The 144,179-nt window shown below is 40.5% G+C and overlaps 4 protein-coding genes across 4 annotated transcripts; 3 read left to right on the forward strand and 1 right to left on the reverse strand.

Moving 5' to 3' along the window:
- Positions 1-1,033: 1,033 nt before the first annotated feature.
- Positions 1,034-1,306, forward strand: LOC149290630 (A-kinase anchoring protein 19-like). The gene has a single exon (XM_089488431.1). It carries the CDS (start codon positions 1,034-1,036, stop codon positions 1,304-1,306), a length of 273 nt encoding a protein of 90 aa, XP_089344557.1.
- Positions 1,307-4,987: 3,681 nt separating this feature from the next.
- Positions 4,988-65,972, reverse strand: LOC149290631 (3-hydroxyisobutyryl-CoA hydrolase, mitochondrial-like). The gene is made up of 14 exons (XM_089488433.1): positions 65,941-65,972; positions 61,832-61,874; positions 61,160-61,300; positions 60,040-60,124; positions 57,710-57,790; positions 55,120-55,172; positions 37,028-37,106; positions 32,418-32,563; positions 31,434-31,520; positions 28,424-28,482; positions 21,295-21,376; positions 9,348-9,467; positions 7,065-7,098; positions 4,988-5,103 (listed from the first exon to the last, which is right to left on the reverse strand). Exons 1-14 carry the CDS (start codon positions 65,970-65,972, stop codon positions 4,988-4,990), a joined length of 1,158 nt encoding a protein of 385 aa, XP_089344559.1.
- Positions 65,973-71,647: 5,675 nt separating this feature from the next.
- Positions 71,648-72,709, forward strand: LOC149290632 (C5a anaphylatoxin chemotactic receptor 1-like). Its single transcript, XM_089488434.1, has one exon. The coding sequence runs from the start codon at positions 71,648-71,650 to the stop codon at positions 72,707-72,709; it is 1,062 nt and encodes a 353-aa protein (XP_089344560.1).
- A 36,771-nt stretch (positions 72,710-109,480) lies between these two features.
- Positions 109,481-117,466, forward strand: INPP1 (inositol polyphosphate-1-phosphatase). The gene is made up of 5 exons (XM_089488435.1): positions 109,481-109,684; positions 113,019-113,079; positions 113,217-113,417; positions 115,588-115,762; positions 116,911-117,466. The coding sequence occupies exons 1-5, from the start codon at positions 109,481-109,483 to the stop codon at positions 117,464-117,466; spliced, it is 1,197 nt and encodes a 398-aa protein (XP_089344561.1).
- The last annotated feature ends 26,713 nt before the right edge of the window (positions 117,467-144,179 follow it).

A 144,179-nucleotide genomic window follows, 5' to 3' on the forward strand; every position in this document is an offset into this window, starting at 1 on the left:
TGAAATCTCATCATTCTATTTCACAGGCATTATTGGTGGAACGGTAGTGAGTTGTGATACAGGGGAAATGGTTGGGACTGTGTGCTGGATGAAGCAAAAGGGATTGGAATGGTTTGGGTCAGAAGGAGAGTAGAGCAATCATTATGGATGAAATATGTAGAATAAAGAAGTACTGACAAGACACTATGGACAAATTGGTGAGCAGTGATGGAGGGCAGAATGAAGTCATGACAAGCAGGAGGGTGGGGGAGAGAGAGGTTGAGAAGAAGGAGCGACAAGCATAAGTTTGGGCTTTTTTTATTTTTTTTAACCTAAATTACGGTTACTATGTAAGGCTGCAGGAAGGCAATCAGATGAGTTAACACTGAGGACAGACAAGGATAAAAGACATATATGGGAGACTATTCAGTGCCCAGTCATGATCATCACCTGGATGTTCTGTAAAAACTTGTATCTTGGTATATGTATATTCTCACAGTTAACACTGTTCGCTGTCTTCTTAATTGTACATACAGAAACTAGCTTATTTGAGACTGTATCTAGAGTAACCTAAAACTTACCATCAGTTAGCACAATCTTTGGTATTCCTTTGTATTTGTAGTTTTTGTAATTCATTTGTTTGTAAAAATATGTAGTGAAAGAGCCAAAAGAAAGCATATGTAGATAAACAGAAACACAGGTTCTTCCCTGCCATTAAATTCTTTCTGTCCTTCGAGTCTTTCAATTTTTTCTGATGTCTCAGGTCTTAATCACTCCATAGATATTTTCTTAGATTCCAAATAGAATTTGTCATTCCCATTTAAATCCTTCACTGTATTAACCTCTACCACTTCTTATAGGATGCAATTGCATTTATCTACCACCCTCTCCGTAAGGGTGCTTCTAAACCTCTGACGCTCTTTTTTTTCTGTTTCCGTACAGAGTTAATCCAGTTATGAAGGGGGATGAAACCTTATTTCCAAAGTGCATACTTTGCGTGACGTTGTCCGGTAGACGTTTCAAGCAACAGATGAGACCCTGATGTTGAGTTATTATGGGATGCATTAAATCCAAGCAGGATTACACTGTGAAGAACGCTGTCCACTTGGGCAGTAATCATGAAAATGAAGGAAACAATGCAGATGAAAAAATTGCCTTGGTCCAAGCAAACCAGGACAGTGCTGGAGACACGGTGACTACTAACCTAGTGCTGTTGGATTATGCCCAAAGACTGTCTGAAGAAATTGTCAATAAAGCTGTAAAGCAGTGGGCAGAGGTAGACAGCAAATACAGTGATATTCCATATATTGAGAGCGACATACCTTGATATACCTGGGAAAGCGAGAGATTCTTCAAGTACAATTTATGTCCTCCAAAATCCATTGTTGTTGTTGCTTCTTATGACAGGGGAGTTTAACCAATATAAAAAAAAAAAGTTAAATTGGAGAGAACAATGCCTTTAATTGTGCTTTTTATATCGGTGCTAATAGGTTTCTTTAAACACTGCCTAGGGTTATATCAGCAATGCCTTGTAATACCAGTGTCGCTGGGTCGTAAGATTTGAAAGTTACAGGGACATGATATGGTGCTGTTTTATAAACAATTCTACTACTGAGATAGCACATAAAGCAGAGGGCATGAAGGCAGTTGTAAAAAAAAAAAAAAATTCTAGGTGACCTGGCTCCCCATTTAGCGGGGAGGGCAACAAAATATTAGTCAGGACTAATTATTGAATAATCAGAAAAATTTATTGTAGGGGTGGTGTGAGGTGTTAAATTCTGTTTGCACACAGCACATTACGTAGCCTGGAGCCAACACTGGTCTGATGACTCTGTACTATTTGATCCACATAGCTTGCTTCCCTTTTCACTTTGTAAAAACACTAGGTGTTGACGCTCATATTTAGTGTACCCTTAGGCCACTTGAAAGTAATTTAATGTCATTCAATTTAATTTTTTTCCTTTTTTTGCATTTACCATGTATCTTATTGGGCTGCTTCATGTATTTGCTTTCTTTTGTTATTTAGAAAACTTTTACATTCCCCAGAAATGTAATTCTATACATATATAGTAGAAATATCAAAAGGTTTATATCATGGGCCATAGCAACATAGTTTAAAAAATATGAAAAGCAAAGAATCTAGCAGTACTTAATTGAGCGAAATTTAGAAAAATGCATCTCATAAAATAGGTTTTAGGTGAGCGGACCATAATTCTGACAGTAAGATAAATATTTGGAAACATAACTGTTTGGTAGAAGTGGGCAAGTTAAGCTGGGGACACAGAGAATGTCATGAGGAACTTCTAGTCCCTGGGGAGATCACATGCTCTCCTGTTATTATGTTAATTAACTTGGCCCTGACTTGCATCATTCCTAAAACACCAAGCCAGAGATCTAGTTTGAGAACAGTACACCCGATATTAGATAATTTCTCATATTTTTAAATTGCAGAATAATGGATATGTGTTTAAAAAATGTAGCCTGGAGAGCAGAAGCCACCTTAATGAAAAAAATGACTTAAAAAAAATGAATGCATTTTGTGCATATGTGTATTTTCCTCTTATGTTCTGAATGGCCAAACCAACCAAGTTTTTCAGAAAGGGGTGAGTTGCCCCAATGTACAGATTCAGGTTTTACATACATAATACATAGCCAGCCAAGCCCTTCATAATGCAAATTTGTTAAAGTCGGTGAGTCGGAACAACAACTTTCAAGCAAACCTTAGTGAATAAAACAAACATCCTTTCTTAGGTTATCAAAGGTCCCTTTAGAAGGGGAGCAAAAGTGGAAGAGGTGCAGGTCAGAGCTGACAGCATTTTTGTAAGAGGCAATCACGATTAATGACCAACTGACCCATGCAAACTGGATGGGTTACTAAAAGGGTAAAAAAAAATCCACTGCAGAATTTCTATACAAGTTCATGTATGCTTCTGAGTCTCTGTAGAACCAATGGATCCAAGTTACTGCCATAAATACCACTGATTTGTAGGATGTGATATATGTATGACATATGTACTGGGTGTGAAATGTTTTGTGTTCCTAGTACCATGTGAATATACAACAAATTGCTTGGCTCTGCTCTGATAACAGTAAGTGGAGCAGCAGAAAATAGTTAACAGCTATGTGACAAGTAACTGGAAAATCGTACAAACGTTAGAAAGAAATGTCTCTGGCTTCAAAGAAGAGAAATGCTAATCCCCACACCAGTAGAATCGTATCACATGAACCACAATAAATTATTACATGGTATCCTACTGACGCTTTCATCTTTCATGCCATACTGATTTCTTTACAGTCTGTTTATTCCCAAAACCTTGCTTAGTACAATGGATTCTACAAACACACAGACACTGTATCAAACATTACGATGTAGTAAGATAAAATCTGTTAGATTTCTTACCAACAGTATATTTGCATGTACCAAAAAATGGTATGTGCTGGAGCATTCTTCTGTGAATATATCATATATGTGGCTAGCAATGAAAATTTGAGGATTATATTATGGTTCTAAGCGTATGTAGCATTCACCAAAACATGAATGAATTCCAACATTGTGGTGAGGCTTAGATAAGCTTGTGAATAAACATATTGCTGAAGGATATACAGTACTACATGCTTGTTATTTTTAGAATGACAGTTACTTTACATACATACAATTCCCACTACCAAGACAAGTTTGTAAAATATTTAAATATATATCTATTTTATCATTTATAGTCATAGTAGTTTATAGTTAAATGTATACTCAGGCTTGAAATCTTTCTAAATAGCAAGTGTAAGAATAGAAAAAGCAAGGTGTACCCAGTAGAAAAAAGTCTGTGCAGGGCTGACCATGAAAAGAGAATATGGTGTGTGTGTATATTTTTTGATAATGGGCTCATAACATATTCCTCACACAGGGACATTATAAAAGATTGAAAGATCCCCAATTATTTAATATACTTAGAGAACTGAGCATCACTAATCAACCAAATGCTCGATAAAATGCCACTTTATAAGAAACCCTGTTGGAACAAAAAAATACAATCGTTTTTGTGTGAGCAAAGTGGCCATAGCTATAAGTTAAGGAAATTACAAAAAAAAAAAAGATACAAGCGGTTACACATTTGCTGGGACACTATGCAAATTGCACATATGTTGTAGTCATTGCCATTCCTGAGCATTGGAAAGTATATGCGATAAAACCTATGAATATACTTTTTCCTTACTTTAAGCTTGTTCTGTGGTTTTAATAAGGATGTGCTTCCAACTATATGTAAGTGTTCCTCTATTGAGCATGGGCATCTTCTTCAAACTAGCAAATAGGAAGGGAGTGACATAAGGACCAGTGATCAAAGAAATCAGAACCCACACAACCAAGGTGACCATAGTGATGAAAAAGGTGAATAATATTGCAGCCACATCATGTTCACAAAACTCGCCTGCCTTTACTGGTTTCCCATTTAGTACTCTCAACGTTTGATTCTATTTCCCGGCATGGGCACAACATCCTGACTGTTCATTCTACATACATTCATATTTTTACAGAAATACATAATATTGGTTAATTCCTTGAAAGTATGATTTGTCGGCATTATACAAAACATAACAAAACTTCTTTACATTTACCCACACATATACATTTATAAAACCATAAAACATAGCGAAATGATATAACTAAATATTGAAATATACCCAATAGATACTAAAGGTAAATAAGTGGTGAAATGATATGAAACACTTGGCTTCCTTCTATTTTCATATGCATAATTAGCTCCAGGGTAATATTACTGATAACATTCATCCCACATTGAAATTTATTTGGAAAATGAGGTTTAGACTCATGTTACACCCTTGATATAGTTATATCTTCACATTTTCCATGGACATCAAGAAGATCCCGTTGAAAACAGACACTAACTGAATGAACATTAGTAGCAGACACCTGTTTTGGGCAATTCTATTTATTTTATACACAGAAAATATGTACATGGGAAGGGATTCAAAGATTTGTAGTTTTCTAATTTCATTACAACTTGAGGTCGTTGCTTCCAAGAGAGGAGAAACAGCTGTCTATATAGTCATCCGTCACTTCTCCTAACAAATCTGGCTTCCACTTTGCATTCTGATCTCTGTCAATCAGCACTGCAAAATTAAAAGGTACAGAGAATTACTAAATGAAATCATGAACTACACACAACACAATTTTGTTTTCAGTTTGATTTATGCAAAGTGAAAATATTGTATGTAATGTCACTCGCTAAAAATGGAAGGTATAAGCTGAAAATATGAACAATACACTCATAATTAGAAAACGCTGGTTCCCCTCACCAATTTTCTTTGTGTCTTTGTGACCCATAATCTATCACTGTATTTGTGTATAGATACCCCTTTCTATGAAACAAAGTGGTTTTGCAATACAGCTTGACCACAGCTGTTTGATTCCTGATGACCAAAACTAAAAAAAAAATGGGGTGAAATGGGGTTGGGGCACAGAGGGTAAACAGACTAATACACTATATGACCAAAAGTATGTGGATATTCCTCCTAATTGAGTTCAGGTGGTTCAGCCACACTCTTTGCTAACAGGTGTATCTATACAAAAATCAAACACATGCACGGATGGAAGACAGTACATTTATATGGAAAACTGCATTAATATAGAGAGGTCAATGCTTGAACACCCTAGGTACATTTAGCTTGTGTATAAAAGAAAACACAAAATAAAAAGTTCAGGGTGACTTAAGGCTTTGCCATGAGATCTGTTTTAACAATAAAAATAAGCACATTGTCCAGCTAAACGGCAGTAACATTGGATGAGAATAATCCTTGCAGGAGGGGAATGTATTAGTAGTGATAAGCTAATTTCATAGACATTGATTAAATGTTAGAAACTGATTTTGCAAATCCATCACTGTCCTTGTCAAGGCTGTGACAATCTTTAAATAAATCAGTTCTTAAACTGAATTACCGACTGGACTGTCAAAACAGGTTGTCAGAAATTGTTCCTATGATTGAACACAGATTAGGCTATGTTACTGGGAAAGAATGTATAGAAGTTTCCTACAGAAGCTTCAGTGCATACATGTATGTTCTGACAACATAAGCCCTTAAACTTGGGTCACATGATCTTGTCGTCTCTGGCACAGATTGCTTAAAAAGACCCTAAAAATATGATCTGAAGGCAATTAAAGCATTTACAATATGGAATATAATGCAAAATGCTTCCCTTTAAGCAGGAACAACACCATGTCAGAGTTTAGCCCTTTCTATGGTATACGCTGCTGCAATATTTTGCAGCCACTTCTCTGTGTTTGTTTGCCCTTCTTGGTTCCTGTTCTGGATTTGTGAGTTTTGCTGCCTGCCCCTCCTTAGTTTAACTTCTCAAACCCAGCTGCTCTATTTGTTCAGTCTGGCATCAGTCTGTTACAGGTAAGCTTGTTTTGTTAGGCTGCCTTAGTCCAGGTGTCTAGTTAGGTTTGTGCAGGATTAGTGTTAGAAGTTGCCTATAGTGAGGTACCATCATGTGGTGGCAAGCTAAATATCTCATTATCTTCAAGAGACTAAACCCTCTATGCAAAACCTTATTTCTAGCCAGTTAGTCCCCTTTCTTGTTGCATTCTTTCATATCGCAGTTGATCTGTGTTTTTGTCCTGCCATGACTGATTTGCCACCAGGATTTGCCTATAATACCTGCACCATCTAGTCCTGGCCCACCTATTGATTATGCAGACAAGGCTTCCTTTCTGTCTTTCTCCTTAATTACTGACACCGATGTCTGGTATGTAGACACCAAGTGCAAGAGCTTTTTCTCTGGGGGCATGTGGTTGCCCTGTGCTAGGCAAGTTCATAGACTCAGCAGACCCCAACGGTTCTGGCACTAACATACAATTTCCCCACATATGCATACTGCATAATATAATGTATAAAGGTTAGGTGTAAATATTATTGTACTGCAATAAGAGCTTTAAAAGTGACACACATTTTGATAGATTGTGGCAATATATCACAGCAGGTGACTATTTTCCTTTGATGAGATGTCCCGCACTGTGACGGACCGATAATGTTTTTATTGGGTTGTATAAGAAACAAATTCGCTTACTTACCAGCACGTACACCTTCATAAAAATCATGCCCTCTCTGAAAGTGTAACGGTAAAGAAATGTATTTACAAATGGAACGCACCATTATATTGGTAACTATTGTTTAATTAATATGCAAGAAATAATACTGCCAAAAAATTCTATACATTCTTGCTATGCTTTTTCATGAATCAGCATTCATACAGTAGAATCATACACATTTTCAAGACACACAGTTTGTTTTGAGGAAAATAAAAAGATTTTAACGTGACAATATCAACTTAATTCCTAAGGATGGTACAAGGCAACTCATGGAACCATCAACATGAAACATGACTGGCTTACAGTTATTCACCAGAATCAGGAATCTGCACACACCACAGGAACTCAGGTGCTTAGCTGTGCCAGGAAGGGCCAGCTCCCCAGTAAATGAAAATAGAAAAAGGCTCCAGGCACTCAAGGGTTCCACTCAGGCAGGCTTATTTGACGGAGAAGAACAACAACGTTTCGACCTCATGATGAGGTCTTTATCTAACTTGATAATCTAATAAACCTGCCTGAGTGGAACCCTTGAGTGCCTGGAGCCTTTTTCTATTTTGGCTTACAGTTATTGGCAGTTTTCTCAGATGAACCCTGCACTTAAAGTAAAATAGATGTGCACACTTTTTCTTTGGAAGGAGTGGATAACAAATGTGTCCTTTAACATACTTTAACATATGGATTTCTTCAGGACTGTATATAATACTTTAGAACAGACCCTTACAACATAGCCGTAGTGCCATCCTTTTCTATGAGCTCCTTTGAGATCCATACTGTGCAGCTACAGTAAAGGACAATATTATTTGATCCTCTGCTGATTTTCTATGTTTGTCCACTGACAGACATGATCAGTCTATAATTTAAATGGTAGGTTTATTAGAACAGCGAGAGACAGAATAACCACAAAAAAATCCAGAATAACACATTTCAAATAAATCAGTGGGCAAATGTACAAAATCAGGGGATCAAATCTTTTTTTCCTTCACTGTATTCAACCCTGTAGGGCTATGTGTTTTGATTATACACAGACTAGGTATTCCCGTAATCATCTATCTTTCTTACAGACTTTGTTTACTAGTACACTTTCCTTCTCTCACTCGACTCTCCCTCCAATGTACTTGAGGACTTCAATTGTCAACTAATGACCCTTCTATCACCTGGAACTCTCACCCAGTTAATATATTAAAAACCTAGCTAGTTAACTTTCCACCTAAATCCCTCCCAGCACCTCACTTCAATCTTAATGTGAAAGGTTTCACCAACTACCCAGTGGAACCTGCCCAGGAGAAGCATCCATTCTTTAGCAGCTACTGCTTCCAATTTCTGGAGTTCCCTTTTACATTATATTTGCCAGGCTTCATCTCTCAACAATTTGAAAAGCAAACTAAATGAACACGTTTTTATTATAGCACTCCAGTGACATAGAAACACACACTATTGTAAAGTCCATGCACCCCCTCCCCTTGGTTATATCTACCATATTGGCTCGGTTATAGGTCGCACCCGAATATAGTCCGCACCCTAAAAGTTAGGTGCTTTTCTAAGGAACATATTTTCTTAGTTAAAAAAAAACCGTAGAATATATATGCTGCCCTCCACCCAATATATACTGCCACTCTGCCCTCCCCGAGACATGCTGCCACTCTGCCCCCCCCCCCCCAAGACTTACTAAAGCAGACTCCCGTGTCCGGCACGGGAGATTGTCTAAGCGCATCGTGCAGACGTTCACCGGCTGCGGCGATGCACGTAAACGACCTCCGCTGCTGGCACGTCTGCACAATGTGCTTTAACAATCTCCCGTGCCGGGACTCCCCCCGTGGAAAGTTCCGACAGGGGAGCCTGTCAGAGCGTATCAGAGAGTAGGATACAGGTCCCCTGCACCGCTGCGGGGGATCTGTATCCTAACCCTGCGCTAGACCCCGAGTATAGGCCGCACTCCCACTTTAAAGACTTAAAGTGGGGGAGGGAAGTGCGGCCTATATTCGGGCAAATACGGTATATGTCTATCCACTCCCTGCAACTCCTTAAAGTTTAAAGCTCTACAGGACAAGGATCTCAGTTCCTAATATACTCTTTCCTATTGTACTCCAATCTCTGTATGACTACTGTACTTATAACTCTACCACCCTTTATATACACTGTAAAGCACTACGTATATCTGTTAATGTCTAATAAATAAAATATAGCAGCGTACATACAGCAACAAATACTAAATGTTCATAAATCCTCTCCTTATAAGCTTGCTTCCATCATTTTTTTTTTACTTACCATGCAAGCCTGACTTAGTCTGTACTCCATGGTTAGCACATCTTGTAATGTCATAGTGGAACCGTCCTTAAGCTGCCTGAATGTCATTTTTAAGGAAGTTGGTGACATTCTTCTAAGTGTCTGTTGAGGAAAAAATATCCAAGTATAACATAATTTATTAAATCAAATATCTTGAACAAAGTGATATCTAGCAAATTTAGAACAATTTTGAAATTCAATGTTTAAGTTGAAAACGAGCTTGTTATGATATTTTCATTTCTGCCTGGCAGAGCCTATTCTATTTCTTTCCAAATCTGTGTGTTTGACCTAGCTTAATATCTGTCACGGCTGCTTGTAGTAATAACATAATATGGCATCATCACAGCTGTAGAGACATCCTGGTCAAACATTCTGCTTCAGCTATTTAATAAAACGCCTCCTGTAAACGGGAAGACTAATTATGTTTAATATGATTTCTGATATGCAACAATAAAATGTTGGCTGATAATGTCACTTAATTTAAAAATCTTATCAAAAGTCAATACACCATTACATTATGTTTGCAAATGCAACGGCAAGCTTTTAAAGTAAACATACCAATTTAAAGGAGTTTTGCTCAGATACTACAATTAATTAAAAGGGAGATAGACCAAAAATCACAAATGTCTAGTCCTGATGTTGAAAGCTAAAGACTTCACAACACTATATTATATTGTATACTATATTATATTAGCATGAATATGCTGTGAATCAGATACTACTAGTTCAGTTCACAAAACATTTGGAATACGGAATTCTCCAAGTAAGTCCACTATGAAAGGACAACACCACAATTTGCTCTACCTCTGCCAACATTGGTAACATTATACAGTCTGAAATGTTAATGTGTAGACAGCACATTATATACTCACTTTTTATGCTCTACCAATAAACATAACTACCTTGTAGAGCAATAAAGCTTTTGAACTTGGCAAATATTTATAGCCCTGCCAACAATGCTGCACCCTGCATACTTTGTTGATGTGCTACTTCATATGTGTATCTTGGCTTGTACCTGAATGGCAGTGTCTTGGAACATGTCATTACACATGTGTACAAGCAGTACTGATTAGCAGATGTTGTTAATTATATCATTAAAATGCTTGCTTGTGCACAAATAACTATTCTAATAAATACACACACACCCATTCAAAAGTTTGAGGTCACTTGGATATTTCCTTGTTTTTGAAAGGAAAGCAAGTGTGTCCATTAAAGTAACACCAAATGGATCAGGAATACCGTGCAGACATTGTTAATGTTGTAAATGACTATTGTAGCTCGAAACAGATGACTTTTAATGGAATATCTTCATAGGTGTACAGAGGCTACCATCCCTCCTGTGCATGCCTGGGAAACAGATGGCTTTTAATGGAATATCTTCATAGGAGTACAGAGGCTACCATCCCTCCTGTGCATGCCTGGGAACTTTGCGGGACGCGGCCAGGACTGCACACTGACATCAGCGGGCTGTCCCGATGATGTCGGCGGGAGTTAAAAGGGAAAATGGGCGGGGAGCGGGTTGTGTCAAGACCCCGCAACCCGGAGGATTCGGGTCTTGACCCGGAGAGTTCCCAGGTATGCTCCTGTGTTCCAATGGCATGTTGTGTTGGCTAATGCAAGTTTAAGTTTAAAAGGCTAATTGATCATTAGAATATGCATATGTTAGCATATAAATTCCCTTGTTTTCCATGAAAACAGCCAAGTGACTTCATATATATATATATATATATATATATATATATATATAAATAGGCCACATTGTGAGTTCTCTGTGAGTTCTGCTTGGCTTTTGCAGTTGCATTTAGCTTGGACACACAAGCGAATCCTGAGCTGGGGCGAATCTCCTAAGTGACATCTCTAAGTGAGGAGTTACAAGCAAAGAAGGAGTTAAAAAGCAAGGAGGGTAAAGTATAAATCCTTGTGATTCCATATATTTATATATATATATATATTGCACCTTACTGTCTGTTTTTGCCAGTTATTTGAGCTATCCCCATTGCCAAGATGTCCTCCATGTTTGACAATGCGGTCAGGTGTGCTCAATGTATGCAATCCTTGATCAGCGCTTCGAGGGTGCATATTGCTGTGCGAGATGTGTGCGGGTTGCTCATTTGGAAGCACAAATCCTGAGTCTAGAGGAGCAACTGGCAACACTGAGATCTATTGACAACTTGGAGAGGAGTCTGCTGCTCACTGAGCAAGCTCTCTCGGGGGTAGAGGTGGGGGAGGATAGCGGGATGGAGGTACAGGACAGTCGGGCAGCTAGCTGGGTTACAGTTAGAAGGCGGGGTAGGGGGAAAAGCGCCAGGGAGGCTAGTCCTGATCTAGCACACCCCAACAAGTTTGCCCGGTTGGCAGATGAGGGGGATGTTAGTTCAGAGTTAGCAGTACTGCAGCAAGTCACTGCCTCTGACCACCAGAGGGGTGTCTGCTCCAGTAAGGAGGGAAGGAGGAGCGCAGGGCAGGCCAGACAGGTGCTGGTAGTGGGGGACTCAATTATTAGGGGGACAGACAGGGCGATCTGTCACAAAGACCGGGATCGCCGAACAGTGTGTTGTCTGCCTGGCGCTCGCGTTCGGCACATCGCAGATCGGGTTGACAGATTACTGGGGGGGGGCTGGAGAAGACCCAGCAGTCATGGTGCACATTGGCACCAATGACAAAGTGAGAGGTAGGCGGAGTGTCCTTAAAAATGATTTCAGGGACTTAGGTAGCAAGCTTAAGGCAAGGACCTCCAAGGTAGTATTTTCTGAAATATTACCTGTACCACGTGCCACACCAGAGAGGCAGCGGGAGATTAGGGAGCTAAACAAGTGGCTCAGAAGCTGGTGTAGGAAGGAGGGGTTTGGGTTCATGGAGAACTGGGCTGACTTCTCTGTCGGATACAGGCTCTACGGTAGGGACGGGCTGCACCTCAATGGGGAGGGTGCAGCTGTGCTCGGGGAGAAGATGGCCAGAAGGGTGGAGGAGTGTTTAAACTAGGTAAAGGGGGGGAGGGAAACTACAATATAGAAGGGGAAGATAGTGTAGATAGAAAGCTGGGGCTTATAAATGTACCTGGGGGTGGAGCGGAGGGAGGGGTTAGAATAGTCAATAGGGATAGGCTTCATAGGGAAAAAAACCATACACCTCTAAATTGTATGCTTACTAATGCCAGAAGTCTGACCAATAAAACTGACGAACTGGAGTTAATAATGTCTGAAGAAAACTATGACATAGTGGGTATAACAGAGACATGGTTGGATGATAGCTATGACTGGGCGGTTAACATACAGGGTTATAGTCTATTCAGGAAGGATCAAAAAAAACGAAAAGGGGGAGGAGTTTGCCTTTATGTAAAGTCCAGCCTAAAGGCCACACTGCGGGAGAATATATGTGAGGGGAAATGATAATGTGGAGTCATTATGGGTAGAAATATATGGAAAGAAAAAAAATAAAATACTGATCGGGGTTTGCTATAAGCCACCAAATATAATGGAAGCAGCAGAAGATCAATTATTAAAGCAAATAAACAAGGCAGCAAATCACAATGAGGTGGTTATTATGGGGGACTTTAACTATCCCGACATAAACTGGGAAACAGAGACCTGTGAATCTCATAAAGGAAACCGGTTTCTGACTATAAGTAAGGATAATTATCTGTCCCAAATGGTACAGGACCCGACCAGAGAGGCCGCCCTACTGGACTTAATATTAACCAACAGACCTGACGGAGTAACTAATGTGCAGGTCAGGGGGCATCTAGGAAATAGTGATCACAATATGATACATTATAACTTGTCCTTCAATAAGGGAACTCTTAGAGGAGCCACAAGAACCATGAACTTTAGGAAGGCAAAGTTTGATCAACTAAGAGAAGCCCTTAACACTGTAAATTGGGAAAATGTCCTCAAAAACAAGAGTACAGCAGACACTCAATGGGAGATTTTTAAGGATATCTTAAATTCTCACTGTGAAAGGTACATACCGTATGGGAATAAAAGAGTCAGGAACAAGAGAAAACCAATGTGGATAAATAGAAATGTAAAGGGGGTAATAAAAAAAGGCATTTAAGCTACTAAAACAGGAAGGCAGTGAGGAAGCACTAAAAAGCTATCGGGAAAAAAATAAAATATGTAAAAATCAGATAAAAGCAGCAAAAGTGGAGACAGAAAGACTCATTGCCAAAGAGAGTAAGACAAACCCCAAAATGTTCTTTAACTATATAAATAGTAAAAAGGTTAAAAATGAAAGCGTTGGCCCCTTAAAAAGTAATGAGGGAGAAGTTATAGACGGGGATCAGGAAAAAGCTAATCTATTAAATATATTCTTCTCTGCTGTATTCACAGAGGAAAATGAAATGCCAGGTAATATACAGCAGGATGAGATAACTGCCCCAGTACATGTCGCCTGTCTAACCCAGGAAGAAGTGCAGTGCCGCCTAAAAAAAATCAAAATAGACAAATCACCAGGTCCAGATGGCATTCACCCCCGCGTTCTAAGGGAGTTAAGTAATGTAATAGACAGACCCCTATTTCTAATATTCAAGGACTCTATAGTGACAGGGTCTGTTCCCCAGGACTGGCGCAATATTCAAAAAGGGGACAAAAAGTGACCCGGGGAATTATAGGCCTGTTAGTTTAACTTCTGTTGTGTGTAAACTGTTTGAGGGTTTCCTAAGAGATGCTATTTTGGAGTATCTCAATGAAAATAAGTGTATGACTCCATTTCAGCATGGGTTTACAAGGGATCGGTCCTGTCAAACTAACCTGATCAGCTTTTATGAGGAGGTGAGCTCAAGACTGGATCGGGGTGAATCGCTGGATGTCGTATATCTTGATTTTTCCAAAGCATTTGATACGGTGCCACATAAAAGGCTGGTACATAAAATGAGAATGCTTGGGCTGGGGGAGAATGTGTGTATGTGGGTAAGTAACTGGCTCAGTGATAGGAAACAGAGGGTGGTTATTAATGGTACATACTCTGAGTGGGTTACTGTTGCTAGTGGGGTACCACAGGGGTCAGTTTTGGGTCCTATTCTTTTTAATATATTTATTAATGACCTTGTAGAGGGATTGTATAGTAAAGTATCAATCTTTGCAGACGATACTAAGCTCTGTAACGTGGTTAACACAATAGAGGACAGTGCACGATTACAAATGGATCTGCATAGGTTGGAGGCTTGGGCTGGGATGTGGCAGATGAGGTTCAACACAGATAAATGTAAGGTTATGCACATGGGGAAGAAAAATCCAGGCTGGGAATATGTATTAAATGGGAAAACACTGGGGACGACTGACATGGAAAAGGACTTAGGAGTTTTAGTTAACAGTAAATTTACCTGTAGCGACCAGTGTCAGGCAGCTGCTGCTAAGGCAAATAAAATCATGGGGTGCATCAAAAGGGGCATAGATGCCCACGACAAGGAAATAATTCTACCACTGTACAAGTCACTAGTCAGACCACACATGGATATAGTGGAGCTGGAGAGGGTTCAAAGACGGGCAACCAGAGTAATAAGGGGAATGGGAGGACTACAGTACCCAGAAAGATTATCAGAATTAGGGTTATTTAGTTTGGAAAAAAGACGGCTTAGGGGGGATTTAATAACTATGTATAAATATATAAGGGGACAGTACAGAGATCACTCCCAGGACCTATTTATACCCAGGACTGTATCTATAACAAGGGGACATCCTCTACGGTTGGAGGAAAGAAGGTTTCTACACCAGCACAGACGGGGGTTCTTTACAGTAAGAGCGGTGAGATTATGGAACTCTCTACCAGAGGAAGTGGTTATGGTAAACTCAATAAAAGAGTTCAAAAGGAGCCTGGACGTGTTTCTTGAAAGCAATAATATTACAAGTTATGGATATTAGATTAATAGGGACAGAACGTTGATCCAGGGATTTATTCTGATTGCCATATTTGGAGTCGGGAAGGAATTTTCCCCCTGGTATGGGGCAATTGGCGTCTGCTTCATAAGGGTTTTTTTGCCTTCCTCTGGATCAACACAGTAGGGACACAATATGTATATAGGTTGAACTTGATGGACTTTGGTCTTTTTTCAACCTTATGAACTATGTTACTATTGTTCTTAAATATTAACCCATAAAATACAAGCTAATACTGTATTATATAAATATATAAACTTAAAGGATTTTAAGCATTGTCTGTATTAAAACAAAATGTCTTTTGTGACATAATTCCAAACTTGGCACATTATCAAGAAAACTTAAGTGTACATAGTGTTCCTGCGTACACGGGGCATCTATACTTCATAAAGCATCCTATACTTTCAATACGTTCAGAGACCCCAATATTTAATTGGAAATGCATTCAATAAATGAGCAGTACATGTGTATATATTCAAGATCCAGATGCTATTTACTTCTTTAGTAAACAATCTGTCAATTTAGCCCTGTTGTGTTTTCAGGTTACCTTGGCAGTAACTGCACATGGTTGATTAGCTTTCATGTTTTGGAGCAGAAAAATGCATAAAATGTATCAGAGTATCACAATGTTATCACTGTCATGCCCTTGAACAAAAGCAATCTGTTTATTAAATTAAAAAATATTATTAGTCATGTTATCAACATATATTCACTTATATTCTCTTGGTCATACACATTTTGATCACATCAAAGCCATTTTAGGTAACTGTTTGCAACAGGTTGCCAAAGGCTCTGACTGTGGTCGGAAAAACAGATACAGTGCCAGGTTCCAGTGACAACCTGATGTGTAGAATGCCATGTTTACCAAAGCCTCCTTTGAATAGTACTCGGTTATAGATATGTTTCTATATGTGTACATGCATTAGGATTTTAGTCCACAATGCAGGTAAAGTAACATCTATCAGTATATATATGCATTGTACAATCTAAGGGGAGAATAAATTTGCATGGCCTGTATGTGCCAGAACAGGTATTATGCAAGGAAAGCTGGAACCAAAACAAATAATCAGAGTACGGAACATTGGCCGGCTGGAGTACAAGAGAGACAGTTTCTCAGCAGCTGAGTCACTGACTTTGTGCAGTCAATCAGCAGCCTCTCATATCCAAGAAGAAACAGGATACAGAACACAGTACTCCAGAAACACAGGGGAACCAGCAAAAGGTTAGCAATAAAAGTAGGAAGGAAAAGGACTAATAACGCAATAAATTAAACCACAATACTCAATACCAAGAATGGCTGCAAATGGTTGACAACCATAGATTCAAACCTGTGTGCCTAAGTAGCCCCCTTCTGACCTTTCCATCACTGTCGACGGTACCACTATCTCTCCTTCACCACAAGTCCTCTGCCTCGCAGTGACTCTTGATTCAAACTTATCTTTTTTTCCCTCACATCAAATCACTCTCTAAATCCTGCCACAAGCAACTGCGCAACATTTCCAAAATTCGTCCATTCCTGACTGCCAGCACCGCTAAATAACCAATCCACTCCCTTGTCTTCCCCAGTCTAGACTACTGTAACAACCTACTTACCCTCTCTCCCAACTATCCCCCCCTCCAGTCTGTCCTCAATACCTCTGCCAGACTTATCTATCTCACCCGACGCTCTGCATCTGCCGCACCCCTCTGCGAGTCCCTCCACTGGCTCCCCATCCATAGCAGAATTAAATTCAAATTACACATTCTATCCTACAAAGCTCTCACTATCACTGCTCCCCCCTACCTATCCTTCCTCATCAGCAAATATACTCCAGCCCGCCCTCTAAGATCCAACAATGACCTGCTTCTTGCATCTTCACTTATCACCTCCTCCCACGCCCCACTACAGGACTTCTCTTGCACAGCACCAACCCTCTGGAACTCTCTTCCCCGTGCTGTTCGACTCTCACCAACTCTATACTCCTTCAAACGGTCCCTAAAAACTTCTATTCAGGGAAACCTACCACTGACAAACATCAAAACTTCCCTCTCACCCACTTACAACCCTTATCTCGCCCCACATTAACATCATTCACTACCACGCAGTCCTCACCTCCTGTTTCTCATCCCTTATCCACCTAGATTGTAAGTTCCTGCGGGAACAGGGCCCTTCATTCCTCCTGTATCTGTATGTCAATTGTTGTATTGTACCTGTCATTATCTGTAACCTTTTCACCTTGTACAGCGCTGCGGAATCTGTCGGCGCTTTAGAAATAAAGAATAATAATAATAACAACAATAATAAACTTTTAGAATTTTAGAAACCTTGGCCTGACTGCAACCATCCAGCTATTTCTGGCGTCATGGTGGCTTTTGTGCAGGTGACAAGGATGGTCATCCCAGTTTCCTGAAATAATGTATGAGATAAATCTGGATTTTCCCAAAGTTTGTAAATAGTAAATATTTTAATATATATTTTAAGATCAGTGATTTTGAGATCAGCCTGCTTTAAGAAGGCATCACAGCAACTTCCAACCACCATGAAGCACAACTGAAACTGAGTGATTATGATGTTCCAGAATACATACTAGGATAAACATGCTCATAACAGAAGTCTATTTTTAGATTAACGTCTCTGTGGATTGGAAACATTTACAAGTTGTTTCATTCAAGAGGCATTTGAAGGCAGCAGTGCCATCTAGCAAATTATCTTTCCTGCATATACCATCAGTCTAGCGTACTGCCCAAGCATTCATAATGCAGTGTTTGTGAACATATGTATGAGAATCTAAGTGTTGTGACCACTATACTAATGCTAAAATAATAGTAACTAAGCATATATTATTATATTACCACTGCCATCAGTCTAGCGCACTGCCCAAGCATACATAATGCAGTGTTTGTAAACGTATGTATGATAATCTAAGTGTTGCGACTACTATACTAATGCTAAAATAATAGTAACTAAGCATATATTATATTACCAGTGCCAGGTTCAACAACTGTCAGCTTTTGTAGTTTATGTTCTCTCTCCCCATGTTTGCCTCTTTTGTCCTTGCTCACGCCCTGCTTTCTGCTATTATATTTAACATGGTTGCATCTGGTCAAACTCATTCTGTGCCCTATACCTTTTGCGTCAGGTCCAAGGGCTAGCCCTGTGTGTTTTGGCGACTTATTGTTTCCACGTTTTGCCAGTCTCTTTTGTTCTGTAGCCTTTAGCACATGTACCGTCTTGGCCAGGTCTGACTGTTTTTTCTGCCTTGATCCAATGATTCAGAACCTTTCTGCTCCAGGCAATTACAGAAAATATATTTAGCTGTTATTTATGGCACAAAGAGACTCTTATAAAAAAGCTGAAAATCTGAAAATAAATACAATAAAGTGAGTCTTTGATGAGAACTTTAAATGATATCTTTATTATCAGTTGTTATCGGGTAAAACAGACCCGGTAATACTATAAAGTAATCCATCATATAATTGAAGCCAGCTCAAAAAAATTACAGGGTAAATAATTAACCTTCATGCAATTAAACCCAGCCATCAAATATCATGGCCATTTTATGACTAATAACCTATTTGCTCGAATATAGGACAAGGTTTTTTCCCCACAGCAAATGCTCTGGAAAATCCCCCCAAATAGAGGTCTGACTACAAAACTGAGATCCAGATCCCCCGTAGCGCTGCAGGGGACCTGGATCCTCCTCTCTGGCAGCCGGTGAACGTCTGCATGATCCGTGCAGACAACCTCCGCCAATACCCGATAAACAATTTAGAAATATCAGCACAAAAAATCTCATATCAACTGCCAGGCACGGTGGTGGAGGGGTGAAGATGTGGGCTTGTTTTGCAGCCACAGGATCTGGGAGGCTTGCAGTCATGAACCATTCTGTATACCAAAGTATTCTATAGCTAAATGTGAGGCCATCTGTCTGACCGATAAAGCTTGGCCGAATGATGTGAGAAACTGATAAAGCCATGCAGAAAACAATTTCTTCAAGTTTTTTCTACAAGCTACTAAGGTGTGCTTGATTTTAACACATGGTCGAATAAATAATATGTCATCTGAGGTTCTATTTACCTAATTTTTAGGCCTGCTAAGGAACAGATGATTGTTATGTCCTGATATGTAAAACCATAAAATTTAAAGAGGGTGTAGTTTCTTCTTCACACAACTGTATATAATAAAATAACTTTTTAGTGCTCTAGAGATTGCTAACAACTTATAATAAATTAGCATTTTAATGTGATCTGCAACAACATTAGGCTCAGAGTTACAGTGAAACTTTGCTTCTAATACAAATACCAATTTGTTGACCAAATGCATTGTGTCAGGCTTAATAATTACAGTAAACATTGGTATATTAAAAAAATATCCATTCTCTATGAGCATGCATATCTTCCAATCATTAATAGAACATTGTTTGGTATTTACTTTGGCATCTCTGTTGTTGACTTGAGAAAGAAAACATGAATGCCTGAACCAAACGTAATTAAAGGAAAGTTCCACAAAATATTTCAGTTATGTAGTGACTTACCAACTGTGTTCTTTTGTTAAATGGGAGAAAGTGGTTTGGATGTAACAGGGCAATGAATACATTGAGGGATGTCCACATGCATAAGGACCTAGCATTTTGGGGCTAGAAAATACGCTTATGTGTTTCCTGACCCTATTAGTCAGCATCTATTGTTGCATTACACAGATACTACCGTTCAAAAGTTTGGGGTTGCTTAGAAATGTTCTTTTTTAAAAGAAAAATAAATCCTATCCATTAAATGGATCAGAAGTGCATATAAGTATTTAGACTGATACAGCTTTAAGTAAAGTTGCCCATTTTAATCTTGCATTGGACATTTTCCATAGAGGATAATGCAACACACATTTCTTGCATAGCAATGCACATACAAGGACATAAAAGTAAAATCTCATAATAAAATGTTTTAAAGTGTTCTGACAACTTTGGAAACTAGTCTAAATCTGGATAACTTGGATATAGATTACCTCTTTTCTATCACTAGTAAAACTAAGCATGAAAATCTAGACATAAAACTGATTATTTTCTATAGAATCAAGATGCTCACGTTGCTCAGATTTGTTCTGAATGCATACAAATGTTATAGATGTACAGAAGGTTAAACCAGAAAATACTTTGCAAACTCTATATGGTTTTAACCATATTTTTATAGTAACAATGTAGATGTTAACTGTCCAGTGTGCATAAAAAATACTGTAAAAACAATAAGCATTTCTTAAGGGTCATTCTAGCTTATTTTTAGAACTCAGTTTCCCTTTATAGCATCTGAATCCAGGGGACAGTGCAATGAAAGGCAGATCTATTATCTGTATTATATACAATATAAAGACAGGCTTTAGGATTCTTTACTTTGAACAATTCACTGAATGAGAAATTGATTTTAATGAAATCTGAAATAACCAACTAAATTCCCCAACTGAACAAAAGATACAAGAGAATGAATCCACAGGCAAGTTATTTAAATATTGAAAATGAACCACTGCAATTACTTTAATGGCCCATGGTTTATACAATTCACAGCTACCCCCACCTCTGAAGCAATTTCAGACCCATGCATTCGATCTGACGTATGCTTAAGGAACATTGTTATGGAGGGGGAGGGGTAAAGGTACCTCAACATTAAATCATTGGTGATAGCTACTAGTATCACATTTATTCAAAAGAAAGCACACAAAAATGTAAGGCTATACACTTATAATATAAAGTGAAACATAAAGACATCATCCGTGTTGTAGATTTTTTTTTTTAGTTGGCCGCTGTCCAAGGCCCCTGCATTCTGTATGGCAAAGTCTCCTTCAGTCCCTAATCCAGCAATCAGTCATTTTGAGGGGGGACACTGGGATGGCAAATGAAGGATGGTGGCCGTGGACGTAGGTTGTAGGGGAGACTAGGGCACTGTGTGGGGTCAGGCTTAGGACAACACCTAATATATCACTGTCGCTTTCATGTGCCTTCTCCACCTCAATGTACGCCTTAGGATTGAACCCTGTAGCCCTCTGCTAGCATGCTGATGGCACACTGGTATTCTTTATCAAACAAACTTACCTCTAACTGTTTCATAGCAAATGTTGAGCCATCCTGCTCCAAGTTTGCAAATATTTCTTCTACACTGTTTGCAGAGAACAGACTGCAAAAGAGACAAAGGAGGAGATCACATGACATTCCATGTGTTATATTTAGTAGATGCATACTATGGTATATAAAGACGATGTACAGTCGATTTTGTTCCCTTGAAAATAAGTTACTTTACTGAGAAGGTGTTTGATAAGTGGAACAAACTTCTGGCAGTGGTGTTCAAGGTTAACACAGTCAGGGGATTTCAATATGCATGGGATAAGCATACACCTATGCTGAATCTAAGACACCAGGAAAAATGGGCAGACTATAGAGGCCAAACAGTTCTTATCTACCACCGAAATCTGTGTTTCTATATTTCAGAGTGGAGTAGAGTCCTAATTACAAATCACAATGATATTAATGAATTATTGTGGTACAGGCTGTGGGCTAAGCTAATAACATGAATGAAGTCAAACAACAGCTACAGGGACAGCGTAGGTTGGCCCTGCTTTGTTACAGGGGCCACAAGTCTTTAAAATGAACAAGCTGGTATGAGTGATTACAAACTGAACTGATGCTTTTTTGTTTCAATAGAAAAATACATGCAGTACTGTGTGAAGGTCTTAGGCAGGTGCGAAAAAATGCTGTAAAGTAAGAATGGTTTCAAAAAATAGACATGTCAATAGTTTATTTTTACCATTTAACAAAACGCAAAGGGAACGAAAAGTAGAAAAATCTAAATCAAAGCAATACCATATTTGCTCGATTATAAGATGACCCCCCAAATCTGAATATTAATTTAGGAAAAAAAGAAAAAGCCTGAATATAAGATGACCCTATAGGAAAAAAGTTTTACGAGTAAATGTTAATTCATCTAAACTATTTTTTTTTTTAATAAAAGCTATGCTTGAGAAAACTCTGTCAGAGATCAGAGTTCCCCGCACCGGTGCGGGGAACTCTGATCTCTGACAGCTGGGGAAGGTCTGCGCGATGGACGCAAACAACCTCCGCTGCTAGCCATACCTCCTTCCTGCTGCAGCGGAAGTTGTCTACGCGAATCGCGTAGACATCTACACGCTGCCCCAGCTACACAATGGGGACTCAGAAGTACCGGTAAGTGGGGCGGGGGAGACAGGAGGATCCAGGTCCCCTGCAGCTGCGGGGGATCTGGATCTTAGTCGTCTTATAGTCAGACCTATTTGAGGTCTGATTATAAGACGACCCCGATTATAAGACGAGGGGTATATTTCCAGAGCATTTGCTCTGAAAAAAAACTCGTCTTATCATCGAGCAAATACGGTATTTGGTGTGACCACCTGTTGCCTTCAAAACAGCAATCAATATTTCTAAGTACACTAGCACAAAGTCAGGGATTTTGTAGACATATGGTTAGGCGTACGATACCAAACAGGTGCTAATGACCATCAATTTAAAATGCAGGTTGAAACTCAATCATTAACTGAAAAAATAACAGCTGTGTGGGAGGAATGAGGGAGCATTGAGTGAAGAACAGCCAAACTCACTAACAAGGTGAGGTTGCTGAAAACAGTTTGGTGTGAAAAGTCATACACCATGGCAAGACTGAGCACAGCAACAAAACACAAGTTACACTGCATCAGCGAAGTCTCTCCCAAGCATTTGTTTTATGCCAATGCTGAGCTGATAACACTGCTGGACATCCTGCAATTATGAAGGGAAGTAAGCATGATGTGTCTTTCATTTGCTGAACTGTTTCATAGGCCAACCACTGCATCTACGGTCCTCAACATTACTGTGAGTTTCTTTAAAAGATCTTGGACAGAAAGCCTGGAAATCCTTCACATTTCTGTCTGGGAGCATCTGCTCATAGATGCTTCCACTTCACAATAACAGCACTTACAGTGGACAAGGGCAGAAAATTCACTACTTGTGGCAAAGTTAGTATTCTACGACAGTACCAAGTGTAAAATCTTCAAGATTTTCAGTACTACTCATTGTACCGCCAATGACTGTCTATCGGGATGACATGCCTATATGCTTGATCTTATACACTTAGCAATAGCTAATGGCTGAAACAGCTAAACTCTATAATTAGCAGGGATATCCACATACTTTTGGTCATTTGATGCCTGTAAATCATTTCAGCAGCATCTGAAAATGTTTTTTTAGCGTATGCTTCCCTTTTTGAATTTTTAAAGAACCCTTCATTCAGCCCATTGACTAGGATTCTTTATCCATTCAATTTTAGATGTCTTTTCTTCATCGAGGTCTAATCCCATGTTATTAGTAAATCAGACTTCTTTTTGTTGGACACACATTATACATATTAAGGTAATCTAACAATGGATAATTTCAGAGTCTTTCCTATAGCAAAAGATTGTGAAAGATTGAAATGAGGCTTTTAGAGGCTACACAAGTCTACAACTATTGGATCAATACAATTTATAAAGAATATATAACTAAAAGAATAGTTAATAAACATAACACAGTGGGACTTGAGGATGGATAGTAGGGTGACCACATCAGCCATGTTTTTCAAGAGACACACAATTTTTACATATTGCTGACCAACCCAGATAAAGTCCTGCCCTGCAGTATGGAGGATGTATAACTGACTAATTGGTTCGCTTCCATGAGTCTATAAATTCCACATACTTTAGGGCAGCACTTTACCTGTGCTGGTCAATAATATGAAACACGTACACGTGTCCTGGTAAACACGGCCGATGTGGTCACCCTACTTGACAGTGGGTCTATTATGAATAGATTTTTCCAGTCAGTTTAGAGACAACAGTTTAACACCAAATCACAGACACGTTTAAGGAAGCAGAACTAGGAGTTTCTGACCAGTCCTACTTTGAGCTGTGGGAAAACACAATAAAAAAAAAATCTATTATCAGCTGTTACAGAAATTGAACCAAAAGTCTATAAAGTCAGCATTTACAATCACTTTTATACTCCTCTCAGGAAAAAAGTATTGATAATAGAGATGATAAAATCCTACCGCCTGACAGCTGATTATTTATCTCCCAACAGGCAATTTGTTTTCCAAGAGACAGCTTTGCATACGTGCTCCATAAAGCAGAACATTGTGTACGCCAATGACGTGCATTTAGGTACATGGCTTTTATGATCGCTCCAGCTTCTGCCCAGCTTGCAGGCATTTTTACTAACATGTATCAGGAAGCCCTTACATTTTCTTGTTAACAGACTAACATTCCCTGCAACCATTTCCCCCATCCTGCAGATTTATGAAGGACTAATGCATAACCATTGTCTGAGTATTTTCATCAGATGTCCGTGGATGTTATTTACTAGAACATAATGTTTAAATTTTATGTATTCAAGGACACTTTTGTCTCTTTCTCCCCGTTCATGCCTCAAGATAGTCAAGGCTATATTTCTATTCACAACACAACACTCCTAAGCATAAAAGTCACTGGACACCACTAAAAATAAAAAATAAAATAAAAAAATCAATGGCTGTGGAGGCAGAAAAGACAGAAAACGGTCAGGGGAAGTGGCATGGAGTTGGTAAAAGTGAATGGTGTGACCAGTAAGCCTCTTTTCCTGCCCACAAACAAAAGGTTCTCTAGCCCCATAGCTTTTCTGCTTTATTGAAAACCCAGCCGTGTATATAGCTATATGCCATCTCTATTCCTACTCCAAATGAAAATAAAAATTACCATTTGTACTTTAAAGCTGCAACAAATGGTGTTACAACACTGACCTCAATATTCATTCATGTGTGTGATTTATGTGTCAATATATGATGTGTGTATGTAGTATGGGATGAAAAAATATCAGCAATGTTACTTTATTAACGAGCAGAAACTATTTTTACCTATATGCCGAAGTAGCAACCCTTGCCTACATAGATTTTATTCGTACCGTTTCAGTTTGCTATAATCCCAGTAGCTAGTTGTTTAAAAGGATTCTCAAGCCATCACAACAATGTAAATGCAGTATGCAATGATACCTTTGTTATTGGACTAACATTATACTTAAAAGAAAAGCTTTCAAGAGTTTTCCTCTCTTGTTCGGGTGCTTCTTTATGTGAGTATATGCAGTATCTGCCATAGTAATGCAGATTGGATTATCTGTATTACACCAGTAGACACGATGGCAAAATACTAGACTATTGAAATGTGCAATGATAAATTTTTAATGGACGAACTAATAATAAAAATAAAAATAAAAAAAAGCTTTCAAGAGTTTTCCACTCAGGTATTGCTTCAGACCTGACAAAGAGGAAAGCTTTTCTTTCTAGTTTACAAATCAGGAAAAAACAGTATTATAGGGGTTACTCAGAGCGCCGGTGTTTGCTGAAGTTGCAAACACTGGCGACAAACTGTGGCTTTACAAAAACACCAGTGAAGCCTACCTCTCCCCTGATATGTCTTTTGTGAAATTTGTCGCCCTTGCAACAACGGCAAGTTCCACCATTGTTTTGAACTTCGGCAAACACCAAGGCTCTGTGAATAATCACCTACTTTTCATATAAACATTAAAGAGTAAATAACATAATACCTTAACTTTTCCACTTAACCCCCTTGATGACAGTTGACGGTGCGGGCACGTCATGGCTCCATGCAAGGTCTCACATGATCATGAGAATGGTGAGGAATCGGTTCAGAACTACACGGGAACATCTTGTCAATGATCTCAAGGCAGCTGGGACCATAGTCATCAAGAAAACAATTGGTAACACACTACGCCGTGAAGGACTAAAATCCTGCAGCGCCCCCAAGGTCCCCCTGCTCAAGAAAGCACATGTACAGGCCCATCTGAAGTTTGCCAATGAACATCTGCATGATTCAGAGGAGAACCGGGTGAAAGTGTTGTGGTCAGATGAGACCAAAGTCAAACTATTTGGCTGGCTGTCTTTAAAGACTTGGAGAGGAGAAGTGGGGCAAAATCCCTCCTGAGATGTGTGCAAACCTGGTGGCCAGCTACAAGAAACGTCTGACCTCTGTGATTGCCAACAAGGGTTTTGCCACCAAGTACTAGGTCATGTTTTGCAAAGGGGTCAAATACAAATCAATTTATAATTTATTTGAAATGCGTTATTCTGGATTTTTTTGTTGTTATTCTGTCTCTCAATGTTCAAATAAACCTACCATTAAAAGTATAGACTAATCATGTCTTTGCATGTACGGGCTTTGTCGTGAAGTGGTTAAAATGGAACCACAGATGGAACTTTCTCTTAAATTATAATCACAAAGAGGGCCAAAGTGAGCACAATATAATTATTTTTCATTTTGTCCACCATGATTTACTTTTTTCTATACCGCACATTTCACATTCACCATTAATTCTACCTTTAACCCCTTAACGACAAAGCCCGTACATGTACGGGCTGCCGTTAAACAGCTGCATCGCCACGGTCGCTGCGTTTTCACCACGATCAGCGGCTTTGCAGGATCCACGGAAGCCTCACAAGTGAGGAAAGCCAAAACAGCTTAGGAAGCGATTCCGATCTGGGTGTATCGGAAGCGCTGCAGCCAGGTACCACTGGCCAAGGGTGCCGCCCGCTCAAAAGGCAAGGGGGCCGAACCGTCCCAAATCCGCGACACAGTAGCGTTGGGTGCCATCCCCGGAGAAACGAGAAAACCCCTCTCCAAACCCGGGTTACCAGCTATAGGGGTTAACGGCGATGGAAAAGAAGAGAGTGTGCCTCTGATTCGCCTCCTCCGCCAAATCCCCCAGGAATCTTTGACAAAGGGATTTGAGCTAAGGGTGGACTGGAGAACCTCGGGCTGAAGCCCCATGCAACTAGAAAGGGGAATCCGCGAGCCAAACTGCTCCATCTCGACCCATATCTTGGAAGCAGGGCAAAACCTCCACTCGAGGAAACGTAACAAATGAGTAGCACAATAATAGCCGAAAAAGTCAGGTAGGGAGAGGCCCCCCTTATCCTTTGGACGCGTAAGCACCTTATAGCTAAGCCTATGGCGACCACCTTTCCAGACGTACCCAGTCACCAGAGCCCGAAGCTCCAGAAAGAAAGACCTTGGGACGGTTACCAGCAATGTCTGGAAGAGGGATAGGACTCTTGGGAGAACATTCATTTTTATCACGTTAGCGCGACCGTGCCAAGACAGGTGTGGGAAACTCCAATGATCGAGATCAACCCGCAGTTGCTGTAAAAGCCTAGGGAAGTTGGACTTGTATATCGTTGTGAGATCTCTCGGGAGAAAAACACCCAGGTACTTGATATATTCCCGACACAACCTGTATGGGAACGAGGCACTCACCGCACATGTGTCCGCCGCGGACAAGGACACATCCAAGACCTCAGATTTGTCAGCATTAATCTTAAAATGAGATAGGGAACCATAAAATTCTCAACGCATCATGTATGTGCGGGAGAGAGATAACCGGTTGTGAAATCGAAAAGAGTAGGTCAAACTAAGCAGCTAGCTAAAACAGTGTTCTTATATTTACATTATTGTAATCATCCATATGCTACAACCATAAAACTCGGGTGCTTTCTATACATTTTTCCGTTTCTGAGCACACAAAACCACACACTCATGGCACAAATATCTCCAGTGCTATGTGCAGCAATGCACACACTGCCATCCTCTGCCACTGACCTTATTGCTTTTACATAGGTAAGTTACATAGGCTGAAAAAAGACATGCGTCCATCAAGTTCAGCCTTTCCTATATCTGTTAATTTGTTGCTGTTGATCCAAAAGAAGGGAAAAAACCCAGTTTGGCTCTTTCCAATTTTGCACTAACCAGGGAAAAAAATGGCAGTCAGATTTCTCCTTGGATCCATAAGCCGTTTCCCCATAATTAAAGATTATCTTCCTGAATATTATGTTTTTCCAAGTATTCATCCAGTTGTTGTTTAAATGTCTGTACAGACTCTGATAAAACTACCTCTGCAGGCAGAGAATTCCACATCCTTATAGTCCTAACTGAGACCTTATTGCTTTACTGAAGGACATACAGAAACAGGTACAGCTTGCTATACAGTCTGTGTTAGGTAAGCACACTTCTCCATAGTGTAACAACCCATTGAGAAGCAGGATTGTCCAATGGGCAGGCCTTGGCCAGAATATGCCGCTGGCCCTATGTGTTGTGCTGTCAGTGTCAAAGACTTGCATCTGTAACATCTATGGTATTACCTGTTTATCTTGTCCAGGTGTTCTGCAAGCACAAATGGCTCATTCTCCACAGCATCACTCTGCACGAAAGAAACAAGTCAAATATTTGAATATTTTGCTCCACCCAAATTACGTAAAAAATATAATTACTATTAATTCTGTAAAATGTATGTGTGTGTGTATTTACTAATATATATATATATATATATATATATATATATATATATATATAGTCCATAGAGGTAAATACCACCTCAGATTAACAACAAAACATCACATATTACACCATGTCATGATTTTGTCCCACTCTCATCATTGTCCTGTTGTACGATCCAATTTCGGCCAAGCTTTAGATGTCGGTCAGATGGCCTCACATCTGACTCTACAATACTTTGGTATACAGAGGAATGCATAGTCTACTCAAAGACTGCAAGGTTCCCAGGTCCTGTGGCTGCAAAACACGCCCAAATCATCACCCATCCACCATTGTGCGTGACAGTTGGTGTTTTTGCCGATATGCTGTGTTTGTTTTTTTGCCAAACATGGCACTGTGGATTATGGCCAAACATTCACTTTGATCTCGTCTGTCCAAAGGACATTGTTCCAGATGTCTTGTGGTTTGTTCAGATTCTTTGCAAACCTAAGCCGCACATGTTCTTTTTAGAGAGAAGAGGCTTTCTCCTGGCAACCTTTCCGAACAAGCCATACTTGTTCAGTCCTTTTCTTCTAATAGTACAGTTAAAAACTTAAAGGCCGAGGCCTGTAGGGTCTGAGATATAACTTGAGTTTTTTGCAATTTCCCTGAGCATTGCACGATCTGACCTTGGGGTGAATTTGCTGGGATGTCCACTCCTAGGAAGATTGACAACTGCCTTGAGTGTTTTCCACTTTTGAATAATTTTTCTCACTGTAGAAAGACGGACTTTAAATTGTTTGGAAATTGCATTATAACCATTCCCAGGTTGGTGACCAAAAACAATTCTCTAAGATCACTGATGTCTTTACTCCTAGGCATTGTGTTAACACACACACCTGAATGCTCCAGACCAGCAAACTGCTAAAACTCTGGCTTTTATAGGTGGTCACACTTGCCGACGATCAATTTATCGAGGGCATTAGGCTAGCAGCACCTATCTGCTACTTAGCAGATTAATTCCTATGGAAGCAGTAAGAGCTACTTTTTCCACACATGGCTTCTCCATTTTAACTTTATTTTTGTTGAATAAATCATGACACAGTGTAATATGTTATGTGTTGTTGTTTATCTGAGGCTGTGTTTGCCTGATTTTTAGACCTGCTAATGAGCAGATGATTGTTATTATGCCCTGATATGAAAAAACATAGAATTTATTTTTCACACAACTGTATATATACACACTTAAGGTTGTGGCCAAAAGCTTTGAGAATGACAAGTATTGGTCTTCACAAAGTTTGCTGCTTCAGTGTTCTTATATATTTTTAGCAGATACTATGGCATACTGGGGTATAAGCATTTCAAAAGTGTCAAAGGCTTTTATTGACAATTACATTAAGTTTATGCAAAGAGTCAATATTTGCTTCAAGACCTCTGCAATCCACCCTGGCATGCTGTCAGTTAACTTTTGGGCCACATCCTGACTGATGCCAGCCCAGTCTTGCATAATCAATGCTTGGAGTTTGTCAGAATTTGTGGGTTTTTGTTTGTCTACCTGTCTCTTGAGGATTGACCACAAGTTCTCAATTGGATTAAAGTCTGGGGAGTATCGAGGCCATGGACCCAAAATTTCGATGTTTTGTTTACAGAGCCACTTTGTTATCACTTTTGCCTTATGGTTCGTCACCAAACTGTTCTTGGATGGTTGGGAGAAGCTGCTCTTGAAGGATGTGTTGGCATCATTCTTTATTCATGGCTGTGTTCTTAGCCTACTCCCTTGGCTGAGAAGCAACCCCACACATGAATGGTCTCAGGATGCTTTACTGTTGGCATGACACAATACTGATGGTAGTGCTCACAGTAGCACTTCTCGAGATAAGCTTTTTTTCTGGATAACCAGAAACATGGGAAAGGGGATTCATCAGAGAAAATGACTTTACCCCACTCCTCAGCAGTCCAATCCCTGTACCTTATGCAGAATATCAATCTGTCCCTGATGTTTTTCCTGGAAAGAAGTGGCTTCTTTGCTGCCCTTCTTGACACCAGACCATCCTCCAAAAGTCTTTGCCTAACTGTGCATGCAGATGCCCTCACACCAGCCTGCTGCCATTCCTGAGCAAGTTCTGCACTGGTTGCGCCCCAACCTCTCAGCTGAATAAACTTTAGGAGATGGTCCTGGCGCTTGCTGGACTTTCTTGGGTACCCTGACACATTCTTCACAACAATTTAACCTCTCTCCTTGAAGTTCTTAATGATCCAATACATGGTTGATTTAGGTGCAATCTTACTAGCAGCAATATCCCTGCATGTGAAGCATTTTTTGTGCAACGCAATGATGACAGCACGTTTCCATTGCAGGTAACCATTTTTAACAGAGGAAGAACAATGATGTCAAGCACCACACTCCTTTTAAAACTTTAGTCTGTTATTCTAACTCAATCAGCATAGCAGTGGACTGATCTCCAGCCTTGTCCACATAAACACTCCCACCTGTGTTAACAAAAGAATAATTGACATGATGTCAGCTGGTCCTTTTGAGGCAGGGCTGAAATGCAGTGGAAATGTTTTTTCTGGGATTTAATTAATTTTCACGGGAAAGAGGGACTCCATTCTGGAGTATATGCAAATTGCCATCATCTAAACTGAGGCAGCAGACTTTGTGAAAATTAATATTTGTGTCATTCTAAAAACTTTTGGCAATGACTGTACAGACACATATTGGAATGTCACTTTCAGAAACCCAGAAGACTGTCAGGGATAGATCAGTGCCAAGAACTGGCCTTTTCACTGCTCTTTCCTCTCCAGTAACATTTGATTCAAACATGACATTTCTTTGCACATGACGTGTGCAAAGTGTGGACTGTCTGTGCTACATTTAAACCATATCATGATGGGTACCTTTTTCTGATAATTGTCCAGCACACTGGCAACTTCATCTTTAGAAGGACATTTCAAGGTGACAAGATCTTTCTCAAGAGAGGAAATCTTTGGATAAATAAAAAGAAAGACTTAAGCAAGTGCAGATGATGTGTGCAACATAAAATTGTAGAAATGTGTGGGGAAAAAAAACCTATTATAAACCAGAGCTGAAAATCAATAATATATCTCTAATGTAGCCTAATGAAAAAGGATCTCTGAATCACATTGCAAGGGTTTTTTAGTATCCCAATGCAAAGTGTAGTTTTGTCATCTTCTGTTCTGTTAGTGACGTGGTAGACCAAGCACATTTCTACCAAGACAGACTAATAATAATTCCCTCCATGTATAGTCATTATGGGAGCCAAGTTATGAAATCTCAGTCTCATACCTAGGCCTACCATAACATACTGATTCTAAGGGAGAAGGGAAGAAGAGACTTGCGCAGATGAAGGCATGGTTCTCCCTCCCAGATTTGGTCTCCACAAGATGCAGGGGTGCAAGGTGGAACTAAAGGCCCAGTTGGAGCTGCACCCCTCCCAAGCCCTGTAGTTATGCCAAGGATGAAAACCATGGTAAAACTACTGCGATGTACACGGGAATGCTGTATATGATAAGAAAGGCTGCAAAGCGCAAACTAAAGATTATGATAGACTTTTTGGGGGCTTTCTTGATAAAGGGGCCTGCCTCAAAAGAAGGTCTGTGTTACATTAAAATAATAACACATTCACATATTTCTGTGTGCTTCTTTTTTCCGCATTCTTGATTCTAAGGTATCAAAGATTTTGGGGCTGCTATCTTTTCAAATTAATTGTGTGTTGGGTTTTCATCTTTATCTCAGACTGCTAAATAAAACTCACAGTAATCTTAAATCACTAACTGTGGTAAACAACATCATCACCAACTCCTTGATGCTCCTTAGGAAACCTATGTGACTTTCCCTTTAATGTGTCAAGTACAACATACCTTTGATGACGCCACAAAGTGAGTTGCAATTCCAGCCTTCTGAACATCTCTTCCCTTTAGTCTAAACCCAGTAAGGGCAATATATAGGCCGATTTTACCAGGAAGGCGAGGCAAAAAATACCCCCCGCCGACATCAGGAAACAGTCCTTTATATAAAAAAAAATAATTTAACAAAATCAAAATACACAAAACATTGCTACTTGCCAAGTTCAGATTGAATCAGCCTAGTCTTAATGCAATTACTTGTTTGTCCCAGAGACTAGCTGTGCCTACTCCAATTTCTGGGGAAAATGCTTTCAGAGCGATGCCACTATCCTGTTATAACATAAATGCCAGATTTGGACATTCGCCTCCATTAGCTGTCAATCCTGACACTACTACTGGGATCAGCAAGCATGGCTCCACAGCCTTACTGACACTTTTTGATAAGCAAGGCAGTGGAGCCATACTTGCTGATCACAGTAGTAGAAGTACATGGGAGAGCAGATGAAAAAAATCTATATATATTTTTAAGTACCCCAGCAGCACAAGTAAAAAAAATTACATTTTTAAAAAAGCTGCCTGCAAACCCCTTACAGCAGTAGTAGAAAATAGTATGCTATAGGGTAATATGTAAGGGATGGATGTGGCATAACACATATGCACGTGGGTATTACTGTGATCAAGGAATGTTGCAGAATATAAATTAGGTTAGTTGTTCACCAGTGGCATCTACTGTGTAGAAGAAATTCTATGCAAAATTACTTAAAGTCTTTATATAATGTCTTATTTTAGTACAGGGGTTTTTTTTGTTTTTTATATATTACCATTATTACTTTTTCTTTGTGTGTTTCCACAGTTTAAAAGGAAAGCACTATTTAGGGTACTACAATTTTGATTACCAAGAGTCTATGTTGATGTTATAACTATATATCCTTTACCCTTCCTTTGTACAATATCCATTTTTAAGTAGGTAGGTATTATTGGTAAGTTGACTCAACGTGATTTACTGATCTGAGGCATCACACCCCTCTTCACACCCATACTGCGGGCAATAAAATAGACAATGGACTTTTAACCACTTAAAAGGATATGAGGATTTGCAAACCCATAACACAATAGTGCATTTTTGATCTTGATTACTTTTATTTGTTTTTAAGTACTTATAGTATAGCTTCTGGTATAAAATCTTTTTTGTTGTTGGACATACTAATTGAAGTGGGCGATAAACATTTACATGTGACCTTATTTGAAGTACTTGGCGCAGCACAGTAAGGTCATCACATTTGGAAAATGATTTATCTGATGACATGCCAAAATGTTCATTATAATCACTATTGAACTGCTTCAACCCAGAAAGCCTTCAGAGCACTTTTCAGAACAGAGAAGAAGAGGGTCAACAGGGCATAATTAAGACGTCCAACCCAGAATTCTAGTCGGTCAAGAAAAATAAGCTTTTCTATCTAATGAAAAAAAAAGTATGAGAACAGGATGAAACAAAAAATTAAACCCAACACTGCAAAAAAAAAACCATTTATTGTTTATTTAAAATGAAAACTTATATTATAAGGGTTTTCCATTTTTGATTCACTGATTTTAAAACAAAGATTTTAGTCTGTGTATACAAATAACCAAGATGCTTTTTAACCTGACCCAGGTTACATTTGTTAAAATGAGGGATAAAGTAAGAAAACAGGGCGCATACTAAAAATAATGCATTATTTTCTATTACTCATTTGGAGATGCTCTAAGATCAAAGGGCTTTGCAAGCATCTCAGATCTATATTACTTTAAGGTTGTTTTCATTTTTTAATCAGCGTTTTTGGATTATTTCTTCTTTCATCACTGTTCTGCAAAGAGTTATTATACACCTGCAAATGGATGCATGTATGTTATCTAAAACATGCTATGGTTCCCATAGTTGAACTGCCAGCAAATACACTCGAGTAAACCTCCGACTAAAATATGAACTGATTATCCAATGGATTACCAGTTGCAAATCATGTATACCTTACCTTATTAATTCATTTTTGTTCAGAACTGGCTAGCCCATTGAAGCTCTGCCAGACCAAAAATACTTTAAATTTGCTCTCCTTCACTACCATCTTTCTTCTTTCCATCACTCTCTATCTCACACTCTCTCTTCTCAGTCTCTTCTCTTTGCCTACTTTTTGGATTTTCCTTAGAAAAAAATCAAGCAGGCCCCCCATGACACATAAACAGCCCTTTCCCCAGCAAACTATCCAGTTCCCCTCCAGCTATGCATAAAACACTATAAGGCAGCCCATCCCCTAAGTACACAACACTATCCGATAACCCCACTATGTGGTACCTCCCCGACACAAGATCAGACTGCACACAACATCCAGCAGTACTTTTCCTCCTTGCGTATATCACAATCGACCATCCCCTCTTATCCTGATGTGGCAGCCCCTCACCTCCTTGCACACAACATCACAGTGGCGACCTGTCTCCTTCCTCCGTTATCCAAAAGATTGGTGTGAATTATTTAGCTCCGAGTGGGACATACAGGTTCAACTATAGTGCACTTCACTTTAAGCCCTGTCCCACACTGACACTACAGCTAGCCAATCCAATTAATGGGAAAGATTGGTGTTAAAATTCAACTACAGCCAGTGGTATCATTGCTGACCTATTTTTTGTCCTGTTTTTTTTTTCCAAAATGACTTGTTACTGCAGACAGCATTTGCTTTCATACGAAGCTAAACATGTTACCACATACCTGAATGTAGCCAATCACAAATCTAGCTGCATTAAAAAACAAGTACACATTACATGAAGCAGAGTTTACGAAACTAAATACCTAGGATGCATATGGGCCTAACATCCAAGCCTTTTTATTATTTGTGTCATTGGGGGTCATGGCACATTTTACCATAGTTTTGCTATAGATACATTTAGGTGACAATGCTGCACAGAGATTACACTTTAACTAGAGAAACCCATTATATTGTTTTATCAGGACAAGTTGAGCTATTCATGGATATCTACTTTACTGTAAACTATGCGTCCTATCGCATATTGGCATAAATACAACAAAATAATGTTCTCCCATTATTTCCACATAAATTCTAAACCAAATCGTAAAAGTAACATGAATGAATAAGAGAAAATAATGTAAGACTTCTTTTTGTGAAATCCTTTAAGCTGCAGATCAGACAGTCTGTGCAGAGAGATCCTTTTTTTCTCCTGGTCTGGCACTGAACCCCTTCAGGGATTGCAACCGGAGACAGGACTGACACAGATTTCCAGAGCATAAAGCTCTAGTATTGAAATGCAAATATTAGATTAAAGTGGGATACCAGCTAATGTAGCTGACCAAACTGTGCTCCGAATCATAATACTACAGATTAAAGTATCTATGTAGTTACTATAAAATGCGAATTAACATCGATACTCCTGATACAGAATACACGTCTATCGGTAAAAATGTAAATAACCATTTTAAACAGTTAAGTAAGTTGGGTGGAGAAAAAAAACAAAAACATTTTACTGTGTAAATATCAACACAAAGAATAAGACAACATTTTTTAAGGCAGGTTTTTAAACTTGGGAAACCCAAGAATTAATGTACGTTAGTAAAAGCCCCAGAAATGTCAAAGTCTCTCTAGAGATTGCAAGGTCTACGCTAGAGAAATTGTAATGAGATGAAAAAATATATAACAAACTTAGGCCTACATTAAGAAGGACCAACCTCTATAAGGTTATCCTGCCAGAAGCTGCAAACTGGCATTGCATAATGCATACAATTCCGATCTTTGGGCACTGTCGGACATGCGGGTAGTGGGGATCAGGCTCCGGTTGAGAAGAGCCTTTGATCTCCCCTGATTGGCCTAGAGAGCTGTAAAATCAACAACTCTGTAATACTCTCACATGACCACCATACAACACTTTTAAGATGAGCTTTTACCATTACCAGCACCAACCCTGCCCGTTCCTGCCTTCAGCCACACCCTCAAAGATTTCCTAATTTGGACACCAGATTTTTCACATTTGCGGCTATCTATATAGGTGAAATGTCCATTGGGCCAGTAAAGACTTGGGATCTGTTGTTTCTTAAAATCAAATCCATTTTTAAACACTGAGAAATGCAGATAATGTTGCAGCCAGACAGTCATATTTGTTATAATGTGTGATAACAGGTTCATAGGTTTTTTAAGAAAGCTATTTTCACATAATGCAGAGGCAGTTGTGGCATAGAATGTTAACTGTAAATGAGCAAATATAGCGTCTGAGTCCTAGACCCTAGCTGGCATACAACAACTTCCCATTCATTCAGCCCCCTTAAGATATATAGTAAGAAGCAGATGGAAAAAGGACATAACATTAAAACACATTAGTAATTTCTTAGAACTGGAAGTGTCTCCATAGACCAGCCCTTTCCCTCACATTGCTACTTCATATCGCCCACAACTCCATTTTGATTGCATTCATGACATGCATAGAGTAAATCTATAGAGATTACACAACGAACAGCAGCATTGGGAACATAAGCCCTTCAAAGCTATGATATTTTATACATATATACGGTATATATCTGTGCATTTTAGAATCACATATTGGTTAAAATGACAACAGTAATAATTAAATCATTAGCGAATCAATCTTACCTATTCCTGTCTCTGGCATTGCAAAGAGAGTCTTCTCAGATGCCACTCTAAAATGCCCATGGACTGACAGGCCAACACCCTGCAAGGAGCAAAACATGAATGATAAATGATAAATACACAGAACATTGGTCCTTAATAGATGTTATCTAACAAATGTAAGACTGACCTATCAAACAATCTGGAATCTTCTTCATCAACCAATAAAAATAATGTGGAGTGAGAGAACTATATGATTTTTCCACTTCAATAACTATGTAAAAACATCCTCTAATGAGAACAAGTTAGTTTCTTACTGACATGTTCAGATATAGCAGGGTATGTCAGATATTTTATGATAGAAAACATGTATTCCACATATTCTGTATTTTACATGAACACAAAATGGAGTCAGATCCATTTTATTTTACTTAATCATGTAGTGATTATTTCTTTTTGTCCTTGTTCCCTCTATAATTGAGAACAAAGGAGTATTCATGTATAATGATGTTTCAGCGTATATATGATACAATTAATGTTATCTTCCATGAGAAAGTTAAGGAGTAGACACTGCATATCCTTAGGAATGTAAATTGGAATGGGGGATACATGGTAAGACTACCAAGACCTGAGTTATTATCTAGGAAGTAACACCTGTCGATAAGGGTGACCAAGGATAAATTCCACACACATATGTAATGGTTTTAAGTTAATTCTTAGACCAGAGCGTCTCTCACAGGTAAATTAAGAAATTACAACGGTGTAAATATGAGTAGAAATCCAAATTATAATGGGTAAAACCCACCGTTATGATTGGAGAATTGCAATCAAGAGGTGGAGGCTTTGATAATAAGCCCTGTCTTGAATAAAAAAAGAAGGGACCTTAAAAAGATCGCACCCTGAAACAGACAGACCCGGACGGACTTATTCACCAAATTTACCCCAGAGAATTGGAATCTTAAGATTCTGGCACCATATTTCACTCTTGGAGTTACTTTGAGTTCTAACCTATATAACTGGTAGAAAGTTATATTCTTTTCCACTTAATTTCTTGCCAATGAACCTGGATTAATTTCTACAAGGACCGGTGGGACAACAGCAACAAGTGGTGGTAATTATAATTGTTTTATTATTCTGAATAGAGATGAATTTTGTCTTCTTCGTATAGAATTCCCTGTTTCTGGGAAGTACTATATTGCATTATTGTATATGGCGGCTTGTGAGACTGCAGCTTATAACCCGTGATAATAACAATAATGAAAAGGTATTTTTACCTATAGATGAGGTTCGACATCATTTGCATCTATTAGGAATTTCACTAATACTCGTAGACATTATTAAATTACTTTTTAATTTGTCATATTAGTTAAACTAATATAAGAGAAATAGTGAAATCTTTATTACTGCCCTGATTATTATACATTTTTGGTTGCTGAGTGGACTGGAAATTAATTGTGTGTTAGACTCATATAGTACTAATTCATATTGATAACTATCGATAATATACTGTATTTGAATTGATTCATTTTTGACATGTTTTAAGAACTTTGTGTTTTATATTATGCACTGTGTGACCCATATATAGATTTTATAAATTGTATTTACAATAAATATTTTTTGATTGATTATTTTGGTGATATATATCTGATTTGAATTATAATTTTTGGCGATCTGAAAGAATTTAGGATCGGAGATAAAATATAGGGTATCTCCTTAAATTCATATTGTGGATGTGGTACTACAATATTTGATAGCGTCGTTATTTTGTGTGTGTGACGAAATATTGGTTTTGCCTATTTTGTCTCATTAATATCCCTAACAGGTATTAGCATTCAAGCTGTAATATATCTGTATATATCATGATGGAGTAAATACAAAAGATGCCTCTTTGCACGACATGTGCATGTTATACAATCCTGAACCACACCGCCTGGGGAATGATCAAAAAGTGCGTGTGCATTATATATCATACATACACACACAATTAAAAATACACAAAAAAGACAATGGTTAGCTACATTTTAATCACAGTGAAGCTTCTTAACATTCATGGAAGAATTAATTTCCTGCTATTTAAACTGCTTTATTAGGTAATAAATCCTCCACTTTGTAAACAGTACCTTTGCACACATACTGTTGTAGAGTTCATGACAACCGATTATCACAGTAAGTAATTTTTCAACATTGTCTTCATAAAAAGCATAAATGTTTAACTTATTTACTTTTATAAAAATATAGCTGTGAAAAAGTCCAATATACTAACTATATCTATATCCTTTTTAACTCTTTTAGTGTGCTTACAATTTAATTAGGAGACTCAATATATATATATATACACACATACACACACACATACATACACACACATTATATTTCACATATATGCACACACATTAAGCTACTCATAAATACCTAGCCTAGGGCAAATTTTGCATCGCTACATGATATATCTGTATAAACACCAATACCAAACATTAATTTTTTCCCATCAATTTAATCAGTGTTCTGGCTGACAGATATGGGAGTAGTCCATTACTGTATGGTCACAATCTCTCAGCCAGCAAGGATTGGGGCTTTGTAGGAGCTAATCAGGGGGCTTTTCTTTCCTTTACCCAGACAGAACCTCAGTGTTTAAGAGTTGGGATCCACAAAGGCACACACTTAACAGTTTCATACTCTTAAATACGCGGTTGTCTTTTTTACATAACCATGACTACTCTAAGAATATCTGGCATCCTTTCAGAAGAGACTGTAGATTATTCATCCACTAAGTGTTTTTCCCTCCCATTCTGTGTAATAAAATCATAATGTATCCCATAAACTAAAGTCCAGATACTATGTGAGACAATAACGAAAAACATTATTGCATAATGTATGTACAGAAGAGCATCGCATTCCAGTAACTGTTAGAGAAGATGTCCCATTAGTTCTCACAGAAGAGCATTCCTCCAACCACAGATCACCAGGGAGCAACGCACTTCACAATTTCCACCAAGACCAGATTTACAGGATCCAATATCAAAAAGAATACTATCACAAAACCCAACAATTGTGCTAAGAACACTTACCTGTGAGTAAAAGTCTTTAGGCCTTTAAGACCAGGCTGTTTTTATTGTTTGTACCCTTTGACACCTTTTAACACCTTTGTGGTGCTCATGTTTAGCTCTAATTTTCTTCTCTCATTTAGAGTACTGTTGTGGAAATCAAACGTGATGTCACACAATTAGGGCTGCAACAACTAATCGATAAAATCGATAATGAAAATTGTTGCCATCGAATTTCATTATCGATTAGTTGAATCGATTTTTAGATTATTAAATGAGGGTTTTTTCAGAGCAAACGCTCTGAAAAATACCCCTCATTATATAATCCGTTTAGTCTGACTCACAGCAGCAGCTCCTACTTACCAGCCCCTCCCTGTAATCACTGTGACAACTGGCCCCGCCCCTTCCTTCTCCCAGAAGGCCAGAACCACATGGCTGTGACACTCATCTAACTGTAAGTAAAAAATTAATATTTGGGCTGCTGAAAGTTAGGGGAGGTGGGGGTTAATTTAGGGGCTGTTATGGTTAATGGGGTGTTTAGGGTTAATTTAGGGGCAGTTATGGTTAATGGGGTGTTTAGGGTTAATTTAGGGACAGTTATGGTTAATAGGGTGTTTAGGGTTAATTTAGGGGCAGTTATGGTTAATAGGGTGTTTAGGGTTAATTTAGGGGCAGCTATGGTTAATGGTGTGTTTAGGGTTAATTTAGGAGCAGCTGTGGTTAATGGGGTGTTTGGGGTTAATTTGAGGCAGTTTTGGTTAATGGTATGTTTAGGGTTAATTTAGGGGCTGTTGTGGTTCATGGGGTCTTTAGGGTTAATTAAGGGAATGCTGTGGTTGATGGGGTCTTTAGGGTTAATTTAGGGGCAGTTATGGTTAATGGGGTGTTTAGGGTTAATTTAATGATGAGGACTGAGGGTTAATTTTATTAATTTATTAAAGTTAACTTAAGGTGCAGTTAGAGATAAAGGGGGGCAAACTAAGGGGAATCTAAATCCTGGGGGCAGTGAAGATTAACCCAGTACTTATTTATAAAAGTATGGTCTGTGACTCTATGAGGGGACTATGAGATATCTGGGGGGTATAAGGCATATCTGGGGAGGAAGGAGTGACATATCTGGGGGTATAAGGCATATAGGGTATATAAAGCATATGTGGGGAGGGCAGTGTGGCATGTCTGGGGAGGACAGAGGGTGTATCAGGGTGTATAAGGCAGATCTGGGGCCACAGTGGCATATCTGGGGGTAGAGTGGAGTGGCATATGTGGGGAGGGTAGTGTGGCATGTCTGGGAGGAAGCGTGGCATGTCTAGGGAGGATGGAGTGGTGTATCGGGGTATAAGGTGTATCAGGCACAGTGGCATATGTGGGAGGCAGCGTGGAGTGGCATATGTGGGAGGCAGCGTGGAGTGGCATATGTGGGGGCAGCGTGGAGTGGCATATGTGGGGGGCAGCGTGGAGTGGCATATGTGGGGGGCAGCGTGGAGTGGCATATGTGGGAGGCAGAGTGGAGTGGCATATGTGGGAGGCAGAGTGGAGTGGAGAGGCAGCGTGGCAAGCCTGGGCTCAAACGTGCATAAATTGGGGGGGGCTGGTTGCGAGATAAAGGCAAGAAATGCATTTTATCAAAGTTTTTTATTATGCTGTTTGTATTTAATATAATTTGTTTATTACATTATTTTAAATAAATGAAAAATTTACATTCATTTTTTTTATCCGATTACTCAAAAAAATAATCGGCCAACTAATCGATTATGAAAATAATCGTTAGTTGCAGCCCTACACACAATATATATGTGTATATATACCGTATTTGCTCGATTATAAGACAACCCTGAATATAAGACGACCCTATAGAAAAAAAGTTTTACCAGTAAATGTTAATTCATCTAAACGATTTTTTTTTAATAAAAGCTATGATTGAGAAAAATATTTTGGTTTTCTTTCCTTCTATTTTCCAACCTGCCCCCCCGTTATGCACCTCGGCCCAGAAATGCCTTATATGCCACTGTGCCCCATGATATGCCTTTTAACCCTCTAAATGCCACTGTGCCCCATGATATGCCTTTTGACCCCCTATGTGCCACTCTGCCTCCAGAAATGCCTTATACCCCTATATGCCACTCTGGCATTTAGAGGGTTAAAAGGCATATTATGGGGAAGAGTGGCATATAGGGAGGTTTAAGGCATTCAGGAGGCAGAGTGGCGTATAGAGGGTTAAAAAGGCATTTCTGGAGGCAGAGTGGCATTAAGGGGGTTAAAAGGCATTTCACAGAGCACTCTGCCTCCAGAAATGCCTTATGCCCCCCATTTAACACTCCCCCGCCCCCCCCAACTTACCAGTGCGTCTGACTTCCCTGTCATGTAGACGGGGCAGCGTGTAGATCCCACGCACTTACGCTGCAGCCGGAAGGAGGAGTGGCTAGCAGCGGGGGTTGTCTGCGTCCATCGCGCAGACCTTCCCCGACTGTCAGAGATCAGAGTTCCCGGCACCGGCACGGGGAACTCTGATCTCTGACTGCCGGGGAAGGTCTGCAGCGGAAGTTGTCCCATCTACACACCGGGGACTCAGAAGTACCGGTAAGTGGGGTGGGGGGGGAGAGACAGGAGGATCCAGGTCCCCTGCAGCTGCGGGGGATCTGGATCTTAGTCGTCTCATAGTCAGACCTATTTGAGGTCTGATTATAAGACGACCCTGATTATAAGACAAGGGGTATTTTTTTAGAGCATTTTCTCTGAAAAAAACCTCGTCTTATAATCGAGCAAATACAGTATATATATATATATATATATATATATATATATATATATATATATATATATATATATATATTACAAAAGAAAATTAGTACACGCCTTCTAAAGGTTGGCACAATTAGAATAACTCTGCTTTTTACTATAAAAGGCAAAAAGCTTAACCTACATAACATTAATATTTATGAGATGGGTGGGTTTTCAGTAATATTAAGCAGACATTCTTTGCCTTGAAGTTGACCCCAAGTCTACACTTATGGTCCAGTTTCTCACCAACTAATTCAGCTGTTTAATTTGACCTATACCCTCTACCATATCATGATATATACCATGATCTTCTACAGAAGAATACTACCTCCCAGAGCATCAGACTTTTAACATCCTATTACCCATACTCCTCACATCCTAAAATTCCACATGTACCCACACAAGTTATAGAACAACTATTCAATATGGAAGCAGTAAGGGCGTAATTAGCTTTTCACACATGGCTTCTCCATTTTGGCCTTATTTTTGTTGAATAAACCATGACAGTGCAATATGTCAGGTGCTGTTGTTCATCATAGGTTGTATTTACCTAAGGCATAGGCCCTCCCTGCTCTGCAAGGGCCTCTCCTCAACCAATAGACTAGTAAACCAAAGCTGCATGGGCTCCACACTGCCTGAGGACCCGAGAATAGAAGGCGTGGGAGGCATAGGTGGGGACAAAAAGGTGGGTGCCAAACGTATAGAAGGCCTACACAAGAGCTCCTTATGGGAAGACCTTTCTGTGAGTCTGTAATCGATTAGGATGCAGAAAGAGATCAGCTCTTCCAAGTTACCAGGAAGGTCCTGGGCAGCAATCTTATCCTGGATGTTATCGGATAGCCCATGAGAGAATGCTGCCATGAGAGCCTCATTGTTGCAACCCACCACTGCTTCCAGGGTACGAAACTCGATGTTATGTTCAGAGACAGTACGTGTACCCTGTCAAACGCACATACGCTTCTTGGCAGCAGAGGAGGAACATCGAATACCCTGGAGTCCTGGAAGTGATAGTATGGCCGGCACAGAGCCCTAATCTCAGCATCATCAAGTCTGTCTGGAATTACATGAACAGAAATTTCCGAACAGATTTAGGCAACTGAGGCTGCCTAAATCCACAAAAGAACTGTTATTTATACCAAGATGTTGATGTCTGGAACAACCTACCCACTGAGTTCTTTAACCCCTTCAATCCCAGGGGTTTTTGGTACCTCAAAGCCCAGAGCAATTTTGCCATTTTTGGGGTATGTCGGTTTAGCGACGATTCTCTTTTCCTGTGAATAGTGCACCCATATAAACTATATATTGTTTTTTCAAGGAGAGATCGAGCTTTCGTTTGATACCATAGTTGGATTAGCTGAAAATTTAGAATGAGAAATTCAGTAAAAACTAGCGAAGATTAGAAAAATAAACTAATTTTTTACATTTTCCCTCTGAATCCTCGCAAAATTAAGTAAAGTGATGGAAAATCCCCTCCAAGTTTATTAATTCAGGTGTCCTGATTTCAGAAATACCTAATTTATATAGATTTTCCAGACTTTCCCAGCACCAGGGAGCATACTATAAGGTGTACAATTTTGTATAATTTTTATGCCTGGTTGTGAACGGGGGCAGAAGGGTTATACTGGCTAGATGTTATGCTAGGGCAATGGGAAGTAAGGTTTTTTTAATAATTTTTTTATTATATTTTTTTTTATTTTTATTTTTGTATTTAAATTTTTTTACATTTTTTTTTTATTTTTTATATATTTTTACACAGAAATGGTTAGAGGTCCTCCTAGGGACCTCCTGAACATGCCAGTGATGTCACAATGACATCACAGCTCACATTATAATTTTTTTTTTGTATTATTTATATTATTTTAATGATTTATTTAATATTTTTTAAATGAATTAACTTTTTTTTTTCCTGCTTTTCTCTTTCAGGACGGGAAGGGGAGTGAGAGAGATGGTTTCTCACTCCCCTCCCCGCAGTCCCCCTGCACCGATCACACTGTGATCTCTATGCAGGTCCTCACAGACCTGCATAGAGATCGCAGCGTCTCTGTGCCTCATCGGAGGGCAGGATATCCCCGCAGGGGATATCCTGTCCTCCGATGACCTTCTGGGTTACGTCAGCAGTGACGCAACCCGGAAGGGAATGCCCGATCGCGCGCTTGCAACTGCGTGATCGGGCACTTTCAACTGTAACAGCTTACCGGCTTTCATGCCGGAAGCTGTTACGGGAGATCCGGCAGCAGAAAGCCGGCGATGCAGGGGGAGTCCAGGCTGCACGAAGGGCTGGACGTACCGGGACGTCCATAGGGGTATCTTTGTGGGCGTTTTTTGGACGTCCCGGTACGTCTATAGGGGAATGAAGGGGTTAAAATACTGTGTATAAGTGTACCTAGAAGTATTAATGCTGTTTTAAGGCAAAGGGTGGCCACACCAATTATGGATTTGATTTAGACTTTTCTTCCATTCACTCACTTTGCATTTTGTTGAAAGATAAGTACACACTATTAGCATGTCTATTTTAAAAATATATCTTACTTTACATTTTTTCATACTGGCCTAAAATGTTTCCTCAGTACTGTATACATACTACATGCATGAATGCACAGAAGATAGATTTGGTTATATGTTAGACACAAGGTAAAAAAAAAATCTATGAAAGACTAAGAATGGTGTGTTACATTGTAAAATACTGGAGGGATAGACCACATATGGGATATTTATAACACGGTGACTACCGTTACACATTTACACTCGTTTTAGCTCTTATGTAAAATTTGAAAATGTTGTCAAAAATATGCCAGTTACAGTGACACAAATCCAACAGATGTGTGCAAACCGCTCCAGAATGTGCCAAAAATCACTAATAATCATTATTGGCACAACTCATGGATTAACCAGTTGCATTAAGCCACAACTAAATTAAAAAGAGGAATTACAATGATTACAATGATAGTTTGTGTCAATACCCCAGACTGCATATGGATATAGCATTTTCTAATGAGCACCATTAACCCTTGCACAGAGAGAAGAGGTGAGAACAGTGTGTTACTCTGGCACTGAATGTGTTTAACACTTAAATATTTTTTGGATCGTTAAAATAGCAATTTTCTTGGGAGAACTCTTTCGGTTTACCATTAATGAACGTTACAAAGGAGAAAATGCATAGAGGTCCTTGTGCATCGTCTGCAGCCAGAGACAGTGTGCGTCAAACAGCTAATTATATATTTTTTATGTATAGCTCATATATATATGATAGGCGCTAGTTTGGCACAATGTGTAAATGTGTATGAAATGGGACACTTATTTTTAAATCAATGGTTGGCCCAAAAACATATATATATATATATATATATATATATACACATATACACACACATACATAGATATGAAAAATTATTCCCATTGTCCATGTCCATGTATTACCTTGTAGATGACAAGGACTAGATCCTGCTTAATTTATTAAACATTTTTCCTTATGATAAATGATATTAAATTGTGTAGCTTATGATGTAAGATTACCACTCGATGTATGAAAACAACAGATACTGTTTAGATTACTTTATATTCAACATTACAGGTTTTCTGAGAGAAAATAATGACCTTCTCTGTGAAACCCAGAAAACTAATTATATTAGATGACTTATTAAAGGGACACTCCAGCTATCAATAAGTGGCAAGAATGCATAGTTAAGTGCTCACAAGGATCTTTAATGTGCATTTTGTAGTGGGGGCGTCCGGTACACTAAACTATCCATTTAATAAACTGGGGGGTTCCCAGGAATGCTCACCTATGTGCTTAACTGCTGAATATTGCAGTGGAGATCATATCTTAATCTCCAATGTAATTAGTGTGTCTGAACGAACGATGGTTGTTCTTTCAAACTATTTGCCTGCCATGGGTTGCATTACTATAAATAAAGACTTAATATATCACTACTGACAAGATGAACACCATGGACATACGTAGAATATAGCAGAATATTAAAGTTGCCTCCAGTTTCACTCTGTTCTGAGGATAGGCAATTTACCCTATAACTGCTTCAGCACTTGGCAGTCCGGCTCAGGAGCGTGCGTGATCTACCTCTTTGTGGCTGTTACTCCTAGACGTATCGACTTCACATTAATGGTACTCATGGCGGACCAAGGCAGATCTAGCAGGGCAGAAATTTCACACACTGACTTGTGGCGAAGGTGGCTTCGTATGACATAATATGTTCAGCATGACCTATTCTACAGCCAATATTTGTCTATGCACTCGATTTTATACACCTGTTTGCAATGGGTGCGGCTGAAACACTGTTGGAGTGCCTCAGGGTTCTGTCCTGGGTCCTCTGCTATTCTCCATCTACACTTCCTCACTTGGAAAACTTATCGACAGCTTTGGCTTCAAATACCACCTCTATGCAGACGACACACAAATCTATCTCTCCACCCCCAATCTCTCTGCATCTGTCCTCTCTCAGATCAGCAGCTGCCTATCTGCCATCTCTTCCTGGATGGCCTCTCACCACCCCAAAATAAATATGTCTAAGACCGAGCTCCTTCTAATCCCTCCCTCTAACTCTATTCCCCCTTCTGACCTTTATATCACTGTTGACGGTACCACTATCTCTCCTTCACCACAAGTCTGCTGCCTCGCAGTGACTCTTGATTCAAACTTATCTTTTATCCCTCACATCAAATCACTCTCTAAATCCTGCCACAAGCAACTGCACAACATTTCCAAAATTCGTCCATTCGTGACTGCCAGCACCGCTAAATAACCAATCCACTCCCTTGTAATCTTCTGTCTAGACTACTGCAACAACCTACTTACTGGCCTCCCTCTCTCCCGACTATTCCCCTTTCAGTCTGTCCTCAATGCCTCTGCCAGACTTATCTATCTCACCCGACGCTCTGCATCTGCCGCACCTCTCTGCGAGTCCCTCCACTGGCTCCCCATCCGTAGCAGAATGAAATTCAAAATTACTCACTCTATCCTACAAAGCTCTCACTATCACTGCTCCCCCCTACCTATCCTTCCTCATCAGCAAATATACTCCAGCCCGCCCTCTAAAATCCAACACTGACCTGTTCCTTGCATCTTCACTTATCACCTCCTCCCACGCCCCACTACAGGACTTCTCTTGCACAGCACCAACCCTCTGGAACTCTCTTCCCTGTGCTGTTCGACTCTCACCAACTCTACCCTCCTTCAAACGCTCACTAAAAACTTCTCTCTTCAGGGAAGCCTACCACTGAGGTAATCATCAAAACTTCCCTCTCACCCACTTACAACCCTTATCTCGCCCCACATTAACGTAATTCACTACCATGCAGTGCTCACCTCCTGTTTCTTACAATCTAGGTGGAGAAGGGGTAAATTCCTGCAGGAACAGGGCCCCTCATTCCTCCTGTATCTGTATGTCAATTGTTGTATTGTACCTGTCATTATCTGTAAACTTTTCACCTTGTACAGCGCTGCGGAATCTGTCGGCTCTTTAGAAATAAAGAATAATAATAATAATAATAATAATAACTTAAATGAATAATTAGGAGGAGTGTCATAAAAGGTTTCCTGAAAAATAAGACATTTTGAAGAGAAACTGGGATTTGCTGAAAAAATTATGTGTCATAGACCTTGATCATCTGGAAATATACTTTATTTCTTGGGATTATAATAGGACTAGACTAGCCTAAAACAGTGAGAAAACAGGACCCTGCACCAGTTCCAGACTTTTTCTCGATATAGTCACCTTGCTGGACATGCATCGGGTACATCTTTATTGTCTGCTCCATTGGCTGGTTTTCTCCTGCTCTCCTGAAAGTTACTAAGCATTATATAGTCTGAGTGGTTTACACAATGACCTGCGTTGCTTTTTTATATCAGATAACTTCGGAAGGCGACGCTAAATTACTTACATATGACGTACAACATTGATAATTTTTTGCAAAGACATTGTTTGTGCAATCCATATGCTGTAAAGCTTCCAGGTCCTCAAGAGTTAAACTGAGTGCACATTAAGAACTGGCAGATGGAAATCCCTGTCTGTGCCTTCCTATGAGCTCGTTCTCATTAATTTTTGATCCTGCACTAATGCCCTGCACACTGTAATATGTTTGGTTATGTAATAAAGCGACAGACTCTTTGCCTGGAGTGGAAAAAATGTAGCTGCATTTTATTTATTTTTTTATGATCTCAGAAAGCCTGAAAAACAATGCATTTACAAATGTTAAATAGCAGCAAAAACTGTCCAGCGTGTTCTTAAATAAATAACATTTATTCTATAAAAAAATATATTCTTTTATACAGAGTGGTGCACTCTCCCCATATACACGACTGCTTAACACATAAGCAAGTAATTGGAAACAAGTAGTAGGCCTTCTGCAATCCCTAATATCTCATAGCGCTATTAACTAAACATAGAAACACAGAATTTTACGGCAGATAGAGACTAAGACCTTAATCAGTCCTTAGTCTTTGAATTCCTTCATTGTATTAGCTTCTACAACTTCTGATGGGAGGCTGTTCCATTTATCTACCACTTAAACCTATGACTCTCCAGTTTTAGACTGTGGCCTCTGAAGTAAACCTAATTTACTATGAGAAAAAAAAATGAAATACAGTGGAAATTTTTAAAAAATATATATATATTTTTTTTAGCTTTTACTCCTCTACAAAAGCTAAAGGAAAAAAAACTACTAAATAGATTCCAATATTTGTCCTTAGTTTAGGCATAACAAGTTTTTCTATGTTTTTTGCAAGCCATAGGGCAATTTACCATTTTAAAAACAAAATTCAAATCTGGTCATCTTGCTCCCATGTCCTATTTGGGACATCTTTGAAGCCAGTAAATTCAATTTATCCCCATAAAACCATATATTTTTTAAACTAGACATTCCAGAGTATTTCAAATGCTGGTATGTTAACACTTTAATGCACTAATTCTTACATCGAGGGATTACAGCAACATAGTTTAAGCGAAGAAAGCCATCTTAGATCGCTTTCTAAGCTTATTTAATGCAATGACGTGCCAAGCACACCTTCAATGTTTGCATGTGATTTTTCTGTTGATCTATACCTGCAAGGCTGGGTTTGTGTATTATTCAGTTGCTCTATACATTACAATGAGGTTTCTATGTCTTATTTATTTACTCTATAGCAGCACATATAGGGTTTGTATGTCTTATTCAGTTGATCAATACCTGCAATACTGTGTTTCCATGTGTTCCTTATTTAACCTATAACTGAACTACATGAGGGAGAAAAAGAAAGGTGTGGTACCATGAATGAGGGGACAATGGGACTCTAGTGGTGATGCTGGGGGATGGGGGGCACGGGGGTGGCCTGCAGAGGATGCCTTCACACTTTAGGCCATCTCTGAGTTTATAATATTCTCACCTGCAACCTTAGAATTATTAGGTTGCATTGGCCTTTTGGACCATCTTGTTGGTTGGCCCACATGTACTTTAAATTCAGTTTTTCTGATTTGCTTCTTCTTCTTCCTCTATTTTGACTCCTAATGTAATTGGCTATGTCTGACCTTTGTGTACCATGTGATTGATCTGATTTTTTTTCCTGCAGAATTAGTGTTTAAATCTTGACAGATGCTTGTAGACAAGTTACTGATTGTTCCAGTAAACATTACCCCATGCCAGATGGTGAAGAACCTGAAACTCCAGTAATTCTTGAAGCAGGAAAATAACAAGCCAAGCTGGTGATATTTAAAGCAACACACATCCCTGGGTGAATTACTTTTAAGAAATGTATCGACTTTAGCCGCTAAACATGCGTTGCTGAATTAGGATTCTTTTAACAATGTACAAATATCTCAAAATGGGATCAGACCTTTATGTTTAATATGAAAGAATCATCCATAAACAGCACATAACAAATTTACTAAACACTATTACTTAATTCCTAATCCATGTCAGGGTATGTTATGGTCAAGAAATGAACACTCTACATCAGTTTTTAACAAGCAGTGACATGTGCGCTAAACGGGGTACATAAAGAGATATTTAACTAATTATTGGGATTCAATAATAGATAAGTATAATGTTGTTGTGGATATTTGCTAAAACAAATACATAAAATAAAACTCACTTAAGTGGTACTTAAGGGTGCAAAAATACTGTTGTATATAAATGATCAAAGCTCTAAGTAGTAGAAATCCCAGGAGTGTATTTAATGTATAGTTAAATTAGTAAGAATGATTCTAAAATTTTACTATACATCATGCAGGATCAGCTTACGCCTTACCGAAGGTAAAACATGTTGTGGCTAGCCTTTGTTAAGATGGTTCATCTAGCTGAATAAACTCCTCACAGTAGCCATGCCTCTCTACTTGATATATTCACCATTTGGCTAGTGTCATAACATTTTCCAAAGTCAATTAAAAGAAAAGAGTCTCACATGTCACTCCCTGAAAAGCTGTTAATGCAGCACTAAGCTTGTTAACTACATATTCTGGTCCAAAACGGATGTGAGATTTAAAAACAACCGCAAGTAATAATTCACTGCAGGTCAACTCAGCCCTAGAAGATAATCCCTTTTATGCAAGTATTCCCGCAAAGACTGGGCTTTATCACTGTCATTCCACACAGATGTTTTTTCCCAAATTTTCTAGTTTCTTATATTATGTATTACTCTGGTACACATCTTAAATGATAATTTTCTGTTTTTTTGTTAAAAGATTTTGGCTAGGCCTATTAATCCTGTCTGTCTGCAGTGCTCTGGCTGCCAATTTCTGATACCACAGAAGGAGTGTTACCTTCTGCTTTACTTCCTCTCACAAAACACCTCACTCCCTGACACCTATGACTCCCATCACAACTATTAAAAAAAACAAAACCCAAAACACCTCACACCAGTAGCATACCTAGCGAGGGGTGGCGGTCCGCCCCGGGTGCCGCTCATCAGGGCACCCCTCCAGAGATGCACAGTAATGTCTGCCGCTAGAGGAGCAGGCTCGGTTGGGGAGATCAAGGATCTCCCTCTAACCGGCTTAAAGACAATCAAGGGAGCGGGAGGTCTGTTAATGCAGCCGTCCGATCCTGCTCCCTTGCAATGCGTGCAGCAACTGATGCTGTGGGTTGGGATTTGATGTCATATCCCAGCGCACAACACTGAAGCCACGCCCAACGCCTTCCATGCTCACTGCACCGGAATGACACAGATGAAGAGCCAAGAGGATGAACTTAGAGGAGGAGGAAAAGGAGCTATAGCGGGAAAAGAGACAGTGAATGAGAGAGTGAATGAATGTTTGTGAATGAGTGTGCATAGGGAGGCTGTAATCACACTCCTATCATGCCCAGGTTCCTGTGCTGGCTGCCTGGGCATGATAGGAGTGGGATTGCTGTTAGCAATTTATATATATATATATATATAAATAAAATATTTATTTTTTTGTCCAATTTTGGTGTGGTAACCACACTTTTAATAAAAGTAACACAACAAAATCGGACAGATAAATTCAACAATATTAATTATATATATATAACTGCTAACAGCAATCACACTCCTATCATGCCCAGGCAGCCAGTACATGCTAGGCCGTGGCCATGATAGGAGTGTGATTGCTGTTAGCAAATATATACATATATATATATTGTATATATAAAATTTTAATTTTGTTATAGATTTTTTTTTTTGTCCAATTTTGGTGTGTTACGTTTAATAAAAGTGGGGGGTCATTTTCAGTTTGAATGTTTGGCTTTGTATATAGCGATAGGGGTTTGCTGCATTATTGTCAACGTCTGGCTCAATTTATAATTATAGGGATTATGCTGTACCACTGTCAATGTCTGCCTCAGTATATAGTGACAGGCGTTATGCTGTACCACCGTCAGCGCGTGCCTCAGTATATAGTGACAGGTGTTATGCTGTACCACCGTCAGTGCGTGCCTCAGTATATAGTGACAGGTGTTATGCTGTACCACCGTCAGTGCGTGCCTCAGTATATAATGATAACAGTTATGCTGTACCACCGTCAATGTCTGCCTCAGTATATAACGATAGAAGCTATGCAGTTTTAAAGTGTGTGTGAATGTGTGGTGGGGTGCCTGTGACAGGGCCAGGCTAGCTGGCTCACATGTTCATATGAAGTTTAGCCGGGTCATGGAGTACTTTTGTGGCCAGTTTGTGATACTGTGACCCGGTAATATTTTATAAGACGTTTTATTGTGTAACCAGCCCAGAGACTGAATGTGGCTGCAGCTCCAGCCTTCAAAGGAACAATCAGGTAACCTGGCTGGGGCTCTTAATCAGCCAGCACAGCCCTGTCTGCCCAGATGGCAACCGCACTACAGGGTGGGGGATAACAAAGGTGGGGGAAACCCATTATATTCCTTAATCCCCTCACTTTATACATCACCTGTATACTGATGGGATTTGTGATAGGATGTGGCTGATGGGATTGGGGGTTGGGGGTTGGGTTCGGTGCACATTGCTTTGAGGTTATATATAAGTTCTGTGTGTTTGTAAATAAAGGGAGTTCTAGTTTTACTACGAATTGCGGTCTGACTCTGTAACAGTACCACATACAGGATCCGCCCCAGGTGCCAAATACTCTAGATACGCCCCTGCCTCACACTTATCACACACATTACTCCCATCACACCAAACTCCTCACTCAATCATACCTATCACGCATCACTCACTCCTAATTACTGGCTATCATGCATGAGCATGAAATGGCAGATAAGAGTGGCTGTAAACGGTCAGACTGCTGTCTCTGTGCAACTGTAGTATTTCAATAAACTAAACACAGTTAAAACAGTCAAGTGACAGTGAGCATGAAGAAGACAAACAAATTGACAGGTTTCTTTAACTTCTCTCTAGATGATGCAAAACTTATCTGGGGAGAATTTCCTAGGTGGAACAGCACCCTTAAATAAAATCAAAGCAGTTATTTGTTAGCATATAAAAACAGGAGAACTGGTCATTCTCATATTTTCTTCCACATTGTTTTAGAAGTGCTTGGAGAATATTGCATTCAGAGGGAACAGACAACTTAACAGTTTACTGTTCCAGATGACAACTTAACACAATGTTAAGTGAAAGACAGACAGCTGTGTGCATCTGCCTTTGCCAAGGGTTGTCCAAAGTCCCAAAGTCTTATTGTCACCTAAGCAAACAGAGTTTATTTGCAGTTACATTTGCCCTCTGCTCTGAGGGTCAAAAGTATTACATTTTAGGTATAGAGTACCAGCAGGTTCTGCAGCACTATTACAAGGAGAGGGAAAGATGAATATCCATTAAAAACACTCGTTGTCAAAGAATTTGTTTGTAGCCTCTGAAATACTTCTGTACAAGGAGAAGGCTCCTACTTTCAACTTTAACAGCAAGATGGTGGTGCTGAATGATAAAGCAGGGATGGAGGGGGACCATGCTCCATCTGCTGGTGACTAGCAATGAAACCATTACAGAGACTACAGGGCATTTTTAATGGTTTGTGACCAAGTCATACCACTCAAAGGCACTGTAATCTCATATATGTAATGAAGAAAACAAAAACGTGTTCCCTGTAGCCTGATTGGGCAATTCATTTGTAGCGTCACAAGCCACATCATTCATACAGGCAGCTCTTGTCATGTAACCACAACAACCAGGATTCTGTTGACATCACTTATTTATAGAGCAGATTCCATTGAGTCATTCCGAAAGCGGGACAGTTAAACAATAACACAAAATTTAATAAGAGAAACCTTTATAAGCTCATAAAACATGATTAAACCGCAAAACATCTTCATTAAACGTACACGTGCCTATGTTGTACTTTATGAAGTATAAAAGAGTACAAGTGTGACGTAAGGTAAGCTAGTGAACGTACTAAAAAAAAAAATGCAACTGTAAAGAAGACAAAGCTAACACCTCACAGCAGCCAACAGTAGCATAACCTCCTCATTTTAGATCTGCAACAGTTGGCCAACTCCTATATAACAAGTCTGTGTAATTGCAGCAGTGACTTGTGACTTTGTTGTTATGGGAGCAACTGTGATAATATAAAGTACTTTTTTTATTGGGGCATAATTGGTTTCTTTTCTACTTTATTTAATTCGAGTGCACCTCTATAGTTATATGTTTTGCAACTGTGATAATAGTACTCCCATTGAGACATAAGTAATTCTTCTGAAAATTAAACTCATAATAGGTTATGATGTTTTTCATACCACACTGGGAGCACACACATTACTAGGCTGCATTTTGCCAAAGTAGCTGAGTTACAGTGTTACTACATGAAGAATGAAGAATAGCATTTTCAATTATGTCTTTATGCAAATTAAGGATTGCATTAATTGAAAATGTGCTCTACTTACCCCTCCCATTGTAATGCCATCAATTAATGCCACATAGGGTTTCTTCAAGGTACCTAAGAAATAAGTTAATTATAAGGTTGATAAGACATATTGCTAAGCTGAAAGGAGCTAATAAATGTACCGTATTTTCCAGCGTATAAGATGACTGGGCGTATAAGACGACCCCCAACTTTTCCAGTTAAAATACAGAGTTTGGGCTATACTCGCCGTATAAGACTACACCTCTACCCAGTATACAACAACCAGCCAATCACGGCAAGCGATATACCTTACCGGTGATTGGCTGGTTCTTGTATACAAAGCCTGATTGGATTGGGTGGGTCAGCTCTCCCTAACATATGCCTGTCCACACAATGTATAGACATACACTGCCCTCACACACCCCTTCCTTTACACACATATACACGTACAGACCAGCTTACAAACACACATATACACATACACTGCCCTTACACACACTTGACCATACACATACACTGCCTATACACAGACATCTACATACATACACTGTCCTTACACACACACACACACACACAGATATATATATATATATATATATATATCTACACATACTAACATACGCCTGTCCATACATACACATTTATACACTACCCTCACCACACACCCCTGCCTTTACACACACATATATAATATATATATATATATATATATATACATACACACACACACACACACACATACCTACACTGCTCTTACACACACCTGACCATACACATACACTGACCATCTCCCACCAACATATATACACATATACTGCACTCACACCCCTTTCTCCCCATCTCTTACCTTTCTCATCTTCTATCTTCCATCCAGTTGTGGGAGCATGAGGTCTGTCATTTCAGACCTCTGCTTTACTGCTCCCTCATCACTACGCGCCGGCAATTGATGCCGAGCGCCGGGACATGACGTCACCCCCGCGCTCAGTATCAATAGCCGGCGCGTACTGATTAGGGAGCATGGAAGCCGAGGTCTGAAGTGCCAGACCTAGAGCTCCCTAATGTTGGGCTAGTTAGAGGGAGGTCGTGATCAGGGCTAGTTGGGGAGATCACGATCTTGCACCTACCTTGGCGCGGCCCTGAAGACCGGCCGAGGGGAGGCGGCTTCTCCACTCGCCCCTCCCCTAGAGATTCGTGATTCTCCAGTCCGGCTCGGTAAGTTTCAGTACCCGGCGTATAAGACGGCCCCCGACTTTTGAGAAGATTTTCACGGGTTAAAAAGTTGTCTTATACGCCAGAATATACGGTAGTTGTATGTTACCGATATGAGAATTGTATTGTTGTGGTGCACTGGACTGGCGACACATACCATGGATACAGAAACAAATGGCGAGACGACTGCACAAAAAAACACATTATGTTTTTGAAGCAGAAGAAAAGATAGTGGTCAACAAGGCATAGCACAAACATTGTCCCCCATTTCTGTATATTTCAGAAAAAATTACCTCTCTATTTTCTCAAAAGACCAGAATACACTGACTGGCACTAATTATATCACAGCAAATAGAAGGGAGTGGGGCGAGGGGCAAATGAATATGGGGAAATTATATCCTGGATGGGTTTAAATGGGACAATAGTGCAAAATCCTTTAAATAAAAAAAAATGCATGTTTGGTTATTTTTACAATGCCGCTTCTTTTTAGAAAATACACAAAAAATGTCAGGTCAGGTAACACTTAGCTTCCATATGCATTCAATTGCATATGGTGCCTGGAGTGTCCCCTTAACAGATTATATTGTCCTAAAAATGTAGGTCTTTCATGCCTGGATGCAAATCTTCTGGAGCCACAAATTACAATGCGTCTATCTATGCTGAAATGTATATAAATAATTCGAAAAAAACAAAAGGTCATATAAACTAATGAAGATGTGGTGGCAACTAAATAGCTCTTCTACAGATATCACGCGAGGACAGGCAAAAAAAATTAAACATCTTTAAAATCTACAAAGATCCTATTAAAAAATGAAATTAATAAATTTCTCTGAAGGAAGGGTAGCGATAAGTCTTGTAATTGTTTAGCCAGCCTCAGCGGAGCTAAATTCCCTAAACAGCCTCTCTGATATGGTATTTTTTCCCATTTAAATAATGGACCTTGAAAAATAATTGTTTCTCAGCACACTGAGTCTGATCTACCACAGGTTGCACCACATTTTGCCTCTATGACTATACCTTTGCGCAAAATACATTAATTATTTAACATAGAAAATGTATGTGCCTCTAATGCAGGTAGGTGCTGCTTGTAGGCAAGTCCAAGAAATCTACATATCTGGTTGTAAAATGAATGGGGTTGAGGTACACCTATGCAATGTAGAGAGATGTGGTAATTAAACCTAGCACAACCATAACTAGTTGTTCATGGCTCTACCAAATTAGGTTACAATATATGTTCTCTAACCTGTTGACTTGGATGCTATGAATCTTTGCCTTGAAAGGATTATAACTAAGGTTTAAAATATTCTGCTGTGAGATATGACAAAACCCTGGTTGAATTGATTATGCAAATCAAGTAGAACAATTTAGACCAGGTCCGATCACTGAAATCCCCCCCCCCCATACATATTACATTAAATTACCAATTGCATTGTTTAGAATGTATTCTTCTCTGAAAAAGTCTTGAGCAAGACGATCTCCGGTCCTACCAGCTTCTGTAACCGCTGAGTAGAAAAAGGAAGAAAAAAATAACACACTAACTTGATAAGATTGTAGCATTGGACTGCACAAAGAATATTAAGCCAAAATATTACGCTTCATTTATATACCTAAACATATTAGAAATACATAAAATGAACAACTGGGATATGTTCAAAGTTAAGGGAAAAAAAATTAATGTAATTTAATTTAAAGTTTAATGTAATGTTTCCTAACTTCCCCTGTGACTATATCACGGTAACTGGAGTCCATACATAACTCTGTGTAACCTAAACTTGGGTTTTATATTTGGCTTAAAGATGCATTATGAACCCTTGAGCTTCCCTGTTATTAGGGGAGGTTGATTTATGCAGAGCCAGGGAAAACACGTCCCCATTATCCCTACATAAAAGATAAGGCTGAATCGTTTTACCAAATAGATTAGTGAATAAATATCCCATAATCTGAGTTAAATGCTAACAATGTTAAGTCACATCCACAGTAATGAATACATTTGTTCACTGCCTAATTTCTCATCTTAACCATGGGAATTTTTTATGACATATCTTCAGGCCTTTGACTCCCAGGAATTTATTAGAAAGGCTGGACCAGTTTCAATAAAAAAACATTTACCGTAGTTGCTCGATTATAAGACGACCTCCCAAAATCTGAATATTAATTTAGGAAAAAAAGAAAAAGCCTGAATATAAGACAACCCTATAGGAAAAAAGTTTTACTAGTAAAAGTTAATTCATGTAAACTATTTAAAAAAAAAAAAAAAAGCTATGATTGAGAAAAATATTTTTTTTGTTTTTATTTCCTTTTATTTTCCAACCTGCCCCCCAGTTATGTACATCTGCCCCCAGGCTTGCCACTCTGCCCCAAAAAGGCCTTATACCCCTATATGGTACTGTGCCCCATGATATGCTTTTTAACTCTCTATATGCCACTGTGCCCCATGATATGCTTTTTGACCCACTATGTGCCACCCTGCCTCCAGAAATGCCTTAAACCCTTATATGCCACGCTGGTATTTAGGGGGTTAAAAGGCATATTATGGGGCACAGTGGCATATAGGGAGGTATAAGGCATTTCAGGAGGCAGAGTGGCATATAGAGGGTTAAAAGGCATTTCTGGATGCAGAGTGGCATAAAGGGGGTTAAAACGCATATCTTGAGGCACAGTGGCATGAAGGGGGTTAAAAGGCATATCATAGAGCACTCTGCCTACGGAAATGCCTTATGCCCCCCACTTAACACCCCCCCCCCCCCCCACAAACTTACCGGTGCTTCTGACTCCCTGGTGTGTTGTCCGGGCAGCGGGTTGACGTCTACGTCCGGAAGGAGGTGCGGTTAGCTGCGGGGGTTGTCTGTGTCCATCGAGCATACACCCTCCGACTGTCAGAGAGAATTCTCCGCAGCGGTGCGGGGAACTCTGATCTCTGACAGTCGGGGAAGGTCTGCGCGATGGACACAGACAACCCCCGCTGCTAACCGCACCTCCTTCCGGCTGCAGCGGAAGTTGTCTACACGAATCACGTAGACGTCAACCCGCTGCCAGGACAACACACCTGGGAGTCAGAAGCACCACTAAGTTTATGGGGGGGTACCACACAGTAGGATCCAGGTCCCCAGCAGCACTGCGGGGGATCTGGATCTTAGTCTCATAGTCAGACCTCTATTTGAGGTCTGATTATAAGACAACCCCGATTATAAGACGAGGGGTATTTTTTAGAAAAAAAACCCCTGTCTTATTATCGAGCAAATACGGTATATTTGTTTAGACATGATCACAATGAACACATTTTAACCCTGTTACTGAAGTAGATTTGGGCAGGATCCACTAACAACTTTAAGTTCATTTCAGTGATGGATTTGTCAGGTGATAAGTTACCGATAATTTACATGGTGTGATGCAATTCATATTTATTTGATAGAATCCGGAAGAAACAGACTTTGTAAAGAATTATTGTAATATAATTGTAAACAATCATGCAACAATTATGTTTAATGAAAGAACATGTTTAATACTGATGGCTGAGGACAAACAACGACCATGAGCATGCCCAGGCTGCCCGTTGCACCTAACAGACACTAGAATGCTATCACCATGTTTATTATTAGGGCACATTTCATATGCCATCCTCTGACAATTAAGGGTATCTAGTCAGCTCATATAAGCAACCCCTTATGTTTGTAAGAGTGCATGCATAAAATATGCATTTTTATGGGTATACAGCAATAACACAAGTAAGAATGCAGCCATTTGCCCTTACCTCTTATATCACCTCCAGCACAAAATGCTTTTTCTCCAACACCTTTAATAATCACTAGAAACGTGTCAGGATCTTCCTCCCAAAGCTAAAACAAAACACAAACTTAAAAATAAAAGTCGCAAGAAAAAAAAGAACAGATACACATAATGTAGTTAAATATTGTGATGCAGAGTAAACATGATGGCTAAGACTTTCCATCTTGTTCATCACCTCTTCCAGCTTGCAAGGCTTCACTCATGTTGTCACATATCTTAAGAACTCATTTCCACTCTCCCTCTAAGAAAAATCTCAAAACCCACTTCTTTAGATTAACATTTTAGAGAAATCTACAACTCAAACATATCTGCAACTAATACAACCCAACACACTCTCTCCTCCTTCTCCATACCCTACATTTTTCGTTACTCCATTCCCTCTAAATATCCGAGCAGAGCCTGATCCACTGAATGTATCGGTTTATCTTAGTCTTTCAATTCTAGTTTTGTCATTCCCCTTGAAAATATATATATTGTAAGAAACGTAAATTGTCGGCGCTATAGAAAAAAAACAAACAACAATGCACTTCTCTGGAAAGCAGGATAAATGTAAAAAGTACAAAATACCCCATAGGATAGTTATCTCCTGTGCATCAGCTACATGTAAATTAAACCCCATTTCTTATTTTTTTCTTTTGCAAATTATTTTATATCAGAAAGTTACTCAAATGGAATAAAAAAGCCGAAACCTTGTACTTTTGATCAGTTTGTTAGTACAACTTCTAGGTACCTGGTCATTGATTGAAATATTGCTTGTGAATGCGGATACATTTGGAATGGACAAAGGTACCTTTTGCAAAAATAATGAACAGGCTCTGCTACAAATAAATATACGAGGTGGCCCTCCTACTCCACAATAAGCATATAATGAATATGCTAAATCTGCGCGTACAAGTTGCTGGGAATTAGAAGTCAGCCCCCTTTGATAATTTTCCAAACTGAAGAAACTAAACGGTGGGTAACAAAGAGGGACTTTTTTGGTCCAAGCATAATGTGGTTTGAAGACATTCTGTGAAGTATAGGAATAACTGGAAAATGACATTACTCTTCTTTTTAGAGGCTCTCCTTGGTGTTATACTGCTTACCTTTAGCTGAGGATAAATGAGCCGAATCATATTGAGGTTTAGAGCATTCAGGGCCTTTGGTCTGTTTAATGTGATCACTCCCGCACAGCCACTTTTTGCCAGTAGTACTTCTGCATTTGAGGCTGTATTACTCGACATGGACTGCAAGAAAGATAAACGTTCTTCAGAGGTATTTCAGGGAACTTATTTCAGTTTTTACAAACTTTTATTCGTCCATACAGCATTCTCTCTGTCATAGGGGTGCCGCCATAAAGAACGATGTTAGCCCAAGCATAAGATATTTTAACGTCAGGAAAATCAATGCGCGGAGGAAGAGTTGGGTTGATGCGTCTTGCCACAATTGCGCAGCAGCTTTTAGCAAAGCAATCAGTGGTTGTACTGAAAAAATGGATACTTCGCACCTTCCGACTCAGACTTTAGCAGAAAAGTTCACTAATTAAAGCTGACATTCATTTAAAATACACAATGGGTTTATCAGGACTGCATTCATGTATACAGGTGTAATTCATAACAGAAATTAAGTATTTTTTAAGAACACATTTCAACTACTATGAGTGATTAAATGTAACTGCTGAGTAAAACAACCCTAGAGGCAAATAGCTTTAAAGTATAGATATATATATCTAAAACCTTTCTGTAACTCGGATGTTTCTGAGAGCGAATAATACTCACCAAATGCTTCACAATTACTTGCAATCTGTTAAAAGTCCTTATCCTGTAATAAGAAATTCTGATGTTAGTTGTAATGTCTCTGATGTCAGAAGAAATCTACATTGGGCCTGTTACCAACACAGTTTCTAGAATCATTAAATGCATTTATGTAAACTGCCTGATTCCTGTATTGCTTTGTGTTTTTGGTAATAAAATTATTTTATATAATTATGGCTTTTACATTACGAACTCAGTTTCCTCCGTAGAGAAGAGTTAGGCAAGTGAAGCAAAGCCTACAAAACAAATTACTTCCCGAGCGTACTGATGTGTCCACTCTGTGTGTTTAAAAAGTAACTTTTAATTCAATTTGACTAAAGATAACATGGTATGGAATACATAGAAAAATGATACATTAATATTGACTAGCCTCAAATTAGTAGCGCTGCCATTGGCTATATAAAAAGGTATAATGTTTAAATTATGGATGTGGCCTATAGCCGGAGTTTAGATATTCAGAGAGCATGAGTAAGAGTGAATGAGAAAGTGATTAACAAAAGTTTTACTCTTCTACTAAAGTGTATTTTTCTTTTTAAAAATGTAATGTTCTTTAAAATGGCACCAAACTATAAGAGTAGCCTATAATTGGGACAATATGGTCTATTCTAAATAATATTAAATACTAGCCTAGATGTGGGGACAGCTAGAAATTTCCCAAGAAAAACAGCAAACTGGGCTTCTTACACTATGACAAGCAATCATATCACCACCCAGGACATAGCAATAATAATATTAATATATTATACTAATACTCTATGTATTAATAGTGTATTAGAGGGATCCTTGGGGTCATCCTCGACTCTAACCTTTCCTTCATCCCTTTACATTCAGTCCCTCACCAGATCCTGCCGCTCGCACCTAAAACACATCTCTCGCATCCGCCCATTCCTCACCCAAGAATCCACAAAAACTCTGGTTCATTCACTTATTTCCCGTCTTGACTACTGCAACACTCTTCTGGTTGGCATTCCACTGTCTCGACTCTCTCCTCTACAGTCTGTCCTAAATGCCGCTGCTAGGCTCATCTTCCTTGCATGTCGCTCGTCTTCTGCTTCCCCACTCTGTGAAATCCTATACTGGATCCCTATTACCTTTAGAATCAGATTTAAAATCCTGGTACTGACATTTAAGGCCATCCATAATACTGTTCCTCCATACATCTCTGCCCTCATAAGCAAATACTCTCCTACTCGATCCCTACGTTCTTCCCATGGGCTAAGGCTCTCCTCCTCTTTATCACCTCTTCCTTTTCCCGTCTACAAGATTTCACTCGAGCTGCCCCATATCTCTGGAATCTACTTCCACCGAACCTTCAGCATTCACCCTCCCAACATTCAAGAAACATCTCAAAACCCACTTCTTCAGAGAAGCCGCACCATCTTAGCTGCTAGAACTTCCTTGTCATTGATACAGCCACCACACTACCTCTCACCCATCTCTGTGCCTTAGGTTTGTCACCCCATTCCCTCAAGATTGTAAGCTTGCGAGCAGAGCTCTCTCCACCTAATGTATCGGTTTGTCTTAGTCTGTCAATTCTCGTCTTGTCATATCCCTTGAATTTATGTATTGTATTAAGTGCTGTGTAAACTGTTGGCGCTATATAAATAAAAGATGATAATAATAATAATAATAAAATCTTTATCAAAAAAATATACAACACTATATAGCACTGCTTCCGTATTACCAGTCAACACTCATTTCAGATGGGACTGAAACAACTTTTCTGAACTTTTGACATATCCACAATAAATTGATAGTAGAAAAATACCTCATTATGCTGCTAATACATTAATCCCTTGTTCGATATTTAATAATTTTTACGATGCTGAAAAGTTAAGATTGTGTGTACAAACACTAACTGTATATTTCCCAAATGTTATTTTTTGTACTTAACATTAAATGATTAACCAATCACCTTAATATTTAGATTTCCTAAAAGCATATGAACTATTATGCAAGTATTATGACTTTATTAAATTGTATTAACCACTTAGAACCTGCCTAAACATTTTTTTAAATAAAAATACATCAAAACTGAATCTTATAGTGTAACCCATTTAACATATTTATTCATTTAGGAATATGCATTCCTAAATACATTTAGTATTTAGGAAGATCCTGTATATTTTTACACTTGCCTTGCTACAACAATGTTACTGCATCACAAAATTGCCCATAGATTCCAAAGATATTGTAACTAAAAAAAGTTACCATGTCAAATAAATGTTGATGCCACAAAATAAATGTAAATCTTTCATTTATTTAAAATAATTTAATAAACAAACAGGATGTTAAAAAAAAATAAAAAAATGCATTTCTTGTTTTTATTTCCCAACCTGCCCATCAGTTATGCAGATTTAGCCCAGGCTTGCCACACTGCCTCCCAGGTATGCCACATACCCCCAGATATGCTACTTTGCTCTCCCCACATGTCACTCGGCCCCCACCAAATATGCCTTATATACCACTGTGCCCCCAATATGCCTTATTCCCCTGACATGCCACTCTGCCCCCGATATGCCTTATAAACCCCTATATACCACTGTGCCCTTGATATGCACCCCCCAGACTTACCCCCCGTGCTCCAGACCCCTTGGTGTCTAGTAGGAGCAGCTGGTGAGCGTCTGCGCTATGCGTCTGGACAACCTCTGCTTCTGGCCAGCACTTTCGCTGGAGTTTCTATGACTGAGCACCGGAAGGTCATGTGCTCCAACATAGAAGCCCCAGTGGAAGTGGCGGCAGTAGCGGAGGATGTCTGCGTGCATCACCCAGACCCCACCAGCTGCCAGAACCGGGTCCCCTTCAGCGCTGCGGAGCATCCTCCTCTCTGGCAGCCAGCGAACATTGCGCAATGCGCGCAGACCACGCACGCTGGTGCTCCATCATAGAAGCCCCAGCGGAAGTGAAGGACAATAGCGGAGGATGTCTGCACGCATCGCAGACACCCGGGTCCCATGCAGCGCTGCGGGGGATCTGGATCTTAGTGTTATTATCCAACCTCTATTTGAGGTCAGATTATAAAACGAGGGGTACTTTCTCTGAAAAAAACCTCATCTTATAATCGATAAAATCGATTCAACAAATCGATAATGAAATTTGTTGGCAACGATTTTCATTATCAATTAGTTGTTGCAGCCCTAATATACATACATTATACATATATATATATATATATATATATATATACACACACACACACTAACACACAAACTCGCTCTAACACTGTACACTATTAAACAACCTCTCTCACCTTGATCTTATGTTTGCATAATGCTGACCCTGCTGAGGAGCTCTGTTACAGGGAAGCCTGGGTGCAGTGTTTCCCCCATACCCACCTCAGCGTGCCTTTTCCCCAGCTGTTGTAGAAATAAAAGTTTCATATTAAACGGCTAGTATCCGAAAAGTAATGTAGCAAAATAAAACATGAGCTGTGATAAAGTGGTACACTACCCATTAGCACATCTCTGTGTGCAGCAAGCTGTTTAAAATTAACTTCAATGGGACTTCAGGGCGTTCAGGGAGGCCACCATCTTCACTTCCCTAAGAACAGTGGACTTAACTTAAAGATCGATGTATTGGGATAAGATTTTTTGTCCACTACCAAAAGACTTGGCAATGAAAGAAGCATGTCTTACCATAACCCTTAAAATAAACACTTTTTTATATTTTTTTAAACAATGATACCAATCAGTTTTCATCCTTGTTCAGATAATTGTTAGAATAAGAGCAATAAGTGAAATCAATGTCTCTGCTGATTGGACCAGATTAAACCATGCCACTGGCTGCTAGGACAAAAGAGCACTTTTTGACAGAATAGCTTTTTATGCACAACTCCAACTTCATCTCCTCTACCAGCCACACAAGGTGAGGTAAAAGTTTTAGCAGCTGGATGATAGTCTCCCGGTCACTCTGCATAAATTCGCTTTCCATTTTGCAAGCGAATTATTTAAACCTTTAGCCACACGATCATAAAGAATCTAGTAACTAAGTAAACCTGCCTCTCACACACTATACAATATATATATATATATATATATATATATATATATATATCGTCATGCGTTCCAACCTACCTGAGCTGTGTTGCTAGTAATGATGTACCCATATTATTGCACAAAATGAGATCTGTCTGCACCTTACTGTGAAAACCCACTAGCTGACATTGACATATGCAAGCACCGGCACAGGAAGTAAGCGGTCGCTGCTTAATGACGTATCGGCTTCGCAGCATCCTTGTATTAGCAGTGTCTGTGGGCGGGAAGTGTCTGTGTGGCGTTTCTAAACGTCCAAGCTTTATTGGCAAGTCGGGACGTGCGCGAACATTTCCTGGATACAGTTTTAGCTGCTATGGCAATAACACTGGTTTTAAAACATTACACAAGAATTGCTCTTCTTAGATATTCCCAAACTCTCATTATTGATTCAGATAATGGACTTTTGTATAGATGTCATACCTTTTGTGAATATCCTTTTGTTTGTTCTATACAGAGTATGCATTTTTGCAGTTTTTTTATTTGGGGGCTTTACTAATGTTAGTATGTATTCTATGTGTTTTTGTAAATAAATAAATTTTGGCTGCTAATTAGTGTGCACTTTGTCTTTTATATTCTAAGTGAGCAGACATGATCACATAATCATCAGTTTTCATATATACCTTCCATTAAACTATAGGTTTTTGTTATGTTGCAGCTTGATATTATTGGCATGGGAGGGGGGCAATATGGGGGACTTGCCCCACCCTGGAAATTTTCTGACTTAAATTTCTCCCATCGATCAAAAAAAGATGGACATTTGGAATAATTAAATTGTATATCCTACTGAACAGGGATGGCTGTGAACAACCTGAACAACGACAGGTATAAATCTATTTCATGCTCTCCTGCTTCCAATTTCATTTAAAAACCAAGCCCAACTTTGCATGACCACACTGGCAGAATCTCGCAATTTGGCTGAATATCAGAGAGGAGCCACAGGGTGTGCCTAGACGTCACTTGGCGTCCATGCTCAGACGTCCTGTAATGCCATGCATGTTCTCCTTTAGGAGATCCCCAGGGAGCAGTGTTGGATTCCTGCACAAGGCTAGCTTGGGCAAGAATAATAAATAAAATAGACAAGCGTGTCTGTCTATGTACTGTATGGGTGAGGTCAATACAGAATCATCTGTGATCAATGACGGCAGTGCCATTGTTCCATATCATTCTGATGATGCCCCATTGGGTTCAAGTGGGCCATATTAAATGCAGCCAGGTGCCACCTTATCTAGCCTATGCCCTGCCACTACTATTTTTTTCTGAAAAAAATCTGTGGACACCTATGCTTGCTGCTTCTCCAATTTTCCCAAGTCTACATCTTACAATAACTGGATGGACACTTGTCTCTTTTGACTCTGTAATGCAAGGTCACATGATGTAATCAGGAATTCCAAAGTGTCATCAGGTGACATCTTCACATACATCTTGATTGGATATGTAGAGCAGAGCTGGCATCACAATCTCCTTAATCATTTTTTTTTTTTTTTAATATTTATTTTCTTTTATAAAAGAGTAAAAATCTCCTCAATCTAAATGTATGCATTATGCAGGGTCAGCTCATCCCTTCTTGTTGAAGAAACTTGCGGGTACTTCCCGGTGAAGTGAGGAAGATGAAACCATAATTCTACTGCAAGCTCTATCGCCTACTTATCTATTTAGTGAATAAACCCCAACGAGATTGTAGTTTTAGTAAAAACAGATAGGGAGCTACATGTTTCCCAACAGGGCAACCAAAGTTGAATGAAAAAGGGGAAATTAATATAATGTGTTGATTAATAAGAATTTAATTTAAGAACCATGAAAAGCAGGTGAAGTGGAACTGAAATTGAAGAGTGGGATTTAGTAAACTGTGGCAGAAAGACAGCTGGCTGCAATCAGGCACCCGGCCTGCTCCATGCACGCAAGGTCTTGCACAAGTACCTGTCTATGTATAGAGACTCTTGCCCAACCTGGAAGTTGCAGTCACACATTAGATAGGCATACTGCTGTTTTGAATACAAAGGAAGACCAAGAACTCATAAAATAATAGGCAGACTAGATGGCCATCAAATTATGTGTTTTTATTTAGATGGTGAAATATTACTAATTTAAGTTCAAATCTGGATGATAAGGGTCTGGTTTAGCACATGTGGCAAACATTTTTTCTGTAGTTTTTTAAAATTGAGGCAAGCATTGTGATATCTTACCATCCACTGATAATAGAAGACACTCTGGCTGTTGGACACAATGGTGAATTGGTAGCTGCCCCTTTTGCCTTGCCAAAAAGATCGCCGTAGTTTGGAACCTATTTATCTTTAGATTATAATAGACAGACACTTAGGTTAAAAATGAAAAGGAAGGGACGTATTAAGTATTTTTCTCTTCAATATTAATTGAAAACTGTATGAATTTAGTTTAGTTTTTGTGTTTAGTTTTTTTTACTAACTTAGGAAGGCTCTTTGTATATATTACCACAATGTTGCAAATGAAGAATTGCAAAACCTAAAGTGCTGATTTAGGCCTTATTCATGTTAAAAGAGGAACATTCTTGTCCCATGCCTTATCTGGTAACTCACTGTTTTGAAAACAATAAAATTATATATATATATATATATATATATATATATATATATATATATATATATACCGTATTGGCTCGATTATAGTCCGCACCCTAAAAGTTTGGCGCTATTTAAAAAAAATATATATTTGTAGAAAAAAATACACATTAGTGGAATGGTAAAACAGTATTTTATCTAATGATTGGGAATACATGTATTTTAACATTTTAAGTATCTATTACACAGCATAGTCAGTATAGGTTATGTCCAAACAGAAATTTGGAAAACCAATAGCCATTTTAAGGTCCCTCCTTAATTCATAATACTTATCGATATGCCCCTCTGCTCTCCTGAAATGCTTTATGCCCTGATTTGCCACCCTGCTCCCCTGATATGCCACTCTGACCCCTAGATATGCCACTATGCTCTCCTGATATGCCACTCTGAACCCCTGATATGCCCCTCTGACCCGTAGATACTCTTACCCCCTAGATAGTCCACTCTGACCCCTAGATATTCCACTCTGCTCCCCTGATATGCCACTCTGCCCCTCCTCAATGCATCCCCAGACTCCCAGGACAGTGTGATTAGTAAAAAGAAATTTTTTTTTTTCAAACTATTAAAAAAATATGGTAACATGTAAAAATTCCCCACTGTCACCAAAAAAATAAACCAAAATAATTTTTTTTATGAGCAAGTCCTACAATTCTATATCTTCACAAAAATTCCCGTATGAAAAGAGTTAAAATATTGGCATCATAAATGCCCATAGGGTGTCTAGTTTTAAAAAATGTATGATTTGATGGGGTAAATTGAATTGGCCGGCTTCAAAGATGTCCCAAATATGGGATGTGGGCACAGACTGACCAGATGTCTAAATAGCAAAAAAAGGTGGCCTTTTACCTTCCAACTAACCAAACAAACCCATAAAGTTTGACAAAGGGTTAAAATACCAGCATTTCAAATACCTTGGAGTGTCTAGTTTTCAAAAATATTTGTTTTGATGGGGTAAATATCCGAAATAAGATATGTGGGCAGACTTTTTGACATGTCAAAATTCCAATTTGAAAAATGCACACCTCTCAAAAAGGGCCTTTTTTTTGTATGTGGGGTATAACTGCGCTCAGGAGATGCTGAACACATATTGGGGTGTTGTTTGTCAGTGACATATACCAGGTGCAATAAATTTATACCTGGAGTACAACGTGTGTTAAAAAAAATACAACATTTTTTTACTACCATAAAGTTTGACAAAGGCTGATGGTAAACTAGAGCATGGAAATGGTTAAAATACCAGCATTTTAAATACCTTGTGGTGTTTAGTTTTTAAAAATATATGGTTTGATGGGGTAAATTGCATTGGCCGGCTTCAAAGATACCCGAAATAGCACATGGGGGGAATGACCAGCTTTGGGGAAAAATTGGTTTTGAAATAGCAAAACGCTACTGGTACTTATTGCCCCATAAGGTGCAGAAAAAAGCAAAAAAAAACATAAAACATTGGGTATTTCTAAACTCAGGACAAATAGTAGAATCTATTTAGCAGGTTTTTTTATTAGTTTTATTAGTTTTTGCAGATATGATATGATAAAAATAATCTAAAGAGAGCACTGTTTGTCCTGGAAAAAATATATATAATATGTGTGGGAGCACAAAATGAGAAATAAGAAAACCACAGCTAAACAGCAACACTGAAAAATCCTTTGTCCCAAAATGTACTACGAGTAAGAAACAGTCTTGTCCTTAAGGGGCTAATGTCTAAACCTTGGCAACAAAAGTGAGTACACCCCTAAGTGGAAATGTCCAAACTGAGCTTGAAGCATACTTTAGCCCTAGTGTCTCCATTCTGGGCTAAGGAGGTGACATTCAGGGTTGCCGCTGATGAAAGTAACCCCTAAATGTTTTGTGTACTCTTCCTAAAATCCTAAAGCAACCTCATTTAATCGTCAAATCCATCCATCCCCACCAAACAAAATTAAAATAGTGTTGCTAATAATATCCTTTTCGTTTCGTGAATCTCAGATAGCTTTCTAATTTGCAAAGATCGATGAAGAATCATGGGAATCGTTTAACATCTGCAAATCTCCAAGAGGACTTCCCCTACTCTGTAGTAATGAAAGGAACAGAACAGTTTAATATTTGTTCAGTTGACATAAAGCTCTGATGTGTGATGTCCAAACAGCATTGCTTTAAAAGGAGAATCAGATATCTTCCTTTGTTACACAAGTAGGAGCAACTAATCCTCCAACATCTCTGTCCCTGGTGCAGATTCCTGTAAGTACAACCAAGCCACAAATAATTAGAAAAAAACTTTATTTCGAGAATTTCCAATTTAAATAGCTAGCTAACCCTTTAATTATTTTGTAGTATTATACTTTTTCAGTTTAGATAGTAATGTGACATGTATGTGATAGCTTATCAATAACGAGACTGAGATGTGCGATAATGCAATGGAACATTTTTATAAGAAGGAGAATATGCATGGCAATCACAATGGAAACCAACCAAAATAGCCTTCTGATTGCTTCACATTTAACATTTCTTTTATTTTACAGCAAAGCAGCCAGGGTAATGAGGTTTTCTCTGTAGCCCAGAGCAATAATGAAGTTTTCTTCATTATTGTTTTCTCTTAAAATGCAGATTTCTTGCTTTATATTTGTATATAAAGCGAGGATATGATTCCAGTCTAACATCACATGTGCCCTTACATGTTACATGGTTGCGGTAGACAATTATGAAAATAGATAAAGTGCTTTGACTAATGATTTTATAATAAAATAAGAGAGACTTGACCAAATTCCTCCTTCCATAGAGCAATCAGCGTTATTTTGCAGGGTTTGGTTGCTTATTTTTAAATGGTAACAAACAAGGAGGAACTTATCTTAAAAGCTAAAATTACCACTGTAAAAAAAAGCCCTCACTGTAAAAAAATAATACTCAACCTTAAGTTGTTTTTAGAAAACTATTCTACAAACATATAAGACTGCCATTTATAAGACATTCGCTGAATGTATGGGGTGGCAAGCAAAATGTAGGTAGTTCATGTACATTGGTTATTACTCCTGTGCTCTCTTAAGGGGGCTCCCTTTAATATTGATGAAAAAAGTGAAACTGTTTTATTGCTTAGCAAAACTTCAAAAATCATGTTGTCATTTGTTTCTGAAAAGGTATCTACAAAGTGAATTTACAAGAAGCGATCACATCTTGCCATGGATTACAATTATAGCTACGACAACTATGAAGATTCTAACGGCAATTCAACATTCATGTATACTCCTTTCATTTTTAACCTTAGACCTAACTCGACAGAAGTGATAACCCCCTATAAATGGGTTGCTCTCTTGATTTACATTGCAGTGTTTTGCCTTGGTGTGCCCGGCAATGCTTTGGTTGTATGGATGACAGCTTTCGAAATGAAAAGAACAGTTAATACTGTGTGGTTTTTAAATCTGGCCATTGCTGACCTGGCATGCTGTCTTGTTGTGCCATTTTCAATCATGGAAATAGCATTATATGGACGCTGGCCTCTGGGCCTTTTCTTGTGCAAGTGCCTACCTTCAGTCCTTTTAGTAAATATGTATGCCAGTGTTCTTCTCCTTACTGTAATCAGCATAGACCGCTGTGCCTTAGTCATCAAACCAGTTTGGTGTCAGAATAAAAGGACTGTTAAAAAAGCATATTTGGCATGCCTGGTGGTGTGGCTCTTTGCCTTTCTCTGGAGTAGTCCTTCCTTCATATTCAGACAGACGGTGAAGAGGTTTGATGTAATAAAATGTTCTATGCAATACTCTTTGCTGGGTGCACACCAGCAAAAGACAGAGAACATTATTGCAATTTTCAGGTTCCTAATAGGATTCATCATTCCATTTTTGGTGATCACAATTTCATACAGCATATTGGTGTCAAAGGTCAGTGGACGATTTAGTCAGTCGAGCAAGACAATGAAGGTAGTCCTTGTGGTTATAATTGGATTTTTTGTGTGCTGGTTCCCATACCATGTGGCAGGAATCATTTTAGCTGGACATTCAAACAACTCTTCATTATACATATCTACATTAAACATAGATCCCATTTTGATCAGTATTGCATTTGTCAACAGCTGCATCAATCCAATCATTTATGTACTGGTGGGACGGGACTTCAAGACAAAATTTAAGCAGTCTATCAACTCTATTCTAAGGAATGTATTGACAGATGAAGCGAGTCAAACTTTTGATTCCAAGAAGACAAAGTCAACATCAGATACAAAGAACACTGAGACTCATGTATAGTTTAATGATACAAACATGAAAACTACGGAACATATATAAAAGGACATCCAAATATTGAATGGGGTGGGTGCATTCATGTGTGCCGGGAAGCTACAACCTACATATCTAATATTAAGGCTTGAAGCCCTAGAGGGCGGATTCCCTACTTACAGAAGCATAGCCTGACTTTTACTTTACAAACTATGATTCTGTATGACAAATTCATGAATAACAAATCAGGTCTATTTCTAAGATGAGATTTTGTAAAATGTAGAAAGGGTCTGTGTATATGTTAACAGTTAATGTTTTGGTGGTCCGAGTGTGAAATAATCTCTGTTCTCTCTATTATATTAAATCAAGTCATGTATATTTTCGTACTATAATATACACTTTCCTCATGGCATTACTGAAGGTTTTCTTTTGTTGGGTAACGGAAGTGGTTCAACTGCTCTAATATGTCATCAACATACTGTATTTACACTTATGCTCTTTTACAATGTTATGACACAAGCTATCTTGTAAGAGGTCTTGTGGGAAAGGATGTACCCTGTACCATTTATTAGCTTTTCCAATATCGCTAAAGCTTTAATTGTGTATAAAAAAAGAACTTGCATTTTTCAAAAGGAAATTAATATAATGGTGGATATATTTAAATATATTTGCTGTATATAATTATACCTGCAAAACTTGTTTTATTGGTTATGAAAAATATATCTAATCATTTGATGTTTAAGAGTACTAAAGGTATTTAAACTATGTCTGTGACCATGAATGCCATTTCTTTTGTTCTTAGAGGAAATAAACAGTTTGAAGGCTAGGAAAATAGGGTTTTCTTAGCTTAGTACCAATTGTCCTACATTAAATTAAAGGGGGTAGGGAGATGAACAAGAACTATATGTATTTTAAGTGATAGAGATGTTTTATAGAACATATGGAAGTCCCTTGGCTCAGCATCAGCAAGCAGCTCACAGTGTGAGGAAGCTGGAACATGCAAATCTGTGGAAAATAGAGCCACAGACTTCTTCTTCTTCATAGTAGTAGCCCATAACACTTCACCTTATCTAAAAAGCTTATTCTGTCATAACAATAATCCAATGTAAATCATTGCATCAATGCAAATGAATAGTTAGAAATCATTGTAAATTGTATATTAATTGCCCTATGGCACCCTTCAACCAGGGGCGTAACTAGACGCCTCAGGGCCCGGGTGCGAGAATCTGTTAAGGGCCCCCCCACCCCCCCACCCGGGGCCCCCCACCCCCTCACCCCCTCAAAAAAAACCATGATTTTTACCCAACTATTTTTTTTCAACAAATTCAACAAATTCAATTTACATATTAAATCATATCTGTAAAAAAATCAAAGAAAAAGGGGCGCATGTACAAAGGGCATAATCCAGTGGTGTCCAAGTTTTTTCTGCAGTGGGCCACTTCATCAGAATTGTATACGTGCGCGGGCCGCACTCATTTTTCACTGTGACAAAAAATATGGCCTTTAATAAAATATGCAGATTAAAATAAAGTAAAATTACACAAAACCTTTACTCTTCCTCTCACTGATTTCTGGGCCTTGAAAGTTTTGCGACTACAAATTCAGGATTCCCTAGATTTATTCTAGGGATGAACTAAAATGAAAATTCTGGACCAAAACATTCAGGGTTCACTTAGCCAAAACTGAAAATGACCCCCACCTTTAAAAATAATAATAAAAACTCACATGTTTAATAAAAGTAGGTAACACACAATTGGACAAAATTAGCAATATGACTTGGCATGATAAGAGTGTGATTGCTAACAGCAATCACACTCCTATCATACCCAGGCAACCAGTAAATGCTGGTACCTAGGCATGATGGGACTATGCTCTCTGTGATTGCTGTTAGCAATCACACTCCTATCATGCCAAGTCAGCCAATACACGCTGGTACAGGGTGGCTGTAAGTGCAGACCTCATACTGCTGGCAGCATCACTACACAAGGGGGGCAGCTGGCCAGGTTTCAGCATGTACTGGCTGACTTGGCATGATAGGAGTGTGATTGCTAACAGCAATCACAGTCCCATCATGCCTAGGTTCCAGCACTTACACATCCATGCTATCACACACACACACTCATTTATTCATATAATTATTCATTCACAGATTCATTCCCTCAATCACACACACTCATTCAAACACCCTCCCCACCCCCTTACCTGCACTGCAGCTCCTCGATGCCGCTCACAGACTTCAGCAGGGGGCGCGGCCTCCCTCTGCCTTCTCTGCTAAAGCACAGAGGAAGTAGGATGTCACGTGAACTCCGCTTCCTCTGTGCAGTCCAGAAGACCCTCCCACAAGTAAGTAGCAGGGCTTGAGGTGCGGCTCGTGTAAGATCGGTTGCCCTGGCTGCCGATCTTACGCGGGCCGCACCTCGAGGTCTCGCGGGCCGCATGTTGGACGCCCCTGCCTTATTTAAAAAAAAAAAAAAGGAAAAAAGATTTCGGGCGGCCCCTTGGCTTGGGCCCCCCTGCCGCCGGGGCCCGGTCGCAGTCGCGACCCCTGCGACCCCGGTAGTTCCGCCACTGCCTTCAACCCTTCCATATATGTTAGATAAAAGAATGTCTACTGTCTGCTGTCTGCCAAGATATTCCTAAAAATGTAAAACATCAGTAACTGAATGTATGGATGACCCCCAGTGACAATGATACTTTTTTTATTGGGGAAAGGTCTCTCCAAAAATATTATTACATATTTTTTTTATTACATATTTATATTACAATACATTTAATTTTTAAAGCACCAGCAGATGGTGTATCGCTGTTACAAGTGGCAAAGTTTTAGCTATGAAGAAAGGCTAAAAAAGTTAAATTTGTACATATTAGAGAAATAGCGTCTTAGAGGGGATATGATAATGTTATATAAATATGTACAGGGCCCACACAAAGGACTCTCTAAAGACTTGTTTATTAATAGAACATTACAAAGGACATGAGGTTACCTGCTAAGACTTGAAGCAAGGAGGTTTCGTCTATGACAGCAGAGGGGATTTTTTACAGTAAGGACAATAAATGTATGGAATTCGCTGCCTGAAGAGGTGGTGCTAGCAAATACATTAGATGCCTTTAAAAGGGGCCTGGGTATTTTTTTCAATGAAGCAGAACATAGAGGGCTATGTATGATAGTATATGAATTAAAGTTTATTCAGTGCTTGTTGATTCAAGGAGAAATCTGATTGATTTGGAGTCAATAAGGAATTTTTCCCCATTGAAAGCATAATTTGAAATTGCTGACAAGGGTTTTTTGCCTTTTTTTGGATCAACAGCGGTAAACAAGGAATACGAAAAGGGTTGATCTTATCTCTACCCCTTATCCCCCCGAAAGCCCCCATGCCCATCTTAAATCTAGGTGCTGATTACGCTGCAGTCTTATGTATGAATGTTCACAGATTATTCCTCAACATTCTTAAATTATAGTGTAATAATTTGGATAATGTCTTTGGCAATGCTTAATATTGCTGTTTGGGAGAACAACAATCTTGGAAGTATAGATGTGAAGAAAAGGGTTGAGCTTGATGGAAGTCTTTTCTCAACCTAAACTACTATAACTATAGCTACTATAACTATAACTATATACAGTTATGCTTTATCTATTGTTGTCTTTGTGTTGTACATCACTTTTCCTTGCTGGTTTATGTTTTTCTCTCCTGTGGCCTTTACTGTAAAGTACTTTTTTAGGATATTAGCAGTGGATTTCTTTTGGATTAAAAATTATTTACTTTTATTTATATAACGCCAATAATTTATGCAGCGCTTCTTACAATAGATACTTTCAAAGAGTATGACAAAACTAGAACTGACAGACTAGAACAAGCCGAAACATTAGGTAAAAAGGGCTCTGCTTGCAAGCTAAAAATCTTTTATCTTATTGCTGTACATTTCTTTATGTACCAGATTTCGGATTAACTAAAGCAGAATTACTAGAGTGCTAACCAACTATATCAGTTTCTAGAAATGGGTGGCCTGATGTGACCACTTAGTCACCTACATAGCTATTAGAATGTAAGGGAAAAATATCACAATCAAGAATCTTGATTTCATTTATGGTTGACTATGGACACTATACAGTGTCCTACTGTTTCATGTGTGACTTACGTCTAATCATTCAAAACATTCTTTACCTTCAAAGAAAACAAGTACCTATTGAAGGCAAATCATAGACCCTTGGCAGATTCTCAATCACATATTTCAAAGTATAATTTTATATTTATTTTATTGTTTTGGAACTATTTGTTTCCATAAAGTCATGTGGGGGAGTGACAATTTGTGAGCGTGTACATAATTGTTACATTACATAAAAATGTCTACTTAACTAAAAACTGACTGATGTCCAACAGGAGCACTTCCAGTTGCATTGGTTTGCTAGAAAGGGAACTTCCAGTTGCTACAAGTAGGCGATGTCACAATTACCGGTATGTTTTTAACCACGAACAGGATAATGAACTTGTTTGCTAAATGTCACCAGTTACTGAATCACCTCTTTACTTCTGTGTGTGTTTCTGCAAACTTCCTGGAGGTCATAGATGATCTGTTTTTACAATATTTTGAAATGGTGATTATTACATAGGGGAACCAGAATGTTGCATTATACCCACAACACATCGGCAGGGGGGGCCAGAGGAGCCATGGCCCCCCTACAGCATACTGTGCCTCTCCGTGTGCCCCCCAATTGAAACGCTGTCCTTTTTTTTGGCCAGCCCCACTAGGATGCACTGATTGACACGGAGGAGAGAGAGGGACGTCAAGGGGTCGTTCAGGAAGAGGTTTTCAGCAACTGCTTGGCGCCACTCACTCTCCTCCGTGAGGCCTCTGTCTTCAGTGTCTTGGTCCCAGTGCCGGCATTTCATGCTGAGCACCAGAATAGGACGTCATATACTGGTGCTCAGCAGTGAAGTAGAGCACACTGCGGCAGAGCAGCGGGGCAGAGGCCTTGCACTCCCACCGCAGGACTTATTCAAGGTAAGTAACCTTCAAAGTGGAGGGTAGAAGGGGGGAGAGGGTAGATAGTGAGAAGGGAAGGGGTAGATAGTGAGAAGGGGGGGCGGTAGATAGTAAGAAGGTGGGAGGGGTAGATAGTGAGAAGGGGAAAGAGGGGGTAGGTAGTGAGAAGGAGGAGAGGGGGTAGGTAGTGAGAAGGGGAGAGGGGGTAGGTAATGAGAAGAGGGAGGGATAGATAGTGAGAAGTGGGGAGGGGTAGATAGTGAGAAGGGAAGAGAGGGGGTAGATAGTGAGAAGGGGAGAAGGGGTAGATAGTGAGAAAAAGGGGGATAGGGGTTACTAATATATATAAAATTAAACTATATTGAAATAAATAAAGAGTGAAAATGAGTGAGAGAATGAATGAATTAATGTGTATGAATTGTGTGAATGAGTGAGAGTATGTATGAATTAATGTGTGGATGAATTGTGTTAATGAGTGAGAGAATTAATGAATTTGTAATAATGAATTAATGAATATGTGTAAATAATTTGTGTGAAAAAGTGAGAGAATAAATGATTGTGTGAATGAATTGTGTGAATTAAAGTGTGAATTAGTGAAAGTGAGTGACTGTAAAAGTGTTTGTGTGTTTGTGTTTAAGCCTTGACAGGGTGTTTATGGGACAAAGATGGCACAGGTAGCGTGTTTATGGGACAAAGATGGCACAGGGCTGGGCTGTTTGGCGACAAAGTTGATTCATGCTGGGCTGTTGGGACAAAGATGGCAAGTCCTATGTGTGTACTTTGAAAGACGTGGGACGAAGTGCTGAGGCACGGCCATTGGGCGGCACGGTGCGTGCACGCCGGCCCCTTTAATTTTATTAGGTGCCGGAGGAGGCGGCTTTCAATTCGATTAGGTATCCCGGTGAGCCAGTCCAGCCTCGACAGTCGGCAGCACCGCGTGCTGCTCATTTGCACCCCTGTCCTAGGTGCCGACCCCTGTCCTAGGTGATGGAATACAGCAGCTTGTGCCGGCTGCTGCATTCTGTGCACTTGGGCCCCCCTGACTGGCAGAACTCCAGTTGGACAAATTGGACAGAAAAATTCAATAACAATATTAATATATTGTGACACTGTAAACCCCAGGGAGATGCTTAGTTCGGCATTTGGATACAGGTGCTATGAAGATCGTAAATATGGGTCCCTGTGGTGGAGCAATTAGAGAGCATGGTGGGCCAATGCTTCGTTCCCCCATTCTGTGGAAAATCCATGCCGGCTTTTCCAGGAGGCTAGAAGTCTACAGGATCCGGTCCGGGATTTCAATGTGACCTGCATCAGGCACAGGTTCTGGGCATTAAAAAGACCCTGGAGCCTGATAATCAGAGAGACTGTTGGGAGAAGAGGACATTTCCCTGTGCTCCCAGGGCAAGGAGAGGCCCTGGAGACGACCATCCCTGAGCCAAGTGTGGCATTACCTACCTCAACGTTTTGTGTGCTGTCTGGGGGAGGTTTTCCAGAGCCTGGCTTAGCTGGGTCTGGCTGGGAGGTGTTTAGGCTGGTCAGTCTGGGCCAGTATAGTTTAGTAAGAGAGGGCTCCAATTGGGAGCTAGGTTTTTCTTTTTATGATTTTGTTTTGGGGTGTTGCATTTTTAGGTGCTTTTTTAAAGAAAAAATGTAATTTAAAGTGTTATAGATATGCTGCCACTCTGTGTCCCCCCCGAGATATGCTGCCACTCTGTGTCACCCCCCCCGAGATATGCTGCCACTCTGTGTCCCCCCCCCGAGATATGCTGCTTCCGGACACCGGCTCCCTCGTGGCGCGATCGCTCATCCGCGGGGAAGGCTATATCCCCGGCCTCGATTGTGCCGCACGCCGTGCTTGGCAAATACTTGCGCTTTCCTCGTGGCGGGGGGGGGGTCGTGGCTTCGTTCCGAAGGACGGAGGGAGGCAGGATGGAGCTGCCAATCAAGGGAGGAGCCAGAATCCCTTACCCCTATCCTTCTCACACCAAGGGGAGGGCACCAGGTGTGTGGAGGAGGGGAACAGGTGCACAGAAGAGGTAATCAGGTGGGAAGGGGAGGAGACCTCTAATCAGAGACCCTATAAAGACCCAATAACCCCTTCACAATTTGCTTGCTAGTTGAGCTGCTTTCCTTTGGATTCCCTATCACCTACTTCTAGAAGATTTTGAACATTCTACGTGACTTTACAGTATTTTACCCCTTTATTGGATTTATTGTGACCTCGTTGATGAACCTACGCTGCCTGCCTTTGACCTTAGAACTGTTTTGACTACGCTGCCTGCCTTTGTCCTTGGAACTGTTTAATTAACTACACTGCCGTTTTCCTTTTGTTGGGACTGTATGTTTATTATTGGTTGCTCATTAAAACCTTGCTTATCAAACCTGCGCTATGCTCCGTCCCACAAGTTTTTTGGAGGGTCCTGTGGGACCCGTGGGACCCGCCTCCCCATGCAGTCCTCTACCCCCATGTGCCCCCCCTAATTATGAAAGCTGGAGACACCACTGCTTACACACGCCTATCTGAGCCATACTATTTACTAGACTTGGGTGCCAGCCAACTCTTCTTGTTCGTCTTCGTGGGCGGAAAAAATCTTCGTATTCCACGAATATTTGCCTGTTCCTGTGGTCGGTTTGGGCAAATATTCGTATACATGCTTCGTGCACCTGTACTTCATTGGTTGATGGCAGACGAGCCCCCTGCTGGTAACCAATAGAGTCACTTGTGCAGACTTTTAAAATCCTGGTGCCGAAACTTGGCTCCAAGAGTTAAAGGCCTGTACGAATGACCAATAGAGTTGCTCGTATGGATCTTTACCTCTGGGAGCAGGGAGACCATGGTCACCTGTCTGGTAACTATCTCCTCCTTAGTTACCACTGCTACTCTCCTTTGGACCAGCCCATTATCCAGCCCACAGCCAGCCCCTTTAGGCTATTTAAGCAGCAAAGGTTCACTTCCTCCTTGCCTGTGTGTTGTTTCTGGATGCAAGTGCATTTTCATGTGTTTCCGATTACCTAAGAAGACAGAAAGAGACTGGTTTCTCCCCTGGAGAAAGGTTGTGGCTGTCCACGCATCATATTCACCTACGTTTACTGTCTTTGAAGTCGGCGCCATGATGCACTAGCTCCTACTGTATTTTAAGACGCCTCAATCCAGTTACTTACAAACTTGGCTTACCTCACAACCTTGGGATTCCTCATGCTTTCCATGTTTGGAAACAGTGACTGATGAATGAATTTTAGTACATTTCTGAATTGCCAAAACATTCATTAGCTGACCAAACTTCAAATTTCATTTTTATTTGTAATTTCTAATATCTTCCCTATGCAGCAATAAGTAGAAGAAAATGTATGTTTTGAAAATTATACATCACTATTTTACAACAATTTTAATTGCTGTCTGTGGACTGTTCTATGTTACATATGTTGTCATAGAATGCCAATGTGACAAATATATGGCATGTGTGTGGTAACACACTCACACACTTTCTCTGCAAGATGCCTTTAATTTGATAATTTCTAAAAACATAAGAGAAAAGAGCGCCATTCTAACTCAAAGAGATATTCTATTACGTATGTGGTAAGTTGTCCTCATGTTATGATTTCAGGGATGTTTCTAAAATGCAAATTGTTTCTGTCTGATCTGTCTTCCATTTAATTTTCAGATCGTCAACATATTAATCCAATATTTGATAACATGTTTAACTGATGATATTTAAAAAGTTACATCTTCAATTTACTCTTCAATAATATATGTTCTATGTTTTCATATTGTTAAATATGTTTGTCAATTCACATTTTATTTGATGAAATTGATTATCTAAACATGATTTAAAAAAGGCTGGATGGGAGAAAATGGAGCAGGTATGATCTTTATTTTAGGCTTACAGTTTGTTGAATCAGGTTAGCAGTGTAATTCATGCAAACCTTTCACATTATCAGGTCTACAACATTCATGCTCCTCACTTTACTAGCACCGGGTTCTTTCCTGAAAATGTATGTATAAGTATGTGTGTTAACATGAATGTGTAAGTGTGTAAGGCGAAGTAATACAGAAAGATAAATTGCAAACGATACCTCCTTAACTAGACTCCCTCAAGGTAAGACAACTTGAGGGAGTCTAGTTAAGGAGTTATCGTTTGTAATTTTCTCACACCCCTTACCTCACCTCCAGCTTTTCTCTAGCAGGACCGGGCAGCCACTTGCAACTTGCGACCACTTGTCTTTGGCACTATGTGAGACTGTGGTGGAAACAAGGCTGCTCGTTCAGTGTGCGAGCACCACAGACAAGTTGTGAACCGTTTGTTACGGCACTGACCCTCACATGTTGTTCTCTCTTAGGGGTTGCCATTGTTATTAGTGAAGACAGTCTGGTTACCTTGTTGGAGAGCTGGCATGATAATGAGAGCAGGGCAATAATCATGAAGGGTCTCTTTGGCAATCTCATTATGAAATGCTGATATAAAGCCACTCACCAAGGTACCGGCCAACAAACTGAGGTGCATCCTCTCTGAGGCAGTTGGCATAGACCAGGTAGAATCTGTACTTGGCCGAGAAGCCAGGGATAGTACCACAAAAATCCTTAACATGATTCACAGTCGTTCTGCTGTGGAAGCAGAAAAAAGCCTTTTACAGTTAGTTAGCCATTCCTATTTTTGACTCTCGGGCACATGGGAGTTGGACCAAATGTGTTAAATCTAGTGGAGGCTCTGTATTATACTCCCTCAGCACACATCAGAATGTTATTTTGTGTGGTTGTGTTGCTCTTCAATTATCTCTGGGTGGCCCCCGGACTTTACTGGAGTCAGGGCGGGACCTCTCCACCACAAGTTAATTGTTTTTGCAGATGATAGTCACTGATCCAGCCTCCTCCTTGCCAGCCATTAGAAGAGAACAGTTACTTCAAAATCAACTTCAGCAAGTCTAAAATACCTAATGTATCCATAACTCCAGACCAGGAGACCCATCTCTGGGCGACACATCCTTTCAAACATCAGTTACTTGGGAGTTACCTAAATCAAGAAGCGGTGTTCCCGAAAAAAGTGGACATCCTTAAGATGAATGTGCTTCCCAGAGTGCTTTATCTTCTACAAATATTCCCCATTTTTTATACCCAAACAGTTCCTTATAATGATTAAGAAATTATATCTAGGGTGTATCTAGACTTACCAGGTATTACCAGTATCTGACCATGTCTCCTGAGAAAAGGTAGGCATGTCTTGCGGACCTAGAAATATATTACAAATTAGTGTTGACAGTCCAGAGTTTGGACTGGTCACGTCCGGGCCCTAAGGGCTGGGTCTCACAGCTCCAATGCCCACTGCAGCATGGCTCCAACGACACCAGAGGTCCTGCACCCCAAGCGATCATCCAGCTATTATGCAGACCTTGAGGGTTTGGAATTACAGTACTACCAACTCTAGGTTGTCCCACATGCCTTCTCTCTTAATGACCCTCGCACAAAATTCTGACTTCCTCTGGGGCTACAGCACAGAGCTCTTAGACAACTGTTCCCAACTGATATAAAGTATCCACCACTAAGACACATTGTTACTAATGGCAATATTCTGCCCCTTGGCGACCTCCAGTTGCCATCACCGCATGTGTACACAACCAAGTTTTCCTACTACAAACTTGTTCATTACATGAGGTTGATAATGAGAACTTTGACACAAAAACCTTAGTTATCCACTTGTCAGCAGCTCTGTATCTCCCAGGAGCAGCCCACTCGGCTAATCTCAACCATTTATTATAACCTTATAGAGGTGTCCGCCTCAGCCTAGTACTTTCTTAGGTTGTGGGAAAGGGATTACAAAAGGTCGGTGATGACTTGATGCTTAATTAAGCAAAAGCTGTTATACCCCAGAACTGGAGGCAAACTTTACCCCCTAGTATTAGGGAGTGGGTGGAGACTGTGAACCAGATAAATATAAAGAGAATGACTAAAACTAGCCACAAGTAGCAACATGAAAAAGGGATACATTGTAATGCCAAAATAGTGCACTTAAAATATATCTGCACACATTTTACAACAGCTATTGTATTAATCTCCACCTAATGTATTAGATGCAATAAAAGTCCCATAGGTAAACAGGCAAACAAAATGTTTTTTTACTCCAGTGTTAAAGGGGTTATACACACTGCAGATTTTAACTCTTTAAGGAAAAAAATACTCCTAGAGGACTCATGATGCAACCTGTATGTCATGGCCAGTGCATGGGTCTGAAAATATTTGTGGAACCGAGCTGTCAGATTGAATGTTGCATTCAAATGATATTAAAATGACTGAACAGAAGTTTCGCCTATTTTCCAAACACGAAATATAAAGAGAGAATACAAACCATATTTAAAACTGCAAAACGGAGATGGGATGATAAAATAGTTGCCTGTCAAAATGGTCTCAGTGAAATACTCTGGGTTGTCTTCTCTAGTAACATGTAATTTTGTGGTGTGGTTTCGAAATCTGTGGCCACTTAAAAGAGTCCCACTATGCTAAAAATGGATTTTATAAAAAAGTGATGCATACCTTGTAATGTTTGCCCTATAACTGCTGTAAAAGTGCACTTATTATATTAATGAACAGCTCTCTCTGGATGGTGTCAGACTCTAAACCACCACAGCTCTGCTGGCGGTACTCATACTAAAATGTCTGTAAACACACCATCATAATAAAAAAAACCAATATGAGAAGCAAACAGCCGTGGCTAAATGAAGATTCGGCTTCCCCTCTCCTTCTCTAGCAGTTTCTAAACTTCAAATCAAGTTACAAAGTATACACCCGACCCCTCCAAGCCAGCCCACCTGATTGTAATGAAGTTCAGAGGAAGCTTTTTTTGAAGGAAGCCACTTAAAAGTGATAAAATCACTGAATATTTCACAGTTCTGTTGAAACCAGATACCTGAGAAATGCAGAGTGAACAGAATTCACCTTTAACCAGGGATCTCATGAAAATGTACACGGATATTTTCTGTAAGCATACCTGCCTTTTCTGCATGAATACCTAACATCACTATATGCATACCTACCAACACTTGGATGTCCACTTTCCAGGACTGTTATGTCTCTCACCATGTCTTACCCTTAGGAGTCTGGAGTCGCACATATGCTTTGCATGGGTCATATATGTGCGCAGCATCCTCTCTGCTGCCCTGCTGCCTACAGTGACTAAGTGCTTGCAAAGCACACATAATTTGTAAATGCATGAACACAAATACAAAATCTCTAAATGGTGCACTAGGCATCCTGTACACAACTATAAAGGTGTTTCAAGTGAACACACCAGTGCTTGGTTATTCCAGAGCACCAGTAGTAGTGTCCCTGTGCCAACTGTATCCTTTTCCTGTATTGTGTCTGCCTTCAAGTTCCTAAATACCTCTTCCCAGGTTTTGACTTCTTTCTCTTTACTAAACCAAACAAGTGGGTTGTGACTGCTGAAACACATCCATGACCACACCTCAGTCTCATAAAGTGTCCAGTAATTGTCTCTGCAGAAGCTAGGAACCCGAGACCAAACACTATTGTGCTCTGACACCTAGTGGTGACATTCTTATAACATTTGATGGTATAAGGTTGCTAGTCGTATAAATTGATTTGATGTTTTTTTAAGGTCATGTCAAAGTCAGTACTTTGACTAGTCCCATACAAAACCTGCATTTTGCTTCTTTGGAGCCACTCAGAGGTGGATTTTGTGTCCTTCAGATCATTCTCCTGCTGCATAACTCAGCTGCTCATGGACTTTAAGTCATGATGGCTTCAGAATCTTGTGGTTGAGATAAGAATTCATGGTTCCACCAATTATGGCAAGTCACCCAGGTGCTGATGCAGCCAAGCAGACCATTACACTACCACTATCATGTTTGACTGTTGGTTGGTATGATATTCTTAATGTGGAATGTTGTGCTAGCATTACACCAGATTTAAAGGGACCCATGTCTTCTAAAAAAGTTCCACTTTAGAATCACACAATTTTTGTAATCAAGGTGTTTATTGTCAAATGTGAGATGAGTCTCTTCTTATTGTCGAATCATAAACACTGACCTTAACTGAACATGTAAGGCCTTCTGTTCTTTCCATGTTAGTCTGGGTTCTTTTGTGACCTCTTGAATGAGTTGTCAATGCAGTCATGGAGGACTTTTGGTCCTCCATGACTGGCCACTCCTGGTAAGGTTCACCACTATTCCAAGTTTTCTTCATGTGTAGATAAAGGCTCTCACCATGGAGTCCCAGAGCCTTAGAAATGGCTTTGTAAGCCTATGCAGACTGACACGTCAATTACTTTGTTTCTCATCTGTTCTTAAACTCCTTTAGATTGCGGCATCATGTGCTGCTTTTTGAGACATTTTAGCCTACTTCATACAAGACAGGTTCCATTTAATTCATGTCAAAAAGTGATAAGTGCGCTCAGTAAAAATGTATTAGTAGAGAGAATATTACAGAACCTGTGTATATGTATTGTACATAGATGGCTTTTTAAATGTAGTATCTTAAGACAGAAAAAAGATCTACATTTAATTGATGTTTAGATTAAACAGGGCTGGCAGTAATCAAGCCTAGGTGTGTCTAGTGAAATTTAACCCAATTATCAATTCAGTTTGGTTAATTGGCTCATTTAGTACCTAAGGGGGCGATAAGGTTTTCCCACAGGGCCAGGTAGAGTTGGATTTCATTTACCATTCTATACATGAAATCATCATTTAACCCCTTAACGCCCAATGACAGCCCAGGCACATCAGACACAAATGGTCAGGTAACGACCAATGACGTGCCTAGCACGTCATTTCATTGAACAAGCTTAGAAAGTGATCTACGATCACTTTCTTAGCTTAAACAGTGTTGCTGTAATGCGTCGAGGCATTCAGCAACACCGAGATCAGCATCAGGGCTGGCCCCTCCCTGGGGCATCAACATCCGCCATTCCCGAAATAGCACATGGGGCAGAATGACCAGATTTGGAAAAAAAATTGTTTTTGAAATAGCAAAACGCTACTTGTACTTATTGCCCAATAACTTGCAGAAAAAAGTTTTTTCATTAGCTTTTTGGATGAGTAAAAGATTTTGAGTGAGAAAAAGTGTTTTTTTTCTTCAATTGTTCATCATATTTTATTATATTTATATAGGAAATTAGACAATATAATCAAAAATGGTATCTGAAGAAAGCCCTTCTTGTCCTGAAAGAAACCCAATATATAACTTGTGTGGGTACACTAAATGAGGAAAAAATTACATCTAAACACGAGCAACACAAGAGTGTTAAAACAGCCTCGGTCCCAAAGGGTACAAAAAGTAAAAAAAAAACAGCCTGGTCCTTAAGGGGTTAAAAACGCATTTTGTGTTTAGTCAGGTTGTCGTTGTCTAATATAAAAAATAGTTTGCCGATCTAAAAAGTGTGACAAATATGCAAAAATAGGCAAAGTCAGGAAGGGGCAAATACTTTTCCACACGACTATATGTTAGCAACTTAAACCTGATTCAATATATAGACTGCTACTAGCTTCATAGGTGCCTTATTCAGATGTTTGTATTATAAATCCGGTACCTAGATAAATTTATGTGGGTGTTTTGTCAGAGTTTCAGGTTTGGCTTTGAATAAATGAATACATTGTGAATAAATCTGGTGAGGATAGCAGAGCTCTCCATCTTTCTGCGCATTTTCATGGACCTTTTAAACCAGTTTTCATAGTGTACATATCATTTGCAAAAGGTTTTCATGTTAATTTACATGTGGCTGGTGCTTCAATATGAGAAAATCTGGTCGCCTTGGCTCCGTCACCGTTTGGATCCTGGTTGGTCTGCTCCTACATAATCGCTCACTCCTGTCTTGTTTTCATATGCGCGGGCTGCGTCCCGCTCTGCGTGTCCCACTTGCTGTATCCCCTCTTCGGCTCAGCCGATTGTTACTTGCTGCTTCCTTTTGCCGAGATTTGCTCTGGATTGTTTAGTTCATGCTTTTCAGTTGTTTGTTTTTTTGTTTTTTTTTATGTTATATATGTATAGTACTCTTGGCACCACTTTTCGTGATTGTCTTCTTAATGTCCTGTATTGATCTATGTGTGTGCGCTATTGTTCCTGTTACAACTGATGTTTAAAAATAAAAATTTAGAATTTAAAAAAAAAAAAAAAAATTTACATGTGGCTGGCAGGTTCTGCTTGAGCAACTGTGGAATCAGCTGACTTGTAATTAGATCTGGACAGGGGAATATTGAGATTTTATGTTTCAAACCAGAGACCACTGTTGCTCCAACCTTAAATTATGCAATCAGAAGTAAAAAGGGGCATAGTTCAATAAAGCAAAAATGGACTAAAATCTAACTTTGAGGGGGGCGTGGCTAGCACTCGATGGAACTGCACGTGTAGCTGCTGAGCTCCGTGGCTTTTGCTTGTTTAAACTGCTCGAAGGGTGTCCAATTTAGACATGGGCAAGCACTCGAGGACCACGACTACTCCTAAACCCTCCGGGACCAAGGAGAAACACTCCAGCACTTCGTTTAGGTCGTTTTTTCACGCTTTTACCGATGCGGAAAACAGGGGCCTACCTGACAAGATGGCGTCGCCGCCTCCAAGTCCGAGAAGCGTTCGTTCCGGATCTCCGTCCGTGGCTGACTCTGACACTTTGATGCCCTCCCAGGCGCACTCTTCCTGGCAAGAAGCGGTGAAAGCTTTGCCTACAAAGGCTGAGATGTAAGACTTGCTTCGTTCGGCACTCTCTGGGGTCCGCGAAGACCTGCATGATATAAAGGAAAACCTTTCACAACTTGGCGACCGTGTGGTGGCCTTGGAAGAAGAGCGGGAGAAAGTGCACAACACGCTGGACGACATCTATGCAACGGTCTCCCATCAGCACGATACAGTCACACGACTGCTCCGACAGGTAGAAGACCTTGATAACAAAGGCCGAAGGTCTAACCTTCGTATTCGGGGCCTCCCGGAGTCTGTCCCTCCGGCGGACATTGTGGCCACTCTCACGTCTATTTTCAATAAGCTCCTGGATAGGCCGGTGGACTCTCCAATTGCCCTTGATCGCGCTCATAGAGCACTTCGCCCTAGAGGTCCTGACGCACAGCCTCCACGCTATATAATATGTTGCCTTCATGAATACCGTACTAAGGAACTGATTCTCCAAAAATGCAGGTCGAAGACGCCTATCCAGTATGAAGAGCACACCATCTCCATATTCCAGGATTTATCGCCCATCACACTCCAGACGAGACGGATGCTGCGCCCACTTACATCAATGCTTCGGGAGGCTTCTATTCCCTATCAGTGGGGCTTCCCATTCGCCTTGATCGCCTGAAAGGGTACTCAGGCAGTGATTTTACGCCATCCTGCGGACTTACCTGGCTTCTTAAGCTCTCTGGATCTCCCTCCACTGGACCTGCCGGAATGGTCGTCTTCGTTGAGTAGGCCCTCCATTGCGCCTTTGTTGAAATCCAGCTGGTCGTCCCTGCCTCAACGCCGCCAACGTCGCAGACAGAACATCCAGATGGACTCGGGAAATGACTGAGCATTTCTTTTCTTTTAGCCTTTGCCGGTCGTCTTCCTCGTCTCCTTGGCCCGATGCCGTTCTTCCTGGAGGGCCGTTAAGTATTACGCATTCGATTGTTTATTATGCCGTTCCACTGTGCCTCGGTTCTATGTCTTTTATTATTTCTTTTTTTCTTTTATGTTTGGTGTTTTACCTACTGACACACTTTTTTGCATGCCTTCCTGTTTACATGACATGGCCCATGTCTACTCATACACACTTACATGTTTCCACCTGGGACTGTTTTGGTCCTGCGTCTACACACCCTTTACATACACTTACACGCTCGAAAGCCTCCCTCAGGGTTCACGTGATTACTTCATTTCACACATTTTTTTTTTCTTTTATTGTTCTTCACCACACTGTTTTTTTTTTCTTTACTCATTTTGGTGCCTTATTGGTGCCTTACCCACATTGATTGTGTATACCATGTGTTCTGGCAGTCCCCCCCCCAGAGCTTCCTGGAGGGCCGTTAAGTATTACGCATTCGATTGTTTATTATGCCGTTCCACTGTGCCTCGGTTCTATGTCTTTTATTATTTCTTTTTTTCTTTTATGTTTGGTGTTTTACCTACTGACACACTTTTTTGCATGCCTTCCTGTTTACATGACATGGCCCATGTCTACTCATACACACTTACATGTTTCCACCTGGGACTGTTTTGGTCCTGCGTCTACACACCCTTTACATACACTTACACGCTCGAAAGCCTCCCTCAGGGTTCACGTGATTACTTCATTTCACACATTTTTTTTTTCTTTTATTGTTCTTCACCACACTGTTTTTTTTTTCTTTACTCATTTTGGTGCCTTATTGGTGCCTTACCCACATTGATTGTGTATACCATGTGTTCTGGCAGTCCCCCCCCCAGAGCTTACCATGCAGGGTCCCGCTGGACTCTGCCTTCTGGTCTATGTCCATATTTTTGGACATAATGCTCATTCCTTGATGCTACGGCATCCAGCTCTTGTTGCTTTAATAAGAGTATGTTTTTGTTTTTTGTTTATTGTTTTGTTTCTTGCTCTGACACTGTTGCTCATGCTGATCTTTATTGGTGATTCTTCTACATTGCTCTTCTACTTGCGCGGTCCTGCCAGACGTCGTCCATATGGCACTTGATCCTATTACATTAATTTCCCTCAACATCAGGGGCCTTAATAAACCCGAACAGAGATCCAAATTATTTAGCGTTTATTCAAGAAACACATATTAAAGCCACTAAGGAACCCAAATTGACTAATAAACATTTTACCGCCTCTTTTACGTCCAGTAACCCGGACTCTAAGTCTAAAGGGGTGGCTATTCTCTTGATCAAACATTTGCCCTTTCGCAAATTGGATAGCTGGCAGGACTCCGAAGGCAGGTGTATTTTTGTTAAGGGGTTTTTGGGTACTCATAGGGTTACCTTTGCAAATGTTTACGCTCCTAATTGTCGCCAGTCTAAATTTTTGGTTATGATTTTCAAAAAATTGATGGATTTCCAAGAGGGCATGACGAACTTAGGGGGCGACTTCAACATGACTTTCCTCCCGGTTCTTGATAACTCATCAGGTACTTCCTCTATCCCACATACTCAAATCAACCGGGTTAAGAGACTGCTCCATAGGGCACAGCTTGTAGATGCTTGGCGGACGCAACACCCTACTACTAGGGACTACACGTTTTACTCTACCCTTCATGACCGTTATACCCATATTGACTCTTTTTTCCTTTCTCACCACCACCTCCCCGCTCTCCACGCCTCATCTATTGGCCCTAGTGTACTCAGTGATCATGCCCCGGTCTTTATGACCATCAAGCTTGCTTCGTTCCCTGTCCGACCATGGGTATGGCGTCTGAATGAAAATATTCTCTCCAATCCGATGCTTTCCTCAGAGGTTGCTGACCATTTACGCCTCTATTTTTCTGAGAACTCTACCCCTGATATGCCGTTGCCCACCATTTGGGAGGCCCATAAGGCGGTGGTACGAGGGAAGTTTATACAACTTGGCTCTCGGATTAAGAGAATGTCGTTAGCCGCTACTCTTGATTTAATTAAGAAAATAGCTGATCTGGAAGCACTACATAAATCTCACCAGGACCCCTCTCTTTTGACCCAGCTGGACTCTTTGCGCTCCCAATTAGCCTCTCTCACAAATCGTCGCCTAAAGCGGCAGTTTCTTTTGACTAAACGACATTTCTATGAATATGGGGATAAGTCCGGTAAGCTATTAGCTAGGGCTCTCAGAGCTCAGACGGCCAAACATTTTATAGCCCGGATCCGCACTGACAAGGTCTCTCACTTCCGTCTCTCTCCCCCCTCCCATCTGGCTCCTCCCCCCTCCCATACACTGCTCTGCCTCTCTACCCGGCTCCATTACTGACAGGCACTTTCCCTGCAGCTTCATAGAAGCCTCAGTGTAAGTGGAGGGCAGTAACGGAGTCTGTCTGTGCGATGCAGACCCCACCGGCTGACAGAGGATCATCCTCTCTGTCAGCCGGTGGGGGTCTGCATCGCACAGACAGCCTCTGTTACTCACCTTCACTTACGCTGAGGCTTCTATGAAGCTGCAGTGAAAGTTCCTTCAGTAACGGAGCCGGGTAGAGAGGCAGAGCGGTGCATGGGAGGGGGAGGAGTCAGAGGGGTGTATGGGAGCCACCCTCCCATACACCACTCTGGCTCCTCCCCCTCCCATACGGCACTCTGCCTCTCTACCCGGCTCCCTGGTGTCTTGTCAGCAACGGAGGTTCACAGGAGGCAGAGTGGAGTATGGGAGGGGGGGAGGAGGCAGAGTGGTGTATGGGAGGGGGGAGGAGGCAGAGTGGTATATGGGAGGGGGAGGAGCCAGAGTGGTGTATGGGAGGAGGCAGAGTGGAGTATGGGAGGGGGGAGGAGGCAGAGTGGAGTATGGGAGGGGGAGGAGCCAAAGTGATGTATGGGAGGGGAGGAGGCAGAGTGGAGTATGGGAGGGGGAGGAGGCAGAGTGAAGTATGGGAGGGGGAGGAGGCAGAGTGGTATATGGGAGGGGGAGGAGGCAAAGTCATGTATGGGAGGGGAGGAGCCAAAGTCATGTATGGGAGGGGGGAGGAGGCAGAGTGGAGTATGAGAGGGGGGAGGAGCCAGAGTGGTGTATGGGAGGGGGAGGAGGCAGTGGTGTATGGGAAGGGGAGGACCCAGAGTGGTGTATGGGTGAGTTATAGTGGTGTATGGGGGGTATTATGAATTTCAGGGCATATAGGCATATCAGGGGGCATAAACATATCTGGGGGTAAAAGGTATCAGGGGGCTCAGTGGCATATAGGGGGTATAAGGCATATCGATATTAGGCATATCAGGGGGGCATAAAACAAATCTGGGGGTAAAAGGTATATCAGAGGGCTCAGTTGCATATCACTGGCATATAAGGAGTATAAGGCATATCAGGGGCACAGCGGAATCTGGCATATAAGAGGTATAAGGCATATATGGGGGCAGAGTGGCAAGCTGGGGGTCAGATGTGCATAACTGGGGGCAGTTTGGTAAATAAAAAAAATGTAAACAAGGCTTTTTTCTCAGTTTTTATTAAATATAAAAAATAGTTAACATATGAATTAATATTTACTAATAACTTTGTATTAAAACCTAGTTTGAGAAACACTGTGTTTGGGTTCTTGTAGCTTTTATTATTATGTCAGTAAAATAAGAAGGTGAATAGAGAGAGGCCATTGCAATAAAGAGATGAAAGTGTAAATTGTACGTTTTTTATTGCAATTTTTCTTCAATTTAAAATAATGTATTTTTTTATCCGATTAATCGACAAAATAATCGGCCAACTAATCGATTATTAAAATAATCGTTAGTTGCAGCCCTACATGTAACAGTATCGTCCGCGACATTTATGTTATTTGATGGTCTGTTTTATTCTCATTTGGATCTGTGATTGATATGTTACCTGCTGCCATCTACTTTTATACCTGCATATTGTTCATGGTCTCTGTATTTTACACTGTTCAATAAACGGAGAATTGTTAAAATCTAACTTTGACTCCTGCACTTATTGTACAGCACAGTTTCTGATGGATGGTCTTCTCTGTGCTCTAATTTTAATTATATGTTTCTTACTTTGGAAAGCCAATGCATTTGGGAAACCTATATTTATTTTGTTTCCAAGTAGTCATGCACTAACTATAATATGTAATCATTTTATATAAATAACATGGGTGGATCCCTACAATATTTTGGGTATGAAATTCACTCTATGAGACCCCTCTATCTATGGAGTCGAGTCTAGATGCCCTACCAAATTATTGCTAGATCAATTCCTTACGATACAACTTGTACCTTGCAGTGCGCCTGTCTCCCACACTCAAAGTGATCCCACACTTTACTACTGTCAGACACCAGCAAGTGTCTGTGTTAGCAGGGTAGAAGGAGCCCAGAATGCAGGACTACTGGAGGTAACCGGAATAGTCCAGAGTAGTAGAGATAGGACGCAGTAGAAAACTCAGGTAGAGGCAGTACTCAAAATAGCATAGACAGGTAACAGGCCAGGGCCAGGTCCAGGCAGCAAAGTAGCGAAAACAGGTCACAGGCAAGGGTCAGGTCCAGGCAGCAAAGTAGCGAAAACAGGTCACAGGCAAGGGTCAGGTCCAGGCAGCAAAGTAGCGAAAACAGGTCACAGGCAAGGGTCAGGTCCAGGCGGCGAAGTAGCGTAAACAGGTCACAGGCAAGGGTCAGGTCCAGGCGGAAAGGTAGCATAAACGGGTCACAGGCAAGGGTCAGGTAACAGATCAAATCAGGAGACAAATGGGTAAAGGAGCACAGTACAGGAGACGCTGTGTAGGGCACAGAGCGTCTCAGAATATCTGAGCGCCGACATAAGGGAGCTTGAGGGTTTTATTGAGATCCCAGACGTGGCGTCTGACGTCACGTCTGGATCTCCGCCCTCGGTTCCGCCCCCAACCATCTCTCTCCTGTGAGACGGCACCAGAGGTGCCGCCCCTCCAGGGGAAGCCTCTCTCTCCACTCCTCCCCCTCCCCCCTGCATACTGTTAGCAGGAGGAGAGGAACTTAGAGCGGCGTGCTGGAGCGCCGCCCCCTCCGTGGGGACCAGAGCCGCGTCGCCGGCGTGTTCCCCAGCTCCCCGCGTGGATGCGGGGAGTGAAGAACAGACTGCCCAAGCTGGCGACAGGGACCGGGAGCCTGTCACGAGCAGACGCGGTCTGCCACGGGAGGTAAGTCCCGGACCTTGAATGGCACGTACCGTACGCCGGGCGGTACGTGCCTTACAACTACAGTATGGTAGACCAGGCAAGTTGGTAGTGTTTTGTGAGTGGTGGTACTAGCACATGTAGGGAAAAGAGTGGGAAAGCCATGGTGCTGCTTCTGCAGAGTGGAAGGGTCAACAGATCTAACAGACATTTTAGATTATTCACTTGACTCCGATTTCTCAATTTAAATCCAGGTGATTTGTAACAAACCATGAATTTTAAGTATGCATAAAAACCTGACATGTTTCCCGTAGGCTTCCTCAGACATCAAAGGAAAACAATACTAAAACTGTAATAATCCCTCACACTTTGAAGGTTGTGTTTGTAATGAGCCTTCCACAAAAGGAAACAGAGTTGGTTAGAACCTTCTGTGTCCTGGTAAACAAATCACAGAAAGCACACCTAACATTGGTCAGGCTAGTGTTTAAATATAGATGGCTTTCATGGTTGCAAAGAGGGAGGACTGTATCCATCGCTTGAATAAAAATAATTAAACACGTCACAGCAATATGAAACAAACTGTGTCTCACAATTGAAAACCTGAAAGAGTGGAAAGCAGACCACTGAGTGATAAAACATGGGCTAACTAACATGGAATGGTTTACTCAGATTGTTAATTATTAGCAACAATTCTGTACCATTTCATTTGATTCTAAAAACGTAGATAAACAATATTATATTAATACAATTAAATTCAGAATCAGCGCACATTAATTATTTTTTTTTAACAAACCAGTCTTTCATAACTTCTGGTTCTTCTCCACAGAAGTGCCCATGCTGAGACAAGGTGATCCGTTTAAACAGGCAATCTATACCATAAAACTCTGCAACAATATTAACTGAAAACCTGATAAACCAAATCATGAGGATGAAATGTCTCGTAATTGTTTAGACACTAACATTTCACAGGACTGTATTTGTTAAGGCCAGAGTCTGACCATGCACAGTTAAAAAATATATTTTAGATTGATTATAACATACAGGGAATTTGCCTCAGGAGCCCCTGCATTGCTTTTATTTTTCTCATTGATGGTCCCCACATACTTGTAGAATGTGAGCTGCTGAGATAGCGGAGCGGTAAGATTTGCCGCCGGTCTGGTAGCCAAACACCAACCAGACCAGCAGTTGCAGGCGCTGAGGTATAATGCAGCAAGTGATCTTTCCATGGAAGGGCAATCGGGTCTCTGAAAGACATGGCTAGTTGGGCTGGAAACCATGGCTGAGTCGACCAAAGAGGAGTAATTATCACCAGCGAGATCGCCTGACGTCTCACCTGATGAATTACCCAGGAAATCACGGAGAACGGAGTGTTTGGTTTACATGTTTAGTTTGTTTCGTACCTCTGTAATCAGGGATTAGCGTTAGGACCCACCGTCATTGGAGTACTTTGGCGTAGTGGTGGGCTAAGCATACTATGGCCATATCCCTGCTGACAGAGGTACGAAACAAACTAAACATGTAAACCAAACACATAGCACTGAGACATACCTTTAGACTGCAGACTGAGACAAACAGAACACATGGGTGGAGCACACCTTATAAAGGAAACAGAGCTGAAGCAAAGAGCTGAAGCAGAAGCAAGGAATGGAAGATCAGAACAGAGCAAAAGTAAATCCAGGAATGGATTGAAGCAAAACAGGGAAATTGAAACAAGAGCGAGATACGCAGCTCCGCAGCCTGGGAAGGACGTGACACTATATGAGTCTATGTTTTACTACAATAAACTGTGAGAGTTGGTACCGTGTTAGCCGTAGAATTACAGGAGACAAGTGGAGTTTGAATGATACCTTTATAGGCTAACTGAGTAAATATAGATTGCAAGCTTTCAAGACCTCTCAGGTCCCTTCATCAGGCATGTTATACAATAATTTGAAAAACCTCTCTTTAAGTATCAGTCAAATAGCATGGTTACCATTGGGAAGCAGATAACATCAAAATGTCTAAGGCAAGGTTCTTTGATCAGTCAATAGGGTTTAATTCACACAGATTCAACATCAACAACAAGAGAGCAGAGACACCAGTGGGAGAACATTTTTGCCAAAATGGACATAGCATCAGTGACATCAGACTGGCTGTATTAATGGGACTGTTCAAAACTCAGAGGGAGAGAAAAATATGGGAGGTTAAATTAATACTTCAATTTAACTCTTTAAATGCTGGCCTCAACCGGGATAGGGAATTTGTATCCCATTATCACTTTGTAGATAACAAACCAGACATGCACACAACCTGACCCCATAAGAGTTGTGAATACCTCCTGACACCTCCTTTTATGACTCCAATCCACCTCTGATTTTAACACTATTGACTGATCAAAGAACCTTGCCTTAGACATTTTGATGTTATCTGCTTCCCAATTGTAACCATGATATTTGACTGATACTTAAAGAGAGGTTTTTCACATTATTGTATAACATGCCTGATGAAGGGACCTGAGAGGTCTTGAAAGCTTGCAATCTATATTTACTCAGTTAGCCAATAAAGGTATCATCCCAATCCCTTATAAGAGATGAGTAGGGGGTCTTAGATGAGGCTGGTAATGACTGTGCCAGGATAAGACCTGCCTAAACAGGATGCATGGCGACATAGAATAGAAGCTCTAGAGAAGAAAAAAAGAACTGTAGGGGTAAAAAACACTAGAAACCCAAAACAAAGATGGCCACCACGAGATCACGTGAGACCTACACAGACGACCATGATCCAATATGGCCGCTCGGATCTCACAAGATCTAAGATGGCCGCCAGACAAATGAAGAAGGATGAAATGCAGGCAAAGGGAGAGAGAACTGAGACAAAAGGGCGAAATATAAAAAAAAAAAAAATATATGAGATTCACACAATATGAAATAGACTGACCTGCAATGAGGAGCAGCATAGAAAGAGGATGATGTCATGAGGGGAAGGACTTTTATACTTTATGCATTTTTCTGATTGGTTATCAGTTTTTCTGTATGTTTTTTTCTTTGCTGCTGTGAGGATCAGTAAAGAAGGTTATGTAAAATATGACCCTCTTGTCCTGCTATAAAATTACATGTTCTACTACTCAGACTATTTCTACAGGACAGGGACCTACTTTTCTTATGTTTTCATACCTATTGTACTTCTGACTGCTGTTCTTAGTTTATTACTTATTGTACCTGTTAACACTTAATACATTGAAATGTACATATACATTTAATGTGAATTTTTTTATGGTCCTTTCATTGGGTAAGTCGTTTACAATAACAACTTTTATCTAACACATATTTATAAAGTGAATTTAATTTATACATAATTTGTATCAGTTTAATTGTTCTGTAGCATATTTACTTACCAGAATATGGCAGGGATTGTGGCCGAAAATGTCTGTGCCCCTCCTGAAGATGTCAACTTTGAGAGTCCTGAAATCCATACACATGTATAGTGTTGCGTATTTTATATTTATTTTAGCTAGAAACTTGCCTAATTTTTAAGCAAAATAGTAAATTAATTTCAAAACAGTTATTAACCCCAATTGCAACTTAAGTGGAGGCCATTGCTCATGAGGAATGCGCTAAGATTCCTCAGGAATGCTGCCAGAAGCTGGCTATGCATCTCCTTTGAAGCAGGTCAAAAAAAGCAAAAGGGTGCTTTACTAAGTACTAAAGATGCTTGCAATGAAGGGGTTTAATAATTTGGAGACTGGAGAAGTCATTATAAGCATCTTCAGGTGTATTTGGGGAAACCACTTGAAGCATTTGTTGTGTTGAGCAGGGGCGTACCTAGAGTATTTGGCACCTGGGGCGGATCCTGTATGTGGCACCCCCCCACACACACACACACTTTAAAACTGCATAGTTTCTACCGTTATATACCGGCGCAGACACTGAAGTTGGTACAGCATAACACTTACTGTTATCATTATATACTGAGGCAGACATTGACGGTGGTACAGCATAACACTTATCACTATATACTGAGGCAGAAATTGACGGTGGTACAGCATAACACCTATCACTATATACTGAGGCAGACATTGACGGTTGTACAGCATAACACCTATCACTATATACTGAGGCAGACAATGATGGTGGTACAACATAACACCTACCACTATATACTGAGGCAGACCCCTTCTCACTCCCTTCTCCCTATCTACCCCCTATCCCCCCGTCTCACTCCCTTCTCCCTATCTACCCCCTCCTAACTATCTACCCTCTCCCCCTTTAAAGTTCACTTACCTTTCAGGAGTCCTGCGGTGGGGGTGCAAGGCCTCTGTCTCCCAGCTCTGCCACTGTATGGAACAGTATAGAGTGATGGGAGTTATGATGTACTAGAGCATAATTATATAATGAAAAATACATTGGAAATGGTACAGCATAACACCCATCACTCTCACACACTTACCAATCCGCACATATACCAATCCACACACATACCAATCTACACACACACCAATCCACACACATACCAATCCACACGCATACCAATCCACAAGCATACCAATCCACACACATACCAATCCACACACATACCAATCCACACATATACCAATCCACACATACCAATCCACACATATACCAATCCAGACATACCCATCCACACACATACCAATCCACACATATACCAATCCACACACATACCAATCCACACATATACCAATCCACACATACTCACTGAATGCTTTCCTACCTTTCCTCTTTTCTCCTTACAGCTTCTTTTCCTCCTCTTCGCGCCTCTTCTTCAGTTCTTCTGTCTTCTTCCGGGTCAGAGGGCACGGACAGCGGTGGGCGCGGCTTCAGTGTTGTGCGCCAGGATCTGACAACAAATCCCGGCGCACAGCAGCTGTTGCCGCGCGGATCGCAAGGGAGCGGGTTGAACCCGGCTTAAAATCACTCAAGGGAGACGGAGGTCTGTTAAAGACCTCCGATACCGCTCCCTTGCGAGCCTGCTCCTCCAGCGGCGGACAATACTGTCCGTCTCTGGAGGGGTGCCGGGTGCCAGCAAGTTGGCACCCCCCTGATGAGCGGCACCCGGTGCGGACAGCCCCCCCGCTCCCCGCTAGGTACGCTACTGGTGTTGAGCTATTTCAATTGCTTTTGTACGATTTGCTCATTGCAAACAGGTAAAAGTCTGTAAATTTTGACAATAAACCTGATTTCCAATGGGGGTTGAATAATTTTGATTGCATATATATATATATACATACACATGCAATATATATACCGTATTTGCTCAATTATAAGACAAGGTTTTTGCTGTCGTCTTATATTCGAGGTCATCTTATATTCAGACTTCAAATAGAGGTCTGACTACAAGACTAAGATACAGATCCCCCACAGCGCTGCAGGGGACCCGGATCCTCCTCTCTGGCAGCCGGTGAACATCTACACAATGCAAACATCGAGCAAATACGGTGTGTGTATATACATACATACATACATACACACACATACACAAAGGAAGAAATTCTGGTACAGAACTGATACATAACAACCCACAGAATTGTCCAATCAATAGATGTAATCTATTTGTTCCTACGATCATAGGACGGCTTTTCAACCTGTGCACCAAAATCGCGTTTACAGATAACCCCAACATTTTGTTTTTCTGTAGATAGACATCCATAGGCCATTTTCAAGTTGCGTAGAAAAAACATTATATAAACTTTCACTAGATTTAAAAACATGCCTCAAAATGCATGGGAACCCAGAACTAGCCTTGGTTATGGGTGGCCACCAGTCTATTCTTGGGAGTCATTTAAATGCGGGATTTATCTTGCAGATGTCTAGATGACTCACACCGAGTGTTTTCATTGTTGCATAGTCTCTCTGTGCTGCCCTTTTTGTTGCTGTTTTGCTTATTTAGTTTATATGTTTAGTTTTGACAATGTAACTCATTGTAACATGTTTTCTTTACCTTAGGAAGAATGCACACTAAAATATTAGATGCTTTATATGCAGGGGGTAAGTATATCATGCGGAGAGAGCTGTGTTTGTCTGCATGGCAAATTGCTGGATGGGGAGAGGCGGAAATGCACATGAGGCATTCTACAGACCCCCCCCCCCCCCCATACATTACACAGGGAGAACAACTACATTGGAAGGGGTCTCTGAAGTGCATATGATGGCTGGGGTGTCCCTTTAATTAACTAAAGTAAAAAAGAGATGCGTTTTATTCCAGTTACACAGCAGTATAGAAACCATGTGTGCGACATTCAAAGGGTTAACCTGATAAGGCCTAGCTGCATCAACTTCCCCGGCCAAGCCTGTCAGAGGAAGCGGTCTGAAAGAGATTTGTTTAAAAAAAAAAAATTTAGTTTCGGCCTTTAATTTGCGGCCTGGCCGGTGCCCTTCATGTGCCCCAAAGGGAATGTTGGTAAAACGGGAAACGTTTCCATAGCCGCACCGGAGAAAAGTCAGACTCGTACGTGCCCTTCGTAAATACAAAACGTAAGCCGGAGATGGGAGCCAAACAGGATCAGGCCTCGCCCACCACATACCAGCATCATCGCTGTCATCAGCGGGCTATGGGGAGGCGTGATTGCGGCACCCGGCAATGTCACATCGACAGGAGAGCGAGAGGATCCCGGGTACGCAGTCTGCTTCTTTCTGCCCCATCGCGATCTGTGAGGACCCACTTTGCTCTATCATTCTGACAATGTCTGTGTGAGATCTGTAACGCTACTTCTTTCCTCTGCTGACCCCGATGGCTCTGTATCCAGCAGTTAGATCAGTGGATTCCTGCGTTACTGATCTCTGCTCTTGTGATCCCTTGTGTAGTGAAACACCTATGCAGGGTGATCTGGATCCTCCGCTGCCTGTTTATCTCTTCTCGTGGTTATCTCTCTGTTCCTTCTGCTCTGTGCTGTTGTGATTACTCTCTCCACTGTAACTACTAACAGATAATTTTTGACTTGCAGGCAAGGGGAGGGTTTGCCTTCTGTGACTGGTGTTTCGGGAGAGGAAATCTGTAACCCGCACAGGAAGCCATTGGAAGGAGCACAGACGAAGCATACTCTCCCAGATCACTGCAAGGTACTGCTAAACCCAGTGCTTACTCCACAAGTTGAAGGGATCTGCCATCATAATGACATCTGTTGTCTTTGTAATTCTATGTTTAGGGCAGATCAGCCGTTATTCACCCATAATCTTAAATTCCTAGGATTGATAAACTTTTGTCCCCAATGTGGACACAGAGCAGGGTTTTTTCTTTTTTCCCTGGGCAAGGAATTGGTTAACAGACAGACCAGTGACATTTATGACCCTGTAAACTATAACAATCACTTGGCATTCCACAGCATGGCTTCATTTCCTGTGGAGAGAGAACATGAAACCATTTGAGTACTAGAAGGGGTTCTGCAGCATATCGCAATGCTGTCTCATGTCATGTTTCCTAGGAAATATACTAAAAACATTTTTTATGTCGGAAGAAGACTGGGATAGGCAGCGACAGGCTTAGTGGGGGACGTTTCTCTAAATCGCCTTTAGCCGCCATTGACTACCAGGAGGTTAGCAGAAGTCACTGGGTTCTTGTGTGAGCAGTTTATGTATCCCTCAAACCAACAACCAGTTGGTACCAGAAACATTTTTTTAGCTGACAATAGGTAGTGAAAAGCTTAGGTTACTCGTTTGTATTTCCTTGAGAGTTTTTTGGCAGCCAGAGGGGCTGATAATCCCTTTTAAAGCCTCTCGGATGATCATACAAGGGTCCTTGGTCACCCAAAGAGCAGGCAGCACATCAAGCCAGCATGAGATACCTGCTGGTACCCATAAGTATAAACAAGGTGTAATTAGGGGCCCTAAGAATAAACAAGGTGTAATTTGGGTTAAGAATAAAGGTTTGTGAAAGTATCAAAAAGTGTCAGGTTGTGACAATTGTATAAAGCTCTTTGTGGCACCTGCATCAGAAGTTAGATCTTGAAGTAGCTCAAAATCCCACAATAAAATGTTGCACATTTTACATACATATACTTTGTTTTTCTTCCCCAGATAAATATGACTAATGTAACAGCCACATTATATCATTTGTATGTAGCATTTACTTTTATACAACTCGTTATGTTGCAAGTTTCAGTTGTAGTGATCTGTGGCACTGATTGGCTGCTCCAAGCTACCAATCAATGGTAAGAATCGTCAAACCACAGAGGAATAGTGCAGCTGCAGAGATGCAGCTTCTACCTTCTCCTTTTTGTAAGAAGGTTCTGTATATTAAAGCACTGATTTAAATATACATTTTTTCACTAGTTTGTGTGTCGGGGACAGTAAACTGTCCACTGAAGTTTGTTGTCTACGGCTTGCAGTGTAGAGACAATAGGTTTGCTCAGCTTTCTACTCATAGGGTTACAGCTAAAAATAGCAGACATTTCCTTAATTATTAATTGAATGGCTAAGTTTGACTGCTGCCAGTGATGCACACCGATATGCAAAATGGTACAACCAGCCAAATCTAGTTAATATATTTCCCACAAACGGCTGAGTTTAAAAATAGAGATACCATTATAAAACCCCAGGCAAGTAATTGAATATCACCTTTAATATATAAATAATGCTGATTTTTCTTTGTTGCGTAAATCATGCTTAGCCCAGCTGCCCGTTATTGGGTAGAAAGGACGGTTTACTGTGAAGCAAAACCAAACAAAAACGCTGGCACTCCTTGCAGATGAGACGCTCAAGCGATATATCATTATAATCGTGAAAAAAACTGCTTTTATTAGGGATCATAGTCCCGTAATAAAAATATATATTATATCAAGTGTTAAACAAAAAAATAATAATGACAAAAAGCAGACCAGCCACTAGAACGGAGAACCTGCTTAACAAGTTTCGCACCAAAGGCTCTTTATCAAGGAGTTATTACATGATTACATGAGTATCTCAATGAAAATAAGTGTATGACTCCATATCAGCATGGGTTTACAAGGGATCGGTCCTGTCAAACTAACCTGATCAGCTTTTATGAGGAGGTGAGCTCAAGACTGGATCGGGGTGAATCGCTGGATGTCGTATATCTTGATTTTTCCAAAGCATTTGATACGGTGCCACATAAAAGGCTCGTACATAAAATGAGAATGCTTGGGCTGGGGGAGAATGTGTGTATGTGGGTAAGTAACTGGCTCAGTGATAGGAAACAGAGGGTGGTTATTAATGGTACATACTCTGAGTGGGTGACTGTTGCTAGTGGGGTACCACAGGGGTCAGTTTTGGGTCCTATTCTTTTTAATATATTTATTAATGACCTTGTAGAGGGATTGCATAGTAAAGTATCAATCTTTGCAGACGATACTAAGCTCTGTAACGTGGTTAACACAATAGAGGACAGCGCACGATTACAAATGGATCTGCATAGGTTGGAGGCTTGGGCTGGGATGTGGCAGATGAGGTTCAACACAGATAAATGTAAGGTTATGCACATGGGGAAGAAAAATCCAGGCTGGGAATATGTATTAAATGGGAAAACACTGGGGACGACTGACATGGAAAAGGACTTAGGAGTTCTAGTTAACAGTAAATTTACCTGTAGCGACCAGTGTCAGGCAGCTGCTGCTAAGGCAAATAAAATCATGGGGTGCATCAAAAGGGGCATAGATGCCCACGACAAGGAAATAATTCTACCCCTGTACAAGTCACTAGTCAGACCACACATGGAATACTGTGTACAGTACTGGGCACCAGTGTACAAGAAAGATATAGTGGAGCTGGAGAGGGTTCAAAGACGGGCAACCAGAGTAATAAGGGGAATGGGAGGACTACAGTACCCAGAAAGATTATCAGAATTGGGGTTATTTAGTTTGGAAAAAAGACGGCTTAGGGGGGACTTAATAACTATGTATAAATATATAAGGGGACAGTACAGAGATCACTCCCAGGACCTATTTATACCCAGGACTGTATCTATAACAAGGGGACATCCTCTACGGCTGGAGGAAAGAAGGTTTCTACACCAGCACAGACGGGGGTTCTTTACAGTAAGAGCGGTGAGATTATGGAACTCTCTGCCAGAGGAAGTGGTGATGGTAAACTCAATAAAAGAGTTCAAAAGGAGCCTGGACGTGTTTCTTGAAAGCAATAATATTACAAGTTATGGATATTAGATTAATAGGGACAGAACGTTGATCCAGGGATTTATTCTGATTGCCATATTTGGAGTCGGGAAGGAATTTTCCCCCTGGTATGGGGCAATTGGCATCTGCTTCATAAGGGTTTTTTGCCTTCCTCTGGATCAACACAGTAGGGACACAATATGTATATAGGTTGAACTTGATGGACTTTGGTCTTTTTTCAACCTTATGAACTATGTTACTATGTTACTATGATTTACACTGCTTGAGAGTCTCATCTTTAAGGAGTGCCAGTGTTTTTGTTTTGCTTTGCAGTTGGAGTGGGTGCTCCACATTTTGAGCTTCAGCAACCGTGGAGAGACTGCTACCTGCTATTCAGTCACTAATCAGTAAAAGCGTGGTTTGAGCTGGAGTTCCATTTGGACAGTTTACTCTCCCTGACAACCCATACAAAGAAGAATGCATATTACAGATGTGGAAACTGCAACTCTGCTGCTGCAGCTGCCCTCTTGTGTGCGTGTTGTGTATACACCCAAATGTATGCATCAACAAGCTTCTTTATGTTATAAAAATGTGTTTGAGTGTCATATATATATATATATATATATATATATATATATATATATATATATATATGTATATATATATGTATATGTATGTATGGAATATAGATCTCTTAAATGTTTTGCCTGTATTTTTTGATTGGAGCATTTGCAAAAGAGAAGCAAAGGAATTTTTCTTTAGATTTCCAATGTTATCAAAAACGCACTTCAGTACAGAATACAGTAACGGAACTTTCTCATGCCCCATTCCTAATATAGCACCAAAAGCTTACATGATGAATAAGGGTAGCCTATGTGAAAAGGTTTTGGAGCCATCTGAAAGGATCTATAGATCTAATAATGCAAAATTTGCAGAACTCAGTACTGTGTTTATTTCGACATACATTTTAGTGACGTTGCATTAAAATTCATATTTGACTTTCATAGTCCTCTCCTCTATTATCTGGTCGCCAGGCTGGCTCGCCAGTCATCAATTGGAGCCAAGGTAGATGCTTCGTTTGCAGGTCCTCATCTGTAATTCATAAAATTACCCCTATTTATATATTTTAACTGAGTAAGGTTTGGAATTTTTAAAGAAACCTGCGAGTGTATGGTGACAATAGGCATCTAAAACTTTGGATTGAAGTGAGGAGGCTAAAGTAAAATGCCCTTTGAAATGCCCCTGTCCTGCTGCATTGAGTTAAAAAAACAAAAGTTAAGAACGTTTTTTTTTGTAATATTTCTATCTACGGTTAAGTCCTTCTAGTAAAGGGGATAGAGTACCATCCAGGGACTCTCTGAGTGCCACGAACTTGGGGGTCCTTGCCTTTCTTAAGGTTTTTAAAAAAATATCTTTAAGTCTGCCATTAGTAGGGGAAGAGGGATGAGGCCATATACCCCCAGGCTTAATTACCCCGCAGTGCCAATGCGAGTTAGGAATTTGCATGATGGACTTTTTTCCCCCAACTTGTGTCAATTTGCATGCTGACAACTCACAAGCACTGACACTTAGATGAATGGACACCCCCAAAGAGAAAATCTAAAAAAATATCCTCCTTCTTTACATGTTAGTTAGTCCCCTTGAATAAATGTTATTTTTCCCTCGACACAGCACCAGAAATAAACAATACATGCAATGTGACATATTTAGTGGTGAGGGTAACATTAAGGCTTATTTTGGACAGCTTTGATGATAAATGCTATTTCCAGACCATGATTTCTCCATTGTGTGAATGCCTTACACATGAAACAAACCTTATAAGCCCATGTCCCTCTACATCAGGCAAGGCAAATTTAGAAGTGTTTGGTACTCTCTGTACAGAACTTGCTTTATTCATAATATTAGCACATACTTAACATTTAGAGCTTAGTTTGAATGAGGTATCTACTTAACTTTGAAGTGCTTTACTATAGTATCTGCTTGATTTCCAAATAGTGTACCTGGCTAAAACGCTAGCTTTAAAGAAATTGACTAATTCTGCAAAAGTACTACTTTTTTGCACCTTCTGACATACTAGACTATTATGCCCCTGCCTGCAGTTCTAAATGCTCGATAATTACTTATTATATTAGATGTTTCTTTTGATTCTTCCACCAGTAAAAGACTTTTGGCATAGCTCAGCAATATACTTTGACAGGTCAATGTCCCTGATACCCTCACTATAGAATTATAGAAATATAGAATATTAAGGTTCTCTGTTTTATAATATGGATTCTTCCGAAATGGAAATAAATAAATAACGCCTAAATGTGTTAGAATCTGCAGCCCTGCTGCTGCAGTTGACCTCCATTTGTTGAGATCGACTGGGGGTAAGTATATAAATTTAGCTGGTGGTGGCAAAATGCATATGGGGGATTCTGCAGGGACAATATGAAAATTTAAAAGGGACCACATAGCTTAAACTGGAAAAAACATAATTGTTAACTTTCACTTTTCAACTTCAACAGGAGGTTTAGGTATCTTATTACTGGTGCTTCACTTGAGCCCTATGTTTGGCATCCTAAGTGTTTTAGAAAAATGAATGCACTTTAAATGTTTGTCTGCCAGCTCACACTACTTACTTTTTGTAAAATATATTTTCTAAATGCTTTATTATAATCCAGTATTATATACACCGTTTACCTATGGCCCTAGCACCTACCTCCACCACCCTTTGCTGTCTTCTGATTTCCTACACTCTAAAAAAGTAACGCAAAAGATCCTATTTGCTCAATTATAAGAAGGCCCCCCACAATTTGAATATTAATTTCAAATAATTTCCTTTTATTTGTCACTCTGCCCCAGTTATGCACATCAGATATGCCCCCCCAGATTATATGCCACTCTGCCTACCTGACATGCATTTTAACCCCCTATTTGCCCCCCCATATATATGTCTTATACACCCCTATATGCCACTCTGATAAGCTTTTTAACCCTCTATATGCCACCATGCCTGCAGAAAACCATTGAAACACCCCCCCCCCGATGCCACTCTAGTCTAGTCGGGCAGCCGGTGGAGGTCTAGATCTGGATCTTAGTCTTGTAGTCAGACCTCTATTTGAGGTCTCATTAGAAGAAGACCTTCAATACAAGACGAGGGGTATTAAAAAACCTTGTCTTATAATCGAGCAAATACGATATGTAATGTTAGTGTTTTATTGGATTTTTGTTGTATTTAGTATATAAAAAATTATTTATGCAACCAGATGTTTATATGGCATTTCCTGTTACCCAAAGGAAGGTAAAAAATATTGCTTTTGGATGGAAAGAATTTGTATTTCTTGAACTTTTCATAGTAAAATACACGGTAGCCATGCTATTAACAGTATGTATTTTTGCACATTTAAATATGGGTTTGAATCCTGCTGTTCCATGAACATATTTACGGTTTCAAGTTTATTTGCAGTTTAACCTTTTCTAGAGTTGCCTATAATTAAATAACCCCACAATGTAGAAGCATTTATATTTTAACTTACCATTGCCTAAACTAAAAAAAACTCTCCTTCACAAGAAAATCTTTTCTAACTTTAGCGTATTTATAAAAGAAAATAACAGTTCAATAAACATTTTAAGCAGATTTAGGGGAAAGAATGGTTTAACATTGTTATCCTTAAACTTAAACTATAATATTACACCGTTTAAGCAATGCTGATATTTAAATATCTAATAGTATTATTTAGGGCTGCAACTAACGATTATTTTAATAATCGATTAGTTGGCCGATTATTTTTTCGATTAATCGATTAATCGGATAAAAAAAACAATATGCAAATTTTTCGTTTATTTAAAATAATTTAATGAACTGGATGTTAAAAAACAACTTAAAATTTATATTAACATTCTTATTTTGTTATGATGTAATAAAAAACAATATTTTCAAAGTACAAGAACCCAAACACAATATTTATGAAACAAAATAACCCCAAACATTCTGAAAAGAGGTGGACTATTACTGTTCAAGAAACTTTGCCCCAGCCCTGGCACTTTGCACCCAGCACTTTGCACCCAGCCCTGGCACTTTGCACCCAGCCCTGGCACTTTGCACCCAGCCCTGGCACTTTGCACCCAGCCCTGGCACTTTGCATCCAGCACTTTGCCCCAGCCCTGGCACTTTGCACCCAGCACTCAGCACTTTGCCCCAGCCCTGGCACTTTGCACCCAGCACTTTGCACCCAGCCCTGGCACTTTGCACCCAGCACTTTGCCCCAGCCCTGGCACTTTGCACCCAGCACTTTGCACCCAGCACTTTGCACTGTGCCCCTGCACCCAGTCTCCAACTCTGCCCTGCACCCAGCCCTGCCCCCACATTCTGCCCTGCCCCCACACTCACACCCTGCACCCACTCTGCCCTGCACCCACACTCACACCCTGCCCTGCATCCCCACCCCCACTCTGCCCTGCACCCAGTCTCCTGCCCTGCCCCCACACTCACACCCTGCCCTGCATCCCCACCCCCACTCTGCCCTGCACTCAGTCTCCTACCCTGGCCTGCCCCCCCCACCCCCACTCTGCCCTGCACCCACACTCACACCCTGCCCTGCATCCCCTGAAACCCCACCCCCGCGAATCGCTCTGTGCGAATGGAGCCACTCGCACAGAGCGAATCGCACAGAGCCACTCGCACAGAGCGATTCGCACAGACATGAAGAATACTTACCTCCGGAACGCGTCACATCCGTCACGCAACTAAAAGAAGGCGGAGACTGCAGAGCGTGTAGCAGAAGCGGGGAACGCTCGCGGAGGTAAGTAAAAGGAGCCGAGTGCTCCAACAACGAATCGATCACTCGATTAATCGATAACGGAAATTGTCGACAACGATTTCCGTTATCGATTATTATCGATTTTATCGATTCGTTGTTTCAGCCCTAGTATTATTATTGAAATAAAAACAAACACATAATTTACATTACTAGCATTGTCCGCCTCCTAGCACTCTTAACTTAATTATTGTTACTGTGTCCTGTCATGGACCCGTATGAATTACAATAGCTGTTCTTTTTCTGTGATTTCTTACATACAGGTTTAAAATGTCTGCCATTCTTCAAGAACTGCTTCGAGCTTCAGAAAAAGCTGCGTCAATTGCTCGCGCATGCCGACAGGAAGATGCCCTATTCCAGTTATTAATTGAGGAAAAGAAAGAGGGAGAAAAGAATAAGAAATTTCTCACTGATTTCAAAACCCTTGCTGACGTCTTGGTCCAGGAAGTAATAAAACATGACATTGGGAAAAAGGTACCCAGGAACTTAGGTTTTCCATATAGTAAATTGTTACCCATCATATCAAGGACTCTTATCTTTGTGTCCTTTAATTTGCAGACTTGTTGGGCATCTTATTTTCTAGCATACAAAAGATATGCGCCACACATGCCTTATTCCTTGCTGTTTGCACTACTATAATGGATTTAAAGGCACACTACACACCTATTTTTCTTTAGATACATGTTGGAGTCCAGTTTGCATACCAGCCAGAGCAGGGCTTAAATGAGACAGAACTCCAATAGCTAAAGAATGCGTGCCCTAGTTTGAATGTAGTAAAATGCATGGACTCCAACATGCACAAAAATAAAATTTTGGGCACTAGAATGACCCCTTAAGTTTTTGTAACTAAATATGGTGTTATAAATGTTTATTGCTAGTACTATTAAATGCAGTGGCCAAAAGTAATGTGCTATGGAATGATACTTTTGTTATTGGCCAATACAATACTTGTACATTCAACATGGGAAGCCTGAAGCCACAATTTAGTAAGACTAATCCTTGAAATCCTTTAAACAACACAATACCTTAACTGTTGCACTAAATGATTTCAGGGCCTAATATTAGATCCTGCTGCTGATATATATATATATATATATATATTAGCCCCTGCTGCCCATATATATTAATATTAGCCCCAGTTGCCGATATATATATAATATTAGTCCCTGCTGCCGATATATATATAAATATTAGACCCTGCTGCCGATAGCAAATATAGATCAACACATTAACACACAAACCCAGCTTTGCATGTATAGATCAATTGAAATTCACTTGTGATCTCAGCACTGAAGGTATATATCAAATAAACTGAATCAGACATACAAATCCTGTATTTGCAGGTATACAATAATAATAAATGAAATGTAGCATTGCAGGTATAGATCAAATAAATACATGGAAACAGCATTGCAGGTATTAATCAACTGAACAAGACATACAAAACCTGTATTTGCAGGTATACATAAATAATGTATGGAAACATAGCATAGCAGATATGGATCTACAGAAGAATACACAAACCCAGCTTTGCAGGTACAGATCAATTGGAATTCACATAAAAACACGCCATTAAAGGTATATTTAAAACCCCTAAATTACAGGGATAGATCACAGGTTGCACACCCCAACCACACTGCCCACATAGAACCTGGCCAGCACCCAGATAACACACATAAGATTTGCCATCTTTGTCCCATATACACCCTGCCTGTGCCATCTTGGTCCCCAAGGCTCAAACATCCTGCTAGTTCCATTTTTGCCCTTACACAATTATACATCTATGATACACACAAACACATTAACTCATGTTCTCCCTCATTCAGGCAATTCATCCATTTTAAGAAACTACACCCCTTGGAGCTTCAAATGAGGGGCTACATGTATTTCTAGGACAAAAGTTGAGTGCACAAATAATGATGGAATATGTCGCTTTGGCTAGAAAATATGTTTTTTCTAACCATAGCGACATGTTCATTTTTGTCTTGCGCAATCCAGGTTTGTACTAGAAACACATGCAGCCCCTCATTTGATGCGCCAAGGGATGTCGTTTTTGCAAATGTGTACTTTTTGCGCCATAATTTAACTTCCTACGTGAGCAGTAATGCCACGTCAAGGCTTTAACCCTAATTACTGACCATTCACACGCCTTTCATATCTCCATTCACTCGCAGAACCACACGCCATTCTTTCCCGTTACAATCCCAAAGAAATGATGGTAAAGGGAGAAAAATAAATACGTTTTGCAGTAAAAATGCAAGGCGCTCCAGGGATGATATGGTTACTCACGTACCGCACGGGCTAAATGGCTGATTTTAATAATATTTGCAGTTCATCAGGATTTCAAAAATTGCCTCCCTCTACCGTTGGCTAAATTTAACCCCATGATCAAAGGCATAATAGGATTTAAAATTAGTATCGGCCATTTTTAAAAAGGGAATGTAACTTTTTATAGCTATATGATCACTGTGGTAACATTGGCTACCACAGTGATCATTTAGCTAGAATACTTAAACTTTTTTTTTTTTTTTTTTAAAGTTAAACTACTTTATGTTTAAATAATTTAATTTGGGGGTCTCTAGGCAATTTTGATCTTTTTTTATCTGCCTTTAGAGACCCCCAAATCCATTTTTTTTACATTTTTAACTTAATATTTGTTATTCTTTTTTTACAATCTATATACCGTTGGAAAGGTGAGGCAATTACCTTTCCAATGGTATATGTTGGGGGTATGTAGATACAGATACAGGCATCTAAGCAGCATGCCCCCATACCTCTTTAACTGACAATTGTCAGTTGTTAATAAAGTTGCGCGGTGACGTCATCGCGTCATTGTGCGAGACAGCACCGGGCGGATCCGGTGGCCCCGGTGATGCCCTTCAGTTTGAGGGGCAGATCGCCGGGGTAGGTGGTGATGGAGGTCCACAGACCTCCATCAAGGTAAGGTAGTGCTAGTGACGGCAAGGTGCCGTTGTTAGCACCTGACTGGGACTGTCCTGGGTGGTTACAAATTCGGCGGGGGGGGCAACAGGGGGGAGCAAGGAATAACCTAGGGGGGGCATTGATTAAATGTCCAAACCCTTCCCAGAATTAGTTTTCATAGTTTCACTTAAAACGACACTCCAGTCATCCATAATGCACTTTAATAATAGCTTAGTGGTCTCTTCACATTTATGTGGTGCCCCCCTGTATACTCCCCCTCATAGCACCCAATTTGTCACAAAGGATTGGGCCATGGAGGAGGTGTTGTGCTGTAGATCTGGATCTGCAGCTTTTCCTTAAGTGTTTTTTTTTTTTGTGATTTTGTTTTATATTATCAATGGTTCCACACAAAAAAGCAGTAAACTGCCAATACCAAAAACATCAACGGAAACACACTATTCCATAGTGCCTTCACTAATGGAATTTCCTACCAAACATAAATGAACGTACCCCAAGTGGCACACCCATGGAAACAAGCATCCCAGGATAACTTGTAGATCTTAGCCAGTGTTATTATTTGGTGAGGCTGTCTGGGACATTAAACTGTCCCTTTAATTATAATTTGGCAGACACTGATAGGCTGTGGCCAAAGAAACTGAAAAATTTTATTAAAATTCTGTATTGTGATTAACCCTTCAGAGGAATGAATAAAGTAACAGTATCCCATTGTCTATTTGCTTCACAAACAAGAGAGTGCAATTATTGTTTTACATGTAAAATGGACCCATGAGCATGAAAATGATTTGTTGAGAATATTGATAACTAATTCTTTATAGCAGATATGTAAAATGTATAGAGTATATAATCACCATGTGTAAATATTCAGTTTCCAGGTTTAGAAAATCAGATTGCAGGTGAAGAATCAAATGAATTTACAAATGAACTAGGTAAGTAATACGGAAGGAGCATTATAAACAAATGTGTATTGGCCAGTATTACATGTTGTAAAACACTGTAATTTATTATTTTAAAAAAATCATGTCTTACTGTAGTTTAATAATGAATATTCACCCTTTATTCATAGGAGAAAAAATTACAGTTAAAGTGTGTGCAACAGAGGAAGAAACAGCTAAACTTTTACAAAAGGTTCTTGATAATAACGAAGCTGCATCCAAAGCCTTAGCAAGGGTTGTTCATCAGGATGTGAGTCTAACAGACCCTGCACTCAGTGCCATAAGTGTTGACATTCCATGGAGCAACATCGCTGTGTGGGTGGATCCTATTGGTAAGTGGAGAGTTATGGTGCACATATCGGCGCTGGAGAGAATACAGTCATGTGAAAAAGAACGTACACCCTCTTTTAATTCTATGGTTTTTCAGGACATAACAATGATCTGTTTCTTAGTAGATCTAACAACCGTAGATGCACAACACATGACATTTTACATTGTGTCATGATTTATTCAACAAAAATAGAGCCAAAATGAAGAAGCCATGTTTGAAAAAATAAGTATGCCCTTACTACTTCTATAGATATTAAGATGCTAAGTAACAGGCAGGTGCTGCTAATCAAATGCCCTTGATTAATTAATCATCAGCAAGTGTGACCACCTCTATAAAAGTTTTGGCAGTTTGCTGGTGTGCATCCAGGTGTGTGTTAACACAATGCCAAGGAGGAAAAACATCAGCAATGATCTTAGAAAAGCAATTGTTGATGCTCATCAATCTGGGAAGGGTTATGAGGTCGTTTCTAAACAATTTAAAGCCCATCATTCTACAGTAAGAAGGATTATTCAAAAGTGGAAAACATTAAAGACAGTTGCCAGTTTACCCAGGAGTAGACATCCCAGCAAAATTCCCCCGTGCAATGCTCAGAGAAATTGCAAAAAACCCAAGAGTTACATCTCAGAATCTATAGGCATGTTAAATGAAGTTCATGACTGTACAATTATAAAAAGACTGAACAATTATGGTTTGTTTGGAGGGGTTGCCAACAGAAAAGAACATGGTGGTGGAAGGGTCATGATTTGGGCTTGTTTTGCAGTCATTGAGTCGACCATGAACTACTCTGTTTACCAAAGTCAAATGCAGGACAATTTGTCCAAAGGCTGATGGCTGAAATTGATCTCAAGCACACCGGCAAATCTGCAACAGAATGGCTAAAAAAAAATGAATAAAGGTGTTGCAATGACCCTGTAAAAATCTAAACCTAAGCCCAATTGAAATGCTGCGACAGGACCTTATTCTGGCTAATATAGTATATTAGACCCACATAAAGGCATTTGATTTTTTTTTTTTTTTTTTAACAAAGTAGTATAAGATTAATACAGTTAAAGATTAAAAGGTGTAGCAGAAAGGGGAATCTACATTCTGCTTGTTAGATCAACGATAAATCCTAATTAACAAAAATTAAAAAAGCTTTACTTTGGGTGTGTTTGTTTCACGAACACAACAGATACTCAAACACGGTTATTTGATTACATATAAATGTTGTTTGCCAGCGTTGGCGATTATTATTTGCTACGCAAATCACATACTTTATTACTACCACTGGAATCTGGCAGTAGAAAGTGTTCTGTGGAGTGATGAATCACGCTTCTCTGTTTGACAGTCTAATGGGCAAGTCTGAGTCTGGTAGATGCTTAGAGAACATTACCTGTCTGACTGTTTTGCGCCAACGGTGAAGTTTGGAGGTGGAGGGATAATGGTATGGGGCTATTTTTCAGGGGTTGGGCTAGGTCCCTTACTCCCAGTGAAGGGAAATCTTAATGCTTCCGCATACCAAGACATTTTGGACAATGCTATGCTTACAACTTTGTGGGAACAGTGCACAAAGCAAGGTCCATAAACACATGATTGGATGAGTTAGGTTTGGAAGAACTTGACTGGCCAGCAGAGAACTGACCTCAACCCCATTGAAAACTTTTAGGATGAACTGTAATGGAGATTGCGAGCCATGCCTTCTTGTCCAATATCAGTGCCTGACCTGTCAAACGCTCTACTGAATGAACAGGCAACAAATGTCCACAGAAACACTCCAAAATCTTGTTGAAAGCCTTCCCAGAAGAGTGGAAGCTGTTATAGCTGCAAAGGGGGGACCAACTACTTATTAATGTATTTAAAATGCAACTTCCCTGTTGGTATAATGGTCAGGTGTCCCAATACTTTTGTCCGTACAGTGTACAATAGGTACACATAAATTAGGAAAGTAGATCCCTGCACTGAAGAGTTTACAGTCTAAGTAATGTTAATAATAATTTACAAATTGGTAATAACGTTAATTCCAAATATATGTTACATTGATAAGTTCTGTTCTGGATAGGTTTGAGACAGGGGCATATTCCCCAGAAAGTAAATTACTATTATATTTTATTTCTTTTTTATGTGCTTTATATATAGGTATAATATCATATATATAAAGAAATTATTCACTTATTCTCTCTCTCTAATTCCAGATTCAACATATCAATACATTAAGGGATCCTCAGATACTGAGCCAAATAAAGGAATTTATACTAAGGGCCTTCAGTGTGTAACTGTTTTAATTGGCGTCTACCTGATTGACACAGGACTTCCAATTATGGGTGTCGTTAATCAACCATTTGCCACAAAGGATCCCAAAACACTCAGGTACAGATTTAAAAATAGTTTGATTACTGCCTACAACTTCGCTGTACATGTACATTCATATAAGCCAGGACTTGGTAGCCATGGTTTCTATATTTTGTTTATATCTGTTCCTAATATTTTGTGTAATTTTTATATTCGTTTTGATATACGTGTACCTCATCCCCCCCCCCCCCAAAAAAAAGTATCAAGCTGGCTACCCTATTGGTCTTCTTGGCTCCTAACACAGATCTGGCCATCCGAGATATACATGTAAATGTTGCTAACATGCTAATTAGGCTGGAGGCTTAATGATATTAGTCATTGATATTAACAGTATGTCCTTGAACACAAGCATTATAGCTGTCAATGGAGCGCTAGGAGTAGATTTTAAGTCGAGCTAAATCGGTAACCACTCCACAAATGTTTGTATTAGTGGTGTGTGTGTGATATATATATATATATATATATATATATATATATATATATATATTCAAGTTGCTTGCCTAGGCCTCGCCCAGGGCAGCACCCCTAGCTTTACCATAAGCAGGCTTTTATGGATATCATAATAATAATAATATCAGTATATGATGACGTATCCGGCCGCTTTGCATCAGAGCTCTACTTGTGCAGTTTTTTTGAACTTATATAATAAAGATCAAGGTAAGACCATGAGGACATTATGGTTCTTATCAACCTTAGCTAGGTCTCTTGTTGTTCCAGCACCAATACAAATTTGCCCAACAAGTAATTTATGGGACAGTTGTATTATTAGAGTAGATAAATATCAGTGGTGTGTAAAAAGTGGAGCCATTGTCTCCACAATGATAAAATCTTGACATGAAGTGCTTTTGTATTTTAGACGGAAGGATTGAGGGTTAAACTGCCCTCAAAGTTTGTATAAGAACTTCAGATTCCCAAAGCATACTTTATCAGATTCTATGTTATATTCAGTGTATTTATGTTAATACCTAAAGCCTGTCCCAAAACATCATGCATGTACTTTATTCATTGTTCTTTGTTAACATTAGAATTACTTACATAATACTTACCAAACGGGTAAAGGGGCATGAATGAATCACTGCAAGTTGGTAGACCAATTCATATGAAAGAGAAAACTAATTTGCATAATGTGAATCTTGGTTAATGCCATAATTTATTCATATTCTCAGGTGGAAAGGCCAGCACTATTGGGGACTGTCATACATGAATTCCAATATCTGCTCACTACAGTTTACTGCCAATGGAGAAATTCATAGCACACCAAATGTCAATTCATTACAGCAAGGTGGAAAAGGAAAGGACTTCTATTCAGCCGTAACTAGTTCAGCTGAAGCAAAGAATATTCTCAGCTCTCTGTCAGCAATTTGTGGAGAAAACCTGCACTTCGCAGCAGGAGCAGGCTACAAGTGTCTTTGTGTGGTGCAGGGTCTAGTGGATTTTTATGTGTTTTCCGAAGATACCACTTTCAAGTGGGACAGCTGTGCTCCTCATGCCATCCTGAGATCTCTTGGAGGAGGTATACTGGACCTTTCAGAGTGCCTGAAAATGTTAAGGCACCAAAACGTATTGACAGAGAAGCCCCATCTGTTATATAATTCAGAGGTAGAAGGAGCAACTGGGGCAGACAGGTGGTCTAATAAAGGAGGACTTGTGGCCTACAGATCAGAAGAACATCTAAAATCATTTATGTACACTTTTCTGAAAAATCTGCCTTACCAAAAATGAGCAGTTTAATGAGATGAAGTTTTATTTATTTTACATTAAAACATATCAAATGGGTGGTATATTCAATGTATTATGTATAAAAAACATTTTTATTGTTATGTATTCTAAGAGCTAAAATGGTTTGTGGAGCCTAAAAAGCAAGTGCAGTAGTAGATCATATGAATTTATTTTCAAGTTAATATGCATATTACATTAATAAGTACAACATCAATTGGTGTGATGGTTGACTTTTTGTTTTAGCAGTTTAAGATATTTTGGAATATTTGATCAGTTTCAATATTGGTCTTAAACCTCATTCATTTTTTTAACCATGGCTAGTTTTAGGGCAACCCCTCTCTCCTGACACTCTTTATTAACAATTTGGAGATATTTACTACTACAAAATAGATGAACAATGAGAAAGGAAAGGTCAGGTACTTGGTGGTAATTATTTAGATTTTTAAGTAGGACTAGTCTGGTCAATGCAGACTGAGTAAAAGAAAAGTGTTGTAGCTGGCATTATAGGAGAGTGTAGATTCACTTTGGGACATCTGCCTATTGAGGGTTTGTATACTGGTACATCAAGCTAGAGTGCGTTGGCTCTGCTTGCTCCTCATTTTGAATTGTTCATACACGACCATTTATAAATAAAGGGGTTGTGTGAAAGTGCACTCTCATGCTCACCTTCTACCAGCATGTTGTGAATGATCTCCATTAGTCTCTAAAGCTTTGGGGGTGCCCTTATATTTCCAGCATGTTCTCCATGGTGACTGCACTGAATGCAGCAATACTCTATCCATGCTCCTGGCATAAATATATGTCAGGGCTACAGTAGCAATGCTGGTAAGTGAAAATTAGCCAACCAATATATAGAATTTGTCAAATAAGATATAAGACACTAGGTCAACTTACTAAAAAAATTATGTGAATTAATTTAAAGATATCTTTTCTATTCGTTTGGGGGCATTTGGGATTTGGTGCTATATCAATGTGTTATTGAGGAAACAGTTGTTTTGCAGTATCCTACCATTGCAATATCTGTTTTCTTTTTCTATCAAATATATATTAAGACTTCTAAGTAGGGTCCTAATGACCATCATTGCATCATAAAGTATGTATGTATTTTATTCTTCTAATAAAAAAAATATTTATGGGGAAAATGACTTTTGTATATGTAACTTTCATTTAAACAGCTTTGCAGATTTATTTACTCATACTTAAAATATGAAATAATTTGGCCATAGATTCCTCTTTTGCAGGTCAACGTTTCAGTCTTTATTTGACTTTCATCAGGACACCAAAGTCAAATAAAGACTGAAACGTTGACCTGCAAAAGAGGAATCTGTATTGATTGAAAAAGACCTAGAGTGCTGGTAACTATCCATAGACTGTGTATATTACTTGGCCTTGTTACCTAGCACCAGGCTACTACAGAATTGGTTTGGAGTGCAATAGCATATTATTGGTTTTATGTGTGTGTATATATATATATATATATATATATATATATATTTTTTTTTTTTTTTTTTTTTTTTTTTTTTTTTCGCCTACCCCTGTGTTGCTCAGCAGCGTCTCTTGTTCGGTCGAGGGGACGCAGGAACCCAGCGGAGTCACGTGAGTTGACGCGCATTCACGTGACTCCGCTCCGTTCCTGTTCCCCTGGGCAGGTCAACAGAAGTTCAAACAGACTGCGCGCAACACAGATGGAGACAGCAGCCCCTGCGTAAGTCTGCGAGCGGCACCGGAAGATCTGCAGTTCAGGTAAGGGTGGGGAAGAGTGTATGAATGAGTATACGTGAATGAGGGAATGAATGTTTGTCATAAATATGCATGTGATAGCAAGGATGTGCAAGTAGGGGGGCAGAGCACAGGGAGGCTGTAGGTTATGTGCATGTATTGGCTGCTTGTGCATAATAGGAGTGTGATTGCTGTTAGGAAACATATACATTTAATATAGCAATATAGCAGCCACAGTAGCAAAAACTACACTTCTATATACTTCATGTCCATTGTTAATACTTACATTTTAGTTTTTTTACTTTTTCCTGCTCACCTCCGATATGATGACCCTCTCCTTGCCACAAGGAAAACCTTCTGTGGGCCCGCCCCCTCGAACATCACGTGTTCAAAGCCGCACAATGGCTGCTTTGAACTTCGCAGCTGGGCGGCTGCGTGGAGTGTGGTCTGCCGGCCCACAGACGGGAAGACTCACGCGGACGTTGGACGCCCCTGAAATAGAACATCTGAAAATCAACCAAGAGACATCATTATATGTTTCCAATCGCTCAAATTCAAAGAGTTGCTCCTTGAGAATAGCAGATTAAATCTGATTAAAGAAGGCCCATACAAAGATATATATTTTTCTAATTTAAGAGTTTAGTCAAGTTAAGATAATTTAACGTAAAGGTTTTTTTTTCCTTAACGCAAATTGGGTGCTTATTACAACTATTATGGGATTTATGGAAGGATGGTATCACAATTTTAGCACTCCTAGAATTTTATTTTTATATCTTATCTTATTACAGAGCTATATCCAGGTATTGCAGGGGCGTCCAACATGCGGCCCGCGTGACCTCGAGGTGCAGCCCGCGTGAGATCGGCAGCCAGGATCACATCATCACAAGCCCTGCCGCTTACTTGTGGGAGGGTCTATTCTCTGCTCCAGTCCTGCCTCCTCTGTGGGGAGAACGAGGGAGGCCGCGCCCCCTGCTGAAGTCTGTGAGCGGCATCGAGAGCTGTAGTAGGTAAGGGGGTGGGGGAGGTTGTTTGAATGAGTATGCCTGTGAGGGAATGAATGTGTGAATGAATGAGTATAAGAATGAATGAGTGTGTGTGATAGCATGGATGTGTAAGTGCTGGAACCTAGGCATGATGGGACTGTGATTGCTGTTAGCAATCACACTCCTATCATGCTAAGTCAGCCAGTACATGCTGAAACCTGGCTAGCTGCCCCCCTTGTGTATTGATGCTGCCAGCAGTATGGGGTCTGCACTTACAGCCACCCTGTACCAGCATGTACTGGCTGACTTGGCATGATAGGCGTGTGATTGCTAACAGCAATCACAGTCCTATTATGCCTAGGTTCCAGCATTTACTGGTTGCCTGGGTATGAAAAGAGTGTGTTTGCTGTTAGCAATCACACTCCTATCATACTAAGTCATATTGTTGATTTTTTTTGTCCAATTGTGGTGTGTTACTTTTATTAAAAGTGTGGTTACACACTAAAATTGGACAAAAATTACTGGTACAATGCCCAGCCAACCAGTACATGCTGGAATCTGGGTATGCCCGAGATTGTTGTTAACAATCATAATATATAATTTTTTTGTACAATTTTGGTGTGCAACTTACTTTTAATAAAAGTATGTGGGGGGGTCATTTTCAGTGAACCCTGAATTTTTGGTTTTGGTCCAGAATTTTCATTTAGGTGCATCCCTAGGATAAATAGAACTATTTCATTTTAACTTATCCAGAATCCTGAATTTGTAGTCACAAAACTTTCTAGGCCCAGAAATCAGTGAGAGGAAAAGTAAAGGTTTTGTGTCATTTACTTTATTTTAATCTGCATATCTTATTAAAGGCCATATTTTCACACAGTAAAAATGAGTGCGGCCCGCACACGTATACAATTCTGATGAAGTGGCCCACTGCAAAAAAAACTTGGACACCCCTGAGGTACTGGATCTTTTTTGAAGTACCGTATTGGCTCGGATATAGGCCGCCCCCGTATATAGGCCGCACCCTAAAAGTTTGGTGCTTTTTTAAAGAAAAAGTTTTTTTCTTTAAAAAAGCACCAAAAAAACATGCTGCCACTCGTCCCCCCCCCGAGATATGCTGCCACTGTCCTCCCCCTCCCCCCCCGAGATATGCTGCCACTGTCCTCCCCCTCCCCCCCGAGATATTCTGCCACTGTCCTTCCCCCCCCCCCGACTTACGAGAGGAGACTCCCGGGTGTCTTGCGGGGCCGGCGGGGGACATCTACGCAATGCGCGTATACAACTTCCGGTGCCGGCACTCAGCTGATGTGCCGGCACCGGAAGTTGTATACGCGTATTGCGTAGATGTCCCCCGCCGGCACCGCAAGACACCCGGGAGTCTGCTCTGGTAAGTCTTGGGGGCAGAGGTAAAACGCATCGTGTGGACGGTCACCGGCTGCGGCGATGCGGGTAAACAACCTCCGCAGCCGGTGACCATCCGCACGATGCGCTTAGACAACCTCCCGTGCCGGCACCCCCCCGTGGGAAGTGCTGGCAGGGGAGGCTGTCTGAGCGTAGGATGCAGGTCCCCTGCACCGCTGCAGGGGATCTGTATCCTAACCCCGCTGCCTGCCCGGCGCCCGGGACTGCATGGCCCGGGTGTCGGGCGCTAGACCCCGAATATAGGCCGCACCCCCACTTTAAAGACTTAAACTGGGGGGAAAAAGTGCGGCCTATATTCGAGCCAATACGGTATTTAATAATCCACTAGAATTAATGAGCATTTAATAGATTATTCTAATTTCTATGTGATTTTGCGTTAGTTTAAGGTTTAACAAGCCGTTCTCAATCTATTGCTCCGCCATAAATTCTGTTTAGGACTAAGATAGACTATGTTGGTTTTACATATGAGGTTATAGCCGAGGATACTTTTTCCAAAGGAAATAACATTTGTTTGTGTTTATTGTTACCCATTTACAGGGATGTTTTTTGATGGCATATTTTTTTTGTATGTACGTTTTTTTTAGCCAGTGACTGGGGGTCACTGTGCATAATCATTAAACTTTTAGATGAATGCAGACAATTAAGTTTGCGTCAATAAATATACAAGGTCTTAATATCCCACAAAAGAGATGGTCCTTTAATGACTTCCTCCGTAAAAAGGAGATTCAGGTGGTTATGGTTCAGGAGACACACTGGAGAAAACAGGATAAAACAAGATGGTATGCAAAACACTACCCTTTGATAATTGAAGCTTCTAGAGAAAAATCTTAATATAGAAATTAAGCATACCAATATAATAGTCTGTACAATAGATAATGAACTGGCATTATAGGAGAGTGTAGATTCACTTTGGGACATCTGCCTGTGGAGGGTTTGTATACTGGTACATCAAGCTAGAGTGCGTGGGCTCTGCTTGCTCCTCATTTTGAATTGTTCATACACCACCACTTATAAATTGTTTGATGTTTGGCGGTTAAAAAGTTAAAGAAATTGAGATAAAACCTTTTATATGGTCTAATCATGATATGGTTATAATGGACCTAACCTCCGGGAAAGAAATTCACCCTATTAGAATGTTAATCGCAAAACAACCAGTCCAGATGGTTTGGGTAATGAATTTTATGAAGCCATGAAAACAAGCATTGTAGACCACCTAGTGAAAACTTTTAATTCTATATGTAATAACTATTGAAATTCTAGACATAATAAATTGATTCAAGGATACCCAACATCACAGGAAGATCTTAAAATATCTTTGAATGCTGATGACATTTTGTTAAGTATTGTTGACCCGGTTAAATTGCTTCCTTTTAGTTATGAATGAAATAGAGACCTATAGTAGGGTATCAAATTATAAATTAAATGCAGCAAAATCTTCAGCTCAATATATCAATGTGAATAAGAGTGAAATGAGATTTATCCAGGACAAATACAAATTTAATCACCCAAAAAGTTTTATATATCTGGGAGTGAAAATTACAAAACATGTAAAGAAAATTATGGAAATAAACTTTATGCCACTTCTAAGAGAAACAAAAATTTAAAAGAGTGGTGTTCGATGGAGATATCATGGTGAGGTAGAGTAAACATTTTAAGAGCATATATTTTGCCCCAATGGACATACCTATTCCAAACATCGTTTACACATTTTGTTTAGAAAGCCGAGAATTAAAATGAATGTAATAGCTAATAGAGTAGAAAAGGGAGGTGTTGGCCTACACATTATAACAAAAAAACCCAAAAAAATCCGGCTCCACACGCCCTTGGGGTTGTTTTTTTTTTTTTTTTTTTTTCTTCTTTTCAGTTTTATTTTATTTTGTTATTACACATGTGCGTGCTACGGTATCCTTTCCGCTACTTACTTCATGATCCACCAATATGCAATTTGCTTTACTCCGTTGACATTTTGAGAAATGTGATATCCTGTGACTGGATACACTTTGCTTTAGGAACTGCATCCAACAAGGATAGTCTTAATAACCATTTAAAGAAATACATTTTTATGGCAAACATGTATTCTGTACAGCTATGCAATGCTGTAGTAGTTTGTGAACTCCATACGCGCTACTTATCTGGATGCTGACAATGATCGAGGTGGTGTGATAACAGTTCAGGCAGCCTATGATTAGATTTCATTTAAGAGTCAGATATTTCTGCCTGTAAACTCACACTGTGCAATTGTGTATATTAATACTGCCTGTTGGATTTGTTCATTTTGCACTATTTACTTTAGTATTTAGTATTTGTGTTTTTTAAGGGGATGTCCCGTCAAGGGCATGCTACAGCATGTCGCCTGCACCAGATTCATTTCTAGAACTTTTTTTTTTTTTTTGTGTGCATATGCCCTTCTCACGGTCTGCTTGCGTTTTTTGCTCCCCGAGCATGCCGGGTTGCGGTCCTCACACCACAGGTCCCTCTTGTACACGCCGTCTTTGTGCTGGTGGCTGCTGACCTGCCTCTGTGCACCCGCTCCCTGGCCACACTCACATACGCTGACACACTCACATACACTGACACACCCAGACACGCTTACCTGTACTGACTTTCCTGACACACACCACACCCCACCGACTCTTGGCTGGGGGATGCGCTTGCCTTCGGGCTGCGCACCTGCCCTCGCTCTAACCCGGTTGCGGCCCCTCTGGGGTTCTCCTCCGGTCCATTTTATTTTTTCCCGGGGTTCTATTATGCTGCGCTGCTCCTCCCTCATGGGTTTGTCAGCGCTCTGACCTACTGTAGTTACTTATTAACCGCCTGTTCATGCCTTATGGTTCTGCTATTCCAATGCATTTGATCTGTATTGTACCGCTTCCTCAGCCCGCTTGCGATTGTTCTGGGGTACTCCCCGTATTTTGGTTTTACTGTACTGCTCATCACTCATGATTATGCCGGTACCTTCGTCCGGTGTGGCGGCTTGTTTACCACTTTATTGTGCCTTATGATGCTACTGTTATTTCAATGTATTTGATCTGTATTGTACTGCCTATCTGGCTGTTCTTTTTTTTTTTTTATTTTTTTTTATGGTTATTTATGCCACTTGGCCGCGTACCGTTGACGCGGCACGATTTCTCTCTCCACACACACCCGTAACTCCTCTAGTACATTGTCTAGACCCTCTACTAGCCATTCCAGTTGCACCTTCACGTGTTCTCCTATTGCTCTCACAGCCGCTGGGCGATGGCGGATGCCCTCGCTGTAGTTATTGTTACGTATTACTAACTCCTTGTGCCGTTTTTTCCCTTGGGGCTGCGTCGGCCCTGTCACTTTGCGCCCTCTTTTGTAGGGGTTGGGTGATCCCTCGCTCGCCGCAGTGTAGCGAGGTCTGTTTTTTCACCCTTCCCGGCGCACTTAGTGCCTTTTTTCCCTCCACGTTCTTCCCTGTCTCCCCTCCTTCCCCTCTCCCTCTTGTCCTTCTTTCTTCTACTCCCTTCCCCCTTCCGTCTTTGTGTCTGTTCCTCCTCTTCTCCCCCTCTTCCCCCCCTTTTTTTTTTTTCTTTTCTTTTCTTCTCTCCCTCTCCCCTCCTTCCCTTTGCCTCCCGTGCCCACTATGCCTCCCCCCGCCCGGGAGAGCCCGCTCACGTTTCTCTCCCTTAATGCCCGTGGACTGAATATCCCGGAGAAGCGTTCCCATTTGCTCTGTGATCTACGGCGGGAGCGGGTGGATGTGGCCTTTATTCAGGAGACACACTTTCGAGAGGGTTCTGCGCCCCGTCTGTCCAACCATTATTACCCCACAGGCTTCTTTAGCAATACCTCGGGCTCCAAAACGAAGGGTGTCGCCATCCTGTTATCAAAATCTGTACCTTTCCAGGAGCTGGCCGTGTTGGCGGACCCCGGTGGCCGCTTCCTGTTTCTTAAGTGTCTCATTGCTACCCAGACTTATACCTTCGCTAACCTCTACCTGCCCAACCGGGGCCAACATGTTGCCCTGCAGACCGCCCTTGGTCGTCTCCACGACTTTAGTGACGGTGTCCTGGTGCTGGGCGGCGATTTCAATATCGCCCTCCACCCGTCTTTTGACACCTCCATTGGCTCCTCCCGGTCCCCTACACATGTATTGCGCAAGATCCTCTCCCTCCTCTCCCAGTATCGTCTCGTTGATTGCTGGAGGGCCCTCCACCAGGCTGACCGGGACTACACGTTCTTCTCTGCGCCGCATGGCTCCTACTCCCGAATCGACTATTTCTTCCTCCCGTACCGTTATGTCGCCCTGTTACGCAGAGCCCGCATAGGCTTGACCACGTGGTCTGATCACGCCCCTCTGACTGTTTCCATTGGCTCTCCCCTCCTTCATTCTTCCGAGCGCACTTGGCGCTTCAACGAGTCCCTCCTGGCGGATGCCGGTGTCTGCGCGGACACGGCCGACGCGATCTCCCAATATTTCCGCGAGAATCTCGCGGATGACACCCCCCGCCTCACTGTATGGGAGGCCCACAAATGTGTTTTGAGGGGGCGCCTTATCAGTCTCTGCTCACACCGTAAAAAGGTGGAAGGCCTGTCGGCCTCGTCTCTCTGTGCCCAAATAGCAGCCGCGGAACGCGCCCATAAGGAATCTCTGTCGGGGGAGCACCTGCAACGTTTATTGTTGCTTCGGAAGGAGCTGGCCTCTCTTTTGAACGCCAGATACCATAGATCCTATTTACGGAACAGGGCGCTTTTTCATGAGCACGGGGATAAGTCGGGTAAATTTCTGGCGCGGGCTCTTCAGCTCTCCCGCCGCCTCACCTATATCCCCAAGATTCGTTCCTCAGATGGGGTGGTGCGTCTCCTCCACTCGGACATCTCGGACGGCTTCCTCAAATATTTTACTGACCTCTATAACCTCCCCACTCCTAGGGGGGATTCACCCTCTCGGGTCCCGCGCATCCGCGACTACCTCTCGCGCACCCTGACTCGGCGTCTACCGACTGAGGCTGCGGCAGGCCTGGATGCTCCTATCTCTCTCGCAGACTTTTCCCTTGCTATCAAATCCTCTCGGTCTGGGAGATGTCCCGGTCCTGACGGATTCCCCCTGAAATATTATTCCTGTTTCTGCGAACAGCTTGGCCAGCATTTTGTGGATGCCTTTAATTCTATTCTGGATGGCGGCCAGATACATCCGCACTCCATTTTGGCATCCATTACTCTTATCCCAAAGGAGGGCAAGGATCCGGAGCATTGTGGCAGCTACCGCCCAATCTCCCTGCTTAACGCGGATGTCAAGCTGTTCGCTAAAATCTTGGCGAACAGATTGAAGCCTTTTCTTCCCGCCTTGGTACACCCGGACCAATCGGGCTTTGTCCCTGGCCGCAAGGCCAGGGACTGCACTATCCGCACCCTCAGCCTAATGCATTTGGCAAGGTCCTCTTCCATACCCTCGGCCTTTCTCTCCACGGACACCGAGAAGGCGTTCGATCACGTGGATTGGACCTTTCTGTTGACCACTCTCGAGCACATGGGCTTTGGGGCAGGCTACCTCTCTTGGGTCCGCTCGCTGTACTCTGCTCCTTCGGCACGGCTCCGGATAAATGGGCTCCTGTCGGACTCTTTTCCCATTCGTAATGGCACCCGGCAGGGCTGCCCCCTGTCTCCGTTACTGTTTGTGCTCACCCTCGAGCCTCTTCTACAAGCCATCCGGCTGAATCCTGACATCACTGGCGTACCGGTTGGCAACACTCATCATAAGGTCCTGGGCTATGCCGACGACCTTCTTTTTTTCATCTCGCGGCCCCGGTTGTCTCTGCCATCCATCTTGAAGGAACTGGATCTCTATGGTTCCCTCTCTAATTTCAAAATTAATATGGCAAAATCTGAAATTCTGGGGGTAGATGCTCCCGAGCCGGAGAGCGTTTCGCTCGCGGCCGCATTCCCGTTCCGTTGGTGTGATGCGAAACTGCGTTATCTCGGTGTTTGGCTGTCTGCGGACTTCTCCCAACTTTTCCCTATAAACTTCCTGCTTATTCACTATCTCCTGGGTGGGACGGATTAACTCAATCAAAATGAATGCTATGCCCCGGCTTCTCTATTTGTTTCAGACCCTTCCCATTCGCGTACCACCTTCCTTTTTCTCTACACTTCGCACTCTCTTCCTTCGCTTCGTTTGGGGTCATGGCTCCCCGCGGATTAAACATAGTGTGCTCGTCCTACCGAAGGACAGGGGTGGCCTGGCTCTGCCCTGCCCCCGCACATACTATCGGGCCTGTCACCTTCTGCGTGTCCTTGAATGGTCATGTGGGGTGCGGCATAAGCTCTGGGTGGGGGCTGAGAGTGCTTCGCTTTCTGTTCCGACGAGTTCTTTGCCCTGGCTCACCGCTGCCTGTGCCCGTCGTGTTGCTGCTTCTCACCCTTTTGTCTCTGCGACGCTCTGGGTGTGGCACTCCTTGCTCCGCGCTACCACCGTCTCCACCATTCCTTCCCCCCTTACACCGATTCGTGACAACCCTGCCTTCCCCCCGGGGTTGGGAGTGGACCTCTTCCCTGTGGTGGCGGCTAGGGGGGTGTCCGGGATTCGGGCCTTCCTGTCCTCCCGTGTGTGGTGTTTGAACCAAATATAAAAATATATCTCACAAAGGTTCGTCTACATTAAAAGGTATTTATTATAAGGTAACAACACAGCAAACACATTTATCTCATATACACGCATAGCCAAACCCCACAGGACAACAACCCCCTTTTATCTCTCTCTCTCTATACATATAACAATTCCCTTCAACACAATTTGATCTCACCCAATGTTAAGCCTCCAGATCCGATAATAGCTCACTGCCGGGAGCTCACTCTCACCACATCCACCATGGAGGAAAAGGAAAAAAGAACTGAAAGAGTCCATGTGTGGTATTATATTATATACCCTTCATTTGACGTCACATCCTGTTTCATCACTTCCTTTAGTGAACTGTGGGAGGGAAGGATTCTAAGAACGCCCACCTTAACCTAATCCCTTTGTTTATGGGGACAAGACAAGTTACCACATTCCCCCACTTTTCTTCCTCTATGTTGCTCAATTTTGTAGTTATCCCTCTAGTACAGGAAAACCCAGTGGGAGCGAAAACCTGATGTACAGGAAAAATTCAACCCACCGTCCTTCCGGAATAGTTCCCTCAGCGACATAAGTTCTCCTGTACTTTCTTATGGCTGTCAGTTCACATATTAATAGATCTTAGGTGAGTGATTGTATGTGAATAAAGCTTTGCAGTGTCAAACTTCATTGAAGGATGTATATGTTTGGAAGAGAGAGAGAGAATAAAAAAATTAAAACCCATTGTTATATATCCCCTTTGTAAGTTTCTTCCTCATCTGTTTCATTGCCACACAAAAGTATAGTGACAGAGTTCGTATAACTGGATGTGTCTCTACATTTGTAAGGATTCCCCGCCAGGGATGCTCAACATCCTTTTTAGTCATTTCAATTTGTCCAATCTGTATTTGAACCTTTTTCCCCAAACACAATTGCACAGTCATCGATGTTGATATTTCCTGCAACAACTTTCATCCAGCTCCAAACCTGAAATGGTTGCCAGTCTTTTGGATGGGAAGTGTTTCTTATAGATTTCATCACTTATAGTGCCAATGCTATGTATAAAGTTCAGCTGTTCTGCTTGCCACTCCCAACGTGGAATTGCAAACATTAGTCCTATTGTCCCACATTGTAATCCATGTGGCATCCATTGACCGGGGCCTTCAATATAGGAGTATTTAAGGTTCTCCTCAGTGATGTCCACTCCTTTTCTTTTCAATGACATAATAATCCTTGTTGCATTGAGTTGCCCACTTGTCATCTACATTGTCTGTCGGTCTACTCACTATAAGGGAGTCAGCTACCCCACCTATTTTCATGGCATGTCCCATGCCATCAGTTAGGGAGTTTATCCTACTGTTAAGTCCGATGATATCTGTTGAATTCCATACTCCCAATCCAGTTCCGACTCCTCCCAAAAGGGCTGCAAGTGTATCCCGTTTTTTCCGTCTCCCTACTCCAGTCCACTCTGTGATGGTATCTTGTACACCTTTTAGGAATAGAAAGATCATTGAAATTTAGAATCTCCCTTATTTGCAGCATCTTCTGGCCTCATTGCCGGTCTACCCATCCCTACTGTGATACAGGTTATACTTATCCATCCTGTAACAAGGATCCACCACAATGTTCTGTTGAAGCACATCTTCATCCTTATACAGCTTTTCTTTGTCCTGCAGGAACAACTTGAGAGAAAGAACAACAAAACCAGAAACAAAAATACCCAAACCCCCCAAAAATTAATAAAACAACAATTGAATAACATAAAATAAAAATTGGAGAAAAATTGGTGTGCCTGCTTCTGATACACATATCAGCCCTTGCACATCCATCACTTTTTCTATCCCTGTATATCACTTCTTCTCCTTTTTGTAATCTCTTCCGAATCTCTTTGAGTTCCTCATCATGGTCTTGTAATTCTTGTAGTTCCTTCATCCTAATCTGAATCTTTTTAGAAGCACATCTTCATCCTTATACAGCTTTGCTTTGCCCTGCAGGAACAACTTGAGAGAAAGAACAACAAAACCAGAAACAAATACCCAAACCCCCCAAAAATTAATAAAACAAACAACTGAATAAAGGTCATTGCAAGATGAGTGGCATCTTTGAACACCGCATGGCATGTTGGTTCAGGATGAATTTGGCATTCGTGAGCTTTTCCTTTTATGCAAATTCCAGCCACCCATTCTTTTGGTTCCCTTAAGGCATGTGTTGAAATGTTATCAGCAAGCAGTGCCATAGTCCATTTCTGAATACGGGCATTATTGATGTGACTAATTGCCAGACTGCCTTGTCTGAGGACCTGCAATGGTGTATGATGTATACAGATAATTATTCTTTGAAATAGGTATTTAAATCTTCTAATAGCCCAGTATGCTGCTAAGATCAATCTCTCACACCATCCGAATTTCAGCTCTACAGCAGACAACATCTGAGATCCAAAGCCGACTGGACGTTCTGTATGTCCCCACAATTGAGTGATGACTGCTCCATGTGAGTCTGACATTGTAATTGGGTATAATCTGAATTCCCTTTCATGGTCTGGAGATGCCAGAGTTGGTGCACTCCCCAGTTCGATTCTCAATTCATGTACTGCCAAAGAGTGTTCCTCTGTCCAATCCCAATTCTGTGCTCTGAGAATTTCATAAAGGGGTTTTGCCAGTTGTGCATATCGTGGAGTAAATTCACGACAAAATCCCATTATTCCAAGCAATGATTGGAGTGCTGTGCGGTCTGTGGGAATGGGTAATTGAGCAATTACTTTTGCCCTATCGTGATCAATTGATCGTCCATCTCCTGATATGGTGACTCCTAAGAAATTGACTCTTTGGCATGCCAATTGTGCCTTAGCCCCATTTAGCTTAAGTCCAGCTTCCATTATGCATTGTAATAATATTGCCAGATCTTCTTTGTGTTCTTCCATGTTTGGAGATTGTAAAAGAACATCATCAACATATTGGATGATGCGTTCCAGTCGGGGAAAAGTTGTCAATGCATTTTTCATGTATGTGTGAAAAATGGCTGGGGAGTCACAGTACCCCTGTGGTAGTACTGTGAAAGCATACTGTCGTCCCTCCCACGTGAATGCAGTCCGATAGTGGCATTCTTCAGCAAGGGGAATAGACCAAAATCCATTTGCCACATCTATTACACTAAACACTTTCATTTTTGGGGAAATTTTGGACATCATTTCACAATAAACTGAAACAACAGGAGCCATTCTTTTTGCAAGTTTGTTCACAGCCCTGTAATCAATGGTAAGTCTCCATGATGAGGCTGCTTTTCCATTTTCATTCCCTTTTAATATAGCTTTTCTCACAGGCCAACAAGGTGAATTGCATGCATACCCATTTCCAGACTTAATAATTCCATCATCTCAGTGATTGGTGCCACTGATTCCCTTGGGACTGGATATTGCCTTTGCCATTGTGGGTCATCTCCTTCCAACAAGACCATACCTTTCATCCTTCCACAATCTAATTTATCTGCAGCCCAAACTGGTATGTCTTGGACTAGCTTCTGCAGCCATTCTGGTTGTTGTTCTAGCTTCAAATTGTTTTTCCCCAGACTTTTTATTGGAGAGACAATATATGCCATTGGGCACACAGCCCCTTCTGTCTGTTCTGTATTTACCTGATCCACTTTTTCTGTCTTCCACAAACATAAATTGGCAAGGTCTACAATAAAATTTCCTTTTTTCAAAGCTTCGATTCCCAATATTTCTTCTGGCCAACCCACTGTTGCTTCTACTTGTAATTTTTTTCCCCCAACTTCCACCTCAATCGGGCCCGCTCTGACCTCCTGTGGACTTCCAGTGACTCCCACAATACGTACCGAACAATCCCCATTTACGACTCTGTTGGTCATTGTAACGGCTGCTCCAGTATCTACCAACATATTTTTTCCTACCCCTGCAATGACTGTATAAATGGTAGGCCGACCTGCCTCATCCATGGTTAAATGAGCTGCATGAATGAGATACTGTGGTGCAGGGGCTGGAACTAGTCATTGTGACTCACTCTTATTTTGTTCTTTGATTACACTATATTGCATCTTGCCATCACATTCCTTCAACTTCCTCTCTGACTCAGCTATCCTTTTTTTAAGTATGTCATTTTCTTCTTCTACCCTATCCTTCTGCCTCGTAAGCTCCCAATATCCTATGTTCCCATTTCTCTCTCCCTCTTGATTAGTCCTCCACTTGCTACCATCTCTGTTCCTCTGGTCCCTCTGCGAATCTCCCCATCTTTTATCAAAATCTTGTTTTTGTCTCCAACTTTCATTATCCCTCTTGTTCTGAGATCCATCCCACCTCCTGTTTCTCCAATTACCATCTATATCTCTACCAGACTCAACCTTGAATGTTTTCACAGAAGAAACAGTACAGGCTTGCTCTGTGAAAGGATGCTTGATCCACCACTTATCTGCTCTAGTTAGTACCATCTCTAAGTCTGTTGGCGTTGGGTCAAAAAGCCTGACAAATTCTTGACACTCCCGGGGAAGGGCTTCCATTACTTTAGCTATGTGTTCTGGTGACCCCAACACCAGGGGTTGTTGTGGTTGACGTAATGTCCACCAGAAAAATATTCTTTGAGCTACCTCTCTAGGGCCGTCTGTTGCTCTCATGGTGATATTAGCTATTTCTTTCTCAATAGTGAGTAGATAGAAATTTGTTGCAGCAATTCTGCCTGCCTGGTCAGACACACTTTGATTAAACCCAATAGTCTACTAGCCATAGGGCCCATAGCATATTCTAAAAGTTCTGTCCATTCCTCTAAGTTGAGGCCTCCTTTTTTAGCTCTTTCTGCTCCCCTCATGAACCAGTGTGTAAAATTATTAAAGTTGTTAGTTGGCATACTTCCCCACCATTTCTGAAAATTGTCTTTATCTGCCATAGTCATGGGTCGAGTCTGCATAGAAAATCCTGTGGGTGTTTGCCTGGCATTGAATATTTCGGATACAATAACTGGTGCTTGTGGTATGGTATTTATTTGTGGAATAGAAGAACAGAAGAACTCCTTGCCACTTTGATTTATTTTTTGCACTGATTCTTTGTTTTGTGCCATGAACAAATTCAGGTCTGGATACAATTTGGGACTATCCCTGACTTCTTCCTGTCTCCCTTCTAGCTTTGTTCTATTTTTGAAATCTAAGATTATGTTTTGAAGTTCTGTTATTTTTATTCCATAGGCATCCCTCTGCTCTTCTATTTCTCTTAATTCCTTCTCTAGTTCTGTAACAATTGTAGTTGTTCTCAAAGCTGCTATTTTTAAACAATCCCTATTGTTCATGGCTTCCTCCATTTTAATTGTTGCTTCTAAACTATGCTGCCGTAATTCTATTACTATATCTGCTAGGCCCCCTATTGTGGTTACAACAGCTTGTGTGACCAAACATTTCCTTTTCTTTGTACTATACATTTTGTTAGTCACCACTTGTGTTAGTATATCCATTAATCTCTCCTCTCTATCACAGCTTGGGTTTTCTGGCTCTGGAAGCTCATATGGACCATCATGTTTCTGAATGTATTTCCTAAAGTACTCACGTACTTCTGACGAAAAATATTTGGCCCCTGGAAAAGACATTCCTACTAACTGTACACAAACTCACTAGCTAAACCCTGGAGATGAATAAGCTATAACACTTGCTAATTAGCTTTAAAGTAATTAAAACATGTACTTTACAAATACCAAAGACCAAGTAAAAAGCTAGTAGAAAAATCAAGGCCTGGTTGGTTGGTAAGATCTAGGCCCAAACTCTGATAATTCAAAAACAAAAGTGGAGTCTGGTCTTTTCAAAATAGAAGCCTGGACTGGCACATTCAAACAAAGGCAAGTAGCATAAAGACCTAAACTGATATGTTTAAAAAATGGAGGTCTGAACTAACACATTCAAATGCAAAATAACATATATTGTTACTCAAAACAATCACCTTGTCACAATAAAATGAATATGTAAATACTTACTACTTAACTTAAAAAATAGTTAGAACATGCAATGTACAAAACAATAAGGTTATACAATACTAAGACTGAATACTCTATTTTGTAAACCCAAAGAACAAGTAAGACCCAGAAAGGCAAGTATACCAAATCCCTAAACTAACATATAAAAAGAAATTCAAGGCCTGGATGGTCGGTAAAATCTAGGCCCAAACTAGGATAATTCAAAAAACAAAAATGGAGTCTGGTCTTTTCACAATGGAGGCCTAGACTGGCACATTCAAACACAAAAGCAAGTAGCATAAAAGCCTAAGCTGATATGTTTAAAAATGGAGGTCTGAACTAACACATTCAAATGCAAAATAACCTATATTGTTACTCAAAACAATCACCTTGTCACAATACAATGAATATGTAAATACTTACTACTTAACTTAAAAATAGTTAGAACATGCAATGTACAAAACAATAAGGTTATACAATACTAAGACTGAATACTCTATTTTGTAAACCCAAAGAACAAGTAAAACCCAGAAAGGCAAGTATACCAAATCCCTAAACTAACATATAAAAAGAAATTCAAGGCCTGGATGGTCGGTAAAATCTAGGCCCAAACTAGGATAATTCAAAAACAAAAATGGAGTCTGGTCTTCTCAAAATGGAGGCCTGGACTGGCACATTCAAACACAAAATAACCTATATTGTTCCTCAAAACAATAACTTTGCCACAATAAAATTAATATGTAAATACTTGCTACTTAACTTAAAATAGTTAAAATATGTAATGTACAAAACAATGTTATACAATACTAAGACTTAAACCCAGAGAAAAAGAAAGGCCAGTAGCATGAAAACATTTTTTTTATATATACCCCCAAAAGCTATATCTGACTGTCCATTAATATGTTATTTCCTCATAAATACCCTTTGTAGAAGTCTAAAATTCGTGGTCGCCAAATGTGGTGTTTGAACCAAATATAAAAATATATCTCACAAAGGTTCGTCTACATTAAAAGGTATTTATTATAAGGTAACAACACAGCAAACACATTTATCTCATATACACGCATAGCCAAACCCCACAGGACAACAACCCCCTTTTATCTCTCTCTCTATACATATAACAATTCCCTTCAACACAATTTGATCTCACCCAATGTTAAGCCTCCAGATCCGATAATAGCTCACTGCCGGGAGCTCACTCTCACCACATCCACCATGGAGGAAAAGGAAAAAAGAACTGAAAGAGTCCATGTGTGGTATTATATTATATACCCTTCATTTGACGTCACATCCTGTTTCATCACTTCCTTTAGTGAACTGTGGGAGGGAAGGATTCTAAGAACGCCCACCTTAACCTAATCCCTTTGTTTATGGGGACAAGACAAGTTACCACACCGTGGCTTGAAGCCGCTGGGGGACCTGGTGGCTGCTGGTCCGCCGGCCCCTCTTGACCGGTTCCACTATGCCCAGCTGGGCAACTTCTTTCGGACTCTGGTCCGCAAGCATGAGATCTTCCGGGACCTCACTGTTTTCGAGAATCTTTGTGTGCGAGACGAGCCTCCGGCGCACGGTGTGTCTTTGCTTTATGGACTTCTTCTACCCGCTGTTTACCCGGCTACTCCGCCCCATGTAGGGAGATGGGAGAGTTCCCTGAATCTGTCCCTTACGGAGGGGCAATGGCATAAGATATCGATCCTCACTCACCAGTGCTCCATCAATAACAGGGACCAGGAGATGTCCTATAAGCTCTTGGCCGGCTGGTACCGTCCTCCGTCCACGTTAGCCCGATACAATCCCGATATACGGGATGAATGCTGGAGATGCGGGGCTTCCCCGTGTTCGATCCTTCACTTATGGTGGTCTTGCCCTCGGATGCTCTCTTTTTGGACTACAGTCCATTCCACTGCCCAAGCTCTTACTGACAGACAGCTGCCGTTCACCCCCGAGTTTCTCCTATTGCTGCATATGCCCTATCCTGTCTCTTGGTAAAAGTCTACGATACTCCGTCATCTCCTGGTGGCGGCCAAATCTATAATTCCCCTGCATTGGGGTGACCCTACCCCGCCCTCGATTCGGGAGTGGATCCTGCGGGTGGAGCGGAGACGTATCCTTGAGGAACTGATGTGCTCGGTAGACGACAGGTCTGAAAAACATCTTCGTCTCTGGTATCATTGGGTGCAATACCTATCGAGCCCTGAGGTCCGCCCTCACTTGGCGGCCACACCTGCTCCGTAGTCCCACCTTGCCCCCCCCTCTTTTTTTTTTTTTTTTTTCTCCTCTTCCTTCTCGCTCCTTCCATTTCTTCCCTCGGCTTCCTGTCTGCCTTTCCCCTTCCTGGATCCTTTGTCTTACTGTCCTCTTTCCGGTCCGTCATGATACCGCGTGGGTACCTCCTCCCGGTTGCTTGAGGTGCCTCATCCACTGTGCTGTACCCAAGCCCCGACTTCCCTCCGATGTCAGTCGCTTTTCGCCTCCCAGGTGGGGCTGGCCCCTGGCTGTCCCCGCCTCTATAGTTTACCGGACTCGTCGGCCCCGCTCCACTCGGAGCCTTTTACACATTCTACATCCTGTTGTGTCACGGGCCACGACGGTGTCACTTCTCTGGTTACCAACTTTGATTGGTCCATCATGTTTCCGTTGTCATACTGCTGACCCAGATGTGTTGTTCTCCGAATGTATACCCTTCATGCTGCACATAAATAAATATATATATATATATATATATATATATATATATATATATATATATATATATTTATTTATTTATTTTTTTCTCCTTACTGCATATGTTGTGCTGGACTTGGACTGTGCCCTCATCCGTGTCCCCCCCCCTTCCATATTTCTGTACCCCCCCCCCCTTTTTGTTGGATTTCTTCAAAAAATGCTTAATAAACATTGATTTACCCCACAAAAGAAGATTGAACATAGAAACAAAAATATTAGATTTTCTAAAAATAGAATTTATAGAAAAAGACATAGAATATTTGACCCTAAAAGAATGGAAGATCAAGGGTATTACTTTCATAGAGGATGTCATGGAGGGTGGTAAGATCAAACCTTTCGAAACTCTGTCATTATCATTCAACCTTCCTAACCAAGATCTTTAATTATTTAAGAATCAAGAATTATTTGACTAATAGGGGAGTAGTGCCAAAAGATAATAACTATAATTTACTCAAAGTAGTTTTTAACGCACTAGGATAAAAAAAAAAATCAAACTGCCTTAAATTAATAGAAACAACAATAAGAAAAACATCTCCAACAGCCATTATAAACTGGAATAAAGAACTCAATACTACCATAGAAGAAGCTGATTGGTGTAAAGCATTTGAAAAAAGTAAATAAAGATCAAACTGCCTTAAATTAATAGAAACAACAAGAAAAACATCTCCAACAGCCATTATAAACTGGAATAAAGAACTCAATACTACCATAGAAGAAGCTGATTGGTGTAAAGCATTTGAAAAAGTAAATAAAGAAGTTTTACACCTCCACAGTGTTGGAGGTGTAAAACGGAAAAAGAAAAATTATACACCTTCGGCGGCAATGTATTAAGATTAGGAAATGTGAAACTCCCGATAAAACCTGAAACAATACTCTTACATTTAAATTGGCCTCCTTTAAATAAAACAAACTACTTTAGCTATTCATTGTTTAATTGCAGCAAACAATTTAATTGCAACGAACTGGAAAAATGATCAAAATTTCTCTGAATTACATCTTAAACAACAACTTTTATATCAGCTGCAAACAGGTACTAGAAGATCCCAGTTGTCAATAAGTGACATCCAAATCTGGGATAGGTGGATTGCAACATTACACAATTGTGAGGAATTATAAATTAATTTACCTATACAAACAAATAAGAAACATTAACCCCTTCAGTCCCAGGTTTTTTTTCCTGCAAATAGTGTACCCAAGTAAACAATATATTGGTTTTTTTTTTAAGGAGAGAAGGCTTTCTTTTGATTCCATAGTTAGATAATTAGCTAAAAATTTAGGATGAGAAATTTAGTAAAAACTAGTGTAATTTAAAAAAAAAAATAAAAAAAAAATTTATGTATATTTTCCCCTCTGAATCCTCACAAAATTAGGTAAAGTGACGGAAAAGCGTAGAATTTTTACATTAGGTATGATGGGCCTAGGGCTGAAATAACTAATCGATAAAATCGATAATGAATTAATCGAATCGATTTTTATCGATTATAAAAATTATAATCCAACCTCAAACAGAGATGGGATTATAACACTAGAATCCAGATCCCCCGCAACGCTGCAGGGGACCTGGATTCCCCTCACTGTCGGCCGGTCTCTCACTTCCGTCTCTCTCCTCCCCCCATCACTCTGCCTCTCTACCCGGCTCCGTTACTGACTTCATAGAAGCCTCAGCGTAAGTGAAGGGCAGTAACGGAGGCTGTCTGTGCGCATCCTCTCTGTCAGCCGGTGGGGGTCTGCATCGCACAGACAGCCTCATTACTCACCTTCACTTACGCTGAGGCTTCTATGAAGCTGCAGTGAAAGTTCCTGTCAGTAACGGAGCCGGGTAGAGAGGCAGAGCGATGTATGGGAGGGGGAGGAGTCAGAGGGGTGTATGGGAGCCACCCTCCCATACACCACTCTGGCTCCTCCCCCTCCCATACGGCACTCTGCCTCTCTACCTGGCTCCCTGGTGTCTTGTGAACCTCCGTGGCTGACAGGAGGCAGAGTTGAGTATGGGAGGGGGGAGGAGGCAGAGTGGAGTATGGGAGGGGGGAGGAGGCAGAGTGGAGTATAGGAGGGGGGAGGAGCCAGAGTGGAGTATGGGAGGGGGGAGGAGCCAGAGTGGAGTATGGGAGGAGGCAGAGTGGTGTATGAGAGGGGGGAGGAGGCAGAGTGGAGTATGGGAGGGGGAGGAGCCAAAGTGATGTATGGGAGGGGGAGGAGCCAGAGTGGATTGTGGGAGGGGGAGGAGCCAGAGTGGAGTATGGGAGGGGGAGGAGCCGGAGTGGTGTATGGGTGAGTTATAGTGGTGTATGGGGGGTATTATGAATTTCAGGGCATATAGGGGGTATAAGGCATATCAATATTAGGCATATCTGGGGGTAAAAGGTATATCAGGGGGCTCAGTGGCATATAGGGGGTATTAGGCATATCAGGGGGGCATAAAACATATCTGGGGGTAAAAGGTATATCAGGGGGCTCAGTTGCATATCACTGGCATATAAGAGGTATAAGGCATATATGGGGGCAGAGTGGCAAGCTGGGGGTCAGATGTGCATAACCGGGGGCAGTTTGGTAAATAAAAAAAATTTAAACAAGGCTTTTTTCTCATAGTTTTTATTAAATATGAAAAATAGTTAACATATGAATTAATATTTACTAATAACTTTGTATTAAAACCTAGTTTGAGAAACACTGTTTGGGTTCTTGTAGCTTTTATTATTATGTCAGTAAAATAAGAAGGTGAATAGAGAGAGGCCATTGTGATAAAGAGATGAAAGTGTAAATTGTACGTTTTTTATTACATTATTTTAAATTGAAATTTTTTTTCATTTTTTATCCGATTAATCGAAAAAATAATCGGCCAACTAATCGATTATTAAAATAATCGTTAGTTGCAGCCCTAGATGGGCCGCAGAAATTATTTTCTGCAATTTTTTTTCACCAACACTTCTGTGTTGCTTATATTTTCTTGCACAGGGTATGTGTTACGGCAGAAAAACCTGGCCAAAATTGTTTAGCATCTCCCCACATCCTTAGTTTTTTTCTTTCTAGAGCCAAATCCATCCCTTACAAATAGTACCCTATTGGGTAGTATTTTTTATAATTATGGCTTAACGGGTTTGGGGGTTGTGAGCATTGGCAGGGGGTTATACCTTTTAGATGTTGTGTTAGGGATAGGGGATCTAAGGGTTTTTATCTTTTTTATAATTTTTTATATTTTCGTTTAAAACTGTGCGTTAGGGACCTCTTGAACATGTTATTAATGCCAGTGATGTCACAACGATATCACTTAGCTCACTTTATTATGTTTTATTATTGTATTATTTTAGTGATCTTATTATTTTATTGTTAAAAAATTCTAACTTTTTCCCCCCTTTTTGCCGATTTGTGTTTCAGCATGTGAGAAGAGTGAGAAACATGATTTCTCACTCTCCTCCTTGCGATCCCCCTGCACCGATCACACTGCGATCTCTATGCAAGTCCCCATAGACTCTGTGATCAGTACCTCATCGGAGCGATCGGATATCGGACCCTGCAGGGGATATCCTGTCCTCTGATGACCATCCGGGTGAAGTAAGCAGTGATGCGACCCGAAAGGGAATGCCCGACTGCGCATTTAAAACTGTAACAGTTTTCCGGCGTTCGTGCCGGAAGCTGTTACATCAGATCGGACAGCAGGAAGCCGGCGATGCTGTGCAGGGATGTGTCCTTGCCGCTGCAAGGTCGTCGGGACGTAGCGATACGTCCATAGGGGTTTCTTCAGATGCTTCCAGTAGAACTGGATGTTTTAAAACCAGATTTCTTGATATAAATTGAAAAGGACAGATAATTACGCACTTTATCTTCACATCATCGGCAGGAAAATTTCTGAATACCATAGTGTGTCACCTACCATGGGAAACTGACATAGGGTACACTTTAGGTGAGAACTGAAACAAAATAACTTTATTAAGATTGTACTTTAACAAATTGAAATTCAGGCTTCACCTCGGTGGTTACAGAGGAGTCCCATGATGACCTGCTACCTCCTTTGCTGTCTTTTTGGCAAATTCCTACATTCTAATCTACAGTACATGACCCGGCTACTCTCTGTGACTTTGTTTCAATCTGCCGACTTGGCTCTCCAGCCTACCTTGTTGTTTTAAGAGCAAATTAAATTAAACAAAAAAAAAATCAGTTTAACAAAAAAGAGAAAATGGCTGGTATGTTCTTTTTTTTGTATTATTTATTTTCTCCACAATTGAAATAAAGGAATTATTATTAGTGACGCACTGTTTGATTACTTCATCCTCATGGAGTGCAGTGTTTAACTTTTTGATCTACCTTCTTACCAGAACCAACCTATTCCAGTACATGTTTGTTTTGGTCTTTTTTGGTTCGGTAGTTCCTATATCCACTCCTTGGTTGCCATTCCTCTGTATTTGTTCAAATTCAATAAAATGTAATTTGTAATGGCACCAATCCTTCAACTCCTGACTACCACATGCTAGTTTCTGCCCGGCGCCTGAGCTTAACTGTTTAAGTGCTGGGTGCCCTAACAACTAATCAAAAGCGACTTAACAGCAGCCCCTCGCATACAGGCGGCGGGTGAAGCCACTGGCTTCACCGATATGACTGAAGTATTATAAAGTTACCTCTGAAACTTCACATTGCATTTATATTGCAAGGGATTTGGAAATGCAAAAAAACCCAGAATTTTGCAGAATCTTGTAATACCTTTTTTACTGGACTAACAGTATTTATCAAGTCAAAAGAGGACTCCCGAAAGCTTGTCTATTAATTTAAATACTGTTAGTCCAATAAAAAAGGTATTACAAGATTCTGCAACATTCTGTTTTTTTGCATTCTTATACACTGGACTAATACGGATACTCCAAACTACAGTAAGGGATTTAGGTTAATAGATTTACATGTCAGGACCACCCGAGCACTGCCCACCCTGACCCCCTACAATTTCTGCCAGCAACTCACTTCACTGTAACGCCCAGCTGGCGGTGTGACACGCTGCCAACCTCCTTGGCTTACTTTGAGAAGAGACCTAGCTCTGGTAATTATGGTGTTCCCTATAAAAAGTGACCTGTACTTTCCTCACTGCTCAGTTATATAGCTCCTTCAACCTAACAATTGAACACAATGTACAGAAAAATAGCAGAAGTTACTGTGACCTCATAGTTCTATATCCAGTGAATGATGGGAAGGTGGAATGAAATTCTTCAAGAAGCACCTATACAGTTTCGACTATGAACGAATGCTTCAGGGCACTCTCTTGTATTGCTTGAGGCCGTATCCACAGGTAGTCTGATAATTTTAAGGGGTCCTGAGATTGCTTCAGGTGCACCCAGAGCTTTCCCGCATGTGCAACTGACCACCCCAGAGTCAAAGAAGGTAGAAGAGTAGCCTGGTAATAACACAGCAGGTCAGATTGCCCCAGGCCTCCATTAGTCTTTGGCATTAAACACACACTAGACTAAAGCCTCGATTGCTTCCCAATACAAACATATTCATGATGGCTGATATGCTTGATCTAAAAAGCGAGGGTGGGTTTGAATTGGAACAGTTTGAAAGAGATACAAGATGTGGGGGAGTAAATTCATCTTAATGACGTTCACCCTTCCATTCCATGAAATATGAGGTCCTGCCCAGGCTTGTAGGTCACCATGTAGAGTTGCCAACAAAGGTAGGAAATTGTTTGATAGGGTGTATCAAGGAGAAACAAGATATTTATATTTACTGTAAGGGAGTGATGATTCTTAGTTCTCTGGCATAGACCTCCATGACTTGAACCAATCTGACAACCAGCATTTTTTAAAGGGGTTGTCGGAGTGCTTCCATCACTAAATGCTGCTCTTGTAGTGTATTGTTAATGACAAACAGTTTCTATTCATCAAAATAATTAATTTTAACTAATTGCTGTGTTCCTGCACATGAACTGAAAACTTGTATCAAGAGTTAGTCATCTGGAATATTTTGAGAACAGCTTTATATTGTCACCGAGCTATCGAGATTAATCTCTGAATGGAAACAAAAGCAGACGTTCGTTTGTCTGATCTCAATAGACCGTTAGGCCTGTCTGCTTTGCTGCGGGGTTATGAAACAGGTTTGGATGGGATCCCAGATAGGCAGAATGTCACTGAAATATTAATATTCCAGAGAGAGCATCCTCTGGGGACCCTATTGGAAGATATAAACTCTATCCTCCATTTTGTAATCAAATTTAATGTCTACTAAATTTTATTCTGCTGTAATACAAAATATAGCAACATTAATTTCCAATTTCCTACAGAATATAAAACATGCTATTTTAATTATTTTTGCATACTAACATTTTAATGTTACTTAATTTGAAATACACAGAACATACAAAGTACTATGGTGATATCCTGCGTCTTGTTCGTGCAATCTGGTGTACTTTTGCACAGGAACCCTAAGCAAGGTAGGCAATCTATCTTGATGATATTGTAAATTGCCTGTCCTCCTATACGTGGGACACACTCATACATTTCTCCAGCATGTTGATACAAGATGTCACCTCTAATGCTTGAGCAGATTACTGCAACTCCCAGGACATTCTTTTACATTTCTCTCCCTCTGACCCCTACCTGTCTTAATATATTTGACTATGGCCCTCAAAATTAATTGCCGTTATCTGTCCCAATCATTTTGCCTTGTGTTTTTTTCCATTTCAGTGGGGAATGCTGAATAGGTAGCCAAGTTTTTTCTATATTAAAATCATGTCTCCTCAGAAGTATTGCTGCTGTTTCCTATATGTTGGGTGTTCCTCTGCAGTCCTGAGCCAAATTCAATTCAACCAACGATAGAAAAAACGATTTGAATTTGATGGCAGATAAGAGCCATTCAGCCCATCTAGTCTGCCCATTTAAGACTCAGGTCATAATTAGTCTTTGATCTTGTCTTAGATTCAGGATAGCTTATGCCTATGCCATACAGAACAAAGAGATGCTAAAATCTCTTTTGCAAGGAACCTGCTATCACAGGACCATATCATATAGAAGGGTTCCTAATACATATAAAACAATATAAATATCACTAGGTCGAGGAGAGCTGACTTCCATGGTTAATTATTCAGAAATTGCCAATAAAATGCATTGGTTTGAAGGTGGCATTTTGATGTCATCGTTCAGTAGAAACATGTAATACACAGAGTGTACCCAACATATAGAAAACAGGGGCAATATTACATGATCTTTATACTGAAAAATCCTTAGTTACTTAAGAAGCCAACTTCAGCATTTGAATAAGAAGCTGGACAAATAAGTGTCTAACTTCAGCATTATTATTTATCCTCTAGATACTGAATTGCAAATGAGAGTGTTCATTTTTACCTGCAGCATGGCATTAATCTTCTCATTCTGCGTATTCTTACCTGGCATGAT

Source organism: Sceloporus occidentalis, unplaced genomic scaffold (genome assembly GCF_023333645.1).
Source record: "Sceloporus occidentalis isolate IW3139 unplaced genomic scaffold, rSceOcc1.0.p SCAF_38, whole genome shotgun sequence".
Classification (NCBI taxonomy): Eukaryota; Metazoa; Chordata; class Lepidosauria; order Squamata; family Phrynosomatidae; genus Sceloporus; species Sceloporus occidentalis.

Excerpts from the sequence above, each read along its gene's own strand:
- LOC149290631 (XM_089488433.1), bottom strand. The coding sequence starts at position 65,972 with ATGGGTACATCATTACTAGCAACACAGCTCAG. Across the intron at positions 60,125-61,159 it reads TCATTTATCCTCAGCTAAAG|CTTTGGGAGGAAGATCCTGA; the intron begins GTAAGCAGTATA and ends GTTTTGTTTTAG. Across the intron at positions 28,483-31,433 it reads TGGACAATTATCAGAAAAAG|AGTGATGCTGTGGAGAATGA; the intron begins GTACCCATCATG and ends TCTTTCGTGCAG.
- LOC149290630 (XM_089488431.1), top strand. The coding sequence starts at position 1,034 with ATGGGATGCATTAAATCCAAGCAGGATTACACTGTGAAGAACGCTGTC.
- INPP1 (XM_089488435.1), top strand. The coding sequence starts at position 109,481 with ATGTCTGCCATTCTTCAAGAACTGCTTCGAGCTTCAGAAAAAGCTGCG. Across the intron at positions 113,080-113,216 it reads TGAATTTACAAATGAACTAG|GAGAAAAAATTACAGTTAAA; the intron begins GTAAGTAATACG and ends CTTTATTCATAG. Across the intron at positions 113,418-115,587 it reads TGTGTGGGTGGATCCTATTG|ATTCAACATATCAATACATT; the intron begins GTAAGTGGAGAG and ends CTCTAATTCCAG.
- LOC149290632 (XM_089488434.1), top strand. The coding sequence starts at position 71,648 with ATGGATTACAATTATAGCTACGACAACTATGAAGATTCTAACGGCAAT.